General features: G+C 39.4%; 5 protein-coding genes across 16 annotated transcripts in view; 3 read left to right on the plus strand and 2 right to left on the minus strand.

Moving 5' to 3' along the window:
- FBXO28 (F-box protein 28) overlaps positions 1-10,235 on the plus strand; it is a 13,214-nt gene extending 2,979 nt beyond the window's left edge. For 2 of the 4 annotated variants that reach the window (XM_080342040.1, XM_080342043.1), the window contains 5 exons: positions 3,361-3,470; positions 4,234-4,372; positions 6,890-7,085; positions 8,313-8,369; positions 8,852-10,235. In XM_080342040.1, the coding sequence (XP_080198166.1) occupies positions 3,361-3,470; positions 4,234-4,372; positions 6,890-7,085; positions 8,313-8,369; positions 8,852-9,246 (897 nt within the window). In that variant the 3' untranslated portion in view covers positions 9,247-10,235. The remainder of the gene's footprint in view (positions 1-3,360; positions 3,471-4,233; positions 4,373-6,889; positions 7,086-8,312; positions 8,370-8,851) is intronic. The other 2 variants (XM_080342041.1, XM_080342042.1) reach the window with 2 other exon arrangements.
- Positions 10,236-15,405: 5,170 nt separating this feature from the next.
- Positions 15,406-24,561, plus strand: DEGS1 (delta 4-desaturase, sphingolipid 1). The gene is made up of 3 exons (XM_080340940.1): positions 15,406-15,577; positions 16,534-17,276; positions 19,481-24,561. The coding sequence occupies exons 1-3, from the start codon at positions 15,496-15,498 to the stop codon at positions 19,625-19,627; spliced, it is 972 nt and encodes a 323-aa protein (XP_080197066.1). The 5' UTR covers positions 15,406-15,495; the 3' UTR covers positions 19,628-24,561.
- Positions 24,562-24,565: 4 nt separating this feature from the next.
- Positions 24,566-73,294, minus strand: NVL (nuclear VCP like). Of its 4 annotated transcripts, none has more exons than XM_080340934.1 (23): positions 73,125-73,294; positions 71,470-71,543; positions 70,289-70,341; positions 70,103-70,199; positions 69,135-69,189; positions 68,370-68,636; positions 67,172-67,298; positions 66,801-66,877; positions 66,383-66,517; positions 64,751-64,852; positions 62,843-62,960; positions 62,231-62,375; positions 59,119-59,389; positions 56,397-56,615; positions 55,672-55,776; positions 54,807-54,869; positions 53,331-53,450; positions 51,420-51,519; positions 39,477-39,583; positions 35,348-35,424; positions 33,855-33,943; positions 28,797-28,867; positions 24,566-27,013 (listed from the first exon to the last, which is right to left on the minus strand). In XM_080340934.1, exons 1-23 carry the CDS (start codon positions 73,179-73,181, stop codon positions 26,969-26,971), a joined length of 2,574 nt encoding a protein of 857 aa, XP_080197060.1. In that variant the 5' UTR covers positions 73,182-73,294; the 3' UTR covers positions 24,566-26,968. The 4 variants fall into 4 exon arrangements, 3 of the variants coding, with proteins under 3 accessions (XP_080197060.1, XP_080197061.1, XP_080197062.1); XM_080340935.1 differs by lacking the exon at positions 73,125-73,294 and adding an exon at positions 71,857-71,918; XR_013921919.1 differs by lacking the exons at positions 24,566-27,013; positions 28,797-28,867; positions 33,855-33,943; positions 35,348-35,424 and having other exon boundaries at positions 39,480-39,583; positions 51,420-51,515.
- A 239-nt stretch (positions 73,295-73,533) lies between these two features.
- Positions 73,534-82,637, plus strand: CNIH4 (cornichon family member 4). Its single transcript, XM_080340941.1, has 5 exons — positions 73,534-73,703; positions 75,135-75,203; positions 76,182-76,294; positions 81,722-81,862; positions 82,456-82,637. Exons 1-5 carry the CDS (start codon positions 73,635-73,637, stop codon positions 82,481-82,483), a joined length of 420 nt encoding a protein of 139 aa, XP_080197067.1. The 5' UTR covers positions 73,534-73,634; the 3' UTR covers positions 82,484-82,637.
- Positions 82,638-87,335: 4,698 nt separating this feature from the next.
- On the minus strand, positions 87,336-120,708 carry WDR26 (WD repeat domain 26). 6 transcript variants are annotated; one of them, XM_080341785.1, is made up of 15 exons: positions 119,859-120,708; positions 118,205-118,304; positions 118,020-118,076; positions 111,285-111,421; positions 110,597-110,694; positions 109,642-109,798; positions 107,960-108,016; positions 104,811-104,949; positions 100,393-100,548; positions 98,933-99,052; positions 98,010-98,155; positions 97,407-97,485; positions 96,715-96,844; positions 93,781-93,966; positions 87,336-91,064 (listed from the first exon to the last, which is right to left on the minus strand). In XM_080341785.1, the coding sequence occupies exons 1-15, from the start codon at positions 120,212-120,214 to the stop codon at positions 91,021-91,023; spliced, it is 1,962 nt and encodes a 653-aa protein (XP_080197911.1). In that variant the 5' UTR covers positions 120,215-120,708; the 3' UTR covers positions 87,336-91,020. The 6 variants fall into 6 exon arrangements, with proteins under 6 accessions (XP_080197911.1, XP_080197907.1, XP_080197910.1 ...); XM_080341781.1 differs by having other exon boundaries at positions 100,393-100,533; positions 119,859-120,353; XM_080341783.1 differs by lacking the exon at positions 87,336-91,064 and adding an exon at positions 91,530-92,253 and having other exon boundaries at positions 100,393-100,533; positions 119,859-120,353.
- Positions 120,709-122,084: the final 1,376 nt, after the last annotated feature.

Here is a 122,084-nt window from a genome sequence, read left to right on the forward strand (position 1 = left end):
GAACCTGTATTGTTTATATAGAGCATAATGAGGAGTATAATCTAAGGCTAAGATACATAAGTCTCTTTCTGTCACCACACCAAAGGATGAGGTAAAGAACATTTCCTGCTTATGATGATTACCATCAGGAAAGGCAAGACCACAGGCCCCTCATTGTGCAAAGCAGCGCTTGCTTTCCTGAGCATAATGCTTTCTGCTATTCCTGGTGTTACTGCATTTAAAAGCATAAGTGAAGCACCTACTGGTTAACCAGAGAAGTAGTTTTAAAGTAATGGAGACTAAACAATAGGTATTCAGAATGCAGTCTTGTCTGAAATTATGCCTTAGCGCAAATCTTAAGTTCTTAAGCTTTTGTTCGGATAAAGTGATGAGGTGAAAAGCATTTTGCTTTCAGCCCTTTTAGTATTTACTTCATCTCCTTCCTCTCATATGTCATTATAAGAGAAACACAGAAAACCTGAAAGATAATTATATCTGAAGCTATAATGTTCCGGACAAGCTGCAGCCTAGCATGCATGCTGATATAGAAGCTAAGCTATCTTCCAGCTTTTGAAGGCTTGCTGTACTGTGATTTTTTTTATTTTTTTTTCTTTCCTTTTCTTTTTTTTTTTATGACTTACAGAAGCTCTGGATTTTTTAGCTGAGTGGGATAATAAGGAAATTCTTATATTCCAGTTTCTTTTCCCTCACATGTCTGAGCTTGGAAATGCACTTCCATTCAGGCATGATTAAAAACAAACAATCCACAACCTCCTTCCGTGAACACTCTGAGAAAAGGGTTATCTTGGTTTCTGACACGTCAGAAGTGTCCTAGATTCAGCAGCAAACTTGTGTTTATTTTCTGCACAGCTCAAATAAAGACCGATAGCCTTTGGACAGCGTGCCTTTAATCTTCCCACAGTTTCCGTAAATCTGTGTTTACAGGCATTTCTATTTTAATGCTTCTTGCTGAAGTCATCAACATTTTGTCACTTGCTTATACTTTACCCTAGAAAGACATTATGAAACATGATGTCTGTGTAGCCTCTAAGAAAAATAATATCTATTGAATGTTAAATACTTTAGGATCTTTTTATCTCTGTTTTGATATTGGTTATCTCTTGGTAAAGCGTGTAAGAAATAAGATATTCTTGAGGAAAGGGAAGCTGGTAGTAGTCTAGTAGATTGTGTCAGTTTGGTTTTTTTTACAAATGAAATGGAAAATTAGTTACTTCATAGAAGCTGTTATTGCATATAAGTACACTAAGAAGCAATGACCTTTTCATTCTGTTTTTTGCATGGACTCAGAATAACTTTCTAATGCTGAGATTTGAACACAGTGCTGGTTGGACTTGATATTTGAGGAAACTTGGGCTTTTTCAGCTTAATGGCTAGACAAAGTAAATATTCACCAAAAATTGCAAATAAAAATATGAGCAAGTTTAACTTTTTACTTTCTTATGGTCCATGGAATAGCCAGTATCAAGCTGTTTGGACTAATATGAACACTTAAAAGTGTAGTAGTTCTACTTTGCATATGACTGCTAACTGTGCAGTCTAAAAGAAGTATATTGTTCCTATAAATAGAGGCGCCACGTGGTTTAAATGGTGACTTCAGGAACCAGCTGAGAATTGAGGTGGTTGGTAATATAAGTTGCAGAAAACCACTTTTGGTTTCTGCTGGTACCTGTTATCTGTTCAATGTCTGTGTTCTAGACTGATTGTTTGCACAAATATGGGTCATGTCTAGACATTGGAGCAGGTAATTCTTCATGCTGCTTAGTGTAAGCAAATGGGCAAGATTAAAAAACCCAGTGTTCAAGAAATCTAGTGTTAGGCATTGTGACCTACTCTCTGGGATGTGGGAGGGCTTTAGCACCCTGAAAAGTCCCTGCTGCCACCAGGTGTCAGTGCACACAAGGTGAAAATCTCTTTCTGTGCTTCCTCTGCATTGGTAGCCAATAGTGTATATAGGATTGTTTTGAATAATTGCCTTGCTAACACAGCCATTGTGCAGGTACTGGTTCCGAGTTCAGGGCTTTGGTAGCATTAGCATTACGTTGCAAAGTCTTGTACTCAAACACGGCCTCAGATCTAGGCAGCCCTAATGCAGCTTATATCTTAGAAGAAATGTGACAATTTCCTCCTTCCTGTAGTTGAAGGGCTACTGTTATTTTTTATGTGCTGGACATGGTGTAGTTGATTCGGTGAGTTGGGAGGGTGCTGAGGCTGTATCTCTGGAGTCAGCCTGGCTCAGCCCTCTCCTTTGACTGATAACAAGGAAGATCTAATACAAAGGAGCACAGACAAATCAACAACAATTGCTTAATGGGCTGTTAATACAGATATGTTTGAAAATGGTATGTTCTCACAGAACCTCAACTAGACTCAGAGAAAGTAGAATTTCTTTAAGTAGTGCCTCCATATGAAGAGAAAATAATTGCAGGCTTTTCTGTGAGAAGCAAGAATCTTCTTCCACAAGGTTTAAACTTACGTAGACCTTAAAATTATGAAATGAGGAGTGCTCTTTTAAAAATTAAAAAAAAAAAAAGGCAAAGCTAATCCATTGGAAAGTGGGGTCACAGTGGGAGTTGTGCAGTTTAGTATAAAAAAAACCCTAAACAGTTTCAAAGTACAGTTGTTCACTAAGCCATTGCATCTTCAGAACTGAATTGCAATTGCTTTAAACTTTTGTAAGATTTGGCTTTGTTTTGTAACTAGTTACTCTGTGAAGGTTTAAATTTAGCAGTTTATTATATTTCTGCAGCCATTAATGTCATTTCTCCCTGCATCTGTGGGGAAAAAAATGAGGCTGTTTGCATCCAACATAGCAAATAAAGGAATCTGTTAAACAAAGAAGAAAAGGCCTTTTTTTATATGAAAAGGAATCTTGTTTCACATGCATTGTATAAGTTTTTTAATTTAATTGTGTCTGCCTTCAAAAGCATGAGCCTTAAATACTGAGAGAAAACCACCATGGTTTCTTGTTTTTAAAGGCTTCTTTTTTGAGACTACAAATATTAACTTGATCTGCCAGAATCACTCTGGAGACCCAAGTTAAAACCTAGACATGGGCATTTGCAACTCCCATTAATATCAGAGGAAACTGTATCTCCATATATATGGGTGACATTCAGCTTACTGTCTCATTAGGCAATATCAGGAGATAAATTTGTGAACTGCGTGGAACATAGCAACTCCTGGAGTGTCATTGTTGTTAGAGTTGGTGATGCCTTAAGCTCAACTGCAGTTTCTGCTTCTCGAAATGGAGCAAAAACTGATAAGAGAATCTTTTACTACCCAGCAGTATGCATAAGATAATAGTAGAAGTGACTTGTGGCCTTAACTGAGCCTTAAGTTTTTCTTTTTACATTAATACAGGTTTGTAAGCGAATGGACTTGGTTTGTCAGCGAATGTTAAATCAGGGATTTCTGAAAGTGGAAAGATACCACAACTTGTGTCAAAAGCAAGTTAAAGCTCAGCTCCCAAGGTATGTACCAGTTAAAACTGTAGTTAAACTTAAATGTGCTACATTATTTTAAACAGAATATTGAAAAGGAATTTCTTGCTTGTTAATTCTGCTTACATATCTCGAAAGGGAGGGGAAAGGGGAGGGGAAGGGAAGGGAGGGTTCAGTACTAAGGATTAAACAGGGGAAAGGGAGGTGGGTTTGATGTTGTGAGCATTACTGGGAGCCAGTTCATCGCTGAAGCAATGTCTTTTATCCTCCTTCCAATGAGTAAGTGCAGCTGCCACTGTGTCCTATCAGATTTCCCAGTCAGAGTGAAGAAACTAATTGCTACTTACTGTGGAGATCTTTTGTCAAAAGAGCTTTATCTCAACCTAAACTTTGTAGCAAGCGCTAATAATATATTAAATTTGTCAACTGCATTGAAATACTAACTGTAGGAATTGGGGCTGATAAAAATGTTAACACCAACTCAGTGTCTACTGCTAATTAGTACTGAAAGTTTTAGGCTTTTAAATAGTCCTACATCACATATAGAATTTATGTATCACATAAGATGTAGTAATTATTTAGAGACCTAGTTTTGTCTAAGAAAGCGTAGTACGCTGTTACTAGCTGGCTCTCAATCTATCAGGTTTTTTTTCCATAAAGACAGAACTGATGTTAGTGGTTACATTTTCAAACCTCAGAGGGTTTTCAGGGTGAAATGAACTTGAGCGATTGTTACAGTTTCATTTTGTTGACTCATCGTTAAATCAGTGTCACTTAATGGTCTGTCTTTTAGACGGGAGTCAGAAAGAAGAAACCATTCATTAGCTCGTCATGCAGACATCCTTGCTGCTGTGGAAACGAGACTCTCTCTGTTAAATATGACTTTCATGAAGTATGTGGATTCCAATCTCTGTTGCTTCATACCTGGAAAGGTAAAATGTAGACTATATTATGTGAATGTGTATCTGTGCTTGAAAAATACAATCGTGTAACTTAACCTGGGACAAACTTATTTTTTTTTATATGTGTGTATATATACTGAAACTGTTTCAGATACTTTCAAACACACAAGTCAATACTCTGCTGTAGTAGGCAGTCTGAAATGAATGAACCAGACTCTATCTAAATGTTAGTTATTTTAAACTTGATTTCCATTTTTTCCTTAGATTCTCTCCTAATTCTGGCATTTGACTTGTGGTATATGCATCCTGTAACACCTTTTACAAGAAGCACATGATATGTAGGGTTTAATTTTGAATTTTAATTGCACAGAACAGCTGGAGGCCAGGTCATCAGAAGGTGTAGTAATTTAGACTAATTTAACATTAAGCACTTAGTCCATCAGGAAGATTTTTGGACCTTTTCTTAAGGGCCTTGAGTACTTTAGATTAATGGAATTAAGATATTTAGTATGTGCAAACACTGTTCAGTATTACAGTAGGTGGAATTAGTTTTGTATGTGGACAAAGTGTGTCAAAAATATTAATGCTACTATACAATTCTGGTGTTTCAGAATACTACTCCCAACATAAAATATAAATTATGTAAGCAAGATGTACATTGGAGGTACCACTATTTTACAAGCTGTGAAAACAGAAGTGCACAGATGAATTGACAAAATCATGATCTGAGGGAGACTGGTACAGCTCAGGGTTGAAACAAGATCTGTGAACATGAGCCTAATGCTCTATTAATTGATCTTTCCGTGTGAGGTTTGGATACGTTGGTATTATTTTTTCATGGGCAGATAACTGGATTTCACTGGGATGAATGGAAAAGATAGCTGTTGGGTTCAGGTGCAGCACGGCAGGCATTTCTGCATTCAGTATGGTAGGACAAGCTGTTGGCATGAAATGTGTTTTTTATTTTAAAGAGGTAACTTGATTTTTGTACACTTTTGTTGACTTTACTTCATTTAAAATTATATCACTATAGTTGAATATATTTATGCTTATTTGACTTTATATTTTATATCTAGTATATTTTTTTTAAATTTAATGCAACATAAAGTCAAACTTCAGTCCTTGTTACTTGCATAGTGAATGGAATACTTAAATGTTGCTACTTTTTTGAGGAGCAGATGGAAAGGCAATACTCAGTCTAGACCCAGAGCCTGCAGGAGCTGGGGAAGTGAGCTTGCCAGCCATTTTCCTTGTGGGCCCTGAGTCATAAGGACTTTGTTTGTATTCTGATACAACAGCTAGGAAGTTTTTTTAAATTACTTATGTAGTGTATGAGCTTGCTGCCACCACTGGGCTCTCAGCACAGTTACCAATTCACCATAAAATCCTATTTTGATCAAGAAGATTCAAGGCTTAGTGTTCACTTATAGTTGGTGGTTCCCCCCACACCTGCCCTGCTCCACACAGGAAATTTTGTTTGAATTAAACTGCCACAGAATTGTCAGGAAGTGAATTTCTGTTAACGTACGTGAGTCTTGGTTTGAGTTTCGGCATACTGTGTGAGGGTTCCTGATGATAGCAGAGCACTGCTGTGAGATTTTATATTGAGGATGGCAGGAGAAAGCTTTGAGGTTATTGTTGCTAACAAGATATAGTGTGGGTAAAATTAGAGAAGTCTTTTGTAAGCTTGTGGTGTGATGAGACGCTGATCTTGTCTGTCTTATGCAACATTTTAGCTGAGCTTCCTTTATTAAAACCCAAGGTGCAACTGTATTGTCTTAGCTATGATTCTAAGTCCTTACGATATGTGTTCCTCAGGAGACTCTTCAACCATTCTTAATCTTGTGCAAAATACCTGTGTCTGTAGTTCGGGTAATGAGATGGGTAATGAGACTCCTATCTTCACCTGCCTCCGATAATTCACAGATTAGTGGGACACGTTCCATCTCTCTGTATCTGTCCTAACTGAAGGGCTTGTTTGTCAAACCTGTTAAGCGAGTGCTTATGTTCTCTCTCAGTACTGGATTGATGTTTTTTAAATTAATGTATTTTGGACTTAACCTGAATTTGCTGTATTTTGTATGCATGCAAGTGGACTCAAATATTTACAGCTCTTCGGACTGACATAATGATAATTCTTGCTATTCCATTCACATGTTTTTTATGCCTGGTTACTGGCTGTGGGAGTGACTGCTCTGCATTATGGCTTAGAATATCTTGCTTCAGATTCTCCAAAAAGAAATTATTATGCTCTACTGAGTATAGATTATGTAACTTAGAACTCGAGTATGCACATAGTAAAACAAAATTTCATACAATTAGCATTGTTTCATGAGTTTGAAGAGAGCTGTTGTGATTTATCAAGTGAGTAGCTTCTCTGATACCTCACAAAGAGCACTTCACTTCAAAAAGCTGATCTAGAACTGAAGCACACAATGGTATGCAATTGTGGTATAGTAAAAGCCCCTGAATATGCCAGCACTTCTAGAATGATCTGAAATAATCTTGCCTTTATCGGAAAATCCTAATTCTTCTTAAATGTTTTAGGTAATAGATGAAATTTATCGTGTGCTAAGGTATGTAAACTCTACAAGAGCTCCTCAGAGAGCTCATGAAGTTCTTCAAGAACTAAGGGACATTTCCTCCATGGCTATGGAATATTTTGATGAGAAGATTGTTCCAATACTGAAAAGAAAGATGCCTGGGTCAGATGTATCGGGACGTCTGATAGGAACTGCCCCAGGTATTAATTCCAATGTATAGTTAATTTTTATTTAGTTTTTCTGTAAAAATTCACAGCACTGTTATCTTTTTAAAGCTCCCTCCCTTCAATGTGAGCTTTATTACATAAATATTGATTACATTTGTTTCTTAAGAATGCCAACTGAAGTTAATTTGCTTTGAAATTTAAGGAGCCTTTGTACTACCAAAAGAACAGTCACTTGAATGCGTTAGAGTTATGCATAGTGTGTATTCATTAAGCAAATGTTTTTGTGCCACCAATGAATGAGACTTTATCATTGCACTTGGTTGAAATTTGGCACATGAGATGACAACTCGACGCTTTTTATTTTAAGGAGAATTGGCAAATGAATTACCCTAAGCTGTTGTAGTGCATAGAGAGCTAGAACATACTTATAAGTCCTTTTTTTTTTTTTACTTTCCTGGGGCGCTAGTGTATCACTAACAAGCAAAATACTTATGAGTAATAGTGAAAAGACAATTAAAACAACAGTCTATAAATAAACAATTAAACTGGTCCTTCATATAATCTGTCAGACTTCCCAGAACTTTTGTGAACCAAAGTCTCAGGTGGTTGCCTCATATAATGGCCAAAAGCAAAAGCTGAGTAGAACTGTGGTGTTATCCGTGTGCTGAACATCTTCACCCTTCTTAGGAACTGGGAAATTAACTCTCCGAAGGGATAACTTACTATAAATTAAAAATAATTATATCTTAAGCAAAAATTATAGGCCTAGCTGTAGGAGCTGCTTGTTGTTACTGGTATGTCCTGTCCATCCTTTTAGCCATAAATGTGTTTACCACCTCTTAATTATATCCCGTTAATTATACATCAATTCCATTGAGTCTCTCAGTTGAGAAAGCATTGCCCGAACCATAGTTGATGTCAATTGGCTTTTCAAGGCTTTATGTGGCATAAAAATGCCTCTCCTGTATGGAGGGAGGAACATAACCTCTGTAATGGCAACCCTTTAGTGTCACCAAAGTGAAGCTGTGCTGGCATTGTAAAGAGGAGTAGGAGGACTGTTCTAGGCTGTTCTGTCTTTGTAGCCCTTACAAGTTTCACCTTAATTGCACTGCATTGCTAGAAGAGTAAAATGGTAGAAAAAGTGATATATTTTATGACAGAAAAAGTGCAAGACATTACAAAGTAGCTGCTAGTCTCCTTGATTTGCAAGACCTTAATTAAAATCAACATTCCCAAGCTCTAATTCTAGTATGGTTTTAGTACTTAGGAAGAGTGATTCTAAAGAAGCATGGAAAAGAATTACGTTTCTTCTAAAAAGTAAGTTAAGCCCCAAAACACAAAATTTTAGAACTTCAGCTGTCTACAACTAAGACAGCAGAATAGTGCTGCTCTATTAAAATATATTTATTTAATATAGCTATTCTGTAATAAGTAATTTATAGACATGTTATGGGTTTTTGACTTAACATCTGTGACAATAAGTCTAGATGACAACATAATATCTGTACATAATTTTTGATACAGCAAAAGGAGAGAGGCTTATATACAGATAATGAATGGCAAGCTGTCTTCCAGACTACTGAAAGTTGAGGTATTTTAATTAAACTAATTGTGCTATGAGATACCATATGCTCCTGTTAGACACTTAAATGACTGTAAATCTGTTTACATGTTCACGTAACTAAAGCGGCATTCAGATTCATGTTTAGACTGTGGGGATAAGCAAAATATGAAAACCGGGATGCAATTTCTACCTTTGTCTTGAAGTTGTAGAGGATTAATCAGAGTTTTCTCTGAAGTTCCAGGGCCTTCTGCAGCACTGACAACAATGCAGCTGTTCTCCAAGCAGAACCCTTCGAGACAGGAGGTCACCAAACTCCAGCAGCAAGTAAAAGCGAATGGCACGGGCTTGACAGCACTAAAGCGGGAAATTTCAGAGCTTCGCATCAAAGTGCAAGAGCAACAGAAACAACTCCAAGATCAAGACCAGAAACTGCTAGAGCAAACCCAAATCATAGGTGAACAGAACGCCCGGTTGGCTGAGCTTGAACGCAAGCTGCGAGAGGTAATGGAGAGTACAGTAGGAAATTCGTCAGGTTCTGGCTCAAATGAACAATCTCCTAGAAAACGGAGGAAGGCGGTTGAATCCACAGACTGTCCTAGGAAATCTAAACGCCTTCGAAACAGAAAATAACTTGGGAGTAAATGTCGCCTTCAGGAGGATACACTGCTTTAGTAGCCCAAGCAGGTTTGCTTGTGTGGATACTGTGACTAGCTTCATGGTGTCCTTTAGGCTGCTGGCTCTTCAAAACACCACTTAGACTTGAACAGTAATTTTATTTCATTGAGACTTTTCCCCTGCTTTCTGTATGGGTGGGCCTAATGCACAGAGTCTTTATGATTTGCAATAGTTACATACTAACCAGACCTGCTCTGTTATGTTTTGATGGGTTAATCTTTTTTTTCTGTGCAGATGTGTTTAAAGTAAACTTATTTGTGTTTATGCATATGTTCACATAAACTCTTAAATAAATTCAGTCTTAACTGACTAAAAAGTTAAGCTTAAAAACAGATGTCCTGTTCACTTGAAGGAAAGATCCACTTTTAAAATCTTGTTTTAGAGAACTTGACCTTTTTTGTTACAAGTGACCTTGTCTGGAATGTCTGAAAAGTAGTTAATACTTTTTGGGGTTCTCTGTAATGAGTAAAACTGACTTCTTAAGCTACAGTATTGGCTCTATATTTTTGTAAACTTACAAGGAAGGGCCTTCTATCCAGTCTTCACATGCACACACCCTGGTTCGAGGTCTTGGGAGCCATATTCTATATTTGCATGGATAGATGCATGTACAGCTTAGCCTGCTAAAAGGACTTGCCCAAAATTGTTCTAAACTCTGGGAGAGAGCACAGAGACTTACAAAGCAATTGCTTTGTTCCTCAGCTGTGACTTTGCATCTGCTTTCCGCACATCTGCTTGCTTACAATGAGGTGGTCTTACAAAGCCAGTTGCAGGTGAGCTGGAACCCAGACTCTCTGCCACTGCCACTGCCTGTAAACTGCAGGTACTGTTAGCCAAAGCTGGAGAATTGAGAAGCTGCCTTGATTTACAGGCCAACATCTAATTAAACATCAAACAAATTGTCCCTACGATAACCAGGCTCAGGGGGACGTCACGGGAATGAAATGCTGTATTATGGAAAAAACTTAAAACTATTTTGTGTGTATGTGTGGGGGTGGGGTAGGTGGGATGGAGATTTCTCTGTAACATTGATGACAATATTCAAAGCTTTCCTTTCCTGAAAAGTAAATCACTTCAGACAAAGCTTTAATTTCTTTTGCACTTCTGTTTTGAGCTTGTAACTGGAAAAGCATGTCTTGCACTGTTCAGTCTCTCTGGTCACTTTAACAACCTCAGAGTTGTGTACAGTGATTTATTTTTTTTTTCCCCTCCATCTGTATATTTTTGGAACCTTATTCAAATACCATTGTCCTTGGTTTTGTTTTAATATACTAAACTATGTAGCTTTACCATTTGACTTAACTTTTTTTTTTAAATCAGCTGCTACTTTGGCTTTAGATGGTACTGAATTCAACTTTGTATGGCACTGAAAATGCAAATGCTGCATTTGTAGCTGTTCAAAATCTTGATACTATTACCATGGGTTGAAGTACAAGTTATTCTTACATTTTGTATGGCTGTCAATTCAGCATAGTGGTTGTATTCAAATCACCATACAAATCAGAAATTGTCTGGTCAAATGTTACATAGTTGTGGGAAGTGATGTTTTTCCTGAAACTTCAGCTACCATTTTTACTTCTAAAACATACCAGCTCGCACCAGAGGTAGCACTGCAAATGCCTAATTTTTTGAAGACATTTAATTTTTAAATAAACTTGTTGGATAGTTTGTGTCTTCTAAAAAAAGGCATGTTTCTTAAGAAAAGCATCAAGGAAGTGGTAAAAGGTTATGTGGAAAAAAGGTCAAACGGTTAAAGGAGCATTTGCTACTACTGGTCTTTCATGGCTCAGAGTTTTTTTACTGTTAAAGATCTCTTCAGGCAGATGTCTGCTGTCAGTTTAAATTTACTGGCATGTACTTTATCTTTTAAAAAATAATTTTGAATCAAAGGATTAGCATGATACCTATAATTACTGTGTATCATTTGATACAAATTCATGTAATGGTCATTCATGATGACAAATACATGTAATGGTCTAATTACCAGATAGTTGTGGTTAAGTACTTTTACACAAGTAGAAACCTGTGAATTACATTTACTTAAAGTTTATTCATACATCCCTTAATATATTTCATTTTAATTTCTTTATTCATTTATAGAAGATGCAAACTATTTCCCCCACCTTCACAATATATGAATAGTTTCGGGTTATTTGAAATTACTATTTGTTTATATGTCAGTGAATCTCTAGTGGTGTGTAAACTGAGCTGTAGAGAACAACAATGGCCTATTGTTAACATGAAACATTCTCTGTGAATGGTGCCAACTTGGAACCTTCAGCTCAAGGAAGTATCACATGCTGGAAGTTTGCAGGTGCATCCTGATCCTGTGTGCTACCAAGTACAGTAAAATTGAATGAGGCCCACAAAACCTAATGGGTAGAGGGGGTGGTTATGAATAAGCTCTGAGAAATGTCACAACAACCATTCACCATTTCCTTTTCACTTCCTAGGGAGGCAGAGAGACACCAGAATCAGATGTCTCTGAGACTGGAATATACTAGTGGTATAGATGGCATGTAGAAAACAGAACGAGCTAATTGCATAGAGAAAATAGCTGGAACTTTAATTTCTGGCACCATACTATCTCTAATTAAATAAAAAAAGGATACATTTTGCAGTATATAAACAACCTGATAAATAGCCTGAAGTAAAACTAAATCACTTTTGACTATAGATTTCTGTACTAGCTTGCGTGAGTTGGTACATCAGCCTCAAAAACTCCAGTATTAGTAGTGATCAGTGACTGTATAATCTGTTCAAGGAAAAACCTCAAACTAGTGAGAATAAGATGGAGTTTACAAAGTTACATGGAAAAATAATTGTATTTGCAGCCAGTGTTCAGTGTTAGCACTTGTAGAAGGGGCTGAAACTGGACATCTCAGGGTTGAACAATAAAGCAATAATGAGTGTCTTTTATAGTTAGTTTCTTAAAATAGATTAAAATCAGTGAGGCTAGCTTTCCTTCTTTTCAAGCTTGCTTTTTTTTTCTCTTAAAAAAAGCAACTTGCTCTGTAAACTGCATTTTGGTGTTGTTTTTTTTTATTTTTATTTTTGTTTTGTTTTCATTTACAAATTTGTGTATCTAGTGAACACGGTGAAAAATGGTACCCTAAGATACCACAATGGTACTTTTTTGAGGGAAAAGCTGTTTGCAGCCACATCTTGCTCCCCAAAATGAACAACTTGTATAAAAATACAGTATGCAATCGCCTTGTAAAGAAGGGCTAATAGATGTAATAGGTGAAAGCCCTGAAGGAAAAAAGACAACTTGCTTAACAAGATAAAATTCTCAGATTAAAGAACAGAGAGAAACAAATGTTATCTCCAGTCCTGACACTGGGCATAGCAAGTTAATCACAATAGATCATTAATGTTACGACGACGCCTTCATGTAATTTCTTGAAAGATAACGCTGTATTGAACAGAAACTTCGTTGCTATTACTGAGATCTTTAACAGTTAATTGTGGGAAGCACTAAGACTGCCTAAGGAATTTAATCAAGAGCCTCTTGAAAACAGGGTGAGGTAGGTTGTTTTCTGATAAGCGAGAACCACCTTATTTCTTGGTTTTCCTGATGGTTTTAAGAACTGGCAAATTACAGTATAGATTGTTATTTCATTCATAAGTAAATCCAGTTCGAAGTATTTAATAGGAATATGTCTGCTAGTTGTGAACTATTCTGATACTCTGCAACTCCATTCCTATGCAACTTTGCACCATAACTGGGTGAGCTCACTTCTCTGCACGCTTTCCACTCTTGCAGTTGTGTTTTCTGGATCTCACCTGCCTGTCTGGACAAGAACGTGCTGCCAGCTTTGGTTTACATCAAGGATTTTTGTTCTAGCTTTGTGCCAGCTGAAGACACACTACGTACTGGATCTCTTTGTCTTCAGAAGGGGAAACATCAGATACAAAACCTGTTAGCTTGCTGAAGACATAATAAATCTGGATTTGTTATATGGATTGCTTAAGCAAGAAAAGCACAGTGATTAAATAGGAAAAACACTTTGCACTCCAATTAATTTTTCCAAAACTTTACTATTTAATTTTTTTTTAGTTGTTTGGCTGCTATGGAATGTTTAGTTTATAAATCTGGGGTCTTCTGTTTAATTACTCTACTGAAACCTGTGACCATTTACAAACTTACATACATTTGCGGTGCCATAAACCTGCCTCTGTGTACCCAGCTCTTGATACTTTGTCTCTCCTCCGATGCTCCTCACAACAGCTGCAATCTTCCCTATCCACAGATGCATTTGTTCTTTTGGCAGGATCGTTCCCATGGATGGGAAGGTCTCTAACACAATGTCAAATAGCAGTGCTAATATTTGAACTACAAGAAGATGGGAACATTTTCAGAAACATTATGTACAGTGTTTAGAGTGCAGTTGAGCGAAACACTTGTGATCCTGGCAGTTTTGCAGTCGCCTTCTGCTCTGGTAACTCAGAAGCATTTCCTGGTTTATTGTGAAGTGGTCACTGAGCAAGAAGTAAAACTGAACGTCTTTTGCAGGGACAAAGTGCCTTGATGAAATCTAAACATATGTTTTACCTCTTATGCTGCACCAGCTCTTACAAAGTCTACAGAATTCAGCTCATATGGCTAAGGAGGGAAAAGCTGTGAATAAACTTCTCCACATCTCCTGTGCTTGCTCTCCTTCTCATTTCTAATTTGTATCCCAATACGCACGGGTTAAAAATGTATGTTATAGATCCTGTGCTTTGTCCATTACTTTAGATTAAAGACATTTTAAAGGAGGGATTGTATTTCACCTACATATGCACGTGGGGCTTTTAGCAGCTGGTATGTATTATCCTTTTTTATTCATTGTTACTAATACTCTTTAAGGGGTGCATCATAAACCTTGAGATATTCATATTACCTTAATAAGGTATGTTTTACATTGTGGTAACTTCCTGTGTTGCTTTTAGCACTATTATTGATTCAGATTCTTCTAATTTGAGTGGATTTATGGACAACTAAAATTCCAAGCAAGCAGTCATTCAACTTCCACATAAAGTAAGCTTTGTAACTGAACTGCCCACAGTCAATACTATGAGAGAAACTGATGCAGGGACAGATTTAGAGAGTTTAGTTCTTACAGAGGAGTTTCTCAAAAATATCTTCCCACAAAAATGAAGAAAACGGAGACCTTTGTACAGGCATTTCGAATTGTAGCTGAATATCTTTAGGCAGCCTACAGAAATTTAGATTTTGGACAAATGAGAGCTAGTCCTCACAATCATTCGCCTCTTACCTTTGGGAATGAAAAAAGTATTTTTAACAGAGCTGCTGTAAGACGCTGTTTCCGTTTCCAGCCTGAAGAAAGCGGGTCGGACAGGACTGCCCGGCCATCGCGGCGGCTTCTGGGCGGCTGGTCCAGCCGCTGAGAGGGGCAGAATCCTCACAGACAGCTGAACCGGTACGAACAACGCTCAGGGCAGCAGGAGAGGCGGGGCGGGGAACTCGACGCCGCTGAGGTTTCACCGGCCCAGCTCCTTAGGGGCCGGTTCGTCCGCGGTGAACGGTGAAGGGGCTTCGGCTTCCCCTGCCGCGGGGGCGATCCCTGGGGCAGGGCCTGCCTAAGTATTAGTTGTACATGCGGCGTTACCAAAGGCACCCCCAGCGCAGGCAGCGGCGCTGCCGGCTTCAGCGGCTCCTTCACCCCCGCGCTCCGCTGAGGCGGCGGCGCCTCATGGCCCCTGGGGAACCCCTGCGGCCGCCAAGGAGGCGCAGGGCGGCTGAGCGCCGGCCGCAGGCCGCGGCAGGATGAGTCAGTGCCGCCGCCTCCAGCGGGAAGGTTGGGGAGCCGCAGCCTGCTCGGGCAGAGTAGCTGGACCTGTCCCCTGAGGCGGGGGACACACGGGATCCCCCCGCGCCGCACTTGGCCGCCACCGCCGCAGCCCTGGGCGGCAGCGCGGCCCCACCCGCCACGCGGCCCCTCAGGCAGCGGCTTCGCCGGGCGCCTCACCCCGCCCCGCCCGGGCTCTCGCTGCGGGGGCGGGATCTGTCAGTCCTGACAGGTCCGGCAGCAGCCAATGGGCAGAGAGGACGAGGGGTGGGCGGGACGCTTGCCGCGCCGCCTCCGCGTCCCTATAAAGTTCGGTGCAGGGGGTGTCGTGCGTCGGCTGGTGCGGAGCGGAGCGAAGCGAAGCGGGGGTCGAGCAGGCTGCGTGGTTGGGGGTCGCCGCGCTGCCGGGATGGGTAACACCGTCGCCAGAGAGGATTTCGAGTGGGTCTACACGGACCAGCCTCACGCCGACCGCCGCAAGGAGATCCTGGGTGAGGAGGGGGCGGGGTGACGGTGCTGCCAGCTGCGCGGTGCTGGGGAGGGGGGTGAGACACAGACCCCACAAAATGGCCGCCCGGGCCGGGGGGCGCCGCGGGGAAGGCGACGCTGCAGGGGGTCCGCCTCTCACCACCAGCCGTTAACGGCGACCGCGGCCAAGCCGGGCCGGGCCCGGCCCGCGTGAGGGGAGCGACGCTGGCCGCGGACGTGGAGGCGGGAGCCGCCGCCTTGGCGGCGCTGGCGGGGGAGGGGACGGGAAGGAGCATGTGGGGGAGGTGGTGACTCGTCCTCTGCGGGGGCACAGCCTGAGTTCCCCCCAGACACGGAGCGGGCGGCCCGCGCTGCCATGTTGAGGTACGAAGCGAGCGCTGAGCAGCCGCGGGGCGGGATGGCGGCTGTGCCGGCGGTTCGGTTCCCGGTTCCCGCTCCCCGCGGTGGCTGCGGCCGCTCCCCGCCCGCCGCCGCTGCGCCCTTGGAGCGGGCGGACAGCAGACGGACCGCTGATAAGGTGTCCGCTGGCCCTATCAATAGATGGTGTGTCGTACGGAGAGGTCATGGTGACACCCAGCATTGGTGGTAAATAAGCGCCCTTTTAAGTAAGACAGCTGAATCGCAGCGGGGCTTACTCAAGCGCTTCTGAATTGCTGGTGGGTTGTCAGTTTACAGCCGTTTCCTTCCTGGGCAGGCTGGAGGTGGTTCTGGTGCTTGCCATGTACATGTCTAATTGCCGAACAACACAAAAAATGCTAAATTATTTAATCCTAAAGATTTATTTATAGCCACAAATGTCACAAGTGGAAAAGTGCTGCATTTTCATTGCCTTTGTAGACATATCCTAATTGGGAGGAAAGGAAGAAATGATAACGTGCTTTTGTAATGTAATTGGGATAGTTGGCTGTGAGGAGAGCTGCTAAATAATTCCTTTTTGGTGTAATTCTTTCCCATCTAGCTAAGCATCCAGAGATAAAAGCCTTGATGAAGCCAGACTACAATTTGATCTGGGTGGTTGTGCTGATGGTTCTTGCACAGTTGACTGCCTTCTATCTGGTTAAAGACTTGGACTGGAAATGGGTCATCTTCTGGGCTTATGTTTTTGGGAGTTGTATTAGCCACTCCATGACTCTGGCTATTCACGAGATTTCTCACAATAGTGCCTTTGGCAACAGCAAAGCCATGTGGAATCGGTGGTTTGGAATATTTGCCAACCTTCCTCTTGGTCTCCCATACTCCATATCCTTCAAGAGATACCACATGGATCACCATCGTTACTTAGGAGGTGATGGAATTGATGTGGACATTCCGACCAACTTTGAAGGCTGGTTTTTCTGCACTCGTTTTAGGAAGTTCATATGGATTGTTCTTCAGCCTCTTTTCTATGCGATTAGACCTCTCTGCATCAATCCCAAACCCATTACTCGACTTGAAATAATCAATTTGTTGGCTCAACTTTCCTTTGATGTGGTGATATATTATTTATGGGGAGTCAAATCCATCTTTTACATGCTTGCTGGTTCCATACTTGGACTTGGGTTGCACCCAATATCAGGACACTTCATAGCTGAACATTACATGTTTTTAAAAGGACATGAAACTTATTCCTACTATGGGCCACTTAATTTGCTCACTTTTAATGTTGGTTATCACAATGAACATCATGACTTCCCCAATATTCCTGGCAAGAGCCTTCCACTGGTAAGTTTATTTCCAACGTTGTTACTTTTTCTTAAGTGCTACCCTAACTTAAGTCAGGTAGAACACTGATAGGTAGAAGAATGGAAGTTGGGAGATTAAAAAACAAACAAAAAAACCCAAAAACAAACCACCAAAAAACAAAACAACCCTCTAGAACAATTTCTGAGTTGAATAATGAAAAATAATTACTTACTATTTTAGTGATATCCTGAACAAGCTTCCAATGAGCTGGCTGCTCAGGCCTCTTCTGTGAAAGGAGAGGGGAGGAAACATGTCTTGTGCTTTGCAGTAACTTTCATTTTCTGTAATTACAACCAGCATTTTGGTTTCCGCAGTTTATAAGTATGCGGAAAACTAGTTAAGAAGTTGCAAATACCTTCAGAGATTTGTTGGCTCTCTGAAATCTTAAGGACAGTATTGTGATGTATGCTTATCCCTTAGTCTGTTCTATCATTGACATTTTCTGGTGGGGAAAAGTTTGAGGTACTGCTAATGTTTATTGTACTGTTGACAAATATTTAACAGCTTTGTAGTTTGGAGCAGCTCAGTTTCCTCTAGTAAGAAAACCTTTGAACTCTAAATAAGTTTCAGCTATATACTGACAGAATTAAAGCTTCAAAGCTAAGACTTTGACCTGTCACATCTATATGAGTAGCAGAGGTGAATTTTCAAACTAGCTTCTGCCCACTTCAATCTTTGCTGGTTTGTTTTAAGCAGGTGCTTAATTCTCTTTATATATGTGTTTCCTAGTTGGAACGTAGGAACATAGCCTTCCAGGGTTACACCTACAACTAACTTTCCTTCAGTGAAAGGTGGTTTTCATTGGGCACTAAATTTGCAACTTGGCAGCAGCTCTGGTGTTGGTCTTGTAGCTTTATTGCACTTGGTGATAGCAAGACCTTGTAAGCTTGTGCTCTAGTCTAAACTTGATGGTTATTTCTGTCAGTGGTGGAACTGTAAATAAAAGAACTACTCCAGCACTTCTTCAGCAGGGCAGTTAAATTCTATAATTGGTTTGCTGGGACTTCATTTTTGTGTGTTTTGTGGTTTTGTGCTTGGGTTTTTTTTCGTTTTGTTGTAGAAGACAGATATTTATCTTACTCAGGTTTCACCTGTCAAATACAGCTGCTGTTGTTTTAACCCACCTTCAATACCTAGGTCTGTGCTGTGAAACCAGCATTTCTCTTGTTGCAGCAGTACTTAAGTCATAAATAGGGAACAATTTTTTCAACTATTTAATTGTAGAGGTAAATACCCATCTCTGCTACAGGACTGTTACTGCATGGCTCTGCTAAGAAAACAAAGCTTTCTTTTAGAACAGTGTAGCTAATTTGATTGGTCTGGACTCTTCCATGCTGTGTGCTAAAACATCACTGAAGTACTGAACACTTGATTCCAGCTGGGGTACTAGTGAGCTGGGAATAATCACTGTTGTGTAAAAGTATACTGGCTAGAAGCACTATTCTAGAGGTGTGATGACAGATTAAAATGACCTTTAGCTCCAAACCAAGCATGCAAATATCGTGGGTTTGTTTGTTGCTTGTACAGAGCAATATTCTGTCTAAAGCTATGGAGTTTAGTGAAAAATCAGTTTTATTCTGTTCAGGTTTTTAAGGCTTTAGGTGGTTTGCCTTAAATACTGGTAAGGAGATCTAACCGAAACTCCAGCTCTTCTTTTAAAATGGTGGTCTAGTCAGTATATACATCTGAGAATGGAGTTCTTGGAAGCAGTTTATATTAATTCTTTAATGTCTGTCTTGAGAAACAAGGTGTTTCTCAGAAATAAGATTTTTGAGTGCTGAGATTTGAAACTACATGTAAAAATAACTGTGTTAAACATCACATCCTAGCTGTTACAACGTTCTTTTTAGCAATACTCTTATGAGTCAGCACTGAACTGAGTCACCCTCTTCCACAAGCAACCAGACTGCTTGTTTTGGTGAGCCACATCACAGTGAGTGGACAGAGTGTTAGCAGACTTTGTTCTGCTGAGCTTCGGTGTAAAAGTTTCACATGAAGTTTACTTAACCAGGGAGTTGCCTTTTCCTTCAAGAAACTTTCACACTGTGGCACTAGTAGCCTTTCATCTAACATCCAAAAATGAAACTTTTAGTGCTCTGCATTAAGTTACGGGTTGAGGATTGTAAAGTTGTGAGGCTTGGTGCTAATATAAATGGTAAAAAATGCTCATATCTCCTCTTTAGGTGAAGAAAATAGCAGCTGAATACTATGACAACCTGCCACAATATAACTCTTGGATAAAAGTACTGTATGACTTCGTGATGGATGACACAATCAGCCCATATTCACGTATGAAAAGGCAATTAAAGGGTGAAGTGAAGCAAGATTAAACTTCTGGCAACCAAAAAACTTTGAAATGTCTGCTTGCTTTAAAGTGGCTGGTATAAGGTCTCCTGCTAAATGTTTTCCCTGGTGTCCTGAAATAAGATCTACTGCAACATAGCAATGCATCCTTAAGGATTTTGTAGCAGACTCCTACCAGCTATAACATTCCTCACAGTCCTCAGATTCATTGGTTTAATGTGTATATGTTTGCCTAAGGATCAGTGTTATATGCATAATGCTAAATCACTTTGTTACAGAATTTACTTTGGCAAGTGTTAAATCTATATAAAATATCTGACTTTTAATGTTTTAAAAGTTCTCAATGTGCAGTATACTTCCCACAACATGCTGTTTAGATGACTGTAGTGTTAAAATGCTGTACTTACCTGTTAATTCTAAACTAATGTGATCTGTTAACTTAAACCTTCTGTTGAACCCATTTCCTAATGTATGGGTGGAAGAATGAAATTTGCACAGAAATTTTAAGTCTGCTTTTGTTTAAATATGTAACATGTCATTTGAAGCATTGCTTTAAAGTTGTATCTTTTCTACTGAAAGTACCTTAAAGGAGCAATCTGTCAGAATGAAACTGGTGTCTTTGAGATGGCTGGTGTGACTTCCTTGTAGAAAAGGTGGGGAATTCAAGGGTTTGCCCACTTTGTGGGTCTCCACCTACTGCTGCTTGTGTTAGCATATAGCTTGAGCAGCTCACATTTAGAATCGTAATTGTGTAAGCCATTAGGTAACTCAGTATGTTAACGGATTAGGTTTTTTTGCACAGGAAAAATCTCTTTACAGTTTGGTGGTTTTCTGATCTGCAAAGAAAAATGATTAGGCTTGTCCTAATTGGTTCTGCTGTTACTATGGTTTTAAATGCTTGGTCTGTAAACATTTACACTCATTTTGAAATTTGGCTTGTATGGAAAACTAAATCAACTGAAGCAGGTACTGTTCTGGCAAACAAGGCTGCAGCCACTGACAGCTTTACCTATTAAGTGTATTTGTCATTTGTGTACACAGAAAAGCGTTGCTAATTTTTTTTTCTGAACCACCAGTACCCTACATAAGCACTTGTCTGTCTTATACATTAAAATGTGGTGAGGGCGCAGGCAGTGATACCAAATTTCCTGCCTAAGAAGTTCTTTAAATTGAGGACAGAGAATGGATGGACTTGCTGAACACTGAAGAATCTCTACATACCTCAGGGCTATCAGTATATTTGCCTTCTGTCTTCTAATGCATGATGGCTTTAAGCTGTCAAAGATGGCTATGAATCACCCTTAAATCACAAACGGTGATCCTATGGTATGTGCTGATCTGGAGAGTGGGATGTGATGAAGGTGGAGGTCTTAGCTGCTGTCCACACTGGTCTGCTGTAAGTAACTTAATTTTTAGATGCCTTCAACTCCTGCTTTTTTTTTTTTTTTTGTAAGAAGCTGAGTGCCTGACAATGCATTGGTACTTCTTAACCCTTGCTTCATTGTGGTCCTAGTTTTAATATGCTTTAAGTGTGGGTCCTCACCTGTGGTTAAGCAATAGAAATGGTATGGAGGTATGCCAGCAACTTATTAGTGACTTTATGATGATGCTGATAACATGCTAGCTGGCCGGCTTATTGCTCAGGGTAGAGTGTAATATCAAAATATACTTTTTCCAGTATTTTTACATGTAATTTAAAAGCAAAGATTAAAGTAATATTGGGTGAATTTCTGACTGGTCCTCTTATGCTGAAGGACCTAAGCTTTAGAGAAATCTGGTATTTTTAAAGCAGATGCAAGATCTGGTCTATTGAGTGGTGGTATAGGTGGACTGTAAAGAGTCATTACCTTTCCTTTCTACTCAGAAGAAAACTGACTTTGAAAGACTTGAATAGGCTTTTCAAGTTGCAAAACAATTTCTTTTTAAGCCATTTCTGGATGACTCTTTAATGTAAGAAGTGACATGTGGAATATCTTTTTTGATTGCTTACTGTAGCTGGATGAAGGATGGGAAGTGTCTCCAAAAAGTTTTATGGCTAAAAGCTGAAGCTTAGAAATTCAGTTACCGTAGATGAACACTTAAGATAACAAGAGTTTGGAGTCAAAAATTTATAGTTGGGCTTAGTTACCTACTTTGTGGAATCACTAATGTCCCTTACTGTCCTCCCAAGGGGTAGTACAAGTGTGAATTCCTTTTAAACAGGACTGAAGTTGCCATCTCTCTTGTTAAAATTCTAAGTGTTGCTTTAAGGTGTTCTGTGATCTTTCCTTTCAACTGTGATTATAAATACACTTTTCACTTTAAGAGCTGCAGAGTAGTGGGTGGATTTTGAGGGAAATGTGCCTTGCCATAATCTTTCTGAAACATCTGCTACTGGCTGCCTACTGGAGAACACTTACTGGATGAGCTTAATCTGAGTCAGTGAGACTTTGCTTTGAATCTGAACCATGGCCTGGTACTTGTAAGCATTGGTAACTACCATTCTTAGGCATATAATTCTTCTGTAATACACAAGAGGCTCTGGCATCTTAACTTCAATAGCAGGGATTTTGTCAGAAGCAAATAATCTGAAAGCTGACCTACACTGCAGGATAGCTTCATCCCCAAAGAAGAGTTAGAAGCATTTCTGAAGTACTGGTAAAAGGAATTAAGACCAGATGGGCTACTTGACTTGTGTTTGTATTCTAAATGAATAACTAGTTTTCTCTGGTCATATTTATAATGTGTTTAGTCCAAAGGCATAGCACAGAAATAAAAACAATTAAAAAAAAAAAGAATGAACCATCCAGTTGTTTTTAAGGAGTTAAATAATCTGTGTTGATATTTACCTGTTTCTGCCAGATATATTTTAATAGTATAATTTTAAAATATTTTATCTGAAGGCTGGAGAGAGCTTTGACTAACAACTGAAGGACAAATTAAACCTGAAGAGCATTAAGAACCCTGACAGTCAACTTTTAAAGTCTATTCAGATGGAATGAGTTAACTTGGTCCTTTCTACCTGCTTGTTAGGATTTGTTCCTTTCTGTTCAGCTAAAGCGTATTACTTGTCAGCTTGGCAAACTTCCCCTTCATGTGAAACCAGCCCGGAGTTTACCTGTGAAACCACAGCTGACTTGGGGTCAGCTGTGTTAAACGGGTCATCAGAGTATTTTAGCTGCAGTTATTGTGCAGAGCCCTGAATCCCCTTTGGGGCTTTCAGAATGATTTACAGTTTTCACAATAAACTGCCTTACATGGCTTTCAGCACCCCCTGCCCTAATTATCTTAAGCTGTTTAAGTGGAATAAGTAATGCACCCTGCAATCTGATCACACCAGGTGTGAGTTTTTTCACAAGCCAGGTGTGGGTATATTCCTCTTCCAAAACACCTCTGGTGTTCATTTTGCTGTTGAACCTGTCTGCTCCACAGCAGTAGCCCATGAACATTGTTCAATGGGTGCCTCTTTCTGGCTGCAGAGTGACATTCTTTCTGATCTGGGGCAAAGCTTCCTGTGTGGAAACAGAGGTCAGTTGCGAAGTAGTTAAGGCTTTTAGTTCTGTGTCTTAACATTCATCCGGTTAAGCCTTTATGTGCTTGCTGGCTACATTTAATGCGTCCTTTGCGGTCCACGGATGATGAGAAATGGATCTGTTCTAGGGAAGTGGACATTGTTAGATAATGAGCTCTGCCTCCTTGGCATGCATTCTTGTATCAAATGAAATAGCATGCCACAGGAGAAGTTAAAGCTGAACCTCATCATTAAATAAAGAGTAAACAACCAGTTATGTCAGTGCTATAGATTGCAGACTGCTGTGCTAATCCGGTTGGACAAGCAGCAGAAAAGTCACTTTCAGGTAGTGACCTGGCATGATTAACTGTCTAAGACACCGCTTTTGGAAAGTGTGCTCCTCTGTCATTTGAAAGAGCCTCAAAAGACTCAAGGCAAAGCAAGTTCTGGTGTTTCAACTCGCATGTTTTAAAGCACAGCAGCCACTTCTGGGTCTGCCAAGATTGTTTCTGCAAAGTCCTAGGAAAAGCCTTGATAAATAGGTGTGTCTAAATCATGTAGATATGCCTTCAGTATAGCCACCTGCAACTCCATGTACACAATTCTCTATCAGTCAAATCCCCTCTTTCACAATCAAGGCTGCAGTGGTTTATAAGACTTTAGTGAGGACAAAAATCTTGAAAAACTTTCCTATTGAGCCAAAAATTTTCCCTGCTGATGTTTCCCTGCACTACCTCTGCCCCCTATCTGTGCTTAAGTTAGCATCTAATATGCTATGGGATAAATCATGATTGTGATATAGGTATGTAGCTACCCTCAGGCAGAGAGAGAGAAGAATGGCATGATGAACAGTTCCCATTTGCTGTGTACAAGTACCAGGGGTCTTGCATTTTATTTCTTATCGAGTTGTTGGTTGTTTTTTGGTGGTACTATAGCCTAAGCAGAATTTCCTACAATAAAAAGCCGCAGTGTGGGTGCAGCACTTTCTTGTGCAACCAGTTGAATAGAGTTCAGGTGCCCACCCTTGTCTGCTTCTCATTGCACATTTAGCCTAGACAAGGTCAGCAAACAGAATATGGACACTTGACTGATGGGGCTTTTTCTGCCTTTCAGCTTCAGATTTTTCTCCTAAAAACAAACCCTCTTGCAACCTACTTCTTCTTCCACTATCATGTTTTAAGGAGAATCATCATCAGACACTTTGTATATTACACATTTATTTTGTTTTAGAACTCTTGATAAGACTATATTGTTATTAGTACTTTGATAGTAGTAGTGTTATTACAACTACTCAAATAGTATTTTCTCTGTACTCTTGTCTTGCAAGTCCTGCCTTGCTTTCTTGCTTCATATATACACAGGAATTATACCATTGTAAGAGGGAAAAGAAAATTCTTAGGTGAGTATGTCAGGGCTTGCAGGACTTTACTTGTTTGTAAGCTCATCAACTATGGCTATCCTTAAGTATGGCAGCAGGGTTTTCCTCTATATATCAATAAAGGAGAAATCATTCATGTGGTTATTTTCAACTGTAAAGAGCAGCTTGTTTCCCAAGTATTTTTATTCCCAAGAAAGCATGACAAGTATTTCTAGATTGTGTCACTGAAGTTCTATCACAGGCATTTATTTTTATTCCTGATCAAATTTTTCTATATAATTTGTTTTGAAACTAGTGCAGGTGACAGGCAAGTAAAAACAGTGATGGCCTTTAGAATGATCATATCTAAAGGCGAAATGGCTGACAGTTTCAAAATGGGTATTTTGAGGCAGTATTTGCTCTCATGGGGCTTGGTTCTTTCTTTCATTGGTCAACTCTCAAATACTAAAGTGACTTGAGTGTATTATTGCACTAAAAGGGTTCACAGCTTACTGTGACATAGTTGTAGCTTCCTATAGAGCAAAAGCCTTTTTATTTAAGAAAAGTGGTAAAAAAACCACCAAAATACCTGTAAAGTTGTAGATGTAGAGCTAAAATGGGAAAAAGTTTATGTAACGTAGGTTGTTCTTCTACAGCTCTGTACATGGTATCTAGTTAAGGGACTATCTTTAACTGATATGTACTAATTGCATTTCCTCACAGTAATGAACACGCACAATGAAACTACTCTGAAAAAAATGATGATCCTTCACCCTGGTGTTCTGGGAATCACAGCAATTCCTGAAGCTCCAACCAACCCTGATTTACCATTACAAGCAGATGAGTCATCATCTGCTTTATGCACAGGGACTTCAGTTGTTAGTCATGTGGGCCATAATTTGAGTGACAGAGTCTCAGGCTTTGCTGGAGGAGGAAGGGACTATCATACCATCTTGTGCAAAAATCACAGTGGTGTCAGTGTTTTTAACACACAACTCTGTGGTGATGAGTTATTTGTAATAGCCTTCCACGTTTACTCTTGGGAAAAATGTGTGAGATCTTTTGTCAGATGGCAATTCAGAAGAATGTAAGATATAAGGCACTATTCTCTCTCAAGGCAAGGTCAGTCTTCAAGTTAGATCAGGTTGTTCAGGGTCACATCTAACACATGGCAATTTATTTAAATGAATTATGATTTGAATAGGAGATTAAATGATCTTTTTAAATGTTAAAGTAAGTAGGGGAGGGATGCTTAAAGAATAAATGTTGCTTACAAAAACTGTTTTACTTGTTTACATGGAAACTTCATTACTTCAAAAATTACTTGAAGTTTGATGTTATCCAGCTTAAAAGACTTGCTGTGAAATTGGGCAGCAGAAAAAAAACAACTACTTCCTTTTCTGATCCTTGACTGATGGTTACAGTGCTTTTAGGAAGAAAAAGACTGATGATTAAATAACTTCTTAGAATGACGACAGTGGTAAAAAAAAAAAATCCATGAATGTTTGTAGGTTTCAGAGATGACTTGCTCAGTATCTGCCATATTTCAGTATTTTGTTTTAACTCAGATACTTCCCCGTTTGCTGATGTTGAAAGTTATGACCCTCTTTCAAAGCTGGAATTTCTTGTACTGGGGGGGAAGAAAAACCAAAGCAAACCAAAAAACTCCCAAAGCACCCACACAAAAAACCAAACCCACAACAACCAACTGGAGGCTCTTGGCTTGTTTCTTAAACCAGTAACATTTTTTCGATTTAAGAATTTGAAATTTTTTGTTGTTGCAGATTTGGCTTTTTAAAATAGAAAAAATTAAGAACCAGCTCGTTAGGTATCTCTTAGTGTTTCAAATGCTTCTTAGATGGCTGTTAAATCATAATACCATAGCACTTGTCAGATTTCCAGACTTTACTCTCTCCTAGGTGGCTTCAAGACAGCTTGCCATCTGTGGATGGTTTCTTTTGATAAGGTGAAGGGAAGCTGTTAGAAGTTCCAAGAACTGGTGTTAGCACAATCATAATGTATCGCTGTGTTTGGGAAAGGCGTGAGTCCTGGTGTGATAACACGGAGTGCGGCACCTCCCCAGTCCAAGTTCACTTTCACAGCTCTGTTCTCCCTGTGATTCTTCCAGAGTCCTTGAAAACACAGCTGTTTTCATTTATTTTCATTTACAGTTGGCAACAGCTTTGTAAACACTTTGAAGGGTACATCTTTCTGAGTCATTTCTGATTAAAGACACCAAATATATCAATGGTATTAGTTCTTTAGCGCTAAAAGCATTAATTTTTAAAACTTAAATGGTGACAACCAGGAAGTGTGTATTGTATCTTTTATTTTGCAAACAGTTAAATTAAGGATGGTTTAGAGCAGCAGGTTAGGATGACTTTTCTTCAGGTACAGTTTAAAAAGTTGAGAGGTATTTAGCACAGCTTCTTTCCAACTTGTCTCTTGAAATCAGGCACAGGTATTACAAAACTCTCCGCCAATGCAGAATAAATGTCTTCTGGGAAGTGTCCAAGTGTATCACCTGCATAGTGACTGACGCAGCTCTTCATACATTATTTGATCCTAACAGTGCCAAAATAAGAGGAAAAAATAATTCAGACAATAGCAAAAAATATCATGCAATGTTTAAAAGTGACTTTGCTTGTATCAACGAAGTGAAAGAAATCAGCTATATGAGCCACTAGTTATTTTTTAAAACATTTAGAAACAAAAGCCTAAACAAGGCAAAACTCACTACACTGGCTCATAAATGAGGTTTCTCCAGTGATAGTCACCAACTATATGTAATTAACAGAAGCCTTTAGCAGAACTCTTACACTTCATATTGCTGTGCCAGGTACAGATCGCAGCCTTACTGAGGGGATAACTGCCCACTTTACCAGTGGAGCTGCTGAACTGACACATCTAATCCTGCCCAAATGAGCACGCAACATCTTTTCCTGGTCTAATTTACTTAACTGGAACTGTTTCTTAATCTCTTTCACTAGTCACTCAAAATGACAACTTTGAGGAACAGAATGTTAGAAATGTTAACTCCCACTGAAATAATGGGCTTCAGAAGGTGATGTCTGGCTGTAGCTTTAAGAACAACTGATTCTGGTTTGTCTTGAGTCAACCAGTTAAACCAAAAGCAAATTAACTGGACTCAGAGATGCATACAGGAGGGAAGAGTTAGAAGCACTAAACTGGTGAGATGCCGCTTTTTGTATTTTCCAGTATTCACAGCAAGGTGTGTGGAGAGATTTTTCAGATTGGATTTGTCCTGCAAATTGGAAGTAACATCTGGAAATGGGAGAGTAGTATCTTGCAATCCAAAAACATCCAAAGTACCTAACTGAAACATAGGGTATTTTGATATTTTGGCTGCCTTTGAGATGCAGAATGATATTTCTGGTTAACTCTAAGAACCAGAAGTGTGTCCCAACCCTTAGCAGTGATTGCTGTGTTGCAGGAGACTAAGTTTTTGTGGCTGATGCTTCTGAACAGTTTGCTTAGTGATCAGCAAAGGGGAAGAAAACAACCACCAATAACATCTTTAAAGGGTCTTGGACCCAAAGGTCACTTTCAATTTTAGAAAAGGTCACTGACCATCAACATACACTAATAGGGAAAGGAAATACTTAACTAGTTAACTTCTCTCTGGGTAGTGTTCAAAGTGAGTATATTAACGTATTTGGGCTGCAGTGCGCTCTTGGCAACACATACAGACATATACACAAAATCTCTGCAGCAATAATAATTCCAATATATCTTAATTTCTCAATTTTATTAATTAAAATTATAGAATAGCTTTCCTTTCAGTCATTAAAAAGAACAGACTGTGAGGAAACCTTTAAAACAAACGTCATTGACAAATGCAAAATAGTGACAAGATTGATAAGAAATTACTAGGATGACACTGTGTTTTACATCGTCTCTCAAAATGATGTATTTTGCACATTAGCAGAAATGGTTGAGGATCTTTGGGTGCCACATCCATCTAGGGAGGAAAAGAGATGGTGGCAAGGTGTAGTGCACTCTGAAGACCTTTACATTTAACTGAAAACTGCACAGAGATAAGAGGTTAGGACCAGGTCCATACCTAATCTGGGAATGTCAATGATAAGCCCAAGGTGCTGTACTAAAAGATCCACTTGATGGTGATCCATCTGCATGCAATGCAACATCTGCAGCTGCAAAGGGAGGCTTCCATTTCGGACCCCATAAAAAACATCAGGTTTGTTTAATGCAGAAACAGGTCGTGTCAGTTTGAAGTACATGCAGGTATTCCCACCAGTCTCCAGCACACACAAGAGTATCCTCTCCAAGGGAGTCATGCATCTTACATACTTGAAACTTATCTCACCTTTTTTGATACTGAGGATTTCACTTTCCTAAAAGCTTCTTCAAAGTGTTGACGGGAAATCTTGATTTCTCCTTAAAGAACAAAGCATAATAAATTACTAAAATTGCAGGCCAGTGGCAATCAAGTGATTGTTGCATGTTATTTCAAGGCAGCATTCATGAAGTCTTACTGCAGGTGCTAGTCAGTTCGATGACATCTAATTCAGCAGTGTTAGGAACACCTGAACTCTTAAATTTTATGTAGCCTCCTATGATCTTAGGCAAGTTCTTAATCCTTCCATCCCTTGCACCAAAGACTACTTACATGTTTCAGAAAGTTGTTTTAAGTGTTTCCACCTGCAGATTGAGAATTTCATTCTCAAAGATGCTGAGTTAACAACTCCAGTTGTAATTCAAGTCCCTTAATGCTCCTGGAAGTGAATGCCTCAAATCCTGCTGTTTCCAGTTCTGTGCTTTATTTTCTGTACACATCTAATATTAAGCTCCCCTTACAGAGTGCTATTTAGTAAGTACCTAGAAAACGTTTTATTATCATTCCAGTTCTACTACAGGATGCTTCAATTCCTAAATAATTGACTTGATGTAATTGCCTTGTCTGGCACTACCCAGAAGTGATGAAAGCTTTCACTTTTACAACTCCATGTGTTTAAGTTCATGCAAATTGCCTTTTTGACCTTAATACAGCTATCCACAGTAATTCTTCCTAACCATAATCTTTTGAACAGATTTTTGGTATGCTAAAACATAGGAATCCATTATATATTTGAGGTATGCTTCTGTTCTCCCAAGCAAGTGCCTTGTTTAATCTAGACTTAAGAATCCCAAGCTACTACTCCTATCCAGATTCACTACAATGCTAACATTATGCACAGGTATCACACATGACAGAAGTACAAAAAGTATGTCTTTAAAGTCAAATTGGTACATTTTTGTATGTTTTTCATTAAGACAATTCTTGCTTCCACAGATGGGTACTGCCACTACCTTTGCATACATACTTGTAATGTGAAATGGGATGTGCCGACATGAAAAAACTGTTAAGATACCTCATGAATATATTTGAGGTTGGAGTTTAACAAAATTCTTCTGCTGGTAGAGCAGCAAACTACACAGCACATGGATGGGACCAAAGAACTTATTTAAGGTATAAAACAGAACAGCAAATAGTCAACAATTATTATTACTTGCTTTAAAAGTACAGATAAAGGTCCAAGTTCACAGAACTAAATATACAGCCTTGCTGCTCTTTCTCATCTCAGTTCTCTGAAGCTCTTATTCAAGATTCCTATTACCGTATAAAATTATACCGGTATAAATGAAGATGTACATTTAAAATAGCAGCCTTTTAACTTATTTCCCAAAAGAAACATTACTTCTAGTAAGAAAAAGAAATTTAACATGCTTCTTTCACGAAAGCCAGATTACTTTTAAGACTGAGTCACCAAACTCCATAAAACAATAAAATGAAGCTATGAGGATTTTGATTTCACTTTTGTTTTTAAGCCTGTGTATTTTTAATCAAATTGTAAAATAATACATCACCTCAACTACAGGGAGGGAGGAAAGGGAAATGAGAAAACAGCATTAATCAGTATTGTTATGAACGTGGTTATCAGAAAAAGTCAAGGTGAAACAGTCAGTTACAGTAATGTTAAGAGTATTAGCTATGGCTAGGTGTAAGCATACTCTTACCTACTGCTAGATAAAGTAGTTTACTTCTCACTGAAGGTACATTAGGCTACTTCATGGTTACTGTGTGATAAAAGCAGGCGCAATGCTTGATACTGTGGAGAATTAGGTGCCAATAACCTATACCTTGGCTACTTGCATTAACAGTTTGCCTTCATTTCGGATGACAAAACCATTTAGTCTGAATAAGTAGATATGGATGCTTTATTATTTAAAACAACTTATATTGATAAATGAATGATAAATTAAAATAATGAAGTATATCAACAGGTATAACCTTCTAAAAGTAGGACTAAGTACTTTAAACACCATCCTTTTTTTTTCCTATTATATTCACATAGGTGAGTGAAGGATAGCTAGTTCCCTTTTCTCTTAATTTGAAAATATCAACAAGGACCAGATCAGGCTTTACAAATTCAACTGCAAAGAGAAAGAGTTTTAATTAATCTCACTTGTTAAATCACACTCTTAACTGCTGTAACAAGAAGTCTCATAGACTCTTTGCTTAAGAAGGTCAGCTTTACAGACCATGCAGGTGATGTGGGGTCACTGGCTATCTTTTTAAAAAAATATAATATAAAAAAAAACCCCACGCCTGGGGATAAGGTCAATACATTCTCTGCATTTGTCTTTGCAGCTGAAAGTGCCATTCTTTGTAACTAGATCTATTTGAAACAAACATACAGCAAGTATTAAACTAAAACAGGTCAGTTAGGATGTTAACAGTACAGACTTGTTAGAGCCACCTGAGGACTGGTGAACTCCAAAGAACTGCAGGAAAGATCCTTCAGGGGACTGAAAGCTGAAGAAATTATATGAAATACAGCATAAGGCTTATGAGGATATGAAACAGACAGCAGAAGGGTCCCACGAGGGCATTGCTGCTGAAATCAGTTTTATGCAGCATCTTCATCAGGAGGTTGGAAAAGGGGGCAAGAAGTGGAAACTCCAAGTTTGCAAATGATATTGAACACTTCTGGGCAGTCAAATGCTGGGCCAATGCTGTCCCAACTCCAGAGGGACCTCAGAACTGCACTTCTGCCCAATCTTCATTAGGATTCCCCTTCTCTTCCCCCAGACAAACTGCAGTATCTGGCAGCTCTCAGAGCACAGTGACCAACCTGATCAGCTCTCTTAGCACTGCTCAAGGTGGAAGTAGGATTTATGGATTCTTGTAAGAAATATCACAAAAAGGATACCTTTCCATTTCACAGTATCACAGTATGTTTGGGACCTCAAAAGATCATCCAGTCCAATCCCCCTGCTGGAGCAGGAACGCCTCGGTGAGGTCACACAGGAACATGTCCAGGTGGGTTTTGAATGTCTCCAGAGAAGGAGACTCCACAACCTCCCTGGGCAGCCTGTTCCAGTGCTCTGGCACCCTCACTGAGAAGAAGTTTATTCTCAAATTTAAGTGGAACCTCTTGTGTTCCAGCTTGATCCCATTACCCCTTGTCCTATCATTGGTTGTCACCGAGAAGAGCCTGGCTCCATCCTCATGGCACTCACCCTTTATATATTTATAAACATTAATAAGGTCACCCCTCAGTCTCCTCTTCTCCAAACTAAAGAGCCCCAGCTCCCTCAGACTTTCTTCATAAGGGAGGTGCTCCACTCCCTTCATCATCTTTGTTGCCCTGCGCTGGACTCTCTCCAGCAGTTCCCTGTCCTTCTTGAACTGAGAGGCCCAGAACTGGACACAATATTCCAGATGTGGTCTCACCAGGCATTTCACTATAAAAAAGTCCCTTCAAACAAACCACTCGAGTGTTAAAAAAAAAAAAACCACAACCTTTGAATTTATCCCAGAGGAAAAATATGAGGTATAACAAGGAACTTGCGACAGAGTTATTACAGGGCAGAAAGGAGCAGCCCTGATCTCAGTCAGGTGATGTCGAAGTACTGACTGATGAGGACACACACAGCACCACCGACAGGCACGTACAGCACGTGGGAGAGGAGTCGGTTGTGTCGTGCATGTCCTGTGCTAACGCTGAAGGGAGAAATTCCCCGGTCCGTACACCCTTACAAAGGTGTAAATGAACAAGGTCTCAACTCAGACACCCACTTACGCACTTGGATACCAGCCAGGGCTGACACCATGGAAATCCAAACCCAAGGACATCCCCAACAAGCCACTGCTATAAACATGCAGATCACACTATGTATATATTATTGGAGTTGCTGGCTGCCAACGCATGTGTACAATAAGTGCTCAGGCTGCAATCCTAAAGTTAAGGCTGAATTCAAGTGCTGAACATCTTTGCATAAAGCCTGCTGTATTATGAATAATTACAAAACCAAACAGGATCATTTCTGAAACTTCCATCTCAATTCAAGAGCTTTCTGCATCTAGAGCAGGCAAAATGGGTAACCAAGTCATGAGACAGTGAAGGTTTTTATGATTGATTTTTCCCCTCTCTAAATGAATGTCCTAGTTACCTCAAAACAAGAAATACAATCACCCTACCTACTGTTGTTAAAAACCAGATGAGACTGGATATGTACTAGATCAAAAAGAATGATTCAACGCCATTAAAATTCCAGTGTGGTTCTTAGAAATCAGAGGCGCAATTAAAACCTGATATATTTTCCAAGGACACAGTCTGAAAAGTCACAATTCCTTCTCAGCTTTGCACTTTGACGTAAGGGTAAAATAAAAAACAAAGTTACTAGGAAAAAAATCTAGATAATATACATATTTCATATAAAGGAGATTAAATTTCCATTTACATTTTTCCTATCTGCACCAAAAAAATAATGTGAAAACCAGGAAAATACAACTTAAAACAAAAGTGCAGAGATATGGAGAGGGCAGACATTGTACTTGAAACAATGTATAGCTGGCAACAGCCAGTGGTGAGCTAAACACCTAAGAACAAAAATGGCACCCATAGCACCATTACTGCTTGCTGCGTGTGTCCAGTTACACAATACAATTGTGTGCCAAAGGTATGGGATCAGTATGTGTGCAGTTACAACTCTGCTCAAATCTGCAAATAAGCCAGTATAATTAGTCTTCAATAGTTAGGTGAAAATTTGGCAAAGATGTGTTCAGTCTAGTATATAAATTGTCAGTTTATACCACCCATTTCACATAAACTTTTAGGTTACAAGGTTCAATTCTTTTAGAAAAACAATTTATGCTGAACCTCCAAGCACAGTAATTTTTTTCTGTACTCTCCCCTCTATCTACTTCAAAGATGCTGGTGTGTTCTTGAAACAAATCTGACTTCGCTTTTGTTTGGCTCAGAAGTCATCCATCATTTTTTTGAACATGTGCACCTTTACGCTTGTCTCGAACCATAAATACTTTACATTCCATTAATCTTCTCACTGTCCAGTTAAGATTTGTGTAAAGCTTTCTTACCTTTCTTACTTTTAGTATTCTGCAGGGCCATGTCCTGTCTCAAGGCGCAAATGGAAGCCTCACGCACTAGAGCGGAAAGGTCTGCCCCTCTACAGGTACAAACAGAATAGGGTGTTTTAGAATAGATTTCTCTTGTCTTTTGCTGACAGCACATACAAAGGTAAGACACTACAAATGATGGTAAGAGACCGGTTGTGCTGTCATAAAGGTTCATCTTAACAAGAACACTGGAAGAAGTCCAAGGACTACCCAGTGCTGCAACATTTAATACGGAGTGACATTCTCCAAATTTTAGCCACATATTAGGATCAAATAATGAGCAGTAAGGGAAGAGGCAAAACCCCACCCAACATCCTTGAAAATGCCAAAGGATTAATATTGTGCCAATTGGTGGGAACATGATACATTTGTTGGTATCAGTTTTCTGAAAGATTCAAATGGAATCACTCATTATTGCCTTGCTCAAAGCTGGATCAACAGTTAACATGCTCTTAAAATAACAGTATCCACAAAATATGGTCAGATCAGTCTCTCTAAATATTTGTTTCCAGTTGCCAGCTGTTGAACTTTTCACAAGCCTTCAAACTGGGGCAATTCATTGAACTTAAGAAAAATTACAGAATTAATTCCCCATGCTTCATTTGGGGGTGCTGGGAATACTGCTGTATGTAAAAAACAAAACCCAAAACCAACCAAAACCCCACCCCACAAACAAACAAAAACCCCCAAACAAATGAAGCCCCAGCCCCAAACATTACATAACAAAGAAACCCCGAAACCACTCCACCTCCGCCCCCCACAAAGTGATGAAACGGGCAGAGAAAGAAAACTACTAATCTTTCCCAAGTACAAAAAATGACAAACTAAAAGGTGATAGCCTCCATTTCTAAGATTCAAAAGCAATACTGTGACAAGGAGCATGTCATAAACTTTTTGAATGCCAGGAAATTCATTAATAAATCTTTTATTAGATTAAAGCTTTTTGAAATTTTGTAGAATGCCATTTCAAATTACGCTGACAGATTTGGTTGTCAAGCTTTCCAAACAAACACGTCCAAAGCACAAGTTGCCACAGGCCCTCATGACTTTGTGAAACGCGTGGCTTTCAGCTGTGTGACAGAACGAGTTGGTTACGGTTGTTTCAACAATTTGCTTTCATCATCATTGTTGTATATGGATCCACAATTTAAGAGGGCTCTTTTATCCTCTGATCATTCAGGAATTATAAAATAAACTCACGCAAACCCAAGACTGATCTGTAATTACTACATGAAGAGGACTATTCCAGATGAAAAAAAAGGCTTTGGCTTCCATGTATTCCTACCAGCTCCTTGGAAAAAAGCGCAAGCAAGAGAAACATCGTAACAGAAAAGGCTGAAAACCCCTGAAAGTTAAGACATCCTCTTAATAATAACAGAACCCACATTATCATGCATCAGAGGACTGCTGGCACTGCACATTAAATAGTAAAGTCACAACTAGAAGATACTCACGTATAACAATCGCAATGTTGACTGAATGCAATTTCTTCAAGGCTTACATCAATATCTAGTGGGGGGCGGGTGCCATCCTAAAGGAGTTGAGACAATAAAAGAGGAAGAACATGTTATTTTTTACACAAGTCCTCCCCAAAGTAATGCAGTTTCATCAATCGGGAATCATACCAGGGTCTAACTAATTCCCTGAAATATCCACAAATCTTAATGCTGGTTTTAAAATCAAACTGACAAAAAGGTCAACCAGCCTTAAACCCATTTAATTATGAAATAATAATGTTAAAATTTAACTTCCCACCAACAGATCAGATTTTCCCTAAGGAAATGATGGCCAGCCTGTCACAGGGCAGTAGTGCTGCCACTGTTCTATATGCGGACATGCCCTCACCAGCTGGTGACATGAACAGCACCGGTCAGCTGAACTTCCTTGACTTGTACTATGTGTTGAAATCAAACAGCTAAGCAATAAGCACGTAGATTTAGTCTTGTCACCTTTAAAATTGAATTAATTGTGTATCTTTTATATTCTAGACACATATCTTCAAACTTGGCAGACTTCCATTCTGGATTTCATAAAAGTTTACACTGTAGACAATCCTATAGACTTTTTGACCCTACTCTTCCATATTCCCCCACAAAGATGCCAGAAGCGGCTTCTTCTGTTACTATTTTTGCATCTCCCATTGCACCAAATACTGAACAGCACTATAAATTATATTTGAGGCTAGCCAACAAAATATTTCAAACACCGTAAGCATGGAGATGTTGACCGTAGACAACAGTGACATAGTATCAATAGTACAGTGATTCTAGATGTCTACGGTATCAAAAAATACCTGAGTTCAGACAGGATGCTTTTTGATACAACGGATATATTTTTGACAGAAACTCTTTTGACAGAAATGCACACATTTATGTAATTCTTTTCCAGCTTCTTCAGGTGAACTAATATACACCACACGCCTACAATATCTTCAAGAGGAAAAAATAAAATGTATAGGAACTGGCCAGTTAAAGCCCCGGAGTACTTAACAGACAGGAGAATAATCGAGGGCTAGGCAGGGTAAGGGAGCAACCCTGAATGAATGTTTGGTAGAATACCAGTTAGAGAGGTGAGGAGAGAGAAAAAGACAAAGGAACAGACTGATTCTGAAACATCTTGAGAGGAGAGACTTTACACTGGAAACAAGGAAGCCTTGTACAATTTCACATGGGGTATTTTAGTAATTGTAGAAGACTGCAAGCCAGAGAGACACTGCTAACAAGAAATGTTTTACCTATTGCTTTGAGTAGCAACACACGTTGGGCATTTTTTGAGTGGGGCGATCTGCGTGCTCTGAAGAGGAGCTGAGCAGTACGTACAGCGGAGGAGGGGACACAGCTTGCAGGAATGCAGGTGCGCTCGTCACTCTAAACATGTGAAGACGTGTTTGTCTTGCATAATTAACATGCAATTTGAAATTGGCCGATTTGTACAAGTTAACTAAAATAACACTCTTTCACAACAAAGCTTCAGCCTACGTGTGGGCTGGCTGTCTTCCTTACATCCTGTTCCTCCTGCCAACTCCCTCATGCTGCCTTTGCAAAGCATCCGTGTTTTCCCTCGGCAACGACTCTCAGTTTGCACATCCTGTGCGTGTATTCCTCAGGAATTGCTGGGAATGCACATCAGCACCCAGAAACCATTCACGTCTCACCAGACGTTTTAATCAAGCCCTGAGCGCGTATTTAAGCAAGTGTTTCTGTACACAGGGTTTTTTGAATTTCCTTACCTAGAATGCATGGTGAAGTCTGACAAAAAATAAAATATTTCAATTAATTTAATATATTTTCCATGTTCTTCTTGCAGATAACTCAGTTTTAAAGAAAGTAACAACCTATTTCTTGCTCTTAACACTAGAAATACAAATCTTTGCCTAGCTTTATGAGAACTCTGGTGACTGCAGAAGTAGTAAAGTGAGAACAGCACGTCTCCTCATGGAATGAACACGGAAACGCGCAAGGGAAAGATTAATTCAGAGAGTGTTTGTATCTCATTTCTGCTGGCCTCTAATTAAGAGCTGAAAAGAAGAATTCATTAAAGACTTAACACCTCATTCACTACAAAGAGTTGTAACCAAAATATTCAGACTAGCATGCATAAAGTGTGCATGGAAGTGTCTGGCATTCCAAACATAACATGCCCTGATAAGGACAGGATCCACAGAAACAGAGCTGGTAAACACTACACAATGCATTGCTTATATCACAAGGCCCATAATCAGATACAGCCACAGCAAAGATGGTTTGTCAGCAGAAGACAAGTACGCTCTGATAACAGGATAATGACAAGGTAAGCACATCACATGTGCCACTCCCCATGGTGTTATCCCAACAGGAAGTTGGGCTGGTGCCACAAAGATTCCCAGAAGGAAGGAGCAAAGACACTGTTCAGCAACCTCACCCAAGATTTACGGCAGCTGAAGTAACCCCCATTCTAAACAGTTTGATTCTTACAGAGTATCTAGAAAACCTCTAACCCCCAGTTTGCCATCGCCAGTCAAGAGGAAGCCAAGAGATACAGTGAGGACTCAGAGAGCTCCTTATCACACAAGTGATCCTGACCCCACCACTTGAATGCACATGTCTTGATGACCACATGTGTCTGTGAAAGCGGGAGCAGGTGAAATTAAGAGAGAGAGTGAGATAAGTCCATTTTGTTTAATACCACTTTCCCCTCCCAGGAAGGCTTTGCTGCACTATTTTCCTACACTACTAATTGCAGTGAGGGCACCTGAGACAGTTACAAATCTCCAAAGATTCTCCAACTAAAAATTAGGGCAAGCAAAAGCTCCATTAAAAAACAGAGCAGATGCAAACTCTGCACCAGAATCATGCTCTGTTCAGACAGTCTAGAGACCGACACTTACTGCCCACTACATCCAGAAGAATGAGGTTGGTTGTATTAAGTTAGAATATATAAGCCCAATTTTTAAAGAACGTTTTGAGTTATCTTTTAAAATAAACTGGTAAAATAAAAGATGTAATTCCTTACGATATGTTTGAAAAATGATTCTCTAAAGTTAAACTTAAATTCTTTCTAGGTCTTATAAGAGGCAGCCATCTTCAGGAATAGGATTCTAAACAGTTTTAACTGAAATATTTTAATAAAACTTATAAAAAATAAAATAACCTACTGCTAACATCAAATGGGAACACACAACTTTTTTTTTTTCTCCATGAAATAATGCATAGAACAAATGAAGGGAAATCTAACATCCTGAATTTGTAATGAAAGCCTAACTTTTCAACACCTATTTTGGCATGCAAGGACATGCCTGAACGGGATTAACACAACACAACTTTATGGTTATGCAAGTCTGAATTATCTTTTTGTTACAAACTTGCTAAATAATTTTTGCCACACTTTTCGTAATACAGCAATATCTTTTCTCTGTAGTGAAGACTTCGTCTCCTTTGCAGCTCAAAAATATAAAACCCTGATAGGACATCTGCTCTTAACAATCAGTCCTGAACTACTGGAAAAAGCAGGAAATATCTGAGTAATTAATAATGCTTTGTATATTAAGGCCTTGACTACTTCTCTACTGTAGTTAGAGAAATGCTCCAACAGAATTCTATAAACCCAATCTCTGAAGAGGCAGAATGTGCCAATAGCCACAGGGAAGACCCATAAAGTCCGGTATTTTATGCTGTCACATTTATGTTGACATACAACCTCTATCACCACAAGTTTCCTTTGATCCTAAAGGCAAATAAATGTCACAATTACTGTTGAGCAAATACAGCTGGAGCTAGTGAATCATTTTGGTGAACGTGTGGAACCCCCCCAAAAAAGCTTACAATATACTTCTAGGCCCATTACTCACACAGATAGGAATTTTTTAATTAAATCTGTTCAAACTGTGACTATAAAGGCAGCAGTTTATACATTGAGCAGGTTTGCTTTACAAGATTTATCAGCCCCTTGTAGTCTCAGAGCAAATTTAACAGCAGATGTGGCTGACAGTTTATGTGGATGACCTCGTGTGTTCCACAAGACGGGATCCTGCAATTCTGTCAAATTTAATTTGCATTAAATCATTCCATCAAGCTGCAAGATAAGGATTTATTTCCAAATACTCACTTTGGTGATGGTCTTTAAAATAGCAAGTCGATCTTCAGGTGGTGGCAAACCCACATAAAGTGTTTTATCCAGTCTACCAGGACGGAGGATAGCTGGGTCAATTATATCTTAGGGAGGGGAAAAGAAAAAAGACTAAATTATCCAGAAATAAGATACACCCTTAAAGTGTTCACATGAGAAGGAATATGTGCATACTTGTACCTAGATTCAAAGAAGCATTTGTGCTGTGATGTGAAGCCCAGATTGTTAAACAGCCAACTGAAATAGTTTCATCTCTGTCAAGTAGGAGCCTCTATTACCTAGTACTTATGAGCCATCTTTGAGCAGATGTGGCTTAAATAACAGTTTCATCTCTTCACAAATGAAAACAACTCTGTCTTTGGAAATACAGTAGTAGAACATTTTTACTGTCATAGGCAGCATGGTCAAGTGAGGAATTCACATTAGTTCATAACAATGGAAAAATGCTTCCAGTTCTATTGGAAGGATCACCACTTGTATTAACTGCTGCAAATCTGCTTGAAAAGCAGTGACAAATTAAGAATAACAACTACGCAGGGTCAGTCATAAGCATCTATATGTAAACTTAATTTTACTAGTGATTTGCATTTCTACTACGTATTAGTTTTCTGAATGGTAAAATAGGAAAGCCATGAAAACACAAAACAGAGCTGCAAAGTACATAATTTGTTTCCCAGGAAGAACTACAGACTCCAAACTTCATTATGTGTGGAGAAATAAGAAACCAAAATCATCACAGATGTTTCTAGAAAACAATTCAAAGCTTAAACGTAACAGAAAAATCCAGCAGCCTTCTAGCACCACAGGCTTCAATACAAAACTTCCACAAACAGTAAGTCAGGATATAAATACTAAGGATAGATAGAGACAGGGTACATAACCTGGGAAAGACCTCAATTCCTGTCCCTGTTTCAGCATGAGCTACCTGGATGATGTTTCTAAATGCTTCTTGATGCCCCATTTCTCCATCTACCAAACCCGACGATGGTTTTACTTGCTCTGTTACACTAAGGGGTTCTGATAATCCATCTGATTATCTGATCCATTCTGATAATCATGTTACAGCAGTAACATGAACAGCAAAAGCACCCACAGAGGATATGATGAAAACTGTACTTTTAATACAACAAATTGTTTTGAACTCTGAGTTCTGTAGATGTTTTAGGTAGCTATTGTAAGAACCTTATCAAAAGCAACAGCTGAAAGTTCCAACTAAGACTTAAGGACTCCAAACAAAGCTGTCAACACCCTTGCAATCATTACATCCTCTTGACAAAAACGCAGTGAACTGTCAAAATACATGCATTCATGTAAATTACGAGCGAAGAACTGGGAAAAGTTAGGCTGTTAATCCTTACTGTACGGATGTTCAAAAGAAAAAAACAAATAAATCAACCCCACAATCACCAAAACAATAGCATGGAACCACAGCGACCACTTTTTTTGCAAATGAAAAAAGTTTGCTTAACTGTGTCAAGACTTCAGCTACCTGAGATCCTACCACAACCGAGTTTTGATTCGCTTTTTAAAGACGTGCATGGCTTCGTTCAAGTTACTCTCCTATTTATGCTTAAAGGACAATAACTAGAATGAGAGACACACACATTAAAAATTGTTCCACCATATATTTCTTGGGCAAAAGCGATTTTCTTCCCAAGATACAGCAGTCATTGCCACAGGCATCTACATAGGCAAAAAACAGCTATTGCAAATGTGACCTGAATTATGAGAAGAAAAAAGGAAGAACTTGATGTACTAATTTAATCCAGACCAGATGAAACAAGGGTTAAACAGGATCCCTACCATGGCAGACCCAGATCAAAGTACCTTTTTTTATATGTCTGTGCATAGTGCTACATGATACTTTATCTTGCTCTTGGCACAAATGCACTGACCTGGTTTTGTGTCTCTGCGGATGGAAGTCTTGCCACAGTATTGAGATGACAAGTTTGCTCAACAGATCAATTACAAACATCAAACCAAATACTTGCAATAGGGACTGTATGACAACACCATGCACTTGATAACTTCCCCATTCTAAAGTTTCAAAAGCTCTTTCAAAATATTAAGCTTTATATAGAAATTACTGTTTCGATTTTGCATGCTGAGAACATGCCACTTCCTGTGCTATTTGTCTGACACTACAAAGTTAGTGATCTGGTCTGAAGATATATTTATCCATTGGTAGGTACAGGATTACATTGCCCATATTCAAAGATCTACCTCAACTCACACTAACTCAATATCCTGCAGTACTGGCAGTTTACAATGAGAGGATCATACGCAAGTTTAAAACACAGACCTTCACTCCCCATCTCCTTATGAGTCAATTCACTTCACTCTGCTGGTTCAGACTCGAGCTTCAAGTTCTTGAAAATTTAAGTCACATAACACAGAAACTCGTATTTCCCCATTCATCAAACTCATTCATTAGATGCACTTCATATCTGTTTAAAGATTTGAATAATGCCCCCCATTTAGGAATTTCAAAGCATTCCATCCCTATAAGTCATAGTGTTCCCTCCATATCTATTATCTTGAAACTTAACAGAAGAGAGTCAACTGATTTTAGACATATTTAACATTTTTATGAAATTAAGGTAGTTATCACAGTATCACAGTATATTTGGGATTGGAAGGAACCTCAAAAGATCATCTAGTCCAATCCCCCTGCTGGAGCAGGAACACCCAGATTAGGTCACACAGGAACATGTCCAGGTGTGTTTTGAATGTCTCCAGAGACGGAGACTCCACAACCTCCCTGGGCAGCCTGTTCCAGTGCTCTGGCACCCTCACTGAGAAGAAGTTTATTCTCAAATTTAAGTGGAACCTCTTGTATTCCAGCTTGATCCCATTACCCCTTGTCCTATCATTGTTTGTCACCGAGAAGAGCCTGGCTCCATCCTCGTGGCACTCACCCTTTATATATTTATAAACATTAATAAGGTCACCCCTCAGTCTCCTCTTCTCCAAACTAAAGAGACCCAGCTCCCTCAGCCTTTCCTCATAAGGGAGGTGCTCCACATCTTTGTTGCCCTACGCTGGACCCTCTCCAGCAGTTCCTTGTCCTTCTTGAACTCAGGGGCCCAGAACTGGACACAATATTCCAGGTGTGGTCTCACCAGGGCGGAGTAGAGGGGAAGGAGGACCTCTCTCGATCTACTAACCATCCCCCTTGTAATACACCCCAGGATGCCATTGGCCTTCCTGGCCACAAGGGCACAGTGCTGGCTCATGGTCATCCTGTTGTCCACCAGGACCCCCAGGTCCCTTTCTCCTACACTGCTCTCTAATATGTAATTTCCCAACCTATACTGGAACCTGGGGTTGTTCCTGCCCAGATGCAGGACTCTACACTTTCCCTTGTTAAATTTCATCAGGTTATTCCCCGCCCAGCTCTCCAGCCTGTCCAGGTCCCGCTGGATGGCAGCACAGCCTTCTGGTGTGTCAGCCACTCCTCCCAGCTTAGTGTCATCAGCAAACTTGCTGATAGTGCACTCTATTCCCTCGTCCAAACCGTTAATGAATATATTGAATAATATTGGCCCCAGTACTGACCCCTGAGGCACTCCACTAGATACTGGCCTCCAACCAGACTCTGCACCATTGACTGCCACTCTCTGGCTTCTCTCCTTAAGCCAGTTTGCCACCCACCTCACTACTCTATTGTCTAGACCACACCTCCTCAACGTAGCTGTGAGGATGTTGTGCGAGACTGTGTCAGAGGCTTCACTGAAGTCAAGGTAGACCACATCCACCGCTCTGCCATCATCCATCCACCTTGTTACATTCTCATAAAAGGCTATGAGGTTGGTCAAGCATGACTTACTCTTGGTAACGCCATGCTGACTGCCCCTAATAACCCTCTTATCCTTGATGTGCCTTGAGATGGCACCAAGGATAAGCTGTTCCATTACTTTCCCAGGGACAGAGGTGAGGCTGACCAGTCTCTAATTATCCGGGTCCTCCTTCTTGCCCTTTTTGAAGACTGGAGTGACATTTGCTTTCCTCCAATCCTCGGGCACCTCTCCCGTTTCCCAAGACTTGGCAAAGATGATGGAGAGTGGTCCAGCAATGACTTCAGCCAGCTCCCTCAGCATCTGCAGATGCATCCCATCTGGACCCATGGATTTATGGATATCCAGACTATTTAATTGCTCCCTAACCCAGTCCTCATCGACTAAAGCAAACTCCTCCATTGACCTGGCTTCATCCGGGGTCTCAGGGGTACAGGGCTCCCCAGGGCAGCCTCTGGCAGAGTAGACAGAGACAAAAAAGGTATTCAGTAATTCTGCCTTCTCCGTATCTTCTGCCACCAGGGCACCCACCCCATTCCTCAGTGGGCCTACATTGCCTCTGGTATTAGTTTTATCTGCTATGTATTTGAAAAAGTTCTTTTTGCTGTCCTTGACCCCTCTCGGCAGCTGTAATTCTAAGGAGGCCTTGGCTATCCTAGCTGCCTTCCTACATCCTCTAACAGCAGCCTTATATTCCTCCCAAGTGGCCAGCCCCTCTTTCCATGACCTGTAAACTCTCCTCTTCTGCTTGAGCATACCCAACAGATCCCTATTCAACCACACAGGTCTCCTGGCTCCCTTCCTTGACTTCCTACATGTGGGGATGCTCTGATCCTGAGCATGGAAGAAGCAATCTCTGAATGCAATCCAGCTCTCTTGGGCCCCTTTTCCTTCAAGCATCCTTGCCCATGGGATTTCCCCCAGCAACTGCTTGAAAAGGCTGAAGTTAGCCCTGCTAAAGTCCAGGGTTGCAATTCTACTTGCTATTCTGTTCCTGCCACACAAGATGCTGAACTCCACCATCTGGTGGTCACTGCAACCCAGGCAGCCCTCAACCTTTACTGCTTCGACCAGACCCTCCTTGTTAGTGAGGATGAGATCCAGCAGTGCACCTCTCCTAGTCGGCTCCTCCACCATCTGCATGAGGAAGTTATCATCAATGCACTGGAGGAACCTCCTGGACTGTGGCTGGCTGGCTGAATGGTCCTTCCAGCAAACATCGGGGAAGTTAAAATCACCCACAACAACCAGGGCCTGTGACTGTGAGGCCACTCTCAGCTGCCCATAGAAGGCCTCATCAACTTCCTCAGCCTGATCTGGTGGCCTGTAATAGACACCTACAACAGTACCACCCCTGTCAGCCTGCCCCTTAATTCTGACCCATACACTCTCAACTTGCTCCTCATCTACTCCTGGGAAGAATTCAGTACATTGTAGTTGCTCTCTCACATAGAGAGCAACTCCACCACCACGCCTGGCTGGCCTGTCTTTCCTGAAAAGGGTGTAGCCATCCGTGACCACATTCTAGTCATGTGAACTGTCCCACCATGTTTCTGTAATTGCCACCAGATCATAATCTCCCGATGGAACATAGGATTCTAACTCCTCCTGCTTATTCCCCATGCTGCGCGCATTGGTGTACAGGCATTTCAGGGAGCGAGGAGAGCAAACCGATTTCTCCCTAGGGGCACAGGAGGCCACCCGGTCCTCATCAGTTTTAGAATGCTGCCCCACTGGGACAAGCCCAGCTACAACCCCATCCCCCTTCGAGCCTAGTTTAAAGCTCTCCAAATGAGCCCAGCTAATTCCTGCCCCAGCATCCTTTTGCCCCTGCGAAATAAACCTTTCCCGCGTGACACTGTCCGGACTGGAGTCTTATAAAACCAACCATTATCAAAAAATCCAAAGCCCTGCCTGTAGCACCAAGTCTTGGAGCCAACCATTTAGAGACTGAATTTTCCTATTCCATCCCACATCGTCACTTGAAGATGGAAGGAGTGAAGCGAAGATCACTTGAGCCCCTGAGTCTTTCACCATCCTTCCCAAGACCTTGAAATCGTTCTTCATTGCCCTCAGACTACGGGAAGCAGCTTCCTCCCCGTCTGTCTGGAAGACCAGCAGCGGGTAGTAGTCTGTCGGGTGCACCAGTTTGGGGAGCTCTCTAGCGATATCCTTGATCCGGGCTCCAGATAGACTACAAACTTCCCTAAGATGAGGGTCAACTCTGCATATTGGGCCCTCTGTTCCTTTCAGAAGGGAATTTCCTATTACTATCACCCTTCTTTCTTTCTTATCAGAGGCAGTCTTAAGTTGTGAAGTCAACCACCTCTTCCTATGTGATCTTGTACGCAGGCTTGACACCACCTCCTCACCTACCTCTTCTTCAAGAACCAGGGCCTCAAACCTATTACGGAGGGGCACCTGGGGAGGCAAACCAGGCAGGGAGGGGGGCTGCCCGTGACGCCGAACTGGAATACGCTTCCAACCCTTGTAGTCTTTCAGGTCCCCTACCTCTGCCCGACAGCAACAAGGGTGGGGCCGTCTCAGTACTTCCGCCTCTGTCCAAGGGGGCAGGAGGTCCATCTCCTTTGGGGGTACCTCCCTGGGGCCTTTCCAACTGGCATGTCAGGGTGTTACTCCACCAGTCGATCTCCCTTTCGCACTCCCTGATGGTCCTCAGCGTCTCAACCTCCTCCTTAAGCTTCACAACCATGTCGAGCAGATCTTGCACCTGCTCACACCTCACACAGGTGGAGTGCTGGCCTCCCTCCCCCGGCAGCAGCAGGCTCTGGCACTCCCTGCAGCCGGAGACCTCAACAGCCACCGTTCGGGACAGAACCTCAGTCTGCGTTGCCACAGTCTGTTTGAGACAAGCTCTCCTTCTGAAGGCAATCATGGTCATCAGCAGCCTGGGACGCTGACAATAAGTTAGAGGGACTGACAAGCAACAAGTGCTCTCTGCACCCTGCTGCACAAGCTACTACACCCACTGCTGCAGCACAGTGTGGGTGGGACTCACCCGCTACACAAGCTGGTTGCTCCTCTCTGCACCTGATGGGTGCCCAAAGAAGCCCAAAGGCTTCTTCAAGGCAAGGGGAGGGGGTGTGGTCGCCATTACCGTGGGACGCTCCCCACCACGTCAGCTGCTCTCTCGCAATGGCTGCCGGGGCTTCGGGTATCGAGACCCGCCGGGAATCACACTGTCCCTGTACGTTTCCCTCTGAGCTTCCTAATCTTGGCTGAACCTCGTGGTCGGCTGAACCCCGCCGGCTCTGGCTCTTGCTGGGCTGGCTCCCATCAGCTGACTGAATCACAGGTATCTCTTTCAAAGTCTATTATCATCTCTCAAGTTTGAAAGTGAAACATGGAAATGTAGTAACATACAGCACTCCTCTTCCAAGTAGTTGTTTCACAGAGAGAACATACTTCTATTAAAGAGAAATGTCTAGTTAATAACTTCCTGTCTTTGTTTTCTCATGTAGTCAATGGTGTTGACTACGTCCTTAGAAGACAGTAGGATTTTAAAAAAATTGGCAAAATTGCATAGGATGACATTTATAGTACATCCGTTTCTTGCTTTGTTTTTAAAGGTTAAAACAGGCACCAGCCTCCAGAAAACCATGTATTGTTTCATCTGACTAACCCGCTCTCTAAACCACTGCAAAATTTTATCCACCTGATTAAATTCTATTGAAAATATCTGTGTGCATCCCTATAATGTGACACTCTACTGTCCTATAATAATATCTATTAGTCTCATACTTGTTTCCAGCTGATTATTCACGTCTTATTTAAACTGTACAAGAGTCAATGTTTACAAAAGTTCAGTGTATACCAGCAACAACTATGCTTAGTCCATCAAACTTCTCCTATAATCCCTGCAGCTTTTAAAATTATATTTGAAGTATACAAGATCTAGGTCCTCATATTCAGGATGTTCTGGAATGCGGGCTCAGAAGACCTAAAAGGTTTTCTGAGACTCCAGATGAACATTGCAGCAAACAACTTTCCTCCCACACAACAAACAAACTCCACTAAAATTACTGTGAAAGATACATATCATTTAAGGGCTGGCGAAATGCAGAAATAGAATCTGTGAATTAGAATTACCATGAAATAAATTGTTCCATGCCTCACATAATAGATGTTTTTCTTAGACCTTATCTTGCCTTTAATTCAGCACCATGTATAAACAGGTATAAACATAACAAACAAAAAATCCAAACCAAAACTGTAACTATTGTCAGAGACCGAAGGAAAGATTATTTTTCTTTTACTGTGTTTCAAAACACGTGGTTCAGGTGAACAGCTCTAAAAAACTAAGAAACTTGCTAAAGAAAAATAGAACTCACTGAAACTGGAACCATGCTCCGAGATAACAGTAAAAGTGGAATTTTGCTGTAATTGATTTTAAAAAGGTAAAAGCAAAGACATTATCAAAATTTACATCAAGCTTAAATCACTATCAGTTTATAGTGTTTCACTGATTTCTTGTCTTCTTCCTCAGGTTACACACAGTTGTTTAGATCCCCATGGTACATGCTGGCAAATTTAGTCTCAGATTCAGGGAAGGAAGTAGGACTGAAAAAGAATATAATTATTCTGACCCATAAGGTTTCTAACATTTCTGCCTCATCTATTTTTTTTTTTCCTCCTCTCTCTTTAATGACCTCGAGTGCTTTAAAAGTTTAATCCTCTTCAGACAAAGTTTGACATTGATTCTGCATTTAGGTGGGAAGAGATTGAGTTTGGAATACTGCACCCTGCTAATTTAGCACCAGTCAAGAAAGATCTACAGGGGACTTTCAAAGTCACTGAGTAAATGCAAAAAACATTAAAATGTCCCACTGTTAAGGACAGATAAAAGTCTTATTTCAGCATTGACAGAATACAAATTACCACTTGCAGACTGTATATGATAAATAAAGGAATCAATTTATTGTGCCTGCCCTTTGGCAAAATGGTAATTAGAGTGTTCCAAGTCCTTAAACGCCATCATAAAAAAAGAATTTGGCAGCCTTCAGCCGTAGGGTACACAAACCATCACCATGTCACAAGAATACCTTGTCACAGGTGCTAACACCTCTCTAGAACAACTGTGCCAGGAATATACTTTGATGCCAAAATGGCTTAAGCCACCACTACCCTACAGCTAGTACTGTTATTCTTTATAATAATAATAATATTTTTATGAGAGAAGACTCTTCTTTTTGCACCACACTCTCTGAGACTATAATGCTGACAACATACACTAATAGTTATGAGCAGTAACGACAACAACTATAAAAGCTACCACGCATACAACCACTGAAAAAGAAGCATCTTGCAAAGCCATTTTCTCTCCTATTAAACTATACTAGCATGGTTTGAAAAAAGATGACACTTAGAACATTGGCCCAGTGGAAGATTTCTGCTGGGACACGTGTTATTTAGATTTATATTACACAACTCTGTTCCAGCACCTCTATTCAACATAACTATGACAGAAGAATCTTTCATACAAATGTCAGACTTCCAAGCAAAAGAGCTTTTGAGGCACCACACCTTTCACTGTTTGCAGGAATAATTTAGATATACCAGCCAGTATAAGCTACAGGTCTCTGTGCTTCTCTTAAGAACCCAGCCCAGACTAGCAGAATTTAATGTGGTGAACACTGCCTCTCTTCCTAACCCCCACAAATGATGAGTACACTACACAAGAGAAAAATCAGTTTCCCCAATTTAACCACAACTTCAGTAAAAGTTGTTCTGATAAAAGCTGCATCAACTGGAAACTATTTCTTCACACTGATAAATGCAGATATCACAGCAAAAGTTTGTAGTCTAAACCCATGCCAAGTGTTACTCATACACACAGCTGACATCCTTCCGAAGCAAGGGATCCATCCTATCAAAACCACCAAAAGCTGGATGTGCCAAGCTTTGCCATTCAGCATTAAAGGTATTTTATTGTGTTGGCAAAACAAGTCCTTTATCAAGATACAATTAATTTCCATTTACAGAATTTGCAGATATATTTATACCCTTCCATTTGACAATTATATTGTTATCCATAGCTTTGCATTTTCTTTATGTTTGGCATTTTTACCTCAAATTCACTTTTTTCATCAACGTCACTGGCTAGCAATACATCGCTAAATTAATGCCTTAGAAATTTCCCAGCTACCCTCAAACATTATTTCAACCTTTATTACTCAGGAAAGTTTTATCATTTTAATTATTCTGGTATGGTAAAACAGTACATCTAACACTACAGCTGGACAGTGCATTAGGACAAACTTGCCACAGCCAAGTATTTGTATCATCAAATCAATATCTGAGCAACATTTACTCTAAACTGGCCCTTGTAAAGCTACTGAACTAATTGCACTTGGCTGCCTCTAAGAGTCATTAACTCAGAACAGTGTCACATACACACACTGGCCTCAAAAAAGTCTTCAGGTGGCACAGCTGAGGTGGTACCGCAGGATGACAAACTGGATGTTTCCTCAACTATTGGAATTCACACTCCAAGCTACCAGTAGGAGATAACAACGAGTTTACTGTCTCCAGCAATCAGATATGAAACCTCTGAGAAACACTAATAAATAAGGCTGCTTGATATAAATACTTTCATCATTTAGGGAGAGATCTCTTTCCTAAGGGCACCAGAGGACACTGGAACCAACACCCTTGGTACACCCACCTGTACCTATATGTAGATGTGCTACATTGTATAACCTTATTGTCTTTTCTACATTGTATTAGCTAGGTCAGAATCACAAAGCTCATGCCAGGAAAATTCACCATTTTAAATCAAAGGATTTATACAAGTATATATAGATTTAAACATCTACTATTTCATACTTCACCGTGTAGACGGCTTGATAGTCTGCCGGGTGCAAAGAATTCAAGAGACAGGAAAATTTCCTCAAAATCTTTGAATTTTTTGCCCATTGGAAAAAAAAAACAATAACACCTCATAGTTGCCTGTTTTTGGTGATTTCAGATGAAATTTTCCTTAGTCTATAGGACCCAAGCAATCTGTCAAGTATTTTAACTTTTTCATCTTCCAATTTATATCCAAAGTAGCTATGCTGCTATTTTTCCCTGTTAAGCCATTTCTCATCAGAATTCTACATCTTGTCCTTACTTAATACATGTAGGTATGAAACAACTAACCGTGTCTTTCCATTACCAGTAATTTGCCAAATACATGCTCTAAGCGCAAAGGTTCTTTCCCAAATTCTGGTACCTACACCAGTATGATTTTACCATGATAGGCTAGTAACCCTGCATTTAATTTCAGTTGCGATATTCAGAAGAATACTCATAACCAAGGAAGTGCAACATCTTCATGCGTATGTTTCTTTCTATACTGACAACAAATTACTTCTAACTCTCACCACCTAGATGGAGTTTAAATTCAGGAAGAAACAAGTTTCTGGCTATGTATAAAAAAAAAACAAACCACAGGGGGGAAAAAAAAAAAGGAGGCAGAAAGTTGTTAGTAAAACATGATATTTGTAAAGTAGGTATCAGTGTTTATCTTATAGAACTGCAAAAACTACCAAAAATTGAAGACCCAGCAAGGCAGCACAGACAGCTGTCAATATCGAAGTTTAACAGAACATGAGGGAACAGCAGAATAACCTTGGGCTGAGGGAACAGAGTTTGTAACACGAAGCCCAGGAAGCAAAAGATAAGCAAGTGAAAAAATGATTTAACATGAGACAGATGTCTCAAGGCAAAAAGCAAACAAACAAACAAAACAGCAGAAAAGTATAAGGTTGCTTTGGATAGAAAATCAATGCAAGCAGCAAAATATACATAATTTATCTTTTAGTTCTCTCTTGTTCTCTTATGGTCCAAGATGATAATCCAAAATCTAGTTAAATCAAAGTATTTTACAGCAACGGTATCAGGTGCTAATTAAGACTTTCAAAAGAGTTTACTTCATCTCACAGTGTCACAAAAATGTGGAAGAGATTAATTGATCAGAAAAAGTTTGGATTTGAGAAGACACTGTAATTTTAAGTAGAGAGTAAGATTAATTATAGAATTCAAATATGCAAGACTACATGATTTCATGAGAAGAGAACCGCAGATGTCTGATTTCTCTTGTTTATAATTTTTGGGTCCTTACCTGGCCTGTTTGTGGCAGCCATAATGAAAACCTGCTGACGATTCTCCAGACCATCCATCTCTGTGAGTAACTGGTTAACTACTCGGACACTGGCTCCTGACTTTGAAAGGAGAAACTTATCAACAAAACTGAGGAAACAGTGGGAATGTGAATATTTCAAAGTATGTGATAAAAAAAGATCCACTAGCTCCCTGGCCTGAAACACTGATCAAAGTTTCTTTTTCACGCTTTTAATGTAGCTGCATTCTGGATTTCTACTATCATAGCCTCAGCTTGTTTCCACCCCAAATTCATGCTACCTATATACCCACCACACATTTTAACATGTAGTAAAACCTTTCTTTCCCATTAAAAATGGGAAGTACACATACATATTTAAACTCATTCCTCCATTTATCTCAACAAGAACACCCAAAATTTCTCAATTTTGAGGTTTTGAAAAAAAAAATTAAAAGTTCTCCAAATATTTAAACTTCTGAAACAATACTTTCAGCAGCTGAGGTACTCTAAATTAAATGTTAACTCCACAGTACTGACATTTTATAAGCAAACTCAACAGCTTAATCTGAATGTCATTCTAGAGTTGGGGAGACAAAGAAAGTGCAGGAGCTGGAGAACAAGTGTTCAATTATGCAGTAAAACTGCTTGATGATTTTGAAGAATGTTGTTCTACGTGTTACTGTTTTATTTTAAACATACAAAAAATATGAATCCACCTATAGATAATTAGAACATGTGGTGGCGCATAGGTCTCAAAAAGCCAATGGAAACAGCAAACATCTCTGAATTTCAATTAAGAATTCCCAGGATTGTCACCAGTATCAGAGCCTGAGTAATAAAGTCACCGATCTCCTGCCCAGACCTCTACATGGTTAAAGGAGGCTGTGAAGAGCAGGGGTGGGCTTACAGGCACTAAGCTGCTGCCTGCTGCTGCCACCACAGAAGTGAAATATAGTGAGGCCAAAGCACACTTGTTCCACTTCCTTGGGTACCGTCTACATCTGCCGTGGTACCTAATACTGGACACCTTCTTTTATGGCTCTGTGGGAACCACCACCTCAGGACATGCAAGAAGTCAAGTCTGAACTTTTCAGCTTGGCTATCTTTCGTAAGAACTGACGTAAGCAAATTCAGAAGACCAGGTACGATTCAGAAACAGCTGATGAAACTTTCACCTACAGGCTGAAACTACAGTCTTTCTGTTAAAGTAACTGATGACAGTATCTGAACAGTACTCGACTTGTCTGTTGGAAACAGCAGCTTTTCTTTCAGCCATCAACGTAGATGCACCAGTACAGTATCATAAAACAGATGCACTTCCTCTGCATAAAAACCAGAGCAGCTTTCCTTTCAGCACACTAACAGTATGCACTAAGAAAAGAACACCCCCAAAAGCAGAAGTTAATCCTAGGTGTAGGTAGTTTCTATTCCAAAAGAAAAAAAATCAAGACAGAGAAAACTTCACAAGTGGAATAGCTCTGAAGTCTAACACATTCCACTGATGCTCCTGCCTCAAATATTCTCATGGCTCAGTTCACGTTGTTCAAACCAAGACATACTTCACGTGAGCACTATAGCTGCATGGAACTATCAGGATTTGGCCACAAATTAAATACGACATTAAACTGCACTCCTTCATCTTTTCCTATGGTTCTACACAGCCAAGTTGGTGGATTAAATACATATTTTCTGGATATTATTTTCTGTATGTGCATAGATACTAAAAAAAGTACTAACCTTTAAAAAAATTGACCAACATATGTTTCCCTAAATATGAGAAAGCCCATCAGACTGTTTTTCTTGGCATCTACTGAATGTCATACCCTTACAGGTACTTCTGTTGCTAGCACAATATCACAAAAGCTGCATTTGAGATGATTTATTTATGGAGAGATTTTAAGATGAACTCACTTCACGGTCAGATCTCCGAGGACACAATGCATCGACTTCATCAAAAAATATAACACAAGGGGCTGAATTCCTGGCACGCTGGAATACTTGACGTACAGCACGTTCGCTTTCACCAACATACTAAAACAAATGACAAATCACAGCAAAACAATGTAAGACATGAAGAAGATTTTGCTTGGGAAAACAGACAAACACAACAAAAAACACTATTTAGGGTTCTCTGCAGAGGAGAAATGCAACTTGCTAACCAGTTTACTTCTGATAACAGTCTGTTATCTCTGTTTCCCTACTGATCAAGATTTACATGGGAACTACTTGTCAGTAGCTCACTTCTGACAGTTTGCGGTACATTCAGAGTTTAATAGAATTCTGACTTTCTGGGGACTAAATCTAACTTGCAATCGTTCTGCTGATGAGAATTAACAAATACAATCTTAATTAAGGACCCTGTTGTTCTTCAGCTGTTCATAAACAAAACCATTGAGCAATTTGAACACAACGAACATCTAAAGTTCATATAGTGGTTGCCTGAAGACAAGGGAGGCTGGCAGTAGGGAACTGAAAAGTAAGCCAGAATTTCTCTTTGAATGGAGAATTGCAGGGGCTGCGTTGCCAAGTCACAAATCCAAACACTTAATTTTTTCCAACCAAACATGTTTTGATACAATGTATGTCTTAACACAGTCTCTGAATCACAGCCAGACATCATTTCTTCACTCCAAAAGGAAGCAGGGCTTCTCATTAACTTAAAAGTTATATTTCCTGCTTGTATCAGGACTTGAATACACATTAAAAGAATGTTTGGGAAAGGAATAATCAAGTCCAGTATTTTAGTTTTATCTTCCACATTATCGATAAACAGGTAACTGCCATGGTGCTCTGAGATGTGGGCTGCAGCTGCCTTGTTCAGTTCAACACATTCTCTTAACTGTAAAAGGAACTGAAGTTATATCACAGCATTTCTAAGTCTAGTGCTTCAAAAACTCAGACCACAATATTTTTATCTGTTAACATTTAAAATCTTCAAAAACAATTCTGATCAAGTAGAAAACAATATTGTTTTCCAAGATTTCAAGCTTCCATTAAGAAGATAAAATGACTGGCAAAATACTGGAAGCTGCTGATTTGCAGTTAGTGATCAGCAATTGTCCTCAGTGTAGATTTGAATTTTGTTGGGTTTTTTTTTCCCCATTTTTCATAAAAACAATTATAAATGTAGTTGGTCATTTATAAATCCTGCTTCAGTTAGGAAGGCTCTGTCTGCCAGGTAATTTAAACCAAGATATGTACTTGAACTACCCAGACAGACTTTTCCTTTTCACATGAACAACTTCACTGCTAAAAATTGTAAGCACAGATTAAATGAGGGAATTTTGGTTGTACCACTATCGGTTGTGTAATTATCAGGAATTTTGCTTGCCCCACACTTTGGACAAGAATCCCATAAGTAAGAAAAGCACCATGATTAATACATACCATATTTAGCAGTTCAGGGCCTTTCACAGATATGAAGTTCAGTCCAGACTCATTTGCCACAGCCTGTCAAAAAGGGAAAGACATGTATACATAATACACACATTTTTTCATGTTTTCTTTGCTTCTACCCATGGAGCAATAAACAAACTTAAGAGGAGGAACACAGTTATCAGCTGTTCATAAAATAGAGAAAACAGCACAAAGTATAATTATATGCAATTAAGAGTGGGAGAGGTGTTGGGAATTTAGCCAGGTGTTCTCTCTCTTCAGTGAGGCAGTGTTCCAGATTCACACCCCGCCATTCTCCCCCATATTAGCTGAAGGTGAAGAATTCTCAATAATTAGTGGGAGGTAAAGAGATACAGAACTACACAGAAGTATTTGAAGACAAAAATGAGTAGTCATCATGCAAGTTTCCAGATTGTGCGTGTTTACATGGGGAGGCCATAAGAACTGAAAAGTTTGAGGAGAAGAAAAACAAAAGTATTTTCAGTAAAGTAAAAGTAACAAATAAAAATACATAAATAGAGTGCAGCCTACTTCCAAATATATAATTTAGTTACAGTGAAATATTCCATAGAAGTGGTTATCTAATAGAGTTTCTTCCCATCTTTGCTACTTTCTTCTTAAGCAACTTAATTCCTTCACGTTTTACAGTAATTCCCTCCCAACTCAAGCAAAATAGTAACTTGATTACAAGAAAAATCAAATTACTTTAGCACAGAGGTCCAAATTTCTTTTTACGACAAGAAGTGGTGCAAAAGCCAAGCTTCTGGCAGTATCAGCTAGATCAGTCATTCCTACAGAAAACTCTATTTCAGGAAGATCCTCCAGTATTTTTAAACATGTTTAGAAAATGTATTACCTTAGCTAGCAGTGTTTTACCGCACCCAGGAGGCCCTGCAAGCAGGACACCAGCTGGAGTAGTCAGGCCCAGAGCTTTAAACTGCTCCGGGTTACGCACAGGTGCCTATAAAAGAAATTAGGATAATTAGCTGTGACATGAAACTTCTCATTTCAGTTTCAATTAGAAGAAAAACCATTCACACGCATGTTCTTTATACCAGTTTTTATAGGCTAAAAGAATAAAGAGTCCATCAGCATCTTATTATCTTGCACTGATAAGTACCCCAAAATGGGAGAAGTATCATTATTCAGAGGCAAAGATTTTATTTACTTAATTTCTTGTCTTAAGGTCTAAGAGTTAAGAATCCCTTTGACTAGCAGGGAGACTGCTATTCTTACAGCTAACTCCAACTCTTTGTGTGGCAGTTGTGTAACTAAGGTTATTGGTACAAAACTTTTAGAATACTTTAGATTCAGCAAAAATTAACATACTGAAAACTGAAAGCATTAATACAAAAAGTGAAAGGTTAAATATATGCACCAGACTTGTAACAAATCTGAAAGCAAGTTATAGAAGTCTATTTTAAATTTAGATGTTGCAAAATTTCTATAGTTTGTAGCATGTTAAAGCTCATGGGCAGCACATTATACCTTAAATAAATATTAAAAATCAAACAAGCATAGCTTTATTTGCTGTATATGGGGGAGTGCAAAGAAATCTTTGAAAGTAAGGTTAAGATATACCAATATTGCCATAGTCAGCTCCTCGCGAACATCCTCCAAGGCTCCGATATCTGCCCATGTCACATCAGGAATTGTGACAAAGCCTTCTCTCTTGGCAGAGGGTTGCACTGATGTCAGGGCAACAATAAAATCATTCATCTCAATGCACAGCTTCTGCAGCTGCTCTTCGGGCAAGGGCTCTTGCTTCTTCAGCAAATCCAAAAGTCTCTGCAATTCATCCTTAGGGTGCATGGAAAGGGAGAGAAAAAGATTATGCTCTGGATTAAATTTTTAGAACCATTTTTAAAGGGCTTTTTCAAAGCAATACTTTCATAAACTGTAATAATACTTACTATAATTGTACATACAATGTACAGTACACACAAAATATGTAAAATAACATTAAAACTTAACATTAATGATAATAAAAATGCTCCAGGACAGCTCTCTGCACATTTAACACTTGTGAAAGCACTGAGCTGACAGGCGATTTTGATTTAAATACTATAGAAACAGAGCTAGCACATGTATTTTGTCTTCAAATTCTTCTTAATCAGTGAGGGAGAAGCAGTAGGAAACAGTTTTTTCCATGCTGGAATTTCCAAAATATGTATTAATTATGTGTATTAGTTCTGGTTTTAAGAAGAAATTGCTCTCAAGAAAAGATGAATAACTCTGCTGAGCAGCACAATTTCAACAATTTGCAGAATATTCAGCTACATATAAACCTTTAAAACCCTTAACATACACTTTGAGATTATACACTTTTATTTAACATAATCCGATTTCAAGTAATCAACTCATTTCCTCAGGTTGATTAGACCTCGTTTTGTAACCAGGCCCTGGTTAAGTTGGGGCAAGCAGAATAGAGCCACAGGGTGACGCTTTTCAACACTGTCCTGTCGTGCAGACCACAGTGCCCCAGGCAGGTACGTTCCAATCTCCCCAACTGGTTCCTTATTGGGGAAACTGTCTGAGAAAATACTTGATCAAATAACTTTATACCTCCACGGCAGAAATGCATCCCAGTTCTAATACGGAAAGGCAGTATCAAAGCAAAGTGATACTGCACCACCTGTAAAACTACGCCAGAATTTTTATTATAAGATAGAATGAGAAAAAAAATAAATTGTAAAAACTCTGTTCATTTTCCACATTTTTCCTACAGAAGTATATGGGAAAAGTATCACTTCCTATTTGTTGCAACTAAGATAGCTCTACAACTGATTACAAAGAAATAAAAGTATTTATATTGCCTGATATTCCTTTTAAGCCCTTCCTCCTCTTATTAATAGAACCATTAAGAGAAACTCAGAAATAGCAGAGACAACTGGGTTTATTTACTTGAATTGTGTGAATGATTTTTAAAGGTTTGGTATGTTTATTTTTCCATTACAGACATAATATAATGGCTTCAATGACAATACCCTGTATTAGACTATGTCAGCCTGCTGCCAGCTATCAAAATACGGCTCTGTTAGGATTAAACTTCCTCACCCTCAGTAACTCCTTTGATCATGGTGATGTTGATAAGAGCTGCAACTACCTGCCCCTCCCTGCCTTTTTTTGGCCACATCAGGCCCTGGGAAACACTGGGACATATGCAGTATGGCTATGTGACTCTAATACAAAGGCTTACTACAGCTCTTTACACTGTTTATTTTGTTAATTACAATAACAGTTATCTTTGACAGTCCTTCTAAAACCAGAATCTGATTGGATATTAGGGAAAATTTCTTCACAGAAAGGGTTGTAAAGCACTGGAACAGGCTGCCCAGGGAAGTGGTGGAGTCACCACCCCTGGAGGTTTTAAAAGACGTGCAGATTAGGTTCTTAGGGACAAGGTTTAGTGCTGGAGTAAGGCTAACACTTAGACTTAATCATCTTGAGGGTCTCTTCCAACCAAAATGGTTCTATGAATCCATGAGTGTGGATTTAACACCACTTGGTTTTACTTCTCCAGACAAATCTTTAGTAAGCCTACACAAAATGAAGGCACATACACACTCCACACTATATATAAAGATGTTCTCGTTCACTGGCCACAGCTTGTTATTTGGGCCACAGAATAATTCTGGCACTGGAAATGCTATTTTCTGCACCAGAGTTCCAGCTGTACTGCACATTAACAGGTACTTTCTCCGCAGTTCAAGTGATGTTGCTGACCCAGCTTTTGCACCAGATAGATACCTCTTCCTCAGACTTGCTAGAGGTACCAGACACCACATGCAATTTGCCCCAGGTGATCACACAGCTGGAGGGAAACTGTAGGCCACATAAATACCTCTAGACTTCAGCTAACTGTAACTGTATCAGGTCAGGGAAGAGTTTCACGCACCACAATAGATATTTCACTGAAGGTACAGCAAAGAGCTTGGTAAAAACTCAAGTGTAAGTCTGATATTCTCTTACAGTCAATACACTTTTGAAGACAGATGTAACCACTATTCTAACCTCTGGTCTGCTAGAAAAAAAAAAAAAAACAAAACAATACAACAACAAAAATCCCAAGGAGAAAAACCCCAAAGTTGTATAAAATATCAACATGATTTTTAGAAGGTGTGGGTTTGGGGAGCCACTTGTTCAGACTCATTTTAGGGGTCATTAGGAGTTAAGCTTCTGGCTTAGGAGCTGATATTTCTAAATCTAAATGTTTTAAGGATTTATGAGCAAAAGACTTTCACAATTATTAAATGGCGCAATTCTTAAGACAACAGAAGCATACGCTTCAAGGGAAAAATACCTTAGGGGGAAGTTCTAGTTGTTTGTTATCATCTTCCACCAGGATGTCTGTTCCTGTTCCCACGCCTTCTTCCGCTGCGTTTCCTCCAGCATGTATCTGTTTCCCTTTCTCCTTCTCAGCTTTTATCAGGACTCTGTTCACTGTGCACATGGCTGCCTCACGACAAAGCGCCATCAGATCAGCACCTACATAACCCGGAGTCAGACGTGCTAAATGATGAAAGTCAAAGGACTCTGGGAGCCTAAGTTTTCGACACAAAGTTCGAAGAATCCTAATCAAGCAGGGAGAAGAACAACAACAAAATAATGATGAAGCTCTGGCTTTTTTTAGTTTCATATAAAAACAAGCAGCATTGACCTATGGTCTTTTCCAGTCCATATGAACTGAAGTAGTACAGTGGTAACAGTTTTCACTCAACTAGGAATTAACCAATACTGAAAACCACAAAATGATACTACATATTTCCTTTCAGTTCTTAAACGAAAACCAACAGCATCAACGAAGCAATGTCAGTCAGAGGGTAAAATTTAGTTTTGGTGCACCTAAATATTATACTTTAAACCTTAGTTTATGATTAAAAATTGACAAACTATATCTCAGAGTGCACTGCAGACACACACACAAGTTATCTATTGAGATATTTAGAGTTGTATTCCTAACAACCTTAGACTGCATTGTCTTTTCTGTCACACTTCTATTTATTTATTGAAGAACATCCACAACAAACTAAGAATAGTTTCAGCATCAGATTGTGTGAGGAGTTCTGTCTTTTAACCGTCAGTATCTTTTCTCTGCCATCTTCAGTGGAATGTAACTGCAAATATTTCCTGTGTCCCCAGCAGAATTTCCAATAGGCAACACAGAACATACGTGTACACCTTGTGTGCTACCTCAGCCTCATTCAAAACCTAAAGATACAGCTACATATTCAGTTCCATCACTAATACAAACCAGCTCTATGCAACTGACAGTGAAGTGCTATTCTTTGCACATTTTTTTTTAAATGGGATTTTTTTCACTCTGTATCAAGGCTGAAGCTTTAAAAACCTCCTTCAAGGTCCATCGAGACTTTCAGCTATTCTAAGCCAAGGATGACTGAAAACTACATGAATAGTCAAAAAAAAAAGGCAAAAGCCAATGTCACTGCACAAATACTGGTGCTGAACCAGAGGGATCAAATCAACTTGTTTAAAAACAGCAAAACATCACTTCACTGGGAAAATATTTTAAAAATGCAGCACAAACCAAAGAAGTGAAAATCATTAAAATACTTTCTAGTTCCAATGAAAAGTAGTTTAAATTATTTCCAGATGAACTAACGTAACCACAGAAAAGTTATGAAAAGAACGAGTTATTAAACTACTCAAATCTCTGAAATTGTAATACATTTCGCCTGTTTGCCTCCCCCACTAACAAGTTCCATTGTCTCTCATTTAAATCTTTATTAGTGATATTAGCTTGGTTCTTAATAGTTTTTCATCCTGACAAGAGCTGTAGCTAATCAAGTGACTCAGATGTAAAAAGATACGAACTGTAAATGGTTCATTCCAAATTGGTGTCCTACATATATTATTTTCCTTCAATTGCTTCATGCGTGCATAAGAAAACACTGCATATAAAGCAAGATCTCCAGGTACCTCCTCATCCTATTCCATGCCCCTAAGGCTGCAGAACCACAGCTAAGTAGTTCAAATCATGCCTTTCACAAGACTGAATTATGATGTGGTAAATCAACACACTATAAGGACTTCTGTCTCTATATGACCTTTTTATTAAAAATTAAAAAAAAACCCAAACCAAACACTCTCCCCCAACAAAAAACATGCAAAAACAACCAAAAAGCCAATTTAAAGAGAAAATAAAATCGACAATTCCTATAAACCTATACCCACAGGAACACGTACAAACAACTGTACAGAACAATAACATGGACAAATGTGACTACACTCTAACTCAGGGGTAAATACTCCTACATTTATACAATCCTAAAATTACATTCGGCCCTTTGAAAGCAACTGTGAGACTGATGTGGCCCTGGTGAAAATTAGTTTGACACCCCTGCTCTAACTCATGAACAATCTCTACACACTATGATGGCTTTCCCATTCACAACTGCTTTAAAACAGTGCTAGCTCCAGGAATACAATAACTTTTAACATGAACCTATGAAATACTGTAGAATCAGAACTATCATCGCCCAACTCTTTAGTTCTACCTCTAACCACTCGCATGTTTTCCTGCGACCAAGAGCAACATAATTACTACAGGTCTGCAGATCTGGAAGAAGAAGAAGAAACAAACAAACAAAAAGTGGAGGCATGGCCAGGAAAGGGGAAAAAAAAAGAAAAAAGGTTGGAATGATGCCCAGTAGTGCTAACAACACAAAGTTAGCAATGCCACAGGCAGAATAATTTGCTTTTTTCAGCCTAGAAATTAGATTAGTTGAGCTAGAAGGAACTTATCCTTTTAACCTTTCTTTCCTCCCTGTAACAAGATAAGCCACAGCTGTTTTCACACTTCCCTTCCTGTGTTTTCTGCTGTTGTGGAAATGAGTAGCAGTTCTTTTTTCATTTTTTTAATCTAGTCTGACAGTCACAGATCTTTGGAGTAAAAAGGGCCAGTTATACAAAACAGGATGACTGCAGCTCAGCTTAATGCCTTGACTGGTGTATTTCCATGAGGAATGGAATGGAAGAATCTAGGCCTGCTGCTTAAGGTATGTGCTTGAGAGGACTAACAAACCGGCTATGCTTAATTTATGTTCCTAATTTAATAGTTACATAGGGAGCACCAAAGACAGAATATTAACTTGCTGAACAACAGAAGAGATATATTTTATTCTGCAGTCTATACTGTTAAGGCACTTGAAAATCCATTAACATGATGCTAAAAGCAGATGTGCACACAAGAAAGGAAGCCACCCCAAATGTAGACACAGCAACCAAGACAAAGAGTAGATATGCACTTAATGTCTTCTGAACTTTTCAGCTGACCCATAGGTGTATACAGGCACAAACAGGACTAAACAAAATACTTTTCCTTAATTTACATGTTAACTTACACATTTCTTTATTAATTAATCAAAAAGAAGCTTAAACTTGATAACACGTACTTTTCTCTTGCTGCTTCATCTGGGATTCCCAAACAAATTTCTCGATCAAACCTCCCAGCTCGCCTCAGTGCAGGGTCCAGTGAGTCAGGTCTGTTGGTTGCTCCAATAACAAGGACCTGAGTAGTGGCACCCACATTATTCAAGTCTAAAAGAAGGAAGGAAATTAGTATTCATACTCCCCCTCTCAACTTTGTTCCAATATCTGTGTGACACTGTTTCTGCAACACACAATAACACTCAGAACAGCAGAGATAAACTTACCAACACTCATACTAAACTGCTCTTCATCCTTATTTCTACTACCTAGGAAGTGTTTTTTGCACAATCAAGCAAAAAGCATTTCAAATAACATTTGACACATTTTCCCATTATTTCTGTTCATAGAACAGACAGGTTTATATAATGCTGTACAGACCACAGTGAAAATAATGTAGAAATATTCCCTCAAGTTTATTAGAATTTTCCCACCACCTCCAGGCAAAATGAGCCAAAATATGAAAAATTATTACCACTATCTCTACTAAAGCAACCACAAGTCACTACTGAAGGAAAGCAGACAGTGAGCCCAATAATCAGAAAGTTTATCTTAGTACAGATATTCCTGAAACTGACCATCCATACAAGTCAGGAACTGAGCAACAATTCTCCGCTCCATGTCCTTTGACGCAACTTCTCTTTTTGGGGTGATTGCATCAATCTCATCGATGAAAAGGACGCATGGTGCACTAGACTGGGAGCAAGAAATATCAATAATTACACAACTACGCTGACATAGTGTATTACAGTAGAGAAAGAGTAATAATTATTGACCAGAAAATCTGGAAAAATTCAGTCTGCTGCACAATTGACCTGTCCTGGAACAATTCTGTTGATCTTACTGAATACCTGGAGAGCCACCAGACTATGAAACTGTGCTGAGCCTATGAAATAATTAAGGCATGAGATCAAAATTTCTCTCTATATTGTTTCAAATTTAAACGTACTTCTATGTTGATGTTTTCCATAATATTCCATTCTGACTGCTTACTTGCTTAAGTCCAGAAAAGAAAATCAGATAAAGCCCATATGATTTGGGGTTTTTTTTGTTTGTTTTGTTAGTGACATTAGAACTGTGGAATGTCAAGAGCTACTGCTAAGGACACACATAATGAAACAAAAGGAGCAGTGGGTGGTCATGAAAAATGATCTGCCAACTCCACCATGACTCCAGAGCCTGACCGTGTTCAAAGAGTAAAAAGAGCAACATGCAAGTCCTACAAGCATTCTAAAATTCCATGTACTTCATAAAAAGCCAACATTATTATAGAAAAATAACTACTATAACCAACAGAATAGTGTTTAATTGACATATGATTATTAAAAGTCTCAAAAAGCACTAGTAGTGCAAAGGAATACTCAAGGAAAACACTAGACCCATCTTCAAACAAATACTAGAAGCACATTTAAAGAAACAGTCTTTTGAACTCCATGCAGTCTGTGTTTTCAGGTAGCAACTGCGCCATCTAGTTGTCATTCACTTTTCCGTTATGTCAGAGAGGAAAAAATGCAACTAAGTTATAAAGATTCCATAGTACACCCATAATTATAGTGGAACCATGTCTTTTTTCCATGCACAAAAATTAGTACACAAACTAAGTGGGAAAGCTATATAAGTAAATGTGAGGGACTATAAGGCAATATATTTAAATTTATATTTATATTTAAATATATTTTATGCATGCATTTAATTTCTTCAAAAATAACTTCTATAGCAAACTCACCTCAATCACTATACATACATAAGAAATGTAACTTCTAAAAACTCTGTGCAATCACTTAGTTAATTTTATTCTAAACAACAGCTTAGCAAGGATTTCTGAAAATTAAAATGCAGTGTGAACTGGAAACATACTAATAATCTAACAGCTCCACAATCAATCTTTTTGACCTGTTTAGCATTCTTTTTTATAGGCACATACTCAAAACATCCATATACTGTTGTGGGGAACAGTAGAAACATGGAACATTCTCAGAGGTCAGGAACACAAAACTGTCCTCATGAATCTGGAAGTCACACCAAAGCAAGACTTGGACTGTAACTTGACTCCCGCTCTTATGATATCTGTCCCAAATTTCTTACTTTATACCTAAGACCCCAAAGTCTTAAGTCTCTCATATCGACTCAAATTTCATGCCATAAGAAAAAAAACAGCAGAAAAACTGCTCTTACATATTTTTTTCATTGGATTTATCAAGCTAAGCATCTCCAAGTAGGTAAATAGTTTATGTTGCTCCCTTTACGTTGATGTGATCATCTGTCTTTTGTCCAGATTTCAGAATAGTAATCTTTGTGCTCTATGACAGCACGACACAGTACAATGGAATTCTGGTCACAGAGGGGGAGACACTATGACTTGTGTGCAGCAGTATAAAGATTCACTCACTAATATTCACTCAAATTCAAATCACAGCAATGAAGTATGAATCTTTACAAAGAACAGGACAAACAATGCAGAGTGTTATTTCTCATGGGTGTCTCACCACAGCCTGCTCAAACAATTCTCTCAGTTTCTGCTCGGATTCCCCTGACACTCCAGACACGATCTCTGTTGCTGCCACTTTCAGCATCGGGAGCTCAAGCTCCTGAAAGAGACGAAGAATGTTTTATGATGCATCCAGAGGTTAGAAACGTTGTTCTCCTAGAGGACAAATATTTTCCAATATGACATCTTTTACACCCAAAGATGTAACCAAGACTAAACCTTAAAGAGCTCTTAAAAAATACAAGTAGCATCCTCTAATTTAAAATGGGTCTCTTTGCACCTTGGTCCCCAACTCAATCCTTCAAAACACATACATTTCAGGTCATGCCTGGGCCCCCTTCTTGAGAAAATCATCGCTTTCCTTCTGAAACAAACCATTACTTAGTAGTGTGGAAGAGATCCCCATCAGGTTTGGTTCGCTTAGTCTTGCTCTAGAAATGTCTGAGCAGGATTGTACAATAAGATACTTGTAAAACTCACACTCAAGGTCTTCTGTTATTAAAAAAATAAATACAATTTTAACTTTAATAGACTGTAGCACAGTAGTGCTATGGGTAGCTGCAGCCTATTTCAAGTTCTTTTAATGACATATTTTTAAAAATCCTAATTTATACAAATCACAGCCACCACAGGCTCTACCTGGGGCTTGGAGGAGAATAACCTTCAATAACTATTGAAAATATTGAAAATAAGAAAATAGCTTAAGAAGTAGTCATTAAATTTATCTAATCTCTGAACATTTTTCACTTGTGTAGTACTTCTTCCCCTACATTTAGTAACCTTCCAGGATATGAACACCCACTAAAGTATTTAATAATCACAGATTCATTCAACGGGTACCTTTTTACGGTAAGGCATTAAAAAGAAAAAAATAATATATTTTGAATTAAAACACTTGACATATAGTGTCAGAAGGGTCTAACCAACATTTAAGTAATCAATATCAGTATTTTCTTTAAATGATAAAAGCTGTACTACAAAAATTCATCATTTACATATAACTAAATTTAAGGTTATAGTGTGACACTTAAGGAACAACTGTATTAAAGACAAACAACTGTCCATGGTTATCACTGAACAGCCCTAAGTAGCCCCCAGATTTATATCCAAAAGACACAGAGCAGCACAAAAGCCCCACCACACACCACGCTGTCAATAACGTTTGGCATAGGCAAGGCAACATCTGATTTTAGAATCTAGAAATCGCTGTTTAATGGATGCCATCCAACAGAATCAACATAATGTCTCATGACATAATGTCTCAATGTCTCAAGATGGTATGGTTGAGTCCAGACTTAAAAGACTACGGTAAATTTAACCAAAAGTATTTCCCATTTATAGCTTTCTCAATACCCGTGCCTATACTGCTGTCCTGGGTATGCCCCAAACAATTAAGTCTAACATAAAACCCTGTCACTGTGTCCCATCTTCATATAAGGTTCTATCAAATACAGATTCAGATGGCATTTAAACAAAGGAAGTGAAAATTAATATATTTTAGACTAAGATAAGAAGGAAAGAGATTAAAAAAAAGAGAGAGAAAAAGATCTAGTCTATTATGAAGATGGATTAATTCGTTTCTTCCTAAGTAGAACTGACAAACAGAAGTGTAAATGTAAAGCTATCTCACCCCAGCAATTGCCTGTGCAAGCAGCGTCTTGCCACATCCTGGAGGTCCATGTAAAAGAAAACCACGAGGTGGAACCACACCTAAGTGGTTATAAACTTCAGGATGACGGACATGAATGAGCATCTTGCATATTTCCTATTAAGAACAATAGAGATGTCAATTTAAATTGAAGAAATTAGCATTATAGATTGCTACTATTATAGACAGGCCAAAATAAAGGTAAGTTTATTAATATAATCTCAGTGACCGCTTTCCAATAGATTTGCCAAAGAAAAAAAACCCAAAAACTTTGTTGCTGTTGGTATAAGCAGCTATTCTCAGTGCCACGCAGATTAATTCTGAGAGATTTTGTTTGTCACGTTTCATGTGACATTTTATTCAGAGCATTCTGTGTCTCACAATAAAAAATTTCACTAACCTGTAAAGTTTCATCATTGCCTCCTACGTCCTCAAATGTCACTGAAGGCCGGTAAAGCTCTTGTCCCTTACTTCTAACTGTAAAGGAGGAAAAGTCATGCAAATTTAGATATGGCATGATAGTAAGTTGCTAACACCAAACACGAAAGAACTCAGCCTAAGCAATTATCTAAGTACATGGAGCAGTACTATTTTTTGGTATTAGACACAGGACTGGAATATTGATTAGTACAACATTAAGACTAAATTTCTTAACAAAATGCTCAAGGCCACTTCTCTGCACCTCAGTGTAAAACACTTTCCTGGTAATGGGATTCCACAGTCAAAAACCACACGCTTGTTTGGAGCAGCAGGCCAAAAATAACTTCTCACCTTTCTCTTTAAGTAAGACAGCCTCAATTTCTCCATCTACATCTGGAAATTCTTCTTTTTTTCTTTTTGTTCTCTTACCCTTTGTCTTCTTTTTTTCACTCTCCAAGACAGAAAAATCTGTTGATTTCTAGGGCATAAAACCAGAATTATATATACAAAATCTTCCAAGTCAGTGAATTTCTGCAAATAGTTAACAAAATGTGTAAGTGTCTATGGTGGTTAACTTATACACATTATATGAATAAAGACCAGCAAGGCAGGAATTTAACTCCTTCTTTTTGTTGAAAAATCCATTTTTTTTTTACTTATAATTTGCCTTTTTTTTAAGGGTTGATTACATTAGCCACTTTTTTGCTAAGGGTATGTACTTAAAAAAAACCCTAACACTCCCCTCCACCCCCCCCCCCAAAAAAAAAAAATCACAAAACCACTAACTAAAAATCAGAGACCAGTTATTTGCATACCAAAAAGCAATCTACTTTGGGTATGAACGAAACAGCATCAATGTATGCACTCCAACAGAAACAATTCTTATTAAGTCATGAGTGGCTGTAAGAAGATATTCAGTGCTGACACAAGTTAACTGCACATAGGAAAAGGACTAATACGGGAGAAAAGAAATAAAGAGGTTCAATGATTAAAGCTGGTTTTGTTCATGTTTTTTGGTTTGTTTTTTTTTAGAATACAGTATGGCTACAGCAAGCCACGTGCTTCCTGACTAGTTAGGCTGCTCACTGGCAAACAGAATAAATAACAGCTAAGTTCCATTTATCTTTCTCTCAGTATGGGCACTAATCTGGGTCTCCCTAATACCAAGCACTACACTTTCCTCAAAAAACATGGAGGAAATACATAATTTTGTGACTACTTGCCTCTCATATAAACATAAACATACTTGAAGGTTCAAAAATTGCTTCTGGCACAGTAGAGCAATGGGCTAAGCCCTTTCTTCTTCAGAAACCAAGCTAAAAAACAAGTACTCTATGGGGCTTAAGCCCGTCTTCCCTTTCTGTTTAACATGTTCACTATCTTTAAACACAGAATGCATGTTTGTAATAAAAATAATACATTCTACAAATCCAGAAAAAACACCAGTCCTTTTGGTCTCAGTATGACCCTTTAAAGGCCTGTCCAATTACACCAGAAATTACATTTAGAATTGCTACTTAAATCACATTGGGTTTGTAAAACACGATACCTCAGAAATCAGTTTCTTTCCATCTCCTTCTCCGTCCTCAGAGAGGTCAATGAAAAAGTCTTTTCCACATGGAGTTTTATCAATGAACCAGCCACCTTCAGAGATGCGCGTTTCAACTCGTGTTCCTGGTGCGATGGTGCTTGTTTGAGGTGCTGTTCGCACAGGAGGGGGAGTTTCCACCGGCTCATTTTTTGGAGTGGTTGGAACAGAATCAGGATTTCCCTTCTTGTATAAGCTCAGCAGGGAACTGTTCATATGATTTGCAGACTGCAGATTTGTATATTTTAAAAGAAAATATACATGTTATAAGTTGGATTATATATATTAAGACGCCAACAAAAACTGGTTTATAAACACCATTTAGCATTATCCCTGCTGGAAAAAGTAGTCATGCACCTTCCAACCTGCTCCTCTGAAAATCAAATAACTGCACACAAAACTACAATTTACCCTGAAATGAGCCCTGTTAATTGACAGTTACTTCTTTTAGTAATAGCCAGATATATCAGTCCCTTCAATAATTTCATAGCCAAGTCTTTTGGGCCCTCACTGTGCTTTCTTGAAAAGTGATTCCTCGACACAGGTTACTCCTTTTTCTTCAGAAAACAGCCCCCTTTTAGCTCTATAGATTCCCAGGTGGAATTGCCAACTCTGACTATGTCTCATCCTCACGTTCACTTTCAAACTCTCCAAGTGCATTGCCATCTCACAACACAGAATTGTGTATTATGCAAATATAAACAATCATAATAAAATACAACTTACTAGATCTTCTGGATAATCATCATAATCAGAGTCATCTGTAGCACTTCCTGAGGTCCTTTACATGGAAGGAAGACAAAAACTATTAATGTTTCAGAGCAGAACTGCAAACGAGACACCCACAAAACAAAACAAATGCAATTTTCACAGTGTTGTTCCCCACAACCATGATATGTAGCCAAATGGAGACAGACTCCTGACTAGCATGCTCTAAATTTACTACTATGAAGAGTTAAAAAAACAATCATCCTTTCTAAGTCCATGATGAGTTGGATCAACTTCGCAACCTTGATGAAAGACAGTCCTAAAAAAACCTGAGGTAGGACCAATCTGACTCACTTCACCTAGAGATGACACAGTCACCAATGCTGGCACAAGGGAAGTGGCATTGAAGCAAATCACTGCTGACCAGACTAGTCCTTCTGACTACAACATCCTCATCTCCCATGAGACCCTTAATATCTATCACAGGTTAGAGAAACCACAACGGTCCATGAGACTATACACAGGGTTAGGATATAGGAAATCTTAACTCCAGTCTCCTACCCAGTGGTGATTTACTCTGCATAGCCTGTCTTGTAGTCTTGTCTCTCAGATTTAGCTAATATCTCTCACACTCAAGAAAGATTAAGAACAGAACAAAACAAAACAAAGGAAGTGAATCACATGAGGACGAGGCTTTACGTGGAAAACTATCAAGGAAGTCCCCAAGGATATCCACTAATTCAGGGCTGTATGTTCCCCATAACAGGGAAACCACAATTGGCTCCAGTATCTGTTCATCTTCAGTGAAAAAAGTGCTTCCATTAACTACAGGCAGTTTCTGATTAAGAGAAACCAATGGGAAATCAAGGATTTGTCTGTAACCTTGAAACTACCAAAACGTAATAATATGAATACAGAAAGCTTCAAATAAATGCTAAATACTAATGGCATTAGTAAAGTAATCTAATGGTAAAAATTGTTCTTACTCATTTTTCTCATGTTGTCTTGCTCTTTTTGCCACATGTTCAGCTTCTAAAACTGCTAAATCTTCACGTTCTTTTTCATTACTGATTATTCCAAACACTGAAAGAAAAAGTTTAAAACATGTTAAAAAAATAGCCAAAGCATAATAAAAGAATTTGACGTCTTGGACATAATACTAACAGAACTACCTTTTTCAACTTGTATTCTAAAAGCATTTCTTTTTCTTCGTCCATAATCTGCACTGAAAAAAGCAAAATAAACAGGTTATATCAATTATATCAATTGCTCTCCCCCCTCAAAATAAATACATTGTAAGCTGATACTCATGCTTCTACATAAGTTCTTATTAAAAACCAACCAGGCGAAAACATGAATGTTGTTTTCTTAAGCCTGGAATAGTACAATCACTGTGATGAAACACACCCACTAAACTACACTGGTCTCCAAAGGTATGTTTTGTAAAAATTATCAAGGTCCTCTAACTGTAGATATAGAGAAGCAGCAATGTACACATGAGCACACTGGATTCTATTTCACAACACTACCAATTCTTTAATTTCAGTTCCGACAAGACCATATGGACACAGGACTACGGTCTAGAAAGGACAGTTCAGCAAAGAATAACTGTGATGATTAATATTAAGTCAATATGAGAAAATCTGATTCAATTAACATCCTTTGATGCAAACAAAAGTCATCAGCCTTCTGCCTTCACTTACTGTGGTTATACTTATTTGCTTTTATACAACAGCTGACAGAGAACAAACAAAACAAAACAAAACCCCAAGATCTGTAAGCATCCTGAGCAAGGGCTTTGGCTCCCTTTCTCTAACAAGGCACAAATAAATAGACTCTGCAAACATAAATTAATATACTTCTCCACACACCCACCAATGACCTATTGAAATATAATCTTGCTCCCCACCCAGAGAAGCACAACAGCCTAAAAATAATTGGACTTACTGTCCTGCTGAGCAACTGAGCAAGACTCAGTGTCTTACTCAATCCCACATCTCCCCTATCTGCCTGCACTGAAGTGTTATTTTCCCTCATATTTTAAGTCCTCTGCGGTAAGGACCAACACGCCGTAATGGATCTGTAGCTGTTAAATTTAAAAACAAACAAAAAAACCCACAAACCACAACTAGATCGTACTACGCCAATGCATTAATAAAATATAAGTTACCAGATATATTGGTAGAGGAAAATACTGGAGTGGAAATTCTTACTGTTTCAACCACCCTCAACAACTGGTACTGAAGTTAACATAAAGACAACTAAAAATTTGATTAAAAAGATGCAAATGGAAAATGACAAAATATATTCTATATTTTGAATGCAGAATGTAAGAATACAAATATTTGCTCACCTGTAGGTCTTCTGCAAATCAGATGCTAGAATTCCAATGTCGACATACTCGCCACATTTACTACTTGCAAGATACTGAAATGAAGAATTTTAAGCAGCGAATAAGATCTTTGTCAATCACTTCACCAGAACACCTAGATCAAATATGCCTATTTAAACTCCACTCTTCTTAGAAGTCAAAATGGAAACCAAAACCAGCTTCGAACTACCTTGGAACACACTAGAGAGGATCGCCCGATGAAACGGAAAATGCTTATTAAGGCACAAATAACTAACCAGATACGTTCCCCAGGGAAAAGGTGTATACTGTATTTTGGTGCTTGGGTGACTGTTGGTGCAACTCCATATTTTTTATTTAGTAAGAAAAATGACTTTGTAACCCACACACCATCTTATTGTCAATCCTTTTAAAGTTCTTGTTTTCTCTCCATTAATCTCCTTTTGGTTTAGATCTCCCACCCTAAAAATGAAACAATCTACATCAATGAATATGGACACTGTCATAAGAAGAACTTTAACCTTTACAAGATATTTCAAAGAATACTCTAGAAAAGTATATACATGAAAGTTAATTCTATCATGTCTTTTTTGTTGTTTTCTGACAGCAGCTGATCCAACCCCTTTGCAAATCACCATTATGAAGTGTGAGAAAGTGTACTAAATTTCAGGTACAAGCGTGCTCCATTTGCTTTCTTCCCCCACTCTCCAAATTAGGAGTAAGAAGGAGTTCCAATACTGTAATGGTGGACTCCTTCTTAAAAAAAATTAAATGGAGATAAAGAATGTCTCTAAAAGATAAGGTATCACAAACGTCACAGCAAGGAAAATTTCAAGATCTCATTGAAATTAATAAATCTATTTAAAACATTAAAATTGCATAACATTTAATACAGAATGATTTTTTTAAATGATGTTACACTTCACATCACTTATGGGCAGCCACTGGCCTGAACAAAATATCCAGCCTACCATAAATTCAGCTGGCTCTTCCATTTCAGAATAGCCAAGCCACAGTCACTGTGATCTTGTAAAGGAAAACAGACAAGCTCCCTCAAGCAGCCGCTCACGTTTTAAGGAATTAGAAGTGGAGTACACTTACACACCAAAAAAATGGTGTTTAACTTGTAAAGTCACCACAAATATTCACAAAATGTAACACAGCACTGTGCCACCTGAGGGAATCGCTGTTCTCTCCACCCTTCGGATTTGTATTACGGAAGTAATCACACTTTTTCCCTTTTTTCAGTCCTTTAATAGAATAGATATACATTTCCAAACGTAAACGTTTCCAAACGTAAACACTTCAAATTTGTCTATATCTACCAAGGGTGCAGTTTTTTGCACTATCCATTTCACACTGGAAAGAGCAGTCAGCTTCGGGACCAGAAGTGCTGAAAAGGATGGAGGAAAGCAACAAAACACACAAACAGAACAGAAAACAAAACAAAACAAAACAAAATAAAACAACAAAAAAAAGACCTTTTTAAAGGTCTTCCCGGAGCCTTTTCAAAGCCCTGAGAGACAAGGCCGGGCCTGGGCCGCCGCTCAGGGCCGCTCTCAGCGAGACGGGGAACCGCGAGGAGTCCCCCCCACCCCGTGCCGGTGCCGCCACGCGGGAACCCCCACGGGCAACCGCCGCCGCGCGCCCGGCGGTACCTGCTTCACACGCTGCTTCAGCCGCAGGTCCACGAAGTGCCCCGGCCGGCTCCGCATCGCCGCCCGCCGCCACCCGGGCCGAGGGCCTCCCCGCGGGACCAGGGACTGCCCAAGAGCTTCGCCTGCGCGGGGCGGCCGGGCGGGAACTGTGCGCAGGCGGCGGCCAGGTGGGAGTTGTGCGCAGGCAGGGCCCAGGCGCCTCAGCCACGCCGGCGTAGGCCCCCTTCCAACTGAACGCCTGTACTGGCAAACCGACCCGGCGACGGCGGGCGCTGCTCTGGGTGCTCCTGCCTCCGACCCGCTAATTCGGTTTCAAAAGACCGGGTGAGACCCCAGTCAGTGCTACCGCAGCACCCTCACGAAAAGCAGGGACTCGGCCGCCACCCCTGAGGAGGCGGGGGCTGCCGCGGGGACTCCATTTCCCAGCACGCAGTATGGCGGGGCGGGGCTCGGCGCTGCCCGGCGCGGGGAGCGGCGTACGGCGGCCGGGAGGGCGGCGGCCACGGCGGGATGGAGTCGGTGGTCTTCATCTTCTCGCTCATTGACAACTGCGCCCTCATCTTCCTCTCCGTCTACTTTGTATCCTTCTCCTGCGGGGCTGCGGGGCGCCCGGGGTGGGCAGGGTTGAGGGGACCGAGGAGGGCTGGGCCCGCTGAGGCGCCGCTGAGGGCGGGCGAGCGGGGCCGGAGCCGGAGCCGCCGCCGCCGCCGGGCGGGCGGTGGGTTGGGGGTGGCGGGGCCTGGGGGCCCGTGCTGGGTAACGAACGTTAGCGGGGGGCGGCAGCCCCCGGGAGCCGACGGGCGGGTGATGGGGGAGCGGCGGATGATTCAGTGCCCCAAATATGTTCCTCCCTCCCGGGCTGGGGCTGGGGCGGCCGCAGGCTGCCCCGGTACAGACACCGTGCCGCGGCTCAAGTGCTGTGTGCTCGGCGTTGGTGTGGAGAAGGGGGTGTCGAAGCAGCTTCACACCCCCAGAAACTACACAGGCCTGAGAAATTACAGCCAGACGATAGTGCCTTAATTGTGAGGGTACCCGACTCTACTTCAGATGTGAGCTTATAGGTGGGAAGCTGAATTCCTCGACGGTGTTTCCACGTTTGTTACAAACTTGCCTGCGGTTCTTGCTGTCTGGTGTCGTTAGAGTGTCGAGGCACTGATTTGGCTTCTATTTTTTTTACCTTGAATAAAAGAGAATTTGCTCTCCTACTCTTTTAAATCTTGGTGCTATTTCAGAATCTACCCTCTTCCAACAAAAAAAAATGTGCAGAAGCACTTGAAATAAATTAATCTTAGAAGGATAGGTTATTTGTTGGAAAATGAAAAGAGTAATACTTTACCTATTTAGGGGGAAACAGAAAGAATCTCGTGCTTTATTTGCTTTTGTTTTGTTTTTTTCTTTTTTTATTTTTGAGGAAAAGAGCATGAGCTTTACAGGATGTAGCATGATGATGTGCACACGTGCATGCTAAGCCTTTTTTGAGAGGACTTTTCTGTCTGAAATCTTCTTATTTTGATTGCTGAAAGTTATCTGATAATGATGTTGCCTGTTTATTTCCTAGCAAACCAAGAATTAATCCAGTGTTTCTGTAAATGTAAAAAAGTACATCCACTTCTTAAAACTATAGTGTTTGACTTTATTGTGAGTTTAAAAGATGCATTAACTTTTTCTTCCTTGTAAGTTCTGGTTTCAAGTGTTGTAGTAATAATTCAGATACTAAAAGTATTGACTTTGCCTCCCTGGTCTTTTTTAAGGATTGAACTGAACTTTAGCACTTGTGCAACAGTTGCCATTGGAAAAACATCATAAAATTACTTGGCCTGATGATAAAATATGGTCTAACATTCTACCTAAAGTAGGAGAGAGTTGTAACTAATTGAGTGCCTTTGACAGGTCAGCTATAGAACAAGACAGTCTATGCTGAGGGCGGAGTGTTCCCCCAATTTATTGGATAAAAATAAAGCTTTGTGTATTCTGAGTTACCATACAATTTTTCCTTATCTTGAACTTCAGATAATTACACTGTCAGATTTGGAATGCGACTACATTAATGCTAGATCATGCTGCTCAAAACTCAATAAAGTAAATTGTTCTTCTTTGCATTTAATGTGGTTTAAGAAAAGAGTCCATCTTAGCATTGCAAATAACAGAGGTATAATGTGTATCTAAAGAGACTTGATTGGCAAGATTTTGCATGTATCTTTCACTTCCATGTGCTTGGTTTTTTTAGATGTCTGTCTTACACCAAATTCAGTCATGAAAGCCTGTTCTTCTGACCTTCAGTGCTCCCTGTGCTTTCATTCTTGTTGGTGTGCCACACCAAGGCTGTCTACTCGTGGCTGAACTCTGGGATCTTTATAGCAACTTTCTCCAATGCTTTTGTATCGTTTCTAACCTCTCTTGAACAGCAGAGAGTTTAAAATGATAGGGAAAAGTACCATTTTAACCAAATCTGCTTAAAAATGATTTCATTAAATCAATGTGGCCTTCCAGCATGGGTGTTCACTTTGATTTAAAGGTATTTTCTTTCTTATTGTAAGAGAGGATGCTATAGGATAATATCAAGTCAAAAATGTGTTATTGCCAGGGGCTGACCCAGTTTAACTATGTCAGTTTTCATATTGATCTGTTCCATGCCTGAGGGTGTTTGCATGTCCTGTGTCTGTGCAGATTTTAATTATCTGCTTCTCTCATTCCTAAATCCAATGTTCTCTGCAGTGATTTCAAATGAACACTGTCTATTTAACTCATTTTCTTAAATGCTTGTGTAATACAGTTGTGTTCAAACACAGCTTCTCTCTAGAATTTTTTGTAATACTTAGGGGAAGAACCTATTTTATAATATCTTAGGGCCTGATTTCTGGCTTATTCACATGGAATCTGTCTGAAGGTTTTAGTTTCCCCACATGGTGGTGAAATCACATGAACTTTCTTCTTCCATGAATTTTCTGTCTGAGTTTGAATAGAATCAGATGACAAATCTATGTAGTGGTTTTTTTTTTTTCAGAAATGAATTTACATTTGTGCATTTAACTTTTTTCTTTGCTTCCATTTTTACAGTGGGTGGTCCCTGAGGTGATCGGCCATGCTGTTGTAACTGTATTAATGCTTATTTCATTGCACTGGTTCATCTTTCTCCTTAATTTGCCCGTAGCAACATGGAATATATATAGGTAAGTGCAAAGGAGTTTGCATGCTTTTTTTTTCCCCCTACTGTTTCTACTTTAAGTGTAGTATGAAGCTAAATGATGTATCATTATGAGATGGTTCAGTTGTGTTCTTGAGCTGCTAACAGTCTTCATGGATCTGACTAACATAAAAGCTCCTCTCCTTGCAATTAAAACTACGAGAAACCCAACAGAGTAAAGGAGATGAAGCCTTTGGCCTTGCCATGTGTTGTCACTAGCGCTCAGGAATCATGATTTTTCAGTCATTCCCAAGTTCACAGGAAGTAATAGCATGTTAATTGGGATTATGACGTAGTGCTTCCAACATAGTTTTTAACATTTGTGCCTACATGCCTGATAGAGCTATCAGCATAGAAGTAGTTAGGTCAGCATGGCTGGTGGCTCTGAAGTCATTGGGCTGTGGTTTTATCCTTGCACCCTCTTTTATTACTGTCTTGTCTCTTTCCCTCCTATGCATCGGTTTTGGTCCCCCATCTTGCCTCTTAGTATTTGGGAAGGTTTACAGACTTTTCGTTTTATGACAACTGTCAGTGTTACTGGTCTTTGTACGCTGGGCCATCCACCGCTTTGGAATGGTTTACTTATAGGAAGGGGTTTCCGTGTGGCAACATTGCTACTGTTGGTTCAAAAATGTTCTTTTTTATTTTGTATCATTTGATGTGCAGAAAATTGAAACTTTACAGGTGTTATGCTAATGAAAACTGGGTGTGGATTTGTCACAAGTTATCTCTAATCACTGTACTACAGGAAGTTCAAAAGGCCACAAGTTTAAGATAGAGGTATGACAAGTTGGCTGTAATTCTTGTTTGCCTGAACCTACTAAGGCTAACTATTTGCAGGGTTGGCTCGAGTTTTTGATAAAATTAAACAAGAGGTTTCATAGCACTCATTAAAAAAAAGTTGAGGAGCCCATTACTGATAACCTTGTTCTTGGGCAAAATAATGATGCATTGATCACCCTTGTTTTCTACAAAGCTGCTAGCAAAGCCTTTACATGTTTCTAAGCTAGAGTAACATGAGACAGTCTAACTTGTATGCTTAGTAAGCAAACTGTTGCCTAAATGCACACACATAGGGATAGTTTTGTTTGGCTGTTCATATGTACAACCCGATTATACACTGTTACACAAAATGACCAGTGTTGTTCTTGATATCTGCTGGCAAGTATGGAGTTGGATATTTCATTTAGGCTGGCCTATTTCTACAGAGACACTAGAGAGAGAAGTTTCTTCGAAGCTTTCAAGATTACTTGTACTTTGCTGCTTACTTCTGTTAATGTTTGAAGTAGCCACTTGTTTTCCCTTCTAAACCTGGTCAGAGAGAATTTTAAAAGATACAATTACTTCTCTTTCCACAATTCAGGCAGTAAACTTTGAATGCTGTTTTCAGTTGACAATTCTCATTTTGTATTTGTCATACAAGGGCTAGGCATTTGAATATCCTAAAATCCAGTATTGTTTCCTCTATTTTAAATGTGCAGTGTAGGCAATAAATTAGTACAACAGTATCATACTTTGCCTGTCTCACAGCAAAGAGTCAAAACATTAAACCTGTGTTGCTAATCCTGCCTTCTTTCTGAGGATTGAGGAGTTTTACCCACATTAATAGCCTGGACTATCCCATCTATAGGGAAGGAGTTAAAGGTCTGCAAAAGCAAGTGTATTGTTTAGCATTATAAATGAAATTTTATTATGTAGGATAGAATCTACATTTGACCCTGTGCTCAATGGACAAAAGGTGTGATAGGCAGAAAACTGGTGGACTATAAAGTAATTTGGATACACTGAGGAGAGGAGAAGGTGTCTATTACTAAACTAGGATTAAGGAGGAACAGATAAGTGTGATGCTGCAAAATTACAGCATCAGCTGAATGTGTTTGCATCTTCTTCGTATGTTATACAGGGTGTTTCAAAAAGATGGATCCAGTTTCAAAGCAGTATATTTCACGATGGCAACATGTTACATAAAAATTTACAAGTGGTTTAATGAGATGTCAAGCTGTAATAATTTGAAACTCTATGCCCCACCCCTTCAAGTGTGAAGAGTTTCATTTGTGGGGAGTTCGTGGTTGCAGAGATATAGGGGTTTCCATCTTTTTGAAACACTCTGTAGTATTTCAAGAAGCAATTTCTGGAGTGTTGCTGTACTACGTTGCTTCAGAAAGGTTTAAGGTTATCATTCCACTCCAAGATGAGTACAGAAATAGTACAAAAATAGTAGTGTCGAGATTGAAGAACTCTGTGCTTTGTAGTATATCTAAGTGATAACAGAGAGAAAGATGGAATAATAATTCCTTCCCTTTATTCTCTTTCCTTCAAAACCTGCTTAATCTTGGTGAGTTAATGGTGCAGTTACAGGCAGTACTGGCTTAAGAAACAAATCCCAGGGAAGATAAATCAGTCAAAAACAGCATCAAGGTAGACTTTTAAAGTCATGGCATGTTTATTGTAACATCATACTGGCCTTCTTTGGCATAGTCAGATGCTCATTTAGTTTGGTTTATTTTTTGCTGAATTTTGTAGTGGCTCATACAGTCTCCAGTGAGACGTAGTTTTGTCTTACATTCTCCTTGTTTTAAAACTAGATATCAAAGCAGCTTATTTGGAATCTAACCATATTTCAAAATAGACTTTTTTTTTTTTCATTTGTAAATATTTCTTAGACCTGCTACTATGTAAAAGAAGCAAGAATTTCAAAGAAAATGTTGAATGTGATTAGGCAAAAGAAAGCAACTCTTTAAAAACTTGTTGAACACTTCCCTTTCTTCTTTTATAGACATGCTTGAGACAATAGGGCAAAATAATGTGATTCTTGTTGTGTTTTCAAATAGATTATACCCCTCTTAAAACTGAAGGAGTTTTTAAAAAAATCTTTAAAATACAGTGGAAATTCTGACCAGGACTAACATAGAGTCTTGCATCTGGGTAGGAACAACCCCAGGTTCCAGTATAAGTTGGGGAATGACCTATTAGAGAGCAGTGTAGGAGAAAGGGACCTGGGGGTCCTGGTGGACAGCAGGATGACCATGAGCCAGCACTGTGCCCTTGTGGCCAGGAAGGCCAATGGTATCCTGGAGTGGTTAGTAGGTCCAGAGAGGTTCTCCTCCCCTTCTACTCTGCCCTGGTAAGACCACATCTGGAATATTGTGTCCAGTTCTGGGCCCCTCAGTTCAAGAAGGACAGGGAACTGCTGGAGAGGGTCCAGCGTAGGGCAACAAAGATGATGGAGTGGAGCGTCTCCCTTACAAGGAAAGGCTGAGGGAGCTGGGGCTCTTTAGCTTGGAGGAGACTGAGGGGTGACCTCATTAATGTTTACAGATATATAAAGGGTGAGTGTCACGAGGAGGGGGCCAGGCTCTTCTCGGTGACAGCCAATGATAGGACAAGGGGCAATGGGTTCAAACTGGAACATAAAAGGTTCCACTTAAATTTGAGAAAGAAACTTCTTCACGGTGAGGGTGCCAGAGCACTGGAACAGGCTGCCCAGGGAGGTTGTGGAGTCTTCTTCTCTGGAGACATTCAAAACTCACCTGGACACATTCCTGTGTAACCTCATCTGGGTGTTCCTGCTCCAGTGGGGGGATTGGACTGGATGATCTTTGGAGGTCCCTTCCAGTCCCTGACATTCTGTGATTCTGTGATCCCTTACATAATTGCATAATCTAGAGGGAAATACCCTGTTGCTGTGGTAGCTCCTTCCACCAAATGAAGACACCAGAGGCTCTAATGTGTATATTCACTAAAGCTGATAGTTTTCTTATTCTGCGTGGGTTTGCTGCAGGGGTTTTTTGCCGTTTAGGGTATGACAACTGGCTTAGATTGTGTTTGTCAGCATCTAGCATTGCTGTGTCCATGACTACAGTTCCTTAGAGGTATAATACCAACTGTACTAGCTTATGGATCTCTTGGAAAAACTACCTTTCAACTTCCACAAGCTTTAATTAAGTTGCATCATGTAAATGTTATCATTCTTCTTAAAAAGCAAAGTTAATACATATTATCTATATGGCACTTGTATCCTAAAGATATAAGAAAACTATGTGCTTTATTTTTAGTATAAATTGGTTCAGGAAACTTGTTCTTTCTTTTATTCCAATAAAATGCATTACATTTCCAGTAATTGAACAATAATTTATGTTATAATACTAAAAATACAATAGCTTAACTTCAATTTATGAGAGACTTTCAAACTGTAATTACGTCACATAAACTATATTTAATGGGACGTAGTTGTCTTTGTTATTAATCAAATATGTTGCAGTGCTTTTTAATGCCTCTGTGAAATAAACACAAATACTGGTTTTTTTTTTGTTTTCTTGCTGCTGCTAGCAAACATCCTTGTTTCTTATTCCCTTCCTGCCCAGTTATGGAAGCAAATGTTCTAAGAAGTGGGGGAATGCCTTTTGGAGTACAAGTGGTGCCATTCTTTTGAGTATATAAAGGAAATAAAAAAAGAGTTCAGTTCTGAGATTTTGCTTTTGCTCCAGATGCAAAACCAGAAGTTAAATTCCTGTGTAGAAAGAGTATTACGTCAAGAAGGTAGAACCTGTATGACATTTAAGTGAAATTGTAATAGTGTTTTACACTGAGCTCATCTGGAGTGAGAACTTCATGTGCTTGCGTTTGCTCTCTTGAGAAATGCTTATGACAAAAGAACATGCTGCTTGTTCAGTTTTCACAGGACATAAACATTTGGTTAGCTCGTTTTATTCTTCTTTTTGCTTACATTTCACTTTGTTTCACTCAATTTTTGTTCTTATGTGGGTTTGGACAGCAGTACTTAACTTCTTCAGTTCTGCCCAGTCTCTCATCCTGTCACCTCAGTGTCTCTGCTGAGGTAACATGGGATGGTTGTAACAGGGAATGACACACAGATCCTTTGTCTTGTCTTACGCTATCTCCTTTTGACTGCTGGAATTAGTGGTTATGTGTTGGGTTTTTTGAACCACTAATTCTTAGCTAAATTAATTCTTTTCCAGTCCCTTTCATCTAATGCATCTTTCCACCGTGGGTGGACGTCTCCTTCATAACACCAAGTAACCACGAACAGCAACTAAAATGAACTGGAATCAGCTGTTACCTGGAAACTCTCCCATTTATACATGAGAAGCTGGGCTGATGCTTTTAGAACTTCTTGTCCTCTTATTCTTTTTCTATAGGTTGGAATCTCTATATGCAATATCCTGAAACTGAAATAGAGTTAAAAAGGAGCTCCCTTATGCTGAATTGTGATGCAACCCTCCAGAGGGAAGAGTCGCAAAACAAACACTACAAAAACAACACACAAAAACACAAACAAAAAATCCCAAACAAACAAAACTGTGCAAACTGTCCACTTCCACTCCCTAATGTTTTGATGACTATACTTCTGTGGTTTGTTTTGTTGTTTTTTTTTTTCCTCTTAAACTTTCAGGTACATTATGGTGCCAAGTGGAAACATGGGGGTATTTGATCCCACAGAGATCCATAACCGAGGACAACTGAAATCGCACATGAAGGAAGCCATGATCAAACTCGGCTTTCATCTGCTCTGTTTCTTCATGTACCTTTACAGGTTAGTTTCAAAAATTGCTCCCAAGGAACAAAGGAATTGTCTGCCAGCTATTTTAATCTCCTCTATTGTGCTAATGTAATTGCTGGTATTCATAAGTGTCTTATCTTTTTGCATCCTGCTAAGCCTCTAATATATTTTGACATCTATCTCCAGGATCATTATATGCCTTTATTCTTTCTGATCAAACATAGTTCAGAAACTCAGACTACTCCTTAATCTCAAAACCACCCTAAGTACAATATAAAAAGAGTTACATTATTTCAGCACCTAAAATAAGTGGCCTATTTAGAACGGAAATCATCTTAGGGAGCAAGTTTATTTTACAAAATTCTGCTTTAGAAAATAAAGTTGGTGTGGCTAAGTTAAAAATGGATGAGTTCTGTGATGGGGCCACTTACTGCGAGATGGAAGAACTGTTGTACTTTTGCTGCAGGATTACGTCTGCAGTCCTTGTCTTGAGAAGCAAAGCAAACAGCAGTTGCTTTGACATTCTATTTCAGAATCAAGTGCAGTTATCTCATGAAAGCAATAGCTGTTCCTGCTTGCACATGCCTCAGTAATCCACTGGTCTCATGTTTTCTGTTTTGTCACAGTATGATTCTGGCTTTGATAAATGATTGAGAAGTTGAAAAAGAACTATTAGCTGCAAATTGGGTCATCACTCCTGTGACGGGTTGTGGAGCGGCAGACACCTTGCGAACGTAACCTAGATCAGTGTCATCATGCAGTATATTTTTCCTCTTTGAACAAGAAGTATTTTTCTGTATTTTTAACATAAAATATTTTCAAAAGACATTGGATTTGTGTAGCAGTTGTTTTTGTTCCTTCACAACCCACGCTGCTGCTTCTGTAAGATGAAATCCTTGCATACAGAACTGATCTCACAGGAACTAAATGGTGAGAAGAGAAACTCATTGCAGCAGCATGGGCTGGTAATAGCAGTAGTTCCAAACAAATTTAAGTGCAGCTCTGATGTGTCCTTCCTACTGAAAGGTGTGAGGATATGCCTCTGGCTGTCAAGCCGGCCTACTAGAGCCTGGTTTGAAGCAGCACTTGGAATACAGATTTCAAAGTGCGAGAGTAGCACAGCTTGCATCTTTCTATCAGTGTTTTTTCCAGCTAAAAAGCAATGTAATAAAAGTTATGCTTTTTCTCCCTTTCTACCCCTCCCTCCAACAGCCTCTATGAAGTCTTGTGTTGAATGGATGAAGGTCCCTTTAGTGAAAGTGACACTTGTGTGTAAGAGTAAAAACCAGATAAATAAGAATCATGATTAATACGTTACCCTTCAATTCCCATTTTGTTGTTGAAATAGATCATAGACCTCTATACAAAGTAAACATAACATTGTACCAGGGTTGGGGTTGATTACAGAGCAAAAGACTATTGGGGTCACTGTTCCATGAACCTGCTGTGTCCATATCCAGTGAGCTGAATCAGGAGTCTGTAGAGCTTGGGGGGGGCGGTTTGTAACCCATAAGCCAGTTGTCCCATTTCTGATGTGACTCTTCTTCAAAGACACCAGCAAACTGAATTCTTTTTGTGCAGCTCTTGCATTTATATGAGTATATAAACCCAACTTCATACCCTACTGTCCAATAACTGTCTTGAAATTTTTTATATGTGCATAGAAACAGGTTTTTTTGAAACCAACATGTCAAGTGAAACACTTCAAAAATACAGCTCTGTAATTAAGTCCTAAAATGTATGAGCCTTTCCTTCTTAAGTACTTTTCTCCGGTGTATAGCTGTAGATAGCAGATTGTTTTCATGGCCAGCAGTGAAAAGACAACACTGAAGCTTGATTTCTCTAGATACCTTGTGTTCAATATTTGTTCTAGGAAAAGTTTGGCTTTAAATGTATGACAGATGGAGTCCAAGTTCAGCTGTTGCAAGGATGAAAAACTGCTGAAAATTACGCTCATTAAAAATAACTAAGGAAACAGCTACCACAGCTGTATGCCACTGATTACTTGACACCACAAAAATCAATCTACAGAAAGTGCTGCCTTATAAAACTGAAATCCAGACAGGATATAGGTCTGGAAAATAGAAAAGCAAATAAAACTTTACGAGAGTGGAAAGTCAGTAACTTTTGTAGCAGCTTATGTGGTAGACACATAAGTTAACATAAGTTAAAACATACTACATATATTTTGGGGTTTATCCATGTGAAGAAAGGGTAGTGTTAGTAAGCTGTTTAAATCCTTGCTGTAGTGATAACAGTAGATAAATTTCATTAATGATGTTTCACACTGAGAAACATGATCATTAGTCTGTAAATCCACCACTTAAACTCACAGTTTATATATCTTTTTCTAAATATATGATTTTGATAGAAGAGCTTTATTATTCATGAAAATGTTTGTAAGATAGTCTTCATTGATTTTTAACTACTAGCACCTCAGAATTACAGTGGTGACATTAGATAGGGTAGACCATTCCCTAATGGAACTGGTAATGTTTATCACTATGAAAAGCTGCTTTTCTTTTCTCCTCTACTGAGGGAAGTGTTTCTTCAGAGATGGAAGCAGGACAGGGAAGGATAAGGGAAAAGAACAACGTATCTGAAAAAAAAGGGGGGGAGAAGGGGGCAGCATGTCTTAATTTATATCCCTGACATAAAGGGATGTCCTGGCGGATTCCTCCTCACTTTCCTTGCTCAAGAATGAATTAATAACCATGACAGACCAACAAAAAATACAAATATGTTTTCTAAGTGGTGGTTGTCAAATAGTAAATAAGCTATTCTTTCATATGAATGTAAACTTCCCACTTCACTTTTTTATATAAATTATCTGTTCGTTCGTAACTAACAACTCGTTATCATAGTTGTAAAAACCACAGCAGCAGGCTTGAGAGGCCACGATTCTTCTGAGTAATTACACCAGTACTTTTGAAGCCTTCCTTACTATACAAGGTTATCTCCTGCCTTCACAGAGATCTTCACAGAGCTCAGTGTCAGCAACAGGAATAACGTATCTGTAATTGCTAAAAGTGTAGCTCATTAGCTGGAAATAGGGATCCTACAGTCATCTGTCTCATGGGAGATACACAGTTTGACAGTAGTGAAAAAACTCCTTACATTCTGGATCTCCATTGAGGGAGAACAGGGTAATTTAAATCCAATCTTACTATACAGAATTCAAGAAAATTACAAACCTTAGATTGATTTTTTTAAAATAAAAATTCACTTTATCACTATGAATCATTGTGAGACCAAAACCCCGATTCCCTCTTCATGCACCAGACTATATATCCCTTTGGAACTCAGGTATCCAAGTATAACTTCATGAGGGGAACATTATCTCAGCCTTCAAATGATTAGCAGTGATTTATAGAAAGCTCTTAATCCACAAAAATAAGTCTCAGGGACTCTAACTTTTAACCAAGGTTACTAAGCTCTTCTCCTCACCCCCAGTCTGGAGCCTGGTCAGCTTTAGTCATTCAACAGTTTGCAGAGTGGTTAGACAGCTGTTATCGTACTGCACCTGGGAGGAGGGGAATTAGTTAAAATCAGTATGATAACATGTTTTTCCCTAATTAATTATTAGTTACAGACTGATGGTTATTAATCCTGTTTTACTAAAGAATATACTTATCTCCCCATCCTAGTAAATTACTGGGTTTTTTTCTAAAATAGTTGTGTATTACAGAACATAGTAAATCTGTGGGATTAATAGTATGACCAGTAGTCCTAAGAACAGTTAGACATGCATGTTAACAATCAACCTGAGACCCTGCAGAAACCCATAAAGGCAAATCTTTCTGTTCAGCATTGGCATAGCTTTATTCAAATTCTTTTTCTCCCAAGAAGCTCTCTAGGATTTTGTACAAATGCTCAGAAAAGACCAATTTTTGCCTCTAAGCATATAGTAATGATGAGATTAGAGGTAGCAACAGGAAAATTTGGGTTATATAGACTACCAGGTAGTTATCAGTATATTAACAACCTTTGGCAGAAACCATGGAGGCACACAAACTTCAGTGGTTACTCTTCAGGGCGTTATAGGTCTTTTAAAGTGAGGAGACAACTGGGAGTGCCACCTTTCTGCAGTGAGTAGGCAGCCTACGCATGTGCAACACACAGGATACATCAGGCAGCATAGAAGGCATAGGGCAAGGTGTAAAGTGACAGAGCAAAACAGGAACCGTCCCTCTGGAGAAGGAACCTACCTCAGGGCGGAGTTTAGATATCAGCTAATTATGAAATGTTCATCTACTATCAGGTTCCTTATGTCATTTCTTTTAAATGATCTGAAGGGTTTTTTAAAAAGAAATTACAATTAGTTTTAAATCTTACATACGCTGACATTTCACCGCTCTGTAGAAATCATGTACCTTTTTGTCTTGTGTTCCCGCCCCTCAAAGGCAGACACAGGACAGAAGTTGAAGCACAGTAACAAAAGAGCCAAAAAACTTCCTTCATCTGTTGTGTGGATGGTTTGAGGCTGAAGTGGGTCTGCTAACAACCCTCCTGCAAATAGCACTACCCGAGGAAAGGGCACAAAGGAAGGTCTAGGGCTTGCCCATTCTGCTAGCAACCACATTTAAGCCATGATTATCTATACTCTGCTTAAACTGTAAGGGAGGGTTAATACGAAGGTGCTACTAGAGGGAGCAAAGACCTTTTCTAATCAATATAGAAGGTCAAAGAATTTTAAAAATTGAATGCACTTCAGCAAAAGGTTTGAGTTTGGAGAAGCTACAGGAAGGGGAGGGCAAATTTAGGCACAGCTTTTTATTTAACAGAACATTAGCTAGAGCCAAATAAAAATGACTAAAATGCAGGATGAAGATGAGGTTCTGTTTTAAGGCACGAGGAAGACAGAGAACACCACACAGTTAATTGGAAGGAAAACAGGCAACAGTTGAGAAGTGTCTTTGAGAGCTGTCAGCCATGGAAACTGCTTAGGTCAGCTTCACATACAAGTCTGGAGGTTCCTGATCTCCAGTTTAAGTGGAGTCTAAGCAAGAGATGCAAGTACTTTAGGAGCACCTTCTTAATATGAAATACCAAAAACCCCCACAAAACCCACCCATCACCTAAAGCAACCCATGTCTGGGATTTAAGCTCACTCCAGCATTGAAGAATCAAGGCATTCATGGAGCCTCAAAGGAGCCAGACATTCGCCAAGTTAGATAAGCGCAGAACGGGACAGAGGCAAGAACAGCTGCAGGTGCAGTGAAAACACAAGCACAAGTTAGATTAGAGCCAACCATCAAGAACTGGAAAGCCTGCGCACAACACAGAGTGAATTCCCCTTCAGCTGAACTGCCACAAATGGGTTTTCCTAGCCAAGGAAATCGAATCCTACAAAGATGGAAGAAATCTATAACTAACGATTAAGAAATTAATATCCAAGTCAGTCATGTAAGTGAAGTTAGGGAAACTAAGAACTATTGATTCCAGTTATTTATTCTGTTTATTGAATTGAAAGGGAATACAAACATTTCTGTTAAGTGCTGTGCACCAACATGGAAAAAGTGTATTTTCTTTTTTAAAAATCCTAATAAAAACAAATCAGAAGTTAATGTAGTTCCAATTGAACAGTTTTTAAAGATATGTTTAAAATACTACACATTTATAAAATAAAAAAGTTAAAACGGTGTTCTGTAAATAATTAGTAAAACAAGTGAAAATAAATACGAGACCCAAAGTTCTTATGTTTTTAATGTAACATAGCAAAGAAATTTTTAACTACTTGATATAATCCGAGGAGAGTAACAAAAATCCAGAAAGTTTAAGAACGCAATCCTTTGAAACATTTAATATCAGTCCATAGCAAATAGTCATTACATACCAAAAGCTCTAAGTGTTAACTAGTTCCACCACAACTCCATATAAATCTTGACAATTTAGAAATCTTGAGATCAACAATAAAGTTCTTTTTCTTGATCTCTACAGCTTGGTTTGTAAGTACATACATGCTTTGAGGATCCATTTTGTCCCGTAAGTTTTCAAGGAGCCAATAACTTTTTCCATCTGTGCCTAAAAATGTTAAAGATTCAAATCTAGCACATATACCCTAACAATGAAAAATGTTTTAAGAAAAATGATGGGGCACAATGAATTTCAAATTTATAAAAATATACTGATATTAACCAAAACCTTCTGGTCAAAGGACACTTCACATACACACGACTTAAGTATGCAATAAAACATGACAAGTACCTAGAACATTTGGTTCTCTGTCTGTTCATGGCCACACGCACACACACATTCACACCAGGTGGGAGGAAACACTCTCACAGACGTTTTATTGAATCCAGATTATCTGGATTAATACACAAAAAACTTGTCTACAGTTTATTTCAACAACTAGAGGCAGCTACTGCAGCAGTAGTTCAACACTGCACACTTCAATTAAGTCCACCCTGTTTAAAAAAAGTGTCAGAGTTAATGATTTTTCTTTTCTTTCTAAACATAGTTAAAAGTAGCAGTTTTCAAAAAAAAAATTAAGTATGGCAGCTGAAAATGGACTTAAGCCAATGTGGAAGAGACAGGAGGAGGTCTAAAGGAACATTAGCCATTTATGGGATTGGGTGTTCTTAATAGTTGTCTCAACAAAAAATTAGATACAAGTGTATTTTGTAGCTACAAATATGGACAAACTCTCGAAAGTGCATTTTTTTCCTCCTCCCCCTTGAGTTACAGTAGTTTGTCTGTTGGTCAGTAAATCCTGCTTTTTGTGATCATTCCTCTTTCTCTACCTCCCTGCCCGTTTGAGTCTACGACGTCTCCCCTCAAACTGTGGCTCACTGTAGGAGTTCTTGTTTCCTGCTACAGAAGCCTTCAGAACTGATTTGGGGTGGGAGTTATCACCGAGCAGCGTGCACACATACACCTAGACACAAACTCCCAACAACGTATCGAGTTTTATTACACATTACCTGTTTGAAGCCAAGTTGAGAAGTAACTGGCAAGATCGGGATAGATTTCTAGCTTGGATCTTTGCTTTAATCATAAAAAGAAGTTAACTTCAAAGTTGGAGAACTTCAGAAAAGACAGAGGGAATTTAAAACGAAGGTGTCCTTTCCGCCCGCTCCCCTCCCCTCCACAACAAGGACAGATCTGGCATTTTCCCTTTTGTGCTCCATTGTGCCTTCAATATTACTTACCTGAACAGCTAAAAAACATTCAGATAATAAAATGCTTCAGCATAATTTCTTTAAGTATCTGCCTTGACAATAAACTGGGGCTCCTGTGAATATTTTAAGCCAACAGCTGACCAGAGGAAGTTACAAAAGGAGTACACACAATATTATCCTTTATAAACCCATAGGTCTGTTGATTAGAAATACAGTAATTTATTGCAGGTGTGTACTTCATCCAGCCTTAGACTCCAGCCTATGAACATTTTTAAGCACATGGAAATCAACGTGTTGCAAATAAACGTATTTGCTTTTTCCCCCCCATGGTCTCATTTTATAGTCTGTGTACAAAAAGTATTGGTACTTTTCAATTCACGTATCATAAATATGCGACAGGTTAGAAATAGTTTAAGGTTCCTCTTTAATCTACAAGTTGGAATGGCAGTCATTACTGCTACATCTAGAATGGTTTACTGTGGGGCCAAGTAGTGTGGCAAAATACAGATGACTCTGACCTTTAATCTCCCATAAGAAGCAGCCAGCTACGCAACACGCTGCTCCTGAGCTGCTCTGGAAGCGGCGCCGTCTGCATTGAGCCTTCCTGTACATTGCATAGTTATACCAGGAAACTCATGTGGAGGTATCAGAACCTCTGCTTCTCCCCTCGCTCTGCTTCTAAATACCCAAAGTGTGTTCTAGAGGAACAAACCAAGTCCAGAGGAGAAAGCCCAGAATGGAGGGGCAGTATTTTGGCAAAGGTACCAAGTTTAACTTTCTAGCGCTAATGCATTGCAGTGGACAGTAGGCACCAGCCCACACATACCCACACACAGCTTGTACCAGGCGAGGAGTCTGTTGAAGTGTATATGAGACTTGAAATCTAAACTTGAGATTTGATTCAGACTTCACCCCCTGCCTAAAAATCTCACTTTAGTCCTGGGAGTATGAGGTAAGCAAGTAGTGCCAGACGATGGTACGATACCTTGTTAAGAGATATCAAACCCAGGATTATTCTTTTTACTCTCCCTAAACAGCGTTTTGTTTGAAAACATAATTTCCAGAGTAAGATGATACTAACTAGGGTAAGTTCTAAAGATTCATATACTAGCATTGGTTATGAATTATACCATGTTTTGGACATATAAAACACTGTTTACAATTTAGGTATTCAACTTTATTTAAAACTCAAAGGTTTAAGCTTACTTAAATTTGCCCTAAGGAAGGTGTCTGTTTCCCTGAAACAATGATGCTGCAGGAACAAGACTGACTAAACTTAGGCTGTCTGAACTAGGAAGAGAAACAAACAGCTTCCTCCAGAACTTGCTAATGGAAGAAGGAACCAAGTAGTCTGAAGTTTACACACGTATTCCCAGTACTGCAGAACACGAATTGCTCTCAAATTCACCTTAATTTAAGACAAATGTACTTGACTGAAAATAAGAACATTAAGTTCCTATTTCATTTTGGAGGTACTAAGAGAGGAATATGTCAAATTCAGGGCTGGTCTCAAAGAATCAGAATCTTGAATAATTTTTAAATTTACACACAAGGAAAAAAAAAAAAGCCTACCACCTGATGGCTGAAACCTTAAAAAACCAAACCACAAAACAACCCCGCCCCCACCTAACCTACTAAACTTCACTTTGTTTTTCTGGGGAAGAAAAAAGGTACTGTTGATGTTAAGCACCACATTCCCGTTCAAAGTGGCTCCACATTTCTTCCCAGGAACTCCAGCAAACCTTCCCCCATCCTTCTTCCACACATGACTAATAAGGACACTAGATTATTATCACATTAAAGGATGAAGTCCACTCTTCTGTTCACCTCATTCTCAGCAGCATGTCTTTCCCTGCTCCCTCTTTACTTCACAGCAGTACCAGCACTACCTTTCTACCCAAGGGGGCAAAAGGGAATCCAATGCCATCCCATAATGTATTTGTGTGTGGTACAGAAGCACAGAGATGCCAGGCCATCTATTTATGTCAAAAAGAAAAAATATTATAAGTCTTTCCCTTTTCTTAACATGGGACGTTAGTGGAACTATTCCTAGATGTGTCACGATGTTCACGGCACCAGCTTGCAACAAAGTCTGGGAGAGGCATTTAAATCTGCAAAGATAAAAGTATATTCTCAAGAAGAAAATCTATACAACCTTCGTTTAACAAACAAAGAAAAATTGTCATTGTAATGCAAGTGTTTAATTATGATCCGTATGTCAATTACTTTTACAAAATGTTGACTTTGTGAAGAAAGGATTCAACACATTCTTTCCTCGAGGGGTAGTCTACCTTTTACCAGCATTGTTGCATATATTTATGCAATTAAAAACTAAAAAGGCCTTGTCATGTTGAAACTCTTAGTCTGGTGGTGCACTCTGAATGCTTTTTTTCGAAATACCTGTAAAGATGGACAGCGAGTTTCTCCTTGTAAAACAAGCTTCACTGCCTACGTAAAGCTCCTTCCAGCCACTGCTTTTGATTGAGTCTCAAGACACTCCAGAAAAGCATCAGTGATACCGTGTTTCACGACACTTCTTGATTCGTTTTAATTCCAAATGTATACAAATGAAGTCATTTTAATCCTATAAATAATTTATTTTTAAAAAATTGTGCTGTTAACCCCTTTGCAGGGCAACGAGCTATGTGAAAAGTACAAAACTTTTTGTCAAATGTGATACTGAGAGTGCTTTTGACATAGTTCATTGGTTTATCATCTCAATTTATATATACTGCGCAACGGGCAAGGCTAGAATCCATGAACCAAGCTGCAAAGATCTCAAGCTAAGTAAGGCGGAGAGAGACTTGAGAAACAAGAGAAGGAAATACTTTCCTATCCAATGTATACTCTTCAGACTAAAGCACTCTTTCTATCAAGCCTTCTAAACTGTTAAATAAAGTGTTCCAAACAAGCATTTAAACTTCATTACACAGAAGAGCAACAAGAACAGTAGCCTGCCGGACAAAAAGGCAGGGGGGAAAAATATATATACTGAGTTCAATGGTTAGCCTGAATGTAGCACAGTTCTTCACAACCGATGGGGGGGGTAATTTCAACACGGTGTCCAACAACGTTCTAACGACGTGCTTCATCTCGACTGGTTACTATGAAGCAAGGTGGTAAATGTTTGGCCCCAACCGGGCTTCAGAAATGGTTCTTTTTCATGATGAGCATGTCTGTCCAGCTATCAATCATGTTTGTTTGCACCAAATCCCAAGCCATTTAAAATACGACTAATTAAGTTAAACTGAAGTCGTCTGCTCCAAATTCGCCATCAACTATCCATGCTACTGCATTCCTCTGAGCAAAAACAAAAACATAAGAGAGAGAAATCACACCTTGAAGATCTTATCAACACTTCATATTTCTATCATAAGGTCATGAATACAATGTATTTACAGAAGTTTCACTGAACATGCATTTGTTAATGGATCTTATTTTTATTGTGTAACTAAATCCCATACGAAGAATTACTTATTTTAGATGTTATTATTCCTATTAATTTAGAGATTGATTTAGCATGTTGGGTGCCGATACACGAACTTCCAAAAAGAAGTAACATACATTTGCATTCGAGTTTCAAGGGAGTGTGCTAATTACAAAGCTGTTTGTCATCCATTGAAGATTCTTAAACTGCTAGATATTATTCCGTGCACCTACAGCTCGTGTGGAAGTACTGCTCTCAGAAATCAATTTCCTATTGTTTTGATGATGGCATTTACTAGCTCATTTTCTGGAGGAGCTAAGAAAGAGTGAGCAAGCAGCTAATGGGAGAAAAACACAATGGACAGGCTCTGAGTCCTTATGGGTGTGTTCAAGGTGTTACAAAAACAGGAGACTGACCAGGCTGGTCCACCTAGTCCAATACCAGCAGCAGATGTGTCAGAAAGCCCAGGAGCAGGGACAAGAGGTCATTCTTCCTCTTAGTGTCCTTCCAACTTCCAGCCATTTTCACCTAAGGGCCATTCTGAACTAGAGGCATTTACTTATCCAGTAGCACCCAATGGATTTATCTGATTACTTTGTCCAGGTTCCCTTTGAACTCATGTTCATGCCTGGTACCCACGAGGTCCTGTGGCAATGTGATATACTGCAATTCGTTTTAATGTTTACTGTAAATTAATGACAGAAGCCTATAAACTACAAAATAACCCACTAGTGTTCATCTCGTTACCAGTTTGGGGGGGAGGTAAGAAGGGCTGGTAACAAGTGGGCTTTTTGGCAGCGAAGAAAGTTGCATCATTAAACAAGTGGCTCTCCTGGACACAGATAGTTGCTGATGGTTAGGGAAAAAAGTTTTGTACAGATTTCACAGTTGGAAACTCCACTCTCTCCAGATGCCGGAGGTTCCTTTTGTAAGCATTGTAATACCATTATTCAACTTGCAGTGTCATCAGAATGCATAATTTAAATTTTAATAACACTGTATGTTATTAAACATCAAGCACTGGATGCAGGATTTTTAAGATGTCTACATAAATAAATGAAAATACTCCTGAGGTCTTACTGACACCATAGTTTTCCACAGGGCCACGTCAGAAACTTGAATATTGTTCTGGAAATATCAGTTGTTTCCTTTTTATTCCTCAAATAACTCAGATAAAAATCAACAGCCATACATTAAAAAACAAATAAACAAAACAAAAACAAAACAATCAAACAAAAAAATCATAACAATACTTTTTTTAGTAAAAGTAATGATTCTAACCCAAGAGTTAAAAGCATTATTCTATCTTATTTATGGTAAGGAAAATCAACTGAAGCAGCTGCCTTTGATGTCAGCTTTTAGTGATTAGAGAACACACATACAACACAAAAGTTTTTTACCTTCAATATCCTGGTTGTCTACGAAAGGCGCTGGTCCCCATATTCTAACAGTGCCATCATCAGAGGCGCTGGCCATCATGGATGGAATCTGCGGGTTCCAGCTCACACAGTTAACAGTACGTGTGTGCCCTGTCAGCTCCGCAATTGGCAGCTCACTACGCTTGTGCCAAATATATACTTTGTGATCTAAATAAAATATGCATTTGAAAAAAACATCATAATCAGAAACCTTGTTCTGCACAGGCCAATTTGTCATATCAAATAGCATTTCCATACAAGCTCTCAGCAACTAAAAACCCATTATGTTGTAAAACTCATGTCTAAAATCCACACCTGTTCAATGTGCAACAGCACTAACAAAATTTTTATTCTAAAAGTGATCAAAAGAATACAGGTAAAGTTCTTCCACCAAGAGGCACATTCCCATTTAAGACTTGCAAGCCTATTACCCCTAGCATTTGAAGAAAAACATTTTACTACAATGCAAATATAAATGGCTAAAGACAAAAGCCAAATTAAAGATATGGAATTGTAATCTTATTCAAAAGAAAGTCTTGCAGATTATGTTTTTCTTTAAACAATCGTATTTACAGATTAGTACATGCATTATAAAGTCAGAATTGCTAAGGCAGAATATTTACAATAATCACCTGTTGATAAGTACTAGGTAAGATCACAGTTCTATAGTTCATGAAATACATCCTGATACTAAAGACCTAAAACATTCCAGTGAAAGTGCAAACAGAGCAAATGAGGGAGAGCAACAAAGCTTAATGTCTCAAATTGTGAGCTATTCTTGTCTTTGACAACAATTAATTCCTGTGTGGTAAAGACACAGATTTGTACGTATTAAAGTAGATGCAATGAACAGATCTTATTTTGTGATAGGAAACTTTTAATTACTTCTAGCAATGTGCTAGAAATAGACTAGTGAACTGGTCAGACACTCCAGTGCAATTTTTAAAGATGTGTTACTGCTTTATAACCAACTATATTTAAGAATAAATGACTAAAGGTTTAGCTTTTTCTCCCAACTGCATACTAGCAGCCTTTAACACGTCTGTGGGCTGACCTCAACAGGAATGTCTTTGCAGTATTCCAAACAGAGCTATACAAACCAAACAAGTATGTATTACTAGTATTACAGAGAAGCCTAGTATTTAGGTCTAACATATCAAATGAAACTATTTCCATCTATTTGAAAGGTTTTAACTTGGATGTCTTTCTGAAGGCTTGGCAAACAAACCAATTTTCCTCTATTGCTCCTCCCAACCCCTTACAAAACAAATTTGCTCTCTGACCTACCTGCTAGAATAGCTTCACAGAACCACAGGGTAACTCAATTCTCTTCTGCTGAATCAACTCATTTGAGTACAACACCTTTACACATGCTTGTATTGCTGCAAATGTTCTGGTTGTGTTTACATTACACTTACAATTTCAAGAGACTACATATCCATACTATTCATCGAAAAACATGATTCACTCTGCTTAAACACTGGACACGCAAGCCTCTGCTGCCCAGGAGAATCAAAGCCTAAACACAAACCCGTGTTTTGGTGCTTGTCAAAATTCCTGCATTTTATTTTGGAAAAAAAGAAGTTCGCTAGATTAAGGCAGCATCCAATTTCCTTCTCAGAAACAATTTTCTTCCTATTGATTCAAGTGTTAGAAAAAAGCCTGCCTCACTGGCAACATACCTTAAGTCTAAGAGGTTATGACAATGTAATCAGCCTGTTACTTGTTTTTTTTTTAAAGAACTATGACAATGTGATCTGTTATTTTATTTTGGAGTTTTTTTGCTTGTTTTATTAAGATACATAGACTTCCACAGTAGCTAGATCTGCAACAATTCAGTGCAAAGAGGCAACAATTTCAGACAGTCCAAATCTAAACAGGACAACCTCAGTTTCAAGTATTACTCTGTAGTTTTTAGACAATGGGGATAATAAAGACTAAATAAACAGGGGAAAAAAGAGAACCAGTTCAGTGTAGTATCTAAACCTACCCATGCATGTCAGTATGGCTCAACACAAATCCTGAACTTGTGGGTACTCAGGTCCCAAACCAAGAACCTCGCTCAACAATGAAGAGGATCAGACTGCATTGGAGGTGCTGCCCTTCAGTCGTTATATTCCACTGAGTATTGTCAGAGGGTGAAATTTGGCTTCTCTTTACACGTATTTGGTGTTTGCCAGAAAAGGATAGTAGTAATGTCCTGGCCAACCTTATTTTCTAACAGCTCTAAGTTACATCGTGCTAACAGTGATTGCTTACATATTTCAAGTGTAATTCTTTAGCCCTGCAAAGGCTTGAATCTTAAGTGACCTCCCTGGGAGGCAATGGTACAACGTCAGTGACAGAACAGAACCAATTCAACACGTAAACCATTAACTAATTTCTATTCTTGCCACAAACAGTTGAGTAAAAACATACCACAAAGCCTTTGAACACCAAGAAACCCTACCAGACTATGTCAACAACTGCTTAATTTGAGACTACTCCTTCCATAATTAAGCTGATGACTATTGAAATTAAAATAACCTTACCACACCTATCTCTTCAACACGCAAATGAAGCTGTTACTCCCCAGGAGTATTTTTAATTCAAACCATAAGCCTAAGTATCATACCTCAAAATGAAAAAGCCTCAAAAACCCCATCCACTTCTAAGTAAACATATGAAGATGCTTTTGCTTTAGAGGAGCAACCCAAAAGATTCATTAACGCATTCTACTACTACCATACTCTCCAAAGATTATTTCCGCTAGCACAGAGTTATTTCTCCAAGTATGCTACGATCTCAGTGCTCCTTAAACTTAATGAACCAGTTGCTTGCTTTTATAGATGACAAATGCTAACAACAACATTATAAAAATAAGGTAAAGGAAGGATACAGTGTTCCAGCTTTCTGCACAAAAGGGAATGATGTTACCTTCGCTGCCACTCGCAATGAAGTCTTCATTATGACCTCCAAAACACGAGTGAATTGTGTAAAATCCTTGTGTAACACCTTGATACTTTCTCACTAAAACTCTGTCTTGTAAATCCCATAAGTGAACTCCCTGGGAATAAGGGTAAAGAACGTTATTTTATCATTAACATTATTCATTGCATTATTTTGACACACTAAAAAAAAAAAATCTAAGTATTATGAAAGTATATAACTTCTGCCAACTTCAGTACTGTTACTAGATCAAGCGTAAAGATATACTAAATTGTTAGGTTAAACTTCTTCCAGTCTATGGTCCTTTCCATTCTGAAAGCTCTTACTCAAGGTTCTAGAAGTATAACTAACTAAAATAAAACCTAATTCTCACAAGCCCAAACATGTCAACCTTCCACAATTCTTGGTATACCTGGCTTCTCAATGCAATAGCCAGATATTAATATGCAATAGTACATATTTTGTAGTATGAAACTCTTGACAGGAGATCAGTCAAAAGAAAAGTCTCAAGGAAAATACTGCCTTCTTGTCAGAGAATGCCATGCTATATTTATGAATATTAAGGCATTAATATTACATGATATACAACTGGTTAATAAACATTCCAAATCAAAATATTAAAAACAGGTAGCAGTTGCAAGCAGATTTATTTGTATTTCCATTTATCATCACCAACTCACCTGAGTTGCTACATTTAACAAAGCTAAACGGCCATTTTTTGAAATAGTAAACGACATAATAGGGTGATCTTCTTGTACTCTGAAAAGATAAGACACATCAGTGTTAAGAGTACACTTAACCAAACAATGATGCAACACCAAAACAAAAGGTATGTCCTGTCTCTGTAATTATCAGGGAAAGACAGCTCTGAACTTGAATTTAGGTATGTCTCTATGTCAGTACAGGCCAGGTCTGCAATAGTTTGCTTATAGTTATGACAAATCCCAAGGCCAAAAGGGACTTCAGATCTCAAAATGCAGCTCCTAAAAAAAAAATCTAGTAAAATATGCCAGGAATTGAGAAGACAACACCTCTTGATGACAGAAATGTCAAAACATCCACAAGAAACCTAGTCCAGTGCTTCAGAAGTTATTTCTAATACTTCACCTAATAATTCTTGCTGCAACTGGAACTCACTCATTCTTTTCCTATGTTGTTCTCCTCTTCCTTTAATACTGAAAGCATTTTAATAACTTGTTTTCCACCATGCCCCACAAACCCTTCCTCAGTCTTCTTCTGACTCTAACAACCAGGAATTCAAAACCGAAGAAAGAGGTAGTTACATGTTCCTGTCTGTAAGATCCTCAAAGTTATAACCCCGAATTCGCTGGTGTGTGTCCGATGCTAGAACAGTTTTCCCATCACTCAAGCACCAAAGGCATTGTACTCTCACCCCTTCCCAGGAGTCAAGAAGATTACCATCTAAATCCTGACCAGGAAAAAGAAGAAAAAAAAAAGAATCATTAGTCTCAGACTTCTGAGGAGTTGTGATAAATATTTTTTTCACCTTCTGTTCAGACAACTGCTACAGAAAGCAATCTTACCCTGTGAAAGAGATGACTTAACGAATTAGGACTTGGTTGTCTTAACTGAGGCTTTTGTAGGTATCTGTCCTGTAAAGCTGAGAATCCCTCTCATTATTTATTTCCTTGTGCATGACACATGCAATTTATGTCATGTCACCTTTGCAGTGACTGAGATTTGCATACTGCACTATTATTCTGGGCATACTGCACTATTATTCTGGGCACCAATTCAGATGAAAATAATCAAGGGTACGGTGAGACTGTGGACCACCACCCAAAATAAACACTAGTCAAGTAACGAGGGTTTCAAATTCCTGTTTACGCAAAGCAAAGACAGCATGCAAAAACTAAGACAGATATAGTCAAGTCCAAATTCTGTGGAATAAACAACATTTGTGGACAAAGGCACTACTTTTGAACAGTGTATTTTATAGAGCAGGTAAGAAAAAAATTCTCAGCCCATAAATCCTCCTTTAGGCAGATAAAAGATGCCTGAACCCTTCAAACTGCCACATACAAAAGTGTTGCTAACATACTAGCATTAACATGTTGCTTCTTTGAATTACAAGGATTTGAAGTTGTAGTGTACACACACATGAAAAAAACACAAAAACCTCAGGTTTGACTATGACAAAACTTTCATTTCTTGGTTTTCAATAGGACAGATGCAGAGAACTTACACACTGATAGAACTGTCCACGCTGACCTCCCGTTACAAAACGCTTCCCATCGGGATTCCAGGCCACGCTTGTTAAACTGTCTTCATGAGACTGGCTCATCTTTGTCCTCAGCTCCCCAGTCTTGAAAATAAACAAAGGCAACAAGGTCTCATAGCAGAACCCTTTCCCAAAAAGGTATCCATAACTTTAATGACACACATCATGTTCGGAAGTGCATATACTTCAACATATTTATCAAAAAACAACACAAACTTATGAATAATGCAATAAAAAGGCAGAACTACTTCAGCATCTCCAGTGACCCTGGACTTGATTTAAGACAATTTATTTTGTCCATCAAATCAGGACAGATGGACTACTCAGTGTGTCAGACAACTGGAAGATTATGAGTAAAGAGAGGAATTCAAACAAGTTGGAAGAGCACTTGAGAGAGAAGCCATACAAAACAAAAAAACCCCAAACATGGAAATGCAAGGAGACTAAACAAAAAACACACCCACAACAACAACAAAACAGAAAGGACAAAATACATTTCACTAAAAAGTTGAGAGTATCAGAGTATGTAGAACATTTTCCTCCCTGAGCTGGGAGTTCTCCGCGCCAAAAATTTAGCTTTCACCCCTGGCTTATACCACTTCTGTTTCACAGGACAGACTGCCAATGAGTGGCTTACCATTGTCAAAATAGTAAGGGCTTCTCTCCATTCCCTTGCGCCAGCTCTAGTGCTCTTCACCAAGCCAATTTAGTCAATTAAAGAGGAGAAAAGTATTCCATGGGTGAAAAAAAGAAACTTTTTGTTTTAGGAAACTAAATTACTTAAGAGTCCAAGGCAGCAATAAAGACTATACAGCCTGCAACTGAAGCAGGGGAAGCTTTTCTATCAACACAAGTGCCCATAAAAATCAACAGTAGAAAAGGATTTTCAAATTAATGGAAAAAATAGCAGAATGCCCTAGTGTCTGACTGAAAGATGAAGTTCTGAAATCACCAAGAGGGTTACACAAAGTCAAAATAACTTTCATCTTTTACTTTTGATACTTGTTAAAAATCTTGAATAAGCAATTGTTCCCCTTAGATGATAATTCTGCCCTCTTTCTCTTGATTAATTTACTGTTCTTCTCTTCACTAGCTCTCTAATGTCTTATGGATTTATGCCATCCCTTCTCAGAAATTATCAGTAATCAGATAACACCAGAATTGCTTCACTGTCCCAGACACTTAGACTTGAACTCTCATTTCAGTTCTGTACAAACCAAGTACAGAATTTGTAGGCTGCCATAGTAATTTTCTCAAAACTGAAGGGAGGCACAGAGATCAGCATCTCTTCTTTACACTCCCATCTTTGCACAAGTCTGTAGAAATGACTTCTTTCATGCTTAACATATTTAGATATTAAAACAAAGGTAGGCAGCTGACCACAAAGTTTTTTGGGTTTTTTTTGACTCTTAGTCACCACTTACTTGTACATTCCAGAGCCAAAGCTCAGAACAATCATCTGGGCCACAGGCAACAAGATAGTTGTCATCTGGACTCCACGCAATATAAGAGACGCCATATGCATGACCTTCTAATGTCTTAAGTAGTTTTAGCTGGTGAGTATCCTGAAACGAGAGATTCTGTTGAGGCAACACAAATGAACTCCTATTAGATTTCACACACACAGTGTATCCAAGTACAGCATGTCAAGTTTGCTTTATGCAACGTGGCACCTGCATTTTACAAGATGCATGAATAGGTGGAAAAGCAGTTGCTAGTTTGCAGAGTAGGACCATTAAAAGTGTCCAAATTTCAATGTGCAAACCAAGAACACTTGTAGGTATTTTTGTTTTAATCTTCTGTGATTCTGAATGTGGAACTCTCAAGATATCATTGTGTACAGAGTTACACTTGCTTTAGTATATAAGATTTCTGTAGTGTCAAGTCTCTCTATATCTACTGGAATACAAAAGTTCTGTTATCCATGTTTTACATTATTAAGTCGCTTTCTTAAAAGTAAAGACATGCTGGAAGCCTATCATGGTTAAACAGAGAACCAAAACCTTCAAGTGCCAATGTATTTATAAACATTAATGTATCTTGTGTATGCTGCTCAAGAAAAAAAAGTTTTAAGGTATTTTTAAAAGCTTCCTTGAGAGGTGTTCTAACTTTCAAAGTGTTTGCTACAGCAAGCTGTTGCATCTTTTCTGCCAGATTCCCTGAATCAAACATACTTTGCTCACTAAGGATATTTTGTATCACCTTTATACTACAATTGTTCTACTGCTGCCTTGTCAGAGGAAGTCAACTGCCAAGCAGCTTATCAGAATAAACAGGACAGATAGATAATGGTAAAACCATACACTGGCTTCCTAAATACAGAAACATGCTTCAATACAACATCAGCACCAACTCTTAACAACATGCATATACAGAAAGTAGAACTGAGCTTTTTCAACTGTTGACAATAATTTCTGCGAAGTCTCTTGGAAAGGGGCAAGTAGATTTTCCTCCCTCGCTGCCCCCCACCCTCCCCTTTTTCTTTTTCTGCACAGGGGATGTTTATACCTCCTACTTCTCTGAAAAATGAGTGAGTCATTTGAAAATCTAGCTTCATTTCTCAAATTGTCCCTTCTCTTTCTTTTGTTTTAGTATTAATCAGCAGAGCACCTCTTGATTCTAAAGAGAAAGAACATGGTCAGCAGAGGAACAGAGTGACACAAAGGACTGTTTCCTGGGATCAGCTGCAAGGGATTTGGCGACTCTCAGCCAGCATGCAGCTTTGAAGGTTCTGCTGGCTAGAAAAACTAACTTCCTCAAAAGGAAGTGGGCAAAGAATAATCTTCAAAGCACAGAAATAGACAGGCAAACAAATGGACCTCCTCAAGGCCCCTCTTCGATTCTAATAATTAACCCTGGTCTGCATTAGACACTGCTGTGTCTGTAGCTATGCTGATCTGCAAGGAAACCAACTCATGTTTGACATCATCTCACATTCTGGAGCTTGCCTGCAACTTCTTTTTACATCAGCATTAAAGCAGCTTGTCACTTCTCCATCACATATAAGACTCCTGAGGAGCAAGATGGATAGGAACTTCCTCTTCTAATGACAGGACTCTGTGGCTGTTCTCTCTCATACTGCTCTCATACTTCAAATACATCAAAATAGCTATACCATGTTTTGCTCTAAAACAGCAGTCAATGGTATTTCAGGAAAACATCCCCAAATTTAGTCCATCTCCTTCCCACTCACCACCAGAAGCAATCTCAGCACTTCCATCCCTTACATACAGCTTCACAGATTTTTGTTATGTAGAAGAAACAACTACTTCGGTATCAACTTAAGTCTGATGTAGTTGAGCTCCTTGGCTGAAAAGCCAAAAACCTGTCAACAGTTTTCAGAAAGTACGGGGCGGGGGCAGAAACAACACAATGTTTCTGTAAGGAACAAGTGAAGGGAAAGCTCTATCAGAGAAGATGCGTGCCAGACAAGGTGATGCACGTACTATGCTTACCTTTGTGTTCTAGAGATTCTGCCACGCTTAGTAACGGTCAAATAATACATTCCACACACAAACCTAGTTCACTCAAGACATTATTTAATGCTGCTGAGTCTGCATAAGAATTTTGAAATGAACAAATGAAAATGAAAACAGAAGCATGGGTTAAGACAGTTTGGAGATGTAGCTGGGTCTTCAAAAAAAAAAATAAGAAACTCATGCCATGAAACAAAAAAAAAAGCTACGGAAGCAGTGTCATTACACACCAAGAAGGGAGATAAGAGGAGAAATGAAGGGTTCTCAGACACATGAAGTGCATGTGGAAAAAGAATACTGTTTAAAATAAACAGCGATCTCCCATCACTTTCCCAGACAGAGTTGGACAGATGTTTCCTTGTAGTTTATATACCTGGGTAGAATAACTCTAAATACCTAAAGCCTTGAAAATCTGATTAAAAAAAAACAACTGATGCAAAATTCATTATCAACTCCTACAGGAAATGTGAGAAGGATGCTTGGCAAATATGAAAATGAACCATTTGAGTTATGTGGCCTAATATTATTTAGGCATCCACCTCCTTGAGACAGTTTACAAAGTCAGGTTGTTTTGTTGGGTTTTGGTTTTTTCTGTTTGTTTGGTTTTTTTTCCAGATGGGGGTTTTGGGATTTTTTTTTTGGTGGTGGGGAGGTTGTTAGTTTGGAGGGGTTTTTTTGGTACTCAAATACCGAAGATAAAACCGTTCAAAACTACTTTCCCACTAACTGTTTATTAGAGATTTTGTTCCTTTAGAAATCCCTTGACCAAAAGGGTTGGTAGTCTAAGACACCAAAAAACATTTACTTGGTTTGATTAACCATATATTAGCTAACAATTCACTACAAAATGTGCTAATCAAGATGTTGGGTATTAAAACCCATCAACATAAGAGGAAGATGCGCCTCTACAATCAAGTGAGAACTCAACAGCAAAAAACATTTGATCCTTAATTTACTTCAAATTACTCATTTGTTAAAACAAAACAAAGCCAACAGATCATTTCCTAAATAAATAAGTCATCTTATGCTGCTACGCATCTCTTGGCCCAGAGAACACCAGCTCCAGCTGCAAACAAATCACACCAGTCCTATGCCTGAAAAATCCATAGCACTTGCTGTTAGTTCAGGGGCTACATAAAACCCTGTTCTATGTGCATAATTGTTAAGTTCTCCCATCTTCTTAATATAAAAAACAACTCAAATTATCACAGAATAGTTTGGGTTGCAAGGGACCTTCGATGGTCAGCTAGTCCAACCCCCCTACAATGAGCAGGGACATCTTCAACTAGATCAGGTTGCTCAGAATTATACAGCTTCCTAACCTGTAGTTGAAGAAAAGGTTTAAGTTCAGCTCCCAAATCCCACTAAAAGCCAGTACAAAACTGCAAAAACCTTTTATCTTCCACTTAGCATACCAGTTTGCAGCTGTGTGGTTAAAACAAAATCTAGGGATCTTATTTTTGATATTTTTTTACAAGCATTGAAACCTACAAATATTGTGTGCATACTTTCAAGTTTATTCACAATTGTTATAAAATGTATGGATATATACTTCCATATCACTTCTCCAAGTCAATTAAAACAGTCTTAGATTCACCAGTCTTTTTATTTACATAAGTATAGCTATGGGTAGGAAAGATAAGTCTGGTAACTGTAGAATATTTCATGTAAGAGAAACAGTGCCACAGATGGGTATCAAAACCTAAAACCACAGTCTGTAAGAAAATGGATGGGTACACTTCCATTTGTCAGTGGATTCTGATAAGTGTTTAAATCTTAATCTCAAGACAAGACAAATCTTACAACAGCAACCAGCATGAAGTGGTGTACTGATACAATTTCAGTTTAACACATACCATTTTATTGCTCAGAAATAAAGTAATAAATGGTGAAATAGATATTTAAAGTCCAAGTGTACTAGGAGTAACCAACTAACACAAAGGGGTTAGTCACATGCATCAGATCAGAAGCGCTCTTAGTAGGAGTGATTTAGAAGAAAGGTTCCTCATTGTCACACTCCTTCCACTCTCACCCGATGCTTCTCAAGGCCTTCAAGCCAAGAAGCTCCCTTGGAGGGCATCAGCAGGCTTTACCCCATGGTACTGGTCAGGCACACACAAAGTTCCTGCCCCAAAGCAGTCAACAGTTCAAGCCTTATGCTCAGGCACCAGGTTTCCAAGCATCCTCCTTCACTAACTTAGACTGACCACGATCTTCAGTCTTCTGTGTCCCAGAGAAATACCCTTGTCAGTGGGCTACAGTACGTTAGCCTGTCCTACAAAAAAATCAAATCATCCTAGCAAGATAAAGTAAAGAGGGAAGGGAAAGACAAGTCATACACATTTTAACACATGTTGCACACTTACTGGATCAACCTGCCATATAATAACAGTTGTGTCCTTAGATCCCGTTGCCAGTTTAGTGCCGTCATTGGAGAATTTACAGAACCATACTTCATTACAGTGCTCCGTTAGTATCTGCTGTGTATAGCATGGGAACTGTTTCCTGGGAAAAGAATGTATTTTCAGATTACTACAACAGCAGTAAGATTTTTTTTTTTAAAGCAAGATCATAAAAACTAAAACTTTTTTAAATGCAAGATCGGACAACTTTGAAAATTCATCTATTAACAACTGTTTCAAATAAGTACAGAATGAAGTGTCTTTTCTGGTAAAAAGCTCGCACCACCGAGTGACTGTAATTAATTGTAAGAACTTAGAACTATCATTCCATTCACATAATTTGTTATGCTTTCATATAATTTGGAATAAAACTGACCTCTTTATGAGCATAACAATTTATTAGCACACGCTTCTACAATGTATAGAAAATACTGCAGTCCAAACCTGTTTGAACCCTACATGCAATGTTTCATGTACATGTGAAGATTTTGTAAGTACTTAACTCAGTTATATCTTGCCAAAATCTTTTGAAGTGATTCTTACATAAAAGCTGAGTAAAATAATTGTCTTGTTTCTTTTTCTTGAATGTGATCTTGCAATAGGGTATTTCTTTGCCTTCCTTTTGTGCCATTTTTCACTTTCTTTGCAGAGTACCACATACAATAGCTAAGCATAACACAATACCATTATAAGCTTTCAACTTGAACAGTTTTCCCCTCACAAAAACTATTTTGTAAAATATTAAGTGTTTATAAAAAAAAATTATATGATAAACTACCAAAAGAGAAGAGTCAAACATTTCTGTAGAACCACTATTTAATCTTCCAGTTACACACTGAGGAAAAGCTAACAGTCAAAATATTAAGCTAGGTAGAACTGCACATCAGTTTTATTTTATTTACAGCTTGCCCACTGTATAAGAATTTGATGGCTAAGCTAAAATAAATGTAGGCTTTTACATCAGATGACAGTTTCTACATGTAAACCTGCAGTAATTAAAAGCTCATTGTTCAGATGCACTAAAAAGCAGTCTCTAACCATGGACACTTTCTTGAACTGCAGGGATCCTGAGGTGGTTTAGTTTTATGTTGAGTTTTCACAGGGCTCTGTGCAACAGGACAATAACTCATGGGACACAATGGTACTAATGTAACAATTACGGTCTCCATGAACACACACAGTTGTACTTATCACTGGAGATAAACTGGCCTAAAAAAAAACAACACACACAAAACCCCACCACAAAGCAAACAGCAAACAAACACCCACCCAACAACAACAAAAAACCCCAAACAACTACCACCTACTTCCTTTAAATTTGTATTTTAAAATACAGTTTGGTGGTAGTCAGGCTGACAAGACACCTGAAAAATTACTTCTTACCAGAATCTAGAAAAAGTTCTACTTAACACAGTGTCTATATCCTCTCAATCCATTTTCTTTTACCAGAAGATGCCTCCTAATCCATGCTTTAAGGCTATCAAGCACCACTGAACAACCCTACAGCCCTCATTTCCTGACTCACAGTAGAGGAGGACACACAAAATGTACATATATGTATCTGTAATTGTCCTCCTTTGGTATGTCTACTTACTCTTCTACTGAAAAACACAAGTCTGCTCTGCTCCTGCTTTGAGCTGACCAGGAGCTGTCTAGTTTGTATAGTTGCCACTGGAACAACACTGAGCCCAAGGTAAAAAGCCCCACCCATCAAAGACGACTTTTTTTTCCTTGAAGTCTAGAAGGCAGACAAGCCCTTACACAGATATGTGCACCTACAGAAAGAGCATTTCCTTATTATTTAGCCATATTGTAATGAGTTAATGTTTTTCCTCAGAGCAGCAGTTTGCTCTAGAAGGTGAGAGAGTCTTTATCTGTAACTCACACAAAGTACAAGGGGCACACAGTGTCCCAGGAAAGCCTTTTCAGCATATTTCATTTTAAAAAAATACTCTACAGAACAATAGTGCTTGTATTTTAAAGCTTGAGAAAACCAGCCAAAGTTTTGTAGACACGAAAAGCAAGCAGTATAATGCTGGAGTACACTACTTTCATAGTAAGGTGGTCTTTAGGTTCCTAAACAGGCACAGTTAATGTAGCTGCTGCAGACACATCTCAATAGCAAGTTATGCTATTCACAATCCAGATCAGTGCGATCTCACAAAAAGTTCACTTCATTAATGAAACATACAGCCCAGCAAGCTGGACTTCACAGATAGCAAAGCACACATTAAACAACTCTTCTGCAGAAGGAAACAGCAGCAGTCTCCAAACAAGAAACTAAAGCTGGTTGCATAACAGTGTCTGGGTTTGTTAACTAGATACTACTGTAGCTCAAAGGTTTTTCTTTTTCCTTACAAATTGTTCTGTTCAGCTCAACACACTTTAATCACGTTGTTCACATACTGAAATAAAGTAGTAAAATAAAGTTATCTGGTTTTGTATTTACAAAAGTTCAAAATTCTAAATAAAACAAACAGCAATTGTTTTTTTTAATTTCCTGTACATACAACAGAAGATATATTTCTCAACTTCCACAATGGTTCTTTTTCAAAAATGCTATATTAAACTAGTACCTAGAAAGCAGCAGCATTCACCTCTCGTTTGGGCTCCACCATTTGTTCGTAAACTTTAGTCTGAAGTTTATTTACATGAAACCAAGACAAAAGAATTCAGGAAAATAAAGAACACCACCATACACACAAAAAAACGCAACAAACAAACGACAAACACAACCAAACAAAACACCCAACAGGCTGAAGGCTCTCAAAACCGAAAGCGACCACTCCCAAGTGCATCAATTCTCTGTTACCAGAATCTCAGACACATTAAGATGAAATAATCATAGCTTTACTCCCAGCAGATTCTTCCTCTTTCTCCCACTCTCATGAAGTGAGTAAGTTTTAGTTAAGCATTGTACCTATTAGTACAATTCAAGCATGCTTCATCAAAATATTGCCTGAAGTCCACAACAGATTAGTTCCAACTAAAAAATGGAAAGTTGTCAGTATTCTATCATTTAAGTAGTACAGAACTTAGATTGTCTAAGCTATTAGATTACTGTTACTTCTGTCAGTTTAATCAAAATTTGGCTTCCACTGTCTTTAACTCACCTCATTATGCCCAAGCATGGCAGCATGTACATCGCACCACAAACTGATCTCAGACCCCTGCAACAGGTAGGTACAATAGGTTGAGTTGAGGACAGAATGGAAGCCTTTATTTTGAATTGGGGTTTTTTGGAATTAAAGTAGTCACGGGTATGTATGTTTGCATGTATGCATACATACCAAATATACAAGCTAAAGAAGCACATTAGGTGAAAATAACTCCCAAAACCTATGGCCAAACTTACGTCAGCAAATAGATTCAGATGGGTGAAATTCAATTTCAGATTCATTGCATATAGTATTTTATATCTGGCTCTAGCTAGTCCAACTTTAGTTAACCATGCTCTTTACAGTTGGCTTGAACGCTCCTGGGGGCTTGATTAAGCACAAACCCCTACAAAACACCCAATGTTATTTATGACATGTAGAAAGACAAATTAAATCTGTTAGTCTGATTTTAAGATTCACTTCTTAAGTAGGGAAGCCACAATTCCAGCATCTGACCTTTTCCAATATCTCTTAAAATGGGCAAATGTCCATGCACATATACACACAAAACTGTGGCAACAACGTGATGTAGCAAAATTGCAAGCTAGACAATAGCCTAAAAATACTACTTGAATACAAGAAGTTCCAAGGATATTAAATTAAAACCTTCAGATGGGTAGAGTGAAGTACTATGGAAGTCTGCATCTTTCAAAACAGACTCCGAGTAACCCAAGAATGTAAGTCAAACCAGCCAAGTTCAGAAAGTTTCTATAAGTTATCAATATTTAACTTCCTCAGATGAGCTAACCTTAACAGGAAAAAATTCCCATGTAAGCCCAAGTGTTGTTGGCCTGTTACATGAGCAAACATAAGAGTATCATACACAGCCTTTGTTTTCTAGGTGTCCTAGCCCTCATTACACCATGCACAGCAGTTTTCCCAAAAAGTTACACTGAGCTTTGGGTCCTTGGCAGAGTTCTGCTGGATGAGAAAAACACAACTCAAGTCAGCCATTTGTTACTAACAAACATCTTCCTGCTTCTTGCCTGGTAGAGTACGGCAAATAGTTTTAAGAGTTAATGCGTAGGTTTAAGAGACATTCAATTCTTACTACGTTACAAATCTGAGAAAATAGTTCTTTATACCATTCATATTATATATTATGTAAACCAGAAATGTCTATTGCACATTTCTGCTCTACTTTAACATTTGTGTCTAAAAGCACCTCACTGTCCACTACTAAAAGCTGAAAGCTGACTTAATGAAGTATGCATCAGTAGACTTTCTGCATTCCAGTAACCTTGAAGACAGGAGTCTAGATAAGAAACATAATAGCAATTCTCCAGAGAAAAAAGCACAGCAATCATGTGTTGATGAATAAACAAAGTGGCTGCCCAAAATTACAAGAAACAAGTGGGAAGGATTAGCGTAGTATTATATTTTATTCATACCTATCTGATCAAAATGATAAATCTTCAATCTGACCCCATTACCTGACTATCCAGCTACCAAAGTCTCTTATACACACCTTCTACTCCCTGCCACTACTCATTAAATGAGAACTCTTTTCTCAGTCAACTCCTGTTAAACCAACTCAAAATAGTCTTCATATTCCTTTTCAGAGTAGGTACAATTAGATTATTTTAAAAAGACAAATTATATTGCTTCCCATATTAAAAGTAGCAAAGGTTTCTTACCTACTACAAACATGATCTATTAGCAGCGACACAGAATCTAGATTACTATCTAGTTTGGTATTATGATATAGGCACCGGTCCCGTTGAAGTTCCACAGCCTGACGTAGCAGGTTCTGTAAACGCCTTGGAGGAAGCATCACTGATGGGGGTAGGTACGCTTTAAAAGAGTTAAGAAAAAAAAGCACAACAAGATATATAAAAACCTAGTCACAAGTAAGAATGTATTTTGAGTATTCTTAGAAGAGATATTAATAAATAAAGCTCAAAAGCTACAGGAAAATAGTGCACACGGTTTGCCAAATCTACAGCCATACATCTGGAAATTGAAGCATGAACTTCTGGAAAGCAGAGCTGTATGCAAGGTATTTGTAGTTATAGTATACATATTATATATGTACTAGTAATATATATTGTAGTTATAATATATGTTGTCCTGGCCAACAAGCACCATCTATACAAACTCAAAAAACAACAGTATCAGTTGTGTTCACTTAAAGAATTCTCTATTAACATTATCAAAATAAAGATATACCATGGGTTTTCCAACTCTGATACATAGTATCACACCAGCCACAAGAAACAGAAGAAATCATAATTCACATCAGAGTCTGAGACCACTACCAACCCATCCTGGTATCACTAGTGGTTATAGGCCACACTTCAGGTGTAGCTCAGTGTAGCCGCCATTTACAAAACACTCCCCTCTCCCTCCAAATCACACATTTAATCACCACGTTATGCTATCACTGCATGCAGCAGAGCTAAGAAGTAAAAGCTTCCACTGCAAAAGGTTAGATACAGGAGACCAAAGGGTAAAGGCATTCCCATTAACCAAGAAATACAAAAACATCAACCAGCAAATGCAGTTAAAGCCATTTCCCTGGGACATGTCATTATATAAGATACACTGGATTTACAGAGGTAGGAATAAATTCTAAACACTAGAACATCTTACTCTGGAGTTTGTCCAAAAGTTTAGATCTGGAAGCTGTTCCTTTCCCTTCCCACTCTGCTTTTGCACGCAAATCTTCTGCATGGCTACACATCAGATACCTGTTTAAAAAAGTGCACACACACCAGACTAAGTCTTTCTGGAATCATTCTTTCCACTTTTAAACATGATACATATATAACAACATTCTCAATGAACTGGAAATAGGCGACTTAAGCTTGAGACTGATAGGAAAAATGGCAGTGAGCTATTCCACACAAACACACATTTGCTTCAGAAAAAAAGGTCTGTGAATTCGCAATAGCAAAAAGTAAACAAAACACAGATTTTGGGAAAGCAGAAATGTCTTATTTTCACCCAAGCACAAACAAGACTATATTAATCTACTTATTCAGCTATGAGATAATAGGCTAATAATTCAGTATCAGATGACCATAGAAGTGTATGTATTAATTTGGATTCTAGTACTATAAGAGTAAATCACAATGAGGTTATCTTCAAGCATCTGAAACCAGGCATTTTCTACTGAATAGTCTTCTTTAGTCATCATTTTAGCATATCTCACTACAGTTGATTAATCAACAGGATAATGGCTTTAATACAGTTTGAGTTTTCACAATGTCAGCAATCAAAAGCTATGGAATTCCTTCAAAAATTCCACCAAAAGAGCTTTCAGAGTCCAAACACTTACCCACTGAGGATATGAATGCGTTCTGTATTATATTTCAGAGGTGTCAGTTCACAGCGTAGAACTTGAAGCGCCTCCAGGACCTTGCCATCCTCCAGGTATTCCAGGTACTTCTGCTGCAGCAGCAAAAACTTCATCCTCTGACATGACAGAAAGCAGCAGTCAGGGGAAAAAGGTTGACTGAAGTTTCAGAAAACGTTTGAGCCTAAACAGAACAGTAGAAACCATTCTACTATGCCCTTCAGAAATACAGCTATATGTAATGTTCATTACTCAATTTCTTTTTGCTGGGTTTTCAACAACATTGCAGAAATTAAGTTATCCATGAACTTCCTTCCCACCTTATGGGGCTCCAGGTACCTTCCTACCTCATTTCTCAGATCCTCACTTCAACTTGTCTCATCTCTCTTCCCAATCTTACATTAAATCAAGAGAAGTGACCAAAAGCAGCTAATCACAGATTTAGGACTGCAAGACAGCACAGAACACAACAGGCCCACTCAACAAGTTCTTATACCGCTTATATGGGAGCCAACATGGATTGTCTGCATAGCTGCGTAACATATAGCAATAACAAACTGAAACTGTCTGAGGTTTTGTTTTGTAGTTCCACATTAAGTTGTTTTCCTTGGATGTTGCATCATTTTTCAGGATTACAAGAAAAATACTTTCCTATATTTAGGAATCACTTCTCCGAAGTAATCACTGCTATTTCACAGTGTTCCTTTCATCTTGTACAGGTTTTGGTTGTTTTCTTTAAAAATAAAAAAAAAGAAAATCAAGCCTGCTATTCTAACAACAAATGTCTGTGGATTAAAAAAAAAAAAAACAAAAAGAGAAAAATCAGGTATTCATTTACTATACTCCAAAACCCAAAGTCCTAGAAATTTCTAATACCAATTTATCAGAAACACAGTTTTGTTGTTTCTGGATAAAACCAACTATTATGTGTTTGCACATCTTTACTGCTAGCAGTTATCAGGTAGAAAAGACATCTCTGGTCCACAGGACTCACCAGGTTAAAGAGGAAAATGTACAGTCTTAGACATATCAGTGAGAAACAGAATGAAGATTAAGTGCAGCAAATTACATTTGCTTTTCTAACAAACACACCACCAGTTCAACCACTGGCTTCCTTTGCTTTGTCAGACCTCAGGCACCTCACTATTTTCATGCTCATATTTGGTCAATGTTTACTTAGTTTCAAACACGCTGCTAGCCTCCGTAAGTAGAGGGATAATTGGGAAGTTTAAGATGCTCCTGTCCTATTAAAGCTTACATGAAAGTTTAAGGCTTACTGTATGTAAAATTCAAAGTTAAACCATAAAGCAAATTTATATTCCAAAGATGTTCAGTTCTTCAAAAGAATCAAGTTTCCACATACAGTGCTATTAACTTACCACACAGCTTTACAAAGCACAAAACATTACATAGTAAAAGTGATTTATGTTCAAACATGTCTGTAGTGCTCTATTGCCCTGCAGGTGACAGGCAAACTCACAGCACATTCCCTATCCCGTTGTTTAGTTTATTTGGATTTGGAATTGTTAGAGCATCACTGTACAGTTCTTCCAGGTGAGACATTTGTTGGTGTTCTGACACGCAGACAACCAAAAGAAAGACATGCCAAGGATTTACAGCCTCCACGGTTGTTTCCACACAGCAGGCCGGCAGACCTCATGCTGTTTGCTTATTCACCAGCAGCAGGAGGGATAAGAGCTCCCTCTCCCAGCCCGTGCTCACAAGGATGCATGGAGGTGCTCAGGTAGCAGTCACATACCATATTTCACTACTCTTGGTAACTTTGCACTGATGATCACCATAAATTAAAAAATAGTCTAATATTTAATAAAAACTCTAATCCCTCCAACTCTTCCTTCTCCAATTATTGCCTATAATATCTATTCCATTTATATCATATTTCCCTTAAATGTGATAACCATCTCTATCTAGTCATTCTTTCTCTCTCCCTGCTTTTAGGACTTGGCATGTTCATTCCATTTCTTTAGGGGAATAAGTAAAAAGAGCAGAAAACCCTAAAAAGCAGTTTTTCTAATGCCAGTTCTAACAATTACATGGAAGCATTAAAGGAACACTACCAAGTGGATAACTTGCCAATTTATCCAAAGATTTATAATTTCAGCTTTGGGTTAGAAAGTAGAATTTCCTAAAAAAGGCATCAGTGCCATGTGCAACTCTGGCATATCAGGAAGATAAAAGCTTCCAGAACAACACAGCACTGTATACTTCATGCAGGAGTCTACTGTTAACATAATGGAGAATTAGACTAAAAAAAACAGCTTTAAATTGTAACTTATCTATAGCAAAAGGCAAGAACTAGAGCAAAGTGTTGATAGGGAAATTAAATTGATTTTCTTAGCTATTCTGATAATTGCTCAAAAACTTGCCCTACAGCATACTCAATGGCATGAGTACAGCCTCCTTGAGGCAAAAGTCACACTCCAGTGACATATTTCAAGACATTTTTTATAAAAGGACACTCACAGCCTCTTGCCACTTATTTCTGTGCAGCTATTGACTTTGCTGACAAACCAATTTCACTGAACAACTGAATTTTGTCTTCATTTTCTCTCAACTACTTATATGCTCTACTAATAGTACTGCTAACTACTTTCAATACCACTTCTTATGATAGACAAGACCATTTTGAGTACATCATCTCCTCTACAGCCTAAGCAACCTCTTCTAGAAGGAAAGAGAACTGTTTATAACACTGGCAACCGTAAAGTAAAAGCACAAACCCCACCATTTAAATACAATAAAATGAGTATAGAACTAATCTGATGCAATGCACAAGAACTGCTTACTCATTCTCCATATTCTTTAGCTGACTTCCAAAGAAGGGAAATAAAGATTATCATAACCCAAATTATAACATGTACAACATAAAACAAGTGCCTGGGATTTGTTGTTATCATCTCAGTGTTTGCAATGGAAATTCAACATCATTACACTCTTTACCGTTGAACAATTTAAATCCAGACACCACCATCGTTCAGCTTACAGCAAAGATTCTTCACCCTGTAGGACGCATGGAAGAGCCCCACACAACAGCTTCAGCACTGCCGCCTGGCTGGTTTTGTTCAGTTATTACTACCTCTGCCTGTCTTTCAACTCTGTAGAGAGGATGAGGATAAAGTGTGTTACTTTGTTGTTTCTAGAAGCTATTATTGAAGTGTAAGTTGAACCTCTGATCACCCTGGGGCAAAACTAAGAGTTACTACATTTACAGGGGTTTTTTGTTTTCATGTAATATTAGCATTTTGTTTTCTTCAAACTAGAGCCTTTGATTACTAACATTAATGTTTAGTATTTCAGTCCTTCATTGTCCTAATTGTTAGGAGGAAAGCCCCTTATAGACTCCTAAATTGTAGGAATTTCTGCACGGACCATGCTCCACCAATACTAAGTAACCCAAGGTGAAAGCCTCAGCAACACAACTGTGAAAATAATAGAACAAGTATCCTACCACAGTCAATAAATTGGGCCATTTTGATCACTAACTGGTTACAGTAGCAAATCTTCAGACGTTTAAAGACTAAAATGTATAACAACCTAATTTTAGGATTAGATTTTGGTGTTACTTTTGACCTGCATACCTTAAGTAATAAAACTGTTGTGGAGCTTGTTATTTTTTGAACTCTTAGCACAGTAAACACTACTGAAACAACTCTTCTTTGAAATGAAGCAGGTAACTAAAAGACATGCTGAAATTATCAGCTGATGTTTCAGGACAAACTCAACACAGTAGCTACCTGTTTAGAGCCTGCAGAACCAAGACTCAAATTTTCATTACTCTGTAGCCTTTGCTTTCATAGTCTTGTAAATCACTAACAAAAGCACTTAAAAACTATCCAAAACTTAAAAGCAAGATTTGGTATGTAAGAGGTAGAAAATATTCTGGCCTATAGAATTTAATAAGGCTTCAACCACATCAAATCCTGCCACTTAAAATAGTAATTTATCCCAATAGGGAACTGCTCTTAATGGTGGTAGCAAGAAGGACACCACACAGGCAGGTGGAGCACTTTGCTCAAAGTACAAGACAAATCTCCTCTTTGTTGTGCTGCCTGCTGCAGGCTGCCTACCTCAAGAACTGGTGGAAAGCCCTATTTAAGTAAATGGAAATAAAAAGTAAAGACGACAACTTGAAAATATATTCTAGAGGACTATAGAGAAATAATCTTCAGATTTCTTCCTAGGTTACCCAAGATAGATGCCATAATATGTCTGAGTAGCACTAAAGTAAGCAAAACCTCGGGCTGGCTTGAAGCTGATATTTTTCCAAGTGTTACTCAAAGAAGAATAACATGCTTGAATCAACCATAAAGTTTCCTACATTTTGTCTCAAGACAGCTGTATCTTATATGCTGGAAAAGTAAACACGACTAATCACACACTATACAGCACTCAGTTGTGTTGACACAAATAGAAATAGCAGACTGTCGTGTCCCCCTACCAACATATAAAAGATTTACAAATTGAGTTCAGCCATTTCACATTTAGTATTTTCACCTGTAGAACTTAAAGCACTTTGCAGAAATAAGGGAAATGAAACGAGTACAATTTTCAAAATCCTGCTCACTGACCACACGTTTCAAAAGCAGCTATATATCCTGGTTATTTTGTCCAGGTCATATTAACCATAAGGAAAAAAAAAAAAAAAGGCAAACAAACAAACACACACCACACATGAAAACAACACAACACACAAACCAAAACCAAACCACCAAACACACACACCCTATTTTGTTAAACACTCTGTGTCATCCAAACTTTTAGGTACCCAGTCTTCTTGTACGTACACATTTTGAAACATCTAGTCATACAGTATGAGTCACAAGTCAGGAAACCCAATATCTAATATTCTCTTTTTAAAGAGTTACCTGCAGCAGCATCTTGTTTGGACTTTCCCTAATCAAGACATTTATAATCTTCATTAGCTCTGGCTTCGTTGCAGTTGGGATTACCTACAGAGCACAAAGCATCCCTCCTTACCTGTAATGATCTATCACTAGTTTTCCGGGTGCCAGCTACACTAATAACCACCCATAATCTCAACTGTGTACAAAAAAGCCCAGTGGGGAGGGAGGTGAAGACAGCGTACACACGATGGAGCACGCACAAGCTCAACTTATCCTTGCAAATCAGTATTTTCTTACTAATGCACACATGCAAGACATTTAATACTGCTTTCTGTTTTCCATTATATGAAGTTTACATAAAGGAGAACAACTTTAAAAATAAAATTGTTAATATTTGGTTCAGGTAAAGTTTAGTCTAAACCAAGTATTTTTATCGTACCAGGTTTTATTAAAGCAGTTAGAGATCAACATTGAAGAAAAGCATGCTTTCAGAGCCCTCCAAAACAAAAGCAAAATGTCCTTTTTTTCCTCAAATTAAGTTCTCCACAAAGTACACTGATGATACTCAGTTAAACCTCTTGACTCTCAGACATGTAAAATATTAATACTACAGAGAAACTTGACAACTCCAGAAGTTCAAAACATGAGAAAATCTGATTCAAACGACCATTCATATTCACATACAGTGGTTTCATACTTTCAGTCTCCATAAACTATTGGAAGCTGCATGCAATATTCTCAACTATTTGAACAGTAAATCTTCTGTACATCAAGTCTTTAAGAGAAAGTGGACTACTAGTCTAATTAAGAGGTGCTAAGCTTTGACCAAATTAATAGAACAGAATGTAAACTTCTCTCAAGTACCCTCTGATGTTTTGTTAAACATCTGTTTTTCCTACTTCACTTCCTGTTCTCTCTTTCCCTCCCTCCCCCACCAGACAGGAAACTGTCTTGACAACAAATGAATCAGCTAGAAGTGGAGCTAAGCAGCCATCAGCTGATTCTTCATTGTTTACAGTCAGACTTCAAAAAGCCTTGCTAGTGTTTTCTTCTTAAGTGACCATAGTTGTACTAACTTCATTTCATTAAAATCAACATTTAAATAAAACAGAAGAAGCCATTTGAAGAGCTAATTAATGTTCTTCTATCTCCACATAGAAAAATCAAACCAAGAAACACTTTCCTCAAAGTTACTGAAATTATAACAACATATATTGTAATTGCCAAGTCACAGGACCTACAAACCTCTATTTCTAGGTTCATCTTTAAAAAAAAAGCCAGCCAAAGAGAAAAAGCTCCAAATAAAATCCCAAACAGCAATACAAATACATTTGCTTTTTAGAAGCCATCTGGAAAAGCAACAGTATTGTTCATGGTCTATAGCAGTCTCCATATTCTTGTAATGTGCTATTACAATGCCAACTCCGCAACGGTATTACTGTATTTTGTTTCTAAACTTCTTTTCTCTCAAGACTTAACTCCCATAAACACAGAGATTGTGAGAAGTATTTCAAGTTTGAAATTAATATTAAACATACACAGTTTCAACAGAAACTGACCTATTTTAGGACCGTTACAGGATTTATATTTTATCAGTTAAGTATGTTTAACAAACTTTGAACATTCAGTATACCAAATATTAACCTCCATACTTTGGAACCTCCTACCTCACATTCTATAAAAGAATAAAAAAAAGTTCAGATTAGTATGACATTTGAGGTAACATGCAAGCAGCTTAAAGTAAACAAAAAAGAAAACAAGAACTATGGACAACCAACTCCATAGAGAAAGATTACACCACTACAATTAGTCCAACTATACAGCTCTGAAAGAGTTCAAGTGTGCCTCTTACCACAATTGCATGCGGAGAATGCACTAAGGCCTTAAGTTCATTCAGGTCGTTCTCAGCCTGCAGAAATCAGCATAAGAAAAAAACAAACAAACAAAAAAGTATATAAGGAGAGTGGATTTTGAATTCTCTCACAGATACTATAAATTTAAACAGTGGTTAATACAGTCCTATAAGCCCTACGTTACCTTATCCCATTCTCCTTCCATGACATGATTGCGGAATTTGGTAGCAGAAGGATGTTCTAAACGACATCCTGACTCTTGCATGAGAAGATCAACAGTCTGGCTGCAGGAGAGATACAGTGTAAAAAAACCCGACCAGTTTTACCCTCATAAATATACCGCCTGCTATGATAACAGTTAACCATATTTAAAAGTAACCTTGATAAAGTAAAAACACTAGGACGATATTCAGATGCCTGTCCAAAAATACTGTCTCAGTTGCCTGGGGTACATAAACAGCTACCTGCAGCTAAAGCAAGTTGTGAATGAGCCTGAAAGCTTCGCTGAAGTACCATAAAGTATGGGACTTACCAGCCACCACAAACAGCCATCCCTGCACAGAAGATAGACTTCATGAAGGAAGACACAGACTAGAAAGCTGTTAGGTACTGGCTATGATCCTCTATTCCCTCCCTTCCCCCCAAAACAACATGGAGAGCTACTACATCCTGAACAGGCCTAACTTTTTCTTCTTCATCACATATTAAAAGACTGGCTCCTTAAAATAAAATAAACAAACTCATGAACCTGTGGCCCTCCCCCCTTTACACTAAAAATAGCTTATTTACTGTGGTGTCGTCTATGAACAGTCACGAGTTGTCTGCTGCTGCAAACTTGCCTCTTGTGTCACAGGCATTTTATGTACCAAGTTATTTCTAATTGACCCATTCCACGGTGTTTTGAAGACTTCTTTTGTGGTAGCTACATGAAGACTTTGCAGGATTTCTCTAACCTCCTTCCAAAATCATGACATGTTGGCATTAGCTTTACTCACACACTCAGTGTTGTGATTAAATTTTTAGACTTCTACTCCACTGGGAAATTATTTTTCCTATTCCAGTTCTAAGAAAGAGCCAACATATTTGATTCTAGTCGACAGATAAGGTTATTATCAAAAACGTGTCCAGCAGAAATCTGCAGAGACCTTCATCATTTACAGAGATGAAGGTTTTTCCAAGTGAAACCAAACAGCCTAATTTAAGTGGCAGTTTAGTTCGTGCTCACTTCCTCCGAGCTGACAAGCCAAATCTTGGAGCTCATCTGCAAAGAGCCGCCCCCCCCACGCCCAGCTGCGGGCTCCATTATGTTTACCAGATAACTTCTCCCCCACTAACACATTTGTATTGATCTGCCCTTATCGGTGTGCAACTCGACTTCCATATTGCCATCCCTGGCAGAGCAAGCTCCCGGCCTCTCGGTCCGCAGACACCGAGCGCAGGCTTAGCAAACACATCCCCGGCTCCATTTTTTTGGGAGCGGGCCTGCCTCACTGCTGTTTGCACCCAGGCACTGGCCTCTCCTCGCTGGGGACTACCAGGCCGCGACAGGGCATGTTTTGCCACCAACCCCCGACCCACCCCGCTGCGCAGGTCCCTTCCTCTCCCCCCCACCCCAGCTCCTCATCCTCCCCGTCGATCACCGGCCTCCTGCGACCCCGCGCTGGACCCTGCCGCCCCCTCCCCGCCACCGGAGAGAAGGACAGCGGGACGTGTGTGGGGGCCCACACCGAGGGCCTTGGGTCAGGGCGCCCCGGCCGGCACCGGGAGGGAGCCCCCCCCGGCCGCTCTCCCGCTCGCCCACCGCGGCCTCCCCCGCCTCCACGGCCGCGGCCACTTACTTGAGGCCCAGGCCGTGGAGGTGCTGCCCGATCAGCCGGATCACGTCCTCGTCGGACTGCGAGAGCCGCTTCTTCTTCTTCAGGGCGCTGCCACCGCCGCCGCCCCCCAGCTCCGCCGCGGCCGGGCCGGGACCCCCGGCGGCGGGCACCCCGTTGTTGACGCTGAGGCCGCCGGGGCTGCCGCCGCCGCTGTTGGCCGAGGGCAGCAGCCCATTGGCGTGGGCCAGCTGGTCGCCGGCGGCCGTGCTCGCCGAGGCCTCGCCGTTCTGGGCGCTCAGGCAGCCCAGCTCCGGGCCCGCCGGCCCCTGCGACGGCTGCTGCTGCTGCTGGCCCCCTCCTGCCCCGTTGGCCTGCATGGCGCTGCCGACGCCGCCGCTGCTGCTGCTGCTGCTGCCTCTGAGCGGGGCGGCGGCGGGGGCGAGCCCGGCGGGGAGCGAGGGGGAGTGGGACGAGGTGAGGCCTGCTCTGCCCGCGGAAGCCCCGGGCTCTCCTGCTCCCTCCACCGCCGCCGCCGGGGAGGCCCGGGCTTTCTTCCGCGGGGGCGGGGAGGCTCCGCCGGTGTCCGAGTCGGAGGAGGAGGAAGCGGAGGCCAGAGTTTCCTCGCCGAGAGCGGCCGTGGTGGGAAGCCGGAGGGGCGAGGAAGGGGGAGGCGGGGGGCGGCGGGGGTGAAGGGAGGCGGAGCGGGGCCCTGTGCCCCCCGGGGGTCCCGGAGGCAGCGCCGCCGCCCGCTCGGGGCTCCCTCTGGCGATGGCGGCCGCCGCTGCCCTGAGCCCCCGCCCGGCAGCCCCAGGCGCCCGGCCCGCTCCGCTCGCTGCCCGCTGGGTTTGTCTCCTCTCAGCCCAGCTGCAGCCTAATGGAGTCCGGGCCGGGACGTCACAGGAAATTCCTATACTGCCCCCTACACACACTTCCGCCGCCCGGGGCTGGGGGTGGGGTATGGGCCCTATAGGTGCCGGGGGGAGGGGGCGCGACGGGGCCGGCGCTGGGGTCGCCGCTGACACCCCGCCGGGGCCTGCCGGCGGTCGTCCCGCACCGGGCCCTCTCGCCTTCGGGGCGGGGGTCGGCCGGCGCCTCTGGGGGCCATAGGCAGCCCGCCCGGGGGGCCCGGGGGTCCCGAGGGTGCGGGGTGTGTACTGCACCTGTCAGTCCTGGGGCCAGAGCTTGGTGTCGGACACATGCAATGGCGCGTGTGACATGTGGCAAGCGCCCACCGCCCAGACATGTCTCCCTGGGACTGGCCATCCCCATACGATGGCAGAGGTTACTGGGCACTGGGAGGTTATGGTAGTTTCCTGAAGCTGTTTGTTTGTTTGTTTAAAAAACCACAAATGCTCAATGAAGTCACACCCGTTGTTGCCCAGGTTGGTTAGTGGAAGGGTTCACACCTTGCTGCTGGTGTCATCTTTTGTAGTCGCCGCATGCATTGGCATGGAAGTCGGGGAAAATGGTGTTTGTGCCATAGGTTTTCGAGGATTTTGGGGGGACATTTGTCACAACAGGCTGTCAGGAGACACTGAGCATTTTGGTGTCCCAGTATCTGCTCTGAGGTGTCTCCCTCTTCTCTCCTGCACAATGGAGGGGAAACTCAAATCCTCAGCCAAGTCTCTGGTCAAAAGTCATGAGACAAGTGAAATCTTAGTCTTTAAAAATAGTGTCTTGAAATAATATGTTGTGTGTTGCTTGGTTTAGAGCCTGGAGTTTTCATTTTTTTATATTCTCAAGCTTTTCTCCAAAACCCAAAGGGAAATAACAGAACTTTTTTGTTCTTAATGAAAGCTGAGATTAACATCTCATCATCTTCACCTTAAGAAGCTGAGGTTTTAGGAGCACTGAGGTTTTAGGAGCACTGAATGTTACTGATTTACATGAAAATTATAAGTTTGGACAATAGCACTTACTTTCAAGTGCAGCTTTAAGAAGTTTGACTGAGGGAAACCATGGGCCCAAGAGCAGTGGAGAAGTCTATGAAGAGACAAAAATCTATTAAAAGGACAAAACCAGAGAAGTAGATGAGACCACATGGAGTCCCGTATCTGGACGATATTATGTGGGTAAGTGGCTCTATATATCCATCCATGACAGAAAATGGTCTCACAGAGTCACGGTATGCCCCTTTCATTTCAATTAATTATTCTGGAAGTAAGAGTAGTGTTTGGAGCTGAAAAGAACCTAAAAGATCGCCTCTAAGAGGTACATCTTGCTGCATTAATCACAGTGAAAGTTCTA

Source organism: Nesoenas mayeri, assembly GCF_963082525.1.
Source record: "Nesoenas mayeri genome assembly, chromosome: 3".
Classification (NCBI taxonomy): domain Eukaryota; kingdom Metazoa; phylum Chordata; class Aves; order Columbiformes; family Columbidae; genus Nesoenas; species Nesoenas mayeri.

What these genes read in the sequence shown, in the direction of transcription:
- DEGS1 (XM_080340940.1), top strand. Translation starts at nt 15,496, where the DNA reads ATGGGTAACACCGTCGCCAGAGAGGATTTCGAGTGGGTCTACACGGAC. An exon ending in CCGCCGCAAGGAGATCCTGG is followed by an intron (nt 15,578 to 16,533) that starts GTGAGGAGGGGG and finishes TTTCCCATCTAG; the next exon opens with CTAAGCATCCAGAGATAAAA. An exon ending in CTGGCAAGAGCCTTCCACTG is followed by an intron (nt 17,277 to 19,480) that starts GTAAGTTTATTT and finishes TCTCCTCTTTAG; the next exon opens with GTGAAGAAAATAGCAGCTGA.
- NVL (XM_080340934.1), bottom strand. Translation starts at nt 73,181, where the DNA reads ATGCGGAGCCGGCCGGGGCACTTCGTGGACCTGCGGCTGAAGCAGCGT. An exon ending in TGAAGCAGCGTGTGAAGCAG is followed by an intron (nt 71,544 to 73,124) that starts GTACCGCCGGGC and finishes TCTTCATTTCAG; the next exon opens with TATCTTGCAAGTAGTAAATG. An exon ending in AATCCTCAGTATCAAAAAAG is followed by an intron (nt 27,014 to 28,796) that starts GTGAGATAAGTT and finishes TGGCACTGTTAG; the next exon opens with GATCAAATAATGTATGAAGA.
- CNIH4 (XM_080340941.1), top strand. Translation starts at nt 73,635, where the DNA reads ATGGAGTCGGTGGTCTTCATCTTCTCGCTCATTGACAACTGCGCCCTC. An exon ending in TCTTCCTCTCCGTCTACTTT is followed by an intron (nt 73,704 to 75,134) that starts GTATCCTTCTCC and finishes CTTGAACTTCAG; the next exon opens with ATAATTACACTGTCAGATTT. An exon ending in GCAACATGGAATATATATAG is followed by an intron (nt 76,295 to 81,721) that starts GTAAGTGCAAAG and finishes TTAAACTTTCAG; the next exon opens with GTACATTATGGTGCCAAGTG.
- WDR26 (XM_080341785.1), bottom strand. Translation starts at nt 120,214, where the DNA reads ATGCAGGCCAACGGGGCAGGAGGGGGCCAGCAGCAGCAGCAGCCGTCG. An exon ending in ACTTTTGGACAAACTCCAGA is followed by an intron (nt 109,799 to 110,596) that starts GTAAGATGTTCT and finishes ACTCTTTTAAAG; the next exon opens with CGTACCTACCCCCATCAGTG. An exon ending in AGACAACCAGGATATTGAAG is followed by an intron (nt 91,065 to 93,780) that starts GTAAAAAACTTT and finishes TTATCTTTGCAG; the next exon opens with ATTTAAATGCCTCTCCCAGA.